The following is a 144,179-nucleotide window of genomic DNA, read 5'->3' as shown; positions in this document are numbered from 1 at the left end:
GAGATTTGTCACTTTAAAAAAAAAATCCTCTACTATAAATATACATTCATACTTCACATTTTCAAACTACAAACCAAACATCTAGCACTTATTTATAATTGTAAAAATATCGTCATCGTCATCCACTTCGTCGGATATGTTGACGTTGCGGGAAGCGACATTTATCGGTGATGTTATGCGAACAACACTCTCTTATTTGCAAGAAAACGAAGACGAAAGTCCGCATACAAAATTGAAATCCTCCATCTGGGAGAAATCATAAAGCGGGGTACAACCAACTTGTGCATGACTACTTTGACGATGATGTAGTATACACTGTGAAATTCAGACGTCGGTTCCGCATGAGTAAATAATTATTTCAATGCATCGTTGAGGATGTGAAAAATCGATTTCAATATTTTCAACAAAAGATTGATGTAAGTGTCCGAAAAGGTTTCTCAACAATTCAAAAATGTATAACTGCAGTTCGTCAACTAGCATTCAACATGAGATCTGACTTATGAGATGAGTTCTTGAGGATGTCAGAGCGAACGACATGAGAATGTTTATACAAGTTTGCTAAAGTTGTGATTATTCTCTATCGTGGCCGGTATTTATGTAAGCTGATAGTTGTCGACATCCACCAATTATATGCGGCACATAAAAATAGACATGAGATTCTTAGAATGTTTGATAGCATTAATTGTATGTATAGGAGGTTTTCAATGTGCACTGATTCAATTGTGTTTTATTATTTATATTTTTAATTTATTTAATTCGTTTTTAGATATGCCATCGGTTTTAATTAAATTAATGAAATATTTCTCAAAAGTGGGAACTTTACTCAAAAGTAATACGAGTACTAAACCAAATAATCGTGATAGGACAAATGCCCGAACCTCCTGTCCATGAAATAGAGGAGAATGAAGTTGAGGGGCCTCCACGTTACTAAAGCAAATCAAGAGGAAACAAACCAATAAAAGGGAAAAGCTTTGAAGCAAGAAACCCCACACCGAAGCCCAAATCTTGTTTCGATTTGCGATCAATGGAAGGGTTTCAGAAAGCAATAAGAAGTGGTATCACGAACACGACGCAGCCTTCGGCTACCAATCTTCCATCTTCTTCCTATAACACCGGCACAGGCTCGTATTCTGCTTCCCCTTCCGACCCATCTGCTGTCTTGTTCATCAGACCCCCCAGGTAGTTACCCGATTCTCATTTGCACTGCTTATCGCCTATTGCTATTTGCTATCCTCATGAAGTTCATGTAATTTGTTGCAGGCGAGCAGTATCAGTGTTGACTTGCTCCAAGCTTTGTGCCGTTTGCTTTGCTGCCGGGATTATTGTCGGCTTCACCCTGAAGCGACGCGTCCGTCGATGGGCTGCTAGACTCCTCAGGAGAATCAAGGATGACTGATGATTGATTTCTTACTTTTTTATGTGAGTTTCAACTTTCAATCCACATTATAATTTAGAAATTTTCAATCTTTCTTTGGTTCAGCTGCTAGAAACTAACATATATCTACTAGGTTTCTCTTAATACCATTTATCAGATGCTAGTGTTTAGTGTTGTTATTCATAATCATCAAAAAGATTTATTCTTTAATTTGAAAGTTTTGGATTTCTGTGGTTCAGTAACATAGATCACTGCTGCAGCACCATATGTTTATTTCTCTGTAAATGGCTCTTTAAGTATCCATTTTGGTGCTGAATGCAGAATGCCAATATATCTTTCTTCTGTTAGTATTGGAACCTTTGTATGTGTTTTTGTTTGAGAGTTGAGACATGTAAGGTTTATAAATCAAGACTCAAATTTGGTTGTTGTTTTTTGTTCTTTATCTATTTATAGTATGTTACACATTTAAGTTTATACTAAGGGGTGTTTGATATGTCTTTTACTGGGTCTGGTAAAAGGCTAAATCAGATTGAAATTGTTTGATACCTAGAAGCCTATAACTCGGTGACTCGGTCCTGGCTTCTATGATATGTCTTTTACTCGGTGAGAGTTGTGTATTCAGTTAGATCTGACTCAAGCATCAACTATCAAACAAGTCTAACTCATGTGCATATAAAGTATCTTCTTTGGGTTAAAGGCTTAAAGCCAAATTTAATCTATACATGACATATATTTTCAATCATAAATTTATGAGATGAAACTCATATGCATCATTGTATTCATTCTAAAAACTCAACCCCAATAAAATGAAAGTCAACTAATTGATCTCCTTGTGACTTGTGAATGAACTTTCAGGACAGCTTTCACCCTTGATAGACATTCCTGATACAACATTTTTAACTATTCTTTGTAATAATAAAACCATTATATATTTGTAGTTTTTTTACCAATGACCTTTATTTTATATTCCTATATCTTTCTTTATATGTAATGGTAAAAATAGAATGTGATTATATGTATAATGCCTTAATTTTGATAAAGTTATAAGCGGAAAATAAGAGCATATTCAATGTATGCACCACATGTTACACAAAATATGGTGTAAAAATATTTTTTAGAATATGTTTATGCAAAATTCAAGCTTACGCAAATGTGTGCATCAAATCCGGGTTTAGTCTAAGGTAAGAATTGTATGTATATTTTTACCATTAAAACTCGTAAGTTTTAATAAATCTTTAACCTAACATTAATTGTGGCCCGATTGAAAAAACAAAACATGAAGAAAAAAAATATATCAGTTTATCTTGAAAAGTGTATTAAATATTATAGACTCATAAAAGCAAGGAAAAATTTCTAACAATGTCCAATTAAAAATATTAAAGTGATGTAAAAATAAAATATTATCACCCGAGAGTAATTTCAAATTTGATATAAACAAGATTTTCATATAGTTCCGATTAATCTATAAAACCACAAATCCAAAACTCCATGTATTTACAAAATCAATGAAGAAACAAAAACCCTAAAATCAGAAATAATCTATAAAATCGCAACCCAAATCCCCCAAAACACCAAGGATTTACAGAAACAACGAAGAGAAGGAGATTTTTATTTGTACCTATAGAAAGTGGACACAATTGTAAAGCAAAACCGTATGTGGTGATAGTAAGCAACGGCAACTTTTGTTTCAATTGAGATAGCAGATGGTTAAATGGAGGGAAGGCTGAAGGTAAAGAGAACACGTGGGCATCATATGGTGGAAGGGGAGTAGAATGAACCCTATTCATGAAGACGTTGATAAACGTTAATATTGGAGTAAACTGTAGTTCAGCGTAAAAATATTTCAAAATATTTTTTAACTCAAGATTTGATACATATATTGGAAATGCTTTTACTTACATCTTTATTGGTATTTGTACAAAATACAACCTACTTTTATCTATAATCACTTCAGAAGGTAATAATTTTTTGATTTTATATACATTGTACCAATAATCTTATTAATTTGTACAAAAATACAATTTTAACCGGTATTTGTGGGTGTACCCGGTTAACATTTGATGTGGCATGACATGTCGCTGATGACTAAGATTTTTGGTTGACATGGTTTGTACACATTTAGGTGGTGTTTGTTTGTTTTTTCTCAAGAATAGCTTTTTGACCATTTTTGCCTGCAAACAACATGCAAACGTATTATCTCACAAATTGTTTGTTTTTTAGAAGACCGAAAATATATGCACGGCCTCTTTTTTGAACATACATGAAACAACCTCTTCAAACATCTGCAGATCATCTCTAACCTAAAAAAAGACACCTTTAGTGTGGTTGATTTGAGACAATGGTTTGAAACAACCTCTTCCAACATCTGCAGATCATCTCTAACCTAAAAAAAATAAGAGCATGCCTTTAGTTTGGTTGATTTGTGACAATGGTTTGCGCGAAAACATGATACTCATGTTCCAAGTAACTAATCTCAAATCAAACATAAATATACAATCTTCGTTCTTAGAAGCATATTCAAGTTCATATATTATCCAAATATATCTTTTATTGAAAATTTTGGATATAATTTTTAAAATATAAAGTTACAACAAGAACTAAACATTGAAAGTTACAAGTAGATAATTTTTTTAATGCATAATGTTTTAATAAAAAAATAACAATACAATATTTTATCATAAAAAAATAAAAAAATATAATATTGTATCCGAAACGAATAAATAAAAACGTTGCTATTTCTTGATTTATGAAATTATGATATTACTACGTATTTTCTGGTTGGCATTTTAAAATTTGATTAGGTGATATAAAATGGATTTTGAACATGAATTTTATAAACTAGATAAATAAAAATGTTAGGCAACCTAAAATCAAACATTCAGTTTATTTTAACAGTCTGCATATATTTGTATGTTTGTTCTATGATTTATCTTTTCTGAATTTTTTTTGTACACAATGTATAAATAGTCTTCCAAATTAATTCAAGAAAAAACATTATAAATTGTCCATGTGGTTATCCAAAATCTGAAGTTTAGTCCCCGTGGTTTAAAAACCTCATAGATGGTCCCTGTGTTTTCAAAACTTTTGACGATTGGTCCTTATTGCTAACTCCGTTAACTTTTCTCCGTTAATTGAGGGGCATTTTCGTCATTTCACACCGCAGGGACCATTTATGATATTTTCAGTTATTTTTTAAAAAAAAAAAGAAAAAACTAAATATAATTATTTAATATATAAAATCTCTCTCTCTCTCTCTCAAGTGGCGACTTGGTCTCTTCTCCGATCATCACATTTCTTCCCCTCCCGTCAATATCTAAATGTTACAACCATCAATAATAGCCCTTGATTCCTCTAAATCAAAGCTAAAATCTCATCTTCAGACGCCATCTACACCCAATTTCGATTTTCAACCTTTGTTGCTTCACAGATACTTCAAAGAAAATTTAGGTTCAAACACACATAAGACGAAAAAGGTATTCATGTTTCGTTATTTCAGTTGATGGGTTTTAGTTATAGAGGCTCTGAGTGTATTTGCATCATGTGGGTGTCTTGAACTCAACTTTCCATTTCCAATAAGAAATCACCTATGCTTTCAGATTTTCTTCATACCCTTTTACTTAATCTTATTTGTGTGTTTCTGGTATATGTCAAAACGACTTGCAATCGATTTTGATCCAGTTGAAGAATAATTTAGACTTCAGTTCTTCATTATCTTCAAAACTTGTGTCTTGGGAACCAAATGTAGCAGATTGCTGCCCCTGGATAGGTGTTAATTGCAGCATCGGGGCCATGTTATCGACACTTAACTAGAGTTATCCATAGATGAGCTTATTTGTTATTGAACTGCAACAGGCCAATGAACCAACAATATTTATTGTATTGATTAAGACCACGACTCTATCATTATATGCACTTGACCTAGGCATAAAAATCAATAAAGTTTAAGCAGTTGCCCAGTAAAAAAAAATCAGCTTAAATTGAGAAAAATTAGCTTAGAGTTAGCTTCTGAAAAATGCAGGTGTGTTATGGAGACTTGCACAATTATGTGATAATGCAGATTTGGCTTTGCTAACCGAACAAAATATAGAAAAGTTGATGTTGATTTCAGATACGTTTAAATATCATAAGGAAATGGTATCTGACTGAAAGTCTCACGAAGATCTTGTAACTTCTCTGAAGAGCTATTAAGCTCAATTATATTACTCTAGAACATAAAACTACTAGCTCTTAGTGTTTATTTCTAAACAAAATATATGCTTCTCCACATAACCAAAGCGATTCAAGTTTTCCTGAAAATTTAGAGAGAGAGAGAGAGAGAGAGATAGAGAGAGAGATTTTATATATTAATATATGCTTCTCCACATAACCAAAGCGATTCAAGTTTTCCTGAAAATTTAGAGAGAGAGAGAGAGAGAGAGATATTTTATATATTAAATAATTATATTTAGTTTTTTCTTTTTTTTATAAAATAACTGAAAAGATCATAAATGGTCCCTATGGTGTGAAATGACGAAAATGCCCCTCAATTAACGGACAAAAGTTAACGGAGTTAGCAATAAGGACCAATTGTGAAAAGTTTTGAAAACACAGGGACCATCTATGAGGTTTTTCTTAATTCAAAGAAAGCAATTTTAATAGGCATCCTTGGTTTTGAACTAGTGGCCTCAAGGAAGGGAAGTGATGGGTCTACCACCGACCCAAGGGATAATGACTTAAAAGGGTAATTAAGTTTAAATTATGTACAAAAAACACCATTGAAGTATACCATGTTCGAAAAAGACCAACCAACTTAACAAATCGTTCACAGAATACCATATGAATTGACTTTTCTTTCTTATATCCCATTGTGGTAACCGGTTCTACCGGTTATGAGGTAAAGATTACTGGTACTGTTCATCGTTTGCTACTGTTCATCGTCCTCTCCATCTAAAAACACGCAACAAAAATCATCTCCATCTAAAAACCTGCAACAAAAAAAAATGTTGCTGCTCATTGAGAAGTCGGAACCACCTCCTGACGATTCTTCATCCGTCGTGAGCCGAAGACCTGCTGTTCTGTTTTATCCCAACCTCACCACGTCCTTTTTCCCTTTTGATTCGCTGCTGCCATCTAGAAATCAGACCACCCTCACAAACATAATCACCGAACCACCACAGCCAGTGGCGGATCTTAGTGGGCCATTTGGGGTCCCGGGCCACTGCTCAATTTCCGGCACGCAGTGTAAAATTTTTTTTTTTTTGATTTTTTCTATTAGGTGCACCCGCTTGAAGTACGAGAGACACCCCTACTAAAACAGTCTGCGTCCGCCACTGACCACGGCCCCTCCAACAATCTTTGATCTGAAGTTGTGTTCATTTAAGATCAGAAATGAGCCAACGTAATTGTTGATTTTTTTTCTTCCCGAGAACCCTTACCTGAGAAGCAAAAAACCCACCGAGACCAACACCACCATCTCGATACTTTTCCCTTCACATCTGTCTTCCGAGACCAACCCCTCTTTGCCACTGTTCATCCATCTTCAACCTCTCGCAGAAAGCTGCTGCTCCTCCCTCTCGATTCCGCTTCATTTTTTTACGGAACACCACCACAACTGTGAAACACAACCAAAAAACCATAAACCACCATCATCATTTTCTTCGTTGAGCTTAACCATGAACCACCGCCACACCTGATATAGATCGAACCAGCAAACCTCCAGCCAACCCTCTCATCCTTGCACTTACTTGCATCACCAGTTAACTGTCGCACCATCCTATTGCACCCTCATCACAGCAACATCGAGAACCACCCTTATACCCACCGTACAGCCACCAACAACCCGTACACCACCTTCAACACTGCTGCTACTATCTCCTTCTCCACCCACATCATCCAAAATCACCACCCTTAGAAAAAAGAAAACACAAATCAGCCCTTAACTGGAAACCGGTTAGCAGGTTACCACATAGAAAAAATAAGAACAAATGGTAAGTTTGATGATATTTTTTGAACCGTTTCTTTAATTTATTGGTATTTTTTGAACATGGTAGACTTCAATGGTATTTTTTGAACAAATGGTAAGTTTGATGGTGTTTTCAACATTTGTTGGTATAATATACTATGTATAAGGTCAGATAATATTTAAAATAATAACAAAAAAATGGAGACAAAAATTGAACCAAAGTTTCTCCCTAGTTTAGTGAGGGCTTTATCAGTACTATGGTAACCGGTAAGCCTTGTGGTTGCATTAATATCACCATTAATTAATGTTATATAATGTAGACTCCTGATTCGGTGTGAAAAAAATGGATTTACATGAAAAAAATATTGTTTTAAATATAAAAATATGGGTTTAATGAAAAAAATGCGCCTCAGCTCAATGGTAAAGTAGTTGTCTCCATTATTTGAAGTCATTAGTTCAAAACCAAACAGTGCAAATTAAAATGATATTTTTTTTAAGGAATTTGTAAGATTATTAATACAATGTGTATAAAAAAAAGTTCAGTGACTTCATATATACAAAACAAATATAGTGAGTAAATGTATACAAGTCACGTCAGTCAAAAATTCAGGTCAACTATGGTATGACATGCCACGTCAAGTAGTAACCGGATAAACCCACAAATGTAAGTTAATTTTTTTTGTTTAAAACAAATTTGAATAATTAATGGTACATGTGAAAAAAGAAGTTCAATAACCATTCGATACGAGGATAAAAAAATAATTTATACAAAAATATATAATTAAATAAATCATGTTAAGATATTTAAAGAGGATCTAATCCATTATACAACTTTTAATTTATTTTATATTTGTATGTAATAATCTTTTTATTTTATTTTTATAAATGTAATCTTTATATAGTTACATATAATATGTGACAATAAGAAAAAAGTTATTCACTAAAATGATGATACTTCGAAAACTTATATCGGATTTTATAGGATTTAACAAAATGATCATGAGTTTCGCCAAAAAAACACATCCCAAATCATGAAAGTAAGACAAAAGATCTATGCTTTCCAAAAGTTCATTCATGTAGTCGTCTAATGTCCCGTTTACCATAAAAAAGAGCAAATATCATCATATTTATTTGCATATGTGAATCGTCATTTATTCATTTAAGATTAAGAAACATAAATGTGTTGCAAGTAATCAATAAAAATTTGTTATTGAGTACATTTAACAATTGTAATGTTACACGAACATTATGGGAAAAGACTTTAGGTTTTTAGGTTATTTTGTTTTCTTACTATAGTTTGATAAGCATAGAATATCAATTCACTAATTGAATTGTAGCAGTGTTAAGTAAAATGGTATGGGAGTGTTCGAAATTATTCACATCGGTATAATTGTATATGTGCAAATGTGTAACTGTATTTATTCATGTGTTTTAGTAACCATCCATATTGTCTAAAATATCATTGGAACCATGATTATTACCTGACCCTATTGACTATCAAGGCCAAGGTGCACTTTATGGACATAGTAAAGGATATGTTGTCTCATTCTTCAACTCGTATGACCCTATTTAAGAATTCATGTTTTGGGTTGTGGTTGGATCTCCATAATAAAAATGAGAATCTGCATAATAAAAATGAGGATCTGCTACCCATAAATGCAATGCTCATTATAATGATTTATCATAAACATGACCATGGTGTGTTGCAGTTTCAAGTTGGAGGATACGCGCTGCATTTTGGATGTGAGCAGCTTTGCTTCATCTCTAGTTTATGGTTTGTTAGTGTTACATAGGTAGACGAGGATGTTATTTTCCAGTTAAACACATGGTGTTTCCTCGAGTTGGCTCCCACTAATCCTTCATATATTAGACATTTACTTTAATTGTTTAACAACTCAAGGTTTTATGAAAATTCAGACAAAGTGCTATCCATGTATGCTTTTATTTGCATGTTGGAGTGTGGTTGAATGGGACATCAAAGTAATTTGTCGGTCAAACCATAAATCGCTTTAGTTGTAGATGATATAGATGTATGCAAAGTTGTAAAAGTTGTTAGGTAATACTAAGTCGGGTGACTAGCGAATAGGGATTAGTCGGGCTAGTAGGAGACCCTAAATTTTAAATTCGTTAAATTCCAAAAAATTAAGTATTACTAATATTATAACAAAGTTGGTAAATACCACTATGATCATAACAAAACAGACTAATATAATTAATACAACACTAATCATTTTTCAAATAGTTCTATTGAGATAGATCTTCTCCGAAGTGTTAAATATTTATTGGCTTCTATGTTAGGAACCGGACCGGGTACACGCAGCGGAAACACACTATCACACACACACAAACTCACAAAAATAAAGCAAGAAGAACACAAGGATTTTACGTGGTTCGGATTCGGTGCAAATCCTACATCCACGGGCTGCAACTAGAGAATTTTATTAAAACTCACAAGATTACAATTGGCTTGACACTCTACACTTGATGTTCTCTCAAGTTTTTGCACACAAAATATGCAAAACATACATGCATATATATAGGTGAGAGAGCCGCAATTTGCACATGAAATTGAGTCGTCGTAACAATAGTACTCAAATGTGAAAGCCGCAAATGTTGAGTCGTCGTAACAATAGTACTCAAATGTGAAAGCCGCAAATGTTGACGTGGAATTTCCTTCCCTCACATTAGCCATCCAACAATTGAATTTGATTCTTTTATTTCACATGCATAGCCACATGTTTTCAACCTTTCATATTTTACCTAACAATCTCCCACTTGAAAGTTTGAACAACATGGTCCGTCTCTGTCATCCAACTCCAGTAATCTTAAAACAACCAAGTCTTCCAAGCCTCCAGTTCCTAAGAACAAGCTAAACTTAGTCCCATTTCTCTAATTGCAGCCGCCCCTCATCTTCAAGTACTAGAAGGGACAGTTGAAGCTCCCACTAGCTCCAACTCAGTCGTGGCTAATCCCACCACCGACTCATCCTCTGTCTCAACCGGTTTGGACACTCCACCAGATCCATAGATACACCGAGGACCACTAACACTCTCCCAACTTTGCAAACTTTCAACAGGAGAGACTTTTTCAGTCTTAGTCTTCAAAACCCAACGGCTCTTTGTAACTGTACCCGAAACACACCCCGTGCTCCCACTGTCACAGAATCCCCTGAATGGTTTAGAATTTCTGACTCGTTCAGCTAACATCCCCTTGGCTCCAGAATTCATGTTTGCAAAATGAACTCTCTTAGCCGTAGATTTAGCGAACCAGATTTTGTCTTGCTTAACAGGGACGGTCATACTTCCCTCAGCAGATACCTCAACCATATACAATGACCCACACTTCATACCATGAGCAATCACTAGATTATCATTGATCACCCTCCATTTACCACCACCAAACCTTACTTCCAGTCCTTGTTTATCCAGCTGACCAAAAGAAATCAATTTCTTCTTCAGCTCCGGAATCACCCTGACATCCTTCAGGCTCCATGTAGTTCCCAATGAAGTAACCAAATCAATATCTCCCATGCCCGTTACCTGAAGCATCTCGTCATTTGCCAAACGTACCTTTCCAAAATCTCCTTCTTTTAGATTCACCATCGTTTCCCCGTTGTCCATGGCGTGAAACGAAGCCCCTGAATCCATGACCCAAGAGTCCACATAACTTTCCATACTGAGTATCAATGCATCATCCTCAGACACACTCTCAGCACCGGCAATGTTCAATTCTTTCTTTGGACATTGACTCTTAACATGTCCCACCTCTTGGCAGTTCCAGCATTTCACATTCTTCAAAGTTCTAGAAGAACTTTTTCCCCGGCTCCCACTGCTCCTGCTATTCCCTCTACCTCTTCCGACATTTAATAAATCAGAAGAAGAAGATCCACCTTGATTCTTGCGTCTGATATCTTCGCCAAGAACCAAATCTCTAACCCCTTCAAAAGTCATACCACTGGTCCCCACGGAACTCGTAACAGCAGTAACTGTTCCGGACCAGCTATCAGGTAGAGAAGCTAGTAGCAGTGATGCTTGAGTCTCGTTATCAAATTTAATTCCCACAGATGATAATCTGGACAGAATTGAATTTAGATTGTTAATGTGAACCGTAACTGAGCCTTCCTCATTCATCCTTGTAGTAAACAACTCCTTCATCAAGAACACCTTGTTAGCCGCCGATGGTTTCTCATACATATTTGACAGAGCCTCCATCATACCACGCGCCGTGGTTTCATTCATGATGTTGAAAGCAACGCTCTTCGTCAATGACAATGTAATAACCGCCTTGGCTTTCTTGTCCTTTGAGTTCCACGCATCTTCAAAAGCTTTTTCCATTTTCTCCGGTTTGTCTCCGAGTACCATGTCCAAGTCTTTCTGACATAGCAATGCTTCTAATTACATTTTCCACCAGCTAAAATCAGAACCATTGAACTTTTCGATTACAACCTTGTCTTCAGCCATTACGACAAACAAGATACAAATCAGGTACACTCGTGCGTGATAAAAAAAAATGATTGTACCCTCCGAACCTCGCTAATCTGGCTCTGATACCAGTTGTTAGGAACCGGACCGGGTACACGCAGCGGAAACACACTATCACACACACACAAACTCACAAAAATAAAGCAAGAAGAACACAAGGATTTTACGTGGTTCGGATTCGGTGCAAATCCTACATCCACGGGCTGCAACTAGAGAATTTTATTAAAACTCACAAGATCACAATTGGCTTGACACTCTACACTTGATGTTCTCTCAAGTTTTTGCACACAAAATATGCAAAACATACATGCATATATATATGTGAGAGAGCCGCAATTTGCACATGAAATTGAGTCGTCGTAACAATAGTACTCAAATGTGAAAGCCGCAAATGTTGAGTCGTCGTAACAATAGTACTCAAATGTGAAAGCCGCAAATGTTGACGTTGAATTTCCTTCCATTCACATTAGCCGTCCAACAATTGAATTTGATTCTTTTATTTCACATGCATAGCCACATGTTTTCAACCTTTCATATTTTACCTAACATTCTATAGCTTCACACATTATCTAGGCATGAATTATTCATTAAACACCTTCTAGTCGATCGGTTACCGCCTAGGGACAAATCGAGGACTAGTCAAGATTTTTAAACACTGGATGTTTGAAAGAAGTATTAATTTCATAAAACATTTTTTTTGTTTTACAATGTTTGGGTTTTATTGTAATGAACTCTTTGTTGTGTAGGTACGTGCACATAGGTATTATATATATATATATATATATATATATATATATATATATATATATATATAGTTGGTAGGCAAGAGAGTGGAAGAGAAAGATATAATATATATATATATATATATATATATATATATATATATAGAGAGAGAGAGAGAGAGAGAGAGAAGATCAAAGGTAAAAAACCAAATGAAGCAACCCAAATCGAAAGAGAATGATATGATAACATACATTGTCCATGGACTACTTAATGTTTTCAAGGTAATCTAACTTCAAGTTATTGTTAAAGTTCATTTAGCGATATTCAGTTGGTTAATGTTTGACATTGTATACTTTACAAACTTAGATCTCGGAGACATTTTACAAAATAACTCTTGAGTTTGCAAAACGACTAACCATTTCATCCCAAGGGTCTTACGGTGCCAATGCCATTGTGGAAAAGTTGCCTCCAAAATTAGCAAGTGGCAAATAGTTCAGGGGTTATTTCTGTAACTTATCATTTACTATTCATATGAATAGTAATCTAATATGAAATTGAAAATGAAATTGGACGGAATGGAGACGCAGACATTATTATATGTGTATAGTAATATGCAATATGAATTTGAAGATTGTAGGCGCAGCAATTTTGTCTTGGACGGCATTTTTGTTTTCTTCTTTCATTTGTATTCTCCTCTTTGGCTATAAATAGCCAGAGAGATTTAACCCACGAATAACCCAACAATCAAAAATATATATATATAGTAAAACATTACATATATATATATATATATATATATATATATATATATATATATATATATATACTGATACACCACCATATATTTTAGCCCTCTCATTCTATTTGTAATCTCTTTCATAATCCCTGTAAACACTGCAAATTATAGTGAATTGTTTCTCGGCTTCCTCCGCCCGTGTTTTTTTTTTCGATTTGGGTTTCCACGTAAATTCATGTGTCTCTATTCTATTTATTTTATTCGTATTACGTTGTGATTATTACGCTTTGATAATTTTTGATCCCATTCCGCATTGAGCTAATATTATTTTAGTCAATTTGGATCCTTCGTATTTCACAACAATTGGTATCAAAGCATCCGGGTTGTAATATTAGCTCATTGGGATCATTTTATCAAGTAATTAATCATGTCTTCGGTAAAATACGATATTCCACTACTGGATCGTAACACACGATTTCCGTTGTGGCAAGTAAAGATGAGAGACATTCTCATTCAGATGGATTTACACAAGGCGCTTTTGAGTTTCAATATGATGCCCGATACATGGACCGAAGAAGAAAAGGAGATGAAAGATCTGAAGGCTTTATCCCAGATTCGTTTGCACTTGTCAAACGATGTTTTGCAAGATGTTCTAAAAGAAACGTCAGCGACTTCTTTATGGCTAAAGTTGGAGCAACTGTTGATGACCAAGAGCTTACCAAACAAGTTGCATTTGAAGCAACGGTTGTTCAATCTCAAGATGATTGAAGGAGGCTCTTTAGCTGAACATATATCCACATTTAAAGAGTTAGTAAATAACTTAGAGAATATGGATGTTCAGTATGAAGATGAAGACTTGGCTCTATTCTTACTATCGTCGTTGCCAGAATCCTATAGCCATTTTCGTGATACTATTATCTATAGCCGTGACACTTTAGTTTTAGATGAAGTCTATACAGCTTTGGATTCCAAAGAGAAGATGAATCATATTACTGGTGGTGGTTCAAGTGATGCTAAAGCCGAAGGTTTGAATGCCAGAGGAAGAACAACAGAGAGAAGTAGAACTTCTCAATCTTCCAACAGAACCAGATCCAAATCAAAAGGCAAACGAAAGTTTTGCAGCTATTGTCACAAGAAGGGACATGTGCTTGAAGAATGCTTCAAGTTGAAGAATAAAGAAAAAGAGAAGACGGCAGCAAATGGTAAACAAGCTAGCACTTCGGGTGAAGCCGATGTAGCTGAGGTGGAAGGTATTGGAGAACTTTTGACAGTTTATTCAGATAAACTGGATTCCACTGGTGATTGGATACTCGACTCTGGTTGTACTTTTCATATGTGTCACAACAAAAGTTGGTTTTACACATTTGAAAAGGTTAACCAGGGCTATGTGTTGATGGGTAACAATACTACATGTCCAGTTCTTGGACATGGTTCAGTCAGGATCCGTATGTTTGACGGAGTTATTCGAACCATGGGGGATGTTAGATATGTTCCTGACCTCATAAGAAACTTTTTATCTCTCAGTTCCTTTGACAAAAGGGGATACGAGTTTGCTGGTAAAGGTGGAGTTCTCAGGGTATTCAAAGACGGCTCCGACAAACTGAGAGCCAAACGAAAAACCTCAGATCTTTACTTTCTTGACGGGCAAACAATTTCGAGTGATGCTGCTGTTGTTTCAAAGTCTCTTTCTGATCCAGATCAGTCCCGTCTTTGGCACCTTCGACTCGGCCATATGAGTTTTCAAGGCATGTCAGAATTGAGTCGAAGAGGTTTACTTGGTCAACAAAAGATTGTTGATTTGGATTTCTGTGAAGACTGTGTATATGGCAAGGCAAAAAGAGTGAGGTTTGCAAGTGGCATCCATACAACGAAAGGACCACTTGATTATGTTCACTCGGATTTGTGGGGACCGGCTCGAGTTGCTTCAAAAGGTGGAGCTATTTATATGCTCACTATTATTGATGATTTCTCCAGGAAGGTGTGGTCTTTCTTCTTAAAACATAAAGGAGACGTTTTCTATACCTTCAGAAATTGGAAAGTTCAGGTTGAAAAGCAATCAGGTCTGGTGGTAAAGTATCTTCGTACGGATAATGGACTTGAGTTTTGCTCAGAAGAGTTTAATGTCTATTGTCAAAAGGAAGGCATTACTCGACATCGCACAGTAGTCCATTCACCTCAACAAAATGATGTAGCTGAAAGGATGAATCGCACCATTATGGAGAAGGTCCGGTGTATGCTTTCTAATTCCAAATTGCCAAAGTCTTTTTGGGCGGAGGCTGCTTCGACTGCTTGCTATGTTATCAACCGATCACCGTCACGAGCAATCGAGAAGAAAACTCAGTTTGAGTTATGGTCCGGTAAACCTGCCAATTATTCAGATTTAAAACCATTCGGATGTCCAGCGTATGCACGAGTTGACAATGGGAAGCTACAACCAAGAGCAATCAAATGCGTTTTTCTTGGGTACAATCAAGGTGTAAAGGGTTACAAGTTATGGAGCTTTGATTTGAAGAAAATTATCATCTCAAGAGATGTTACTTTTGATGAGTCTGCTATAATTCAACCAGTTGCTGACTCTTCTAAAAGAACAGATGCATCAGATGTATCATCCGAAGCAAATAAAGAGAATGCTCAAATGGAGGTGGAGCTTCCTACTTCACCTACCACTAATCAGAGTACAAATCAGCATCAAGATTCTTCTTCGTCGGATGAGCATGTTGTTGGTGAAGATTCAACACCTTCACAACCACAAGCTACTACTCCAAGCATTGCAAGAGATAGACCGAGAAGACAGATTATTCCTCCGAAGAGGTATGTTGAATCTGATTTGGTTGCCTATGCTTTTATTGTTGCTGATAATATTGAGTACGCAACGGAGCCTGCGAATTATGACGAGGCTATCAAATCTGAAGACTCAAATGATTGGATGCTCGCTATGCAAAATGAGATGGAATCCTTGCAGCGAAACAGTACTTGGAATTTAGTTCCTATTCCGAAAAGGAAGAGACCAGTTAAATGCAAGTGGGTCTATAAGCTCAAGGAACCTGTCAACCCAAATGATAAACCAAGATACAAAGCTCGGTTAGTAGCTAAAGGCTACAGTCAGATTCCTGGTATTGATTACACTGACATTTATTCGCCAGTTGTCAAACATACTTCCATTCGTGTATTGTTGGGGTTGGTTGCTTCTAACGATTTTGAGTTAGAACAACTTGATGTCACTACAGCTTTCCTAAATGGTGAGCTTGAGGAAGAGTTTTTTATGCAACAACCTGAAGGTTTTGTAGTTCCTGGAAAGGAGAACTACGTATGCAAGTTGAACAAATCTCTTTATGGCCTCAAGCAGTCTCCTAGACAATGGTACAAGAGGTTCGATTCTTTCATGACCAGTCACAAATTCAGCAGGTGCACCTATGATAGCTGCGTTTATTTCAAGAAAGGTAACAATGGTTCAAAGATCTACTTACTCTTGTACGTGGATGACATGTTGATTGCAGCAAAAGATATGAAGGAGATTCAGAAGTTAAAAGACCAGTTGAAAGCTGAATTTGAAATGAAGGACTTAGGAGCTGCCAAAAAGATTTTAGGTATGGAAATTATTCGTGACAGGAAGTCTAGGATCTTGCATCTTTCTCAGAAAAGTTATATTGAGAAAGTCCTAAGACGCTTCAATATGCACGAAGCAAAGTCTGTCAACACACCTTTTGCAGCTCATTTAAGCTATCATCCGCTTTGAGTCCTACTAATGAGACTGATATGGCTTACATGGCACGTGTTCCATACTCTAGTGCTGTTGGATCTTTAATGTATGCTATGATCTGCACACGCCCTGATTTGGCTTATGCTGTTAGCATGGTTAGTAGATACATGGCGAACCCGGGGAAAGAACACTGGAAAGCAGTACAGTGGATTTTTCGTTATTTACGAGGTACGTCTTCCATGTGTTTACGTTTTGGCAAATCTAACACTGGGGTGTTCGGATATGTTGATTCAGATTATGGAAAAGATTTGGATAAACGAAGATCAATTACAGGGTATGTGTTTACACTAAATGGTTGTGCTGTTAGTTGGAAAGCCCAGTTACAGTCTACAGTTGCCCTGTCTTCTACCGAGGCAGAGTACATGGCGATTACAGAAGCAGTTAAGGACGATATCTGGTTGAAGGGGTTATTCGGAGAACTCGAAGATAGAATAAAGGTGACCACAGTTTTCTGTGACAACCAGAGTGCTATCTTCTTGAGTAAAGATCAAATGTTTCATGACCGAACAAAGCATATTGATATTCGTTATCATTTTGTGCGGGATATCATTGAAAAAGGTGATTGTGTTGTGGACAAGATTCATACAGATTATAATCCCACTGATATGTTCACTAAAAGTCTTCCTATAGCCAAGTTCAAATTATGTTTGGACATGGTGGGTGTTTCTGATCGCAGTTGAGCCTGAAGGCTCGTGGTGGAGGAAATATTATTTATTTTTTCGGAAACAATTTTTCTCTATACAAAATTGCAGTTTTTTATGGAAGTTTTAGAGTTTGATGAGCTAAAGGTTTTGACTAATCGTAAAGCATGACTTGCTTAATTTTGATGTCAAGGTGGAGATTGTGGAAAAGTTGCCTCCAAAATTAGCAAGTGGCAAATAGTTCAGGGGTTATTTCCGTAACTTATCATTTACTATTCATAGTTTGACTATGAATAGTAATCTAATATGAAATTGAAAATGAAATTGGACGGAATGGAGGCGCAGACATTATTATATGTGTATAGTAATATGCAATATGAATTTGAAGATTGTAGGCGCAACAATTTTTTCTTGGACGACATTTTTGTTTTCTTCATTCATTTGTATTCTCCTCTTTGGCTATAAATAGCCAGAGAGATTTAACCCACGAATAACCCAACAATCAAAAATATATATATATAGTAAAACATTACATATATATATATATATATATATATATATATATATATATATACTGATACACCACCATATATTTTAGCCCTCTCACTCTATTTGTAATCTCTTTCATAATCCCTGTAAACACTGCAAATTATAGTGAATTGTTTCTCGGCTTCCTCCGCCCGTGTTTTTTTTTCCCGATTTGGGTTTCCACATAAATTCCTGTGTCTCTATTCTATTTATTTTATTCGTATTACGTTGTGATTATTACGCTTTGATAATTTTTGATCCCATTCCGCATTGAGCTAATATTATTTAAGTCAATTTGGATCCTTCGTATTTCACAATAGCCATTTTGATTTTCGATGAGAGACATGTATTTTATTTATACTTCCACATGAGGTGCTTTTTATATTAACTTTAATTATTAATTAATATACTAGTTTTTAAAATAATCAACAATTATTGTCTTCATTTATTAGGATGTTACGAAACAACCATGACTGTAACTTACCCCAAACAAAGTTAAGTTCCCTATGAATGGTGGATAGAAACCTCCAATTTTATTAATGATTTGGAGGAAGAAAGGATGTTAAATAACAAATCTCAAACAGTCATACCTTCAAGCTCATATGTACATGAGAATGTCATTGCACCTCTAGCATTGAGGAGCGCATGAAAGCGGTCGAGGTCGTAGTATGAGGATTACAGACCACTCAGACCATGATTTTAGATGAAATTATATAACTTAGCAAAGAAATATATGAGGATTTTGCACAAATTAGGCAAGAATTGAGTGTTATGATATCTATGAGAAAAAAATGAGAATAACACTACTAATGTACCATGAGATGGATATTTGTGTCCATATGTTTGATGATGGCGACAAATTTGTTGATCCAATTTTAGGGATGATGATAAACATGTAGTGGAGCATATAGAGTGTGCATAAATGATGTGGTTAGTGAATAAGTCTTAATTGTACTTGTAATGGTGTTTTAATACATTAGAATGTTGGCATGCAGGTTTGGATAAGGAAGTTGACAAGAAAGGACTGGAAGCAAATGAGAATGCTAATAAGGTTGGGGATAAAGAGGTTGACGATGCAAATAAGATAGTATCACATTCAATAAGTTTTCATTTATAATACTATTTAATACATTGGTATGTTATCATGAAGGTTGGGCTGAATAAGGAAGATGGCAATAAAGAATCATAAACAAATGATGAACAACTTGAGGATGCAAATAAGTACCTATTCTACAAGACACCGAAAAGCATCTCAAAGCCAGTTTAATCTCCCCATACAAGACTATCCCTTTTACACCGCAAGAACCACTTCATCCTCAAACTTTCAAGTTAGATGCATTACAGTCTGAAGATATAATTCCTACCTTTAAGAAAAAGGATGCATTAATCCTTTGTTTTGAATATAAGCAAAGCCTATTTCTAAGGGAAAAAGTGGGCCTTAGATTTTGGCTAAATCTTTTATGTGGAAATAAGCCTGAGAAAAATTATAGTTAGATAGAAACAAAGGTAAGTAATATTATACTTTTTAAATTGCAAAGTATAATAACTTGGAATGTTGACATTAAACTTTACCCCTTGATCGCCAACATATAGAAATTTGGAGTCTTTTACTATTAGCTACGAGACTCCCAAAGAAAAGGTGGACAATTATGCCCATTTTGGTTTATGACTTTCTTCCACAGTGAGATATTCACCCCAATTGGTAATGGGTCCAAGTTTTCGTATGTGGATCAGGCTAATGTTTATGTGGTAAGTATATTTTCTTTTTGATAGACGTTTATTGTAATTTAGATTTTTTAATAAAAAAATTAATATTCACCTCATTGTACATGTATTGCTCCACATTCACTATGAAAATGGTCATTGGGCGATTGGTGCATTAAACGTGAAGACCTGGACTTTAAATAATTTATGATAACATGATTTCGGAAGGTCGTAAAAAGAAAATCTTGGAAAAGTTACAACCTTTCGTAGCTTATTTCAATGACTACTTAAACCCATAGATTATAAGGTAAATAGTGGACGAGAGCCCACTTACGTGTAAATACAAGTTTATTTTCTTTACTCTCTACCAGTGCAAGGTAACAACTGTGACTGCAATGTTATGTGGTTAGATGTGTTAGAGGGCTTTAGGGTTTAGGCCCGAAGTCAAAAAGTGCCCACCATTCTCAGGTCCACCATCACCATCATTCTCAGGTCCAACACCACCATCATTCTCATTCTCAGCACCATCATTCTCAGCCAACTCGTTCCAGCCAAACTCATTCCAAATCAACTCATCATCCAACTCAATTATTTTCTTCTTATTTTTCATCTTTTTTTAGAAAGAATTGATAACAAACTAGGTGAGACATTAAACAACATGGATTCTATGTTTAAAACTTTCTTCAAAATAACATCTCATTTTTTGCAAGACCCAATGTTTAAGATGATCTATATCTGCATTTGCTAGTGCTATCTTATGTCTCGCCTTAGCTTCATCTCTATGAATCCTGACGCAGGTATCATATGTCTCAACATTGCCAACAGCTTCTGGATGTGTTAATTGGTAAATACCAAGGGCTCTAAGGTTGAAATCAGCAGTTGACATTTGGTTGAATGCACTTCCAGGTTTCAGAATGTCTGCTAATTTCTTGACATTAAAATTTGCCCTTGCTTTGTTTCCATCTTCCCAAAACTTATTTTTCCTTCTGATAAACTCGTTCATCTACATACTATAGGCCAATAGTATTTCTACTTCTTCTCTTGTCAAGTTGCCAACAATTTCCTTCTCCACCTTCCTCTTTCGATCTGAGAGATCCAGAAAGGCTTTTCCTTCAGAAGTTTCATTAAGTCAACTCAACATTTCTACAAATACACGTTCAGTACAACTTCCTCGATTTGGTATCCTTAACTACAATACATCATCTCTAGTGTTTCTGCGAAGATCAATTTTTTTTGACTGCTTGCGAGAATTCTTTAAATTTCATTCCAGCTCCTTCGATCGTAGTTTTTGTCCATCCAGACGTATTAATATCCAAAGTCTTTATAGGGGCTAATTCATTTCCAATTGCAGCTTTAATTTCTAAAGCCATTACCTTTTCTCAAAGTCTTCGAGATTAAATAGCGACACACATTATGAAATGGATATACAAGATGAAAACCCTAAGTGCGTAGCTTATTGGAGTTGAACACGACTCTTTGTGTGGGAAACAACAATACTTTAATTAAGACACTTAAGAAGATTTTATACTTTGAGAGACTACTACACACTTTGCTTACTTTGAGGCTTTTATTGGATGGTTTTGATGTTGGATGGTTTGGAGTAAATGTGTTCCACACCTATTTATAGGTGTTTCCACCTCCTTATAGGAAGTTTCTAGATCTTCTTACAAGTTACATACATTCATGACTATTCTAGAATCTTCTATTGTAATCTATATCTATTACATGCTTATATGTTTCTAGAATGTTCTATAATGTCCTAGATTAGTCTATGATGTTCTTGTGTCTTCCACGGTCTTCTAGAATGTTCCATAACATTCTAGGGTCTTCCATCTCATTCTATAATATTCTTGAGTCTTCTTATATGTTCTAGAATATTCTATAGGCTTCCACTATGTTCTAGAATCTTCTTGATCATTCTAGACATTATAATATTTTTATAAAGGGGTAAACTCTATTAAGCTCCATTGGGCTAGTGATGACCTTCAACACTCTCCCTCAACACTAGCCCATATTCGTCATACCATGTTGAGCTGACAATCAAAGCCCTCATATTTTTCAGTGCTTAACCCTTTGTGAACTTCATATGCTACTTGGTCATTAGTCTTGATATGTCTCATACTGACTTCTTCCTTGAGAACTTTTTCTCTTCCACATGCTTTGTTTTTCCTCATTTTTTGCAGCCGCTGTGTAACACTCTGTTTGTTAAAAAATAAAAAAATAAATAATAAATAAATAAATAAATAATAACCCCTAGAACCCCGAGCCGTATTTTTATGTACTAATTAACAGGGTGTATACAATTGGGGTGTTAAAAGCTATATTTTTATTATTGAGGGTTAAATGGTAACTGTCGAACTTATATTGTAATGAATTATTAAAGATGGGGGCTGTTTGGTAAGTATTGGACTTAATATGAAAAAAAGATTTATGGGGAGGGGCCAAACTTGGAAAATGGAACATAAGTTTGGATGAAGGCACGAGATTGAACCTGGCGCTTATTCCTTCTCTTTTGTTGGAACAACCCTAAACCTAGAGGCACTTTTCAACAACCTCCACCACCATGTGAGCCCTCTCAGCCGCCGCCACAGTGACGTGTCCGTCCGCCGCCTGCTGCTCGCCGTTGAGCACCACCACAACAGCCTTGCTGCCGGAGACGTAAGAGAAGCCGGAAGAGCCACCGAGACCAACGAAGGAAGCTGTGAACACCGCTGATTGAGTCATGAACGACCGAAAGGCTCTCGGTAAAAATACTCGCCACCCACCTTCCCTCTTCTTCATTTGTTTCCATTGGTAGAACGTTGTGCGCATTGCTGCCACCGGAGACCTTTGGCCACTATTTTCATATTTTTCGGCGATGTCAGTTGCATGGGAGGTGGCTGAGTGTGTATGTGTTTGCGTGTATGAATAGCTTCCAAAATTTGCGGTGTAGTGTGTGTGTTATTTGGCCAGAAACCCAACGCCACCACCATGAGGTGGTGGTTGCCACCGTTTGCTGCCGTCTGCCACCGCGTGGGTGGCTATGTGTGTGTCAATAGGTGCATGTGAGTGTGTTTCCTCCTTGTTGAAATGTTGATTGGGTGTTTTGGGCAGGAGAAAAGCCAAGGAAAACCCCCACCACCACCATGAGCCGCTGTCGACCACCACTGCCCGAGGTGGCAGTGGGTGGTGCTCGACATAGTGAAACCCTAATCGGCCCAATAGCTTAATCCTGGACTTAGTTGGCTTGTGATTGGGTTGGAAACCCTAATTAGGGTTTACAAAACCCTAATCTTGGAAACCATTAATTGGGATTTGTCGGGACCCACGTTTGGACCGTTGGATTTGGAATTTTGAATTAGGCCTGACCACATTGTATGATTGGTCTAGTGGAGTGATGGACTTAATAGATTAAGTCCTTAATGGGTTAAGTAAGAACAGTTAACCCTAATTGTCATTTCATGTGAAAACCCTAATTATGTTTGGGCTTCAAGTTGGGCCTTTCTTTTGGGTTTAGGTGTTTGGATTCATGTTGGGCCATCTGAGAACAAGTGTAAGGACTATGATATTTGGATGGGCTTTAAGGTAAGGCCCATGTAAGGGGTTTGGGCCCAATTTGGAAAATTGGGCCATAATTGGGCCTTGGTTGATTATTTGACCTTTGAGCCTTCAGAGTATGAGTTTGGGCCTTGGTCTTGGACCAAGCTATGTTAGGGATTAAATGGTCATTTTTCCCCAAGTGTGTATTTATGGTTATGCATTAAAACCCAAATGGTTAATTGGGTTTTGTTTTGACGATTGGCAGTTCGAGGATTTGTCAGCCAGCAGCCAGAGAATTATCCGTGGGACTTCAGCAGTGCGAGGTGAGTTTCCTCTTGGATTGAACGGGTCGAAGGCGCCAATGTCGGCTCATGTATCTTATATGTGCTGATTAGTGGCTAAGTGTGGGCAGGGCCCATATCTTAGCATTACTTGAGTATGGATATGGAATGGATTGGTAGATGTTGGTTATACTTGTTGTCTATGTGATACTTGTATGTGTTTCTTAGCTAGCTGAGTGTGGGCGAGGCCCGTATCTCATAGATAGCTGAGTGTGGGTGATGCTCGTATCTCAGAGTTAGCTGAGTGTGGGCGAGGCCCGTATCTCATAGTTAGTGGAGTGTGGGCGGGGCCTGTATCTCCAAGTAGACGAGTGTGGGCGGGGCCCGTATCTCCTTGAGTGTGGGCGAGATCTGTGTTGGATTAGGTGTCTAAGCCCATAACTATTATTGGTATGTATTCGACCCGAGAGTAGCATGGTCCATTTGGGTTGCATATCATCAGGACAATTTGTTAGGATGGACTTTTGAGAGAAGGTTATTTATGGTTTATTAATATATTATAAGTAATAATATATTAATATGAAATCATATGTTTTAATTAGTAGTGATCAAGAATTAATTTGGAATTAATTTAGTGGTCGAAAGAGACTAATTAAATCTATGAGGAATAATTATGATAATTAGTTATATTTATATGTGTTGGGCTTATGATCCATGTTGGACCAAGTTTATGTATAGATACATAAAGAGTTGGGCCACATGAACCATGGATCATAAAACCCATGGGTATGGATTTGGGTTATATCCATGACCCTAGAAATCCCACATATAAATAGATACTTCATTGCCCAAAATCGCCACTTGTATCTTTTTAGAGTTCATGGTGTCTTTTGTGTGCATGGAATTCTCTCTCAAGTTCATCCTTTGTCCATGGTGTGTTGTGATTCCATTTGAGGCTTCCACACTATTGGGGCTAAGCTCTTCAAGGCCAAATACACCAAGAATTCAAGCTCCATCAAAAGGTATGTCATGCCAACTAATATATTATAATTTTATGTTAAATGCATGCTAGTTGTAAGATTAATACCTTGGAAACCATTTGCATGTATAATTAGTGAAAACATAGATCCAAGGTATTTAGGGTTGTATGTGCACCATAGGATGTTGTAGTATACCAAAACCCAACAGTGGTATCAAAGCCAGGTTGTTTTCAATTATACTTGATGCAAGTTGCTGAAAAAAAAACTGAAAAAAATCGAATTTTTTGCTGTCGGGACAGCAGACTCGACGAGTCCAGTGATGGACTCGACGAGTCCATGAACAAATTCATCCAACTCGTCGAGTTGGTTCATACACTCGACGAGTTGGACCCCCTAACAGCTTATCTTCGAGTTTTTTGGCCTGTTTTGGATTAGAATCATTACCGCAAAGTGTTTTTGTTCATAAATTTTGTTTTTTGATACTATGGTAATGTTTATTCTCATCCAAATAAAGGATAATAATCAAAGTTTCAAGTTTTATACATGTTTATATGATGCTTGAAAAATGTTGATTATGAATGTTCATGTTTATGAGTTTGTTTAGATTAATAGGAAAAATTATGAGATAGTTGTTTTTAATCCAAATTAATCTTGAAGTTGTTCATAATATGTGTTTTTGTAACTTGTCCTCAAGTTACATGAAAAGTCACATTTATGAATTTTAAAACCCATAAAAATTCCATAAGTTATGAAAAAATGAAGAGTCACATTTTTAATGCTTTTAAAGTCTTCCATAACTTGTCTACAAGTTATGGAACTTGAAGGGTTTTTTCCATTAAACCACTTTAAAATTCATAAGTTATGGAAACCATAAGTTTTTTGAATTGTTCAAAACTTGTCCTCAAATTTTGGAATTTGTAAAGCCAAACCCCATATACACTTTAATTCCAAACCCAAGAATTTTAAAAGTTAAAGTTCAAACTTTATGGACTTCATTAAATTAATTAAAGTGTCTAATTAAAAGAGTTAATAATTCCATAAAGACATGGTTTAAGTTTAATTAAATTAAGAGTATAGTTTAATTAATAGATTAAACCACCAAGTATTTTAAATGTTTAAAATACACCCTTATACTATTATAATACTAATAGTTAATACTTATATATATATATATATATATATATATATATATATGTATGTATAAGAACAAAGTCAGTCTTACCGTTAGTAGGCCTCATTCACGAAGCCGGTCTATAAGGGGGTATAAGGTTACTGCCTATAAAATGGCAGTTTAATGGGTGTCCACTCTCACCCACCGCTTCCTTGACCGGTGGAGGGTCGTTAGCCGAACGGGTAGGACAAGGACTATAATTATCCCTTCATTAAAAGTATTAATGATAAATACTAAGTAACTAAACCTTTTATAAATACCCAATCTTAGTTACTTAGGAAAAAGTGAATAAGGTGCTAATCCATGAAATTACACTTTGCACTTTGTTTAAGTCGGTTAGTGGAGCGTGTGTGGTTAACCGACACACTAACTCGTATTTAACAAGGTAGGCAAAGGGTAACCTAATGTTTATCATAGTATCGATGGAGCGTGTGTGGTTAACCGGCACATCGATTGAGGGGTAAACACTTAAGGGTACCAAGTAATTTGCATGGTTACTTCACACCTTGTTTTGTGATCCTCGGCATCCCAGTCACAAAACCTGAAGGGCACACTCGAGATTGAAACATGCCATTGAACAGTTCAATGAATCTCAAAGATCTTGGAGTTTCAAAAACCAATTAAAACCTAATAATATATATTTCGTTTTCATGGTGGAAATTGGTGAATCGTCATTCGCCTACCTTCAAATATTTTATAGCTTGGATTACGGCATCCCTCTTCCAAGTTATAAAAGTATTGTGTTGGGTCCTAGCCTTAATATTTCATATTGGGTGTTATATTAAGCACTTTAAATCAACTATCTTGAGTATCTCCCAAAAGATGTCTGGTTTAGACATTTATGATCTTCCCAAATCTCTTGAAACAAGCTTTCCTAAATGAAGATGATGTCCCATGGAAATCATACTTCTTTCACCTCCTCCAATTATTCTCCCTAACCCACAAGTTCCTGAAAAGTTTAAGGTCACTCAAGCCCTATTGGCAAGCAAAGGTCTATGTGTGATCACATCTTGGAGATGTAGTCACATATTGACAAGCCGGGAGAGTTGGGTGTCAAAGTCTTGAGAAAGTTGGTGGCTCAACTACTTTCTAAGTCACATAGTGAGTTCTTTTGGAACACCTATGAAACAGACTATGACAAGACCCTTAATGATCTTATCTATTTGCTAAGATCAACTTCCTAAAAACTTTGTGGACATTGACAATGATGACACTGCGAATCCAAAAAAACATTCTCTTCCCAATGGAAATGGATCGGCCATAGTCAACTCGGTTGACCAAATGGTAAAGAGAAAAGCTAAGTCTGAGATAGTCCCATTACCAAAGGGTCCATATATTTATATTGCCAAAGAAATGGGCATTGGTTGCGAAGCTGCCAAATTTACCTAAGGATGTTAAAGTCAATAAGTTTGACTCTACTTCAGATAAAGTCCACTATCTAACTCTGCTAAGTTTCTATTCTGAGATTCTTGATACATGATGTGACTGGGTCACATGTTGATGTTTTAAGAATCAAAGAAAAATGAAAAAACTTAAAGAAAGAATATGCTGAATCTGATCGCGTAGATGGATTTCTATCGCATAGTTTGAAGATCGGATTCTTGAGCTACTTCTTAGGAGTTATGATATTTTGCTTAGGAATAGATAACAACAAGTTTTCATATGGATTGTAAGGATAAGTTTTTCCGCAAAGTTTTAAAATAAAAGGTAAATCTTTTGATTTTATTTATTTTAAAATATCCTTACAATGGCATTTGTGAAAATCTGTGTTGCTTATAAGATTCCATAAAGAGCAAGAGTGGAAATATGAATTTGATTCTTTCATTTGTGGTAGTGTCTAAATTTACCAAATAAGGAAAGATTCTCATCACCCAAGTTTCAGTTGGATAGAAACTTGGAATCATGCAAGTTGTATAGCATGATGAATGAGAACTTTCGAGCATTAGAAAAATTAAGACTAACTACTTGTTCACATGGGTGTGTGAGTGAAGTGAAGGACTAAGGGATCGGGTACACATTCTTGTGCACTGGTCAGAGTCCACCACAAAAGATCGATAAGACTATTCGTCATAATTTACTATAGCTCAGTAAATATGGTTATACTTACAAGCTTAAGTGTAATTCTGAGACATTGGAAAAGGTTCCAATGTATGGCAGAGCGAATAAGAAGAATCAATTTAGGCAGAAAGATAAAAGTTTCTCAAATCTGAAAAGATGGGAGAGTACTTTAGTATCATGTTTTAAGACCATCTTAATTATTTTGAGACCTTATCACAATTCATCCTCTAAGTGCATTCTGATAGTTAAGAAGAGGAGTTATGAATTATTGAAGTGGTTAAATCAAGAAGATGATTCATACTTCGTTCTAAAAACAATTCTTAGATTTATACTCTAAGATTGTAACTTGAGTGACATGTCTTAAAGAAGGTTTAAAACACTTATCAAATGTAAGAGTAAAAGTTTTCTACTCTTGTTCATTTGAAATTGGTAAGTTGTGATGTTTTGGATAAAACAAAGACCAACTAAGGCCAATTGTGTGAAGTGTTTGTCTTGATTAGAATCCACACTATCTCTTGAATATCTGACAAGAAAGTCTTATATGTCAAGAGGACAGTGGGAGTCTTAAAGGTCTTGAAAGTCTCAAGAACTAATCAAGAATAAAACCTGAAGTTCTTCACTAGCACACGACTTGAGGTTTATAACCTATCGTGTTGACATATTCTGTGCCCATTCCAGTTAAAGTTGGCTTTGCATATGAGTTCTTAGAGTTCTCAATTGGTTGCACAACAACTTGGAAGCAATGGCAGGCCCTTGAGCTGCCAGGTGGCAAGAAATTAAGATTGAGTTCAGTCCATATGAGTTTGGATTTGTCATTATCCTTGTCTTGTGACTATGGTTTTGACAATTCACATGGATAAGAACACATATACCATTAAATCTAAGGGTCATAAGGTTTCTCTCCGATTCATGAAAATGATGGTGAGGAAACACTTCCACCAAGTAGATTTGAAGTAGATAGCAATTGTGATATTTGCATTCTCAAAGTCGTTAGTGGAGCTGTGTGGTTAACCGTCACACTAACATGGACTTGTGAGAAGTGGCAAAGGTCTAAACAATTGAGACTATGATTACGGCATCCCTTTTCATAGTTCTGAAATTGTTTAGACACACCTGTGAGCTATCTAAGATAAGGTGTATGATATTGATAAAGTTTTATCAAAGCAATCTAGTATCAGAAATCTGAACTTTGGTAAGAAAGTCAATAAAGTATTGTTTTTTCTAGAAGTTCAACTAATTTCTGAGTACATGTCAAAGCTAGTGGGAGCATAAGTGTTATGCTAATAATCATCATGTTAGTGGGAGCATGATAATTATGATAAAGGTTGCAAGTTAGCAATGTTAATTATAGAAAACAAAAGGTTTCAATTGGGAAAAAGTTGTTTTGCTATAATTAAGGGAGAGGAAATCATACTTCATCTCAAATCTAAAAGCTTAGATTGAGGTTTTAATCGTATTTAGTCAAGTATATATATGAATGTTATGTTGGAATGGCTCAACATAAGAAAATTCTAATATACGGTCCATTATTTGCGTTCTAAAATTCGATTATGATTACGACATCCCTTTTCATAATCTGAATTATGAGAACTTGGCAAATTGAAATGGAAATATTATAGCAAAAGACTGGTTTAGTCTTTATGTGATACATCATGAATCGTGTCCCATATGCTTCGGATATAGGATCGATTGCATGTGCTATATTCATCCTTTCTAAAATTTTCCAAATGCCTGGGGCATTAAGAAGGTAAAAGGTCTAGAATTGGATATGACTAAAAGGATTAAACAATTGTCGAGTACAATCTAAGGTTTACCAAAGATTGGTTGCTCAAGGACAGTTGGAAGTATAATGATAATTCTGGAAGGACCATATTGACATAATCTGTAAGGAGGAAACTCTTGTTCAGAAGAGATAGTCAAAATGGAATATGGAAGTGTTTCAAAGTTAGAAATTATTCAATATGTGTAAGATGGAAACTTAATGCAAGAAGGATGTTTCCAAGGAGTTGATCTCCTTTGGAATGCTCTGTAATGTTTGTTGTCAAGTCTATCTGACTTTGTGCATAATCATTACAAGAGGATCAATGCATATAAGTTTAGAATCTAACATATTTCAGTAAATGGCATGAATTTGGAATTCTTGCATTTGCAGTAAGGATTTGGGACTATGAAAAGAGGATCATTGGAGTTATGTTCAATTGATCTATTTCACAAAGTAAAGATCATAGACAAACATAGTATGCATACTTGGTGTATGGCATGACTAGTGTTTAGAAAACATAGTGTACATGCTTGGAGCATGGGACAACTATTGTTTTAAATTCAAGAATAAAGTTGATAGCTGAAACAGTATACAATGAATAATGTGTAATCATATGGTGATAAATAAAAGGTGATTTATTAATGTTCATAGGTTTTGATACCATATTCGATTCAATTATTCTTGTGTTTCATTTTGCATGTTTTGACTTCCAGAATAAAGTAGGTCATTGTTCTGGATGACTAAGTTATTCAAACCATCCACAGTCGGTCATATGTTGGAAGTAGATATGAATTAAGACTGTCATGGGTTGGCTTGTAGAGGTCTAAGATGTTGGACAAAGGGCTACAACACTCATGAGTGCTCATAAGTTCTGAGTATTGGATTCAACCCGCGCTCATTGGAATCACTTCATGGATTTTATCACGAGTGATCATGAGACGATAATATCTTATATTCTTCAAACCTAGAGATATGAGTTGTTACTATGAGTTGGTTATACATTGATTGCACGAAAACGCATTGGTAACTCGATGTTATAAAACATGCCTTTGTGTATGATTCAACAAGTAGTAGAACAAGCCATATGAGTCGAAGTTTATCCATTCCTTTTACCTTCGGGATAAAAGCGATATCTGTGGGCCCCTCGATGATTTGGTGATGACAAACGTAAGTGCTCGGCCGGGCCTGGACTGATTTGATTTGTTCAATTAGTCAGTCGTCATAAATCGAAAATCGGGAAACAACAAATGGATAGAGAGAATGATTATAATCCATGTCTCAGTCCATATGATATCTAGAATGGAGGAATATATGATCCCTTATCTAATGGACATGTCATTTGATTTGTTCAGAGTTTGACAACGGCTTTAAGAGCTACGATTGCTAGTCGGGATCTTGGAGTCATACTTGAATAATAGTTTTAGACTTATCCAAGTGGGAGACTGTTGGATTAGGTATCTAAGCCCATAACTATTATTGGTATGTATTCGACCCGAGAGTAGCATGGTCCATTTGGGTTGCATATCATCAGGACAATTTGTTAGGATGGACTTTTGAGAGAAGGTTATTTATGGTTTATTAATATATTATAAGTAATAATATATTAATATGAAATCATATGTTTTAATTAGTAGTGATCAAGAATTAATTTGGAATTAATTTAGTGGTCGAAAGAGACTAATTAAATCTATGGGGACTAATTATGATAATTAGTTATATTTATATGTGTTGGGCTTATGATCCATGTTGGACCAAGTTTATGTATGGATACATAAAGAGTTGGGCCACATGAACCATGGATCATAAAACCCATGGGTATGGATTTGGGTTATATCCATGACCCTAGAAATCCCACATATAAATAGATACTTCATTGCCCAAAATCGCCACTTGTATCTTTTTAGAGTTCATGGTGTCTTTTGTGTGCATGGAATTCTCTCTCAAGTTCATCCTTTGTCCATGGTGTGTTGTGATTCCATTTGAGGCTTCCACACTATTGGGGCTAAGCTCTTCAAGGCCAAATACACCAAGAATTCAAGCTCCATCAAAAGGTATGTCATGCCAACTAGTATATTATAATTTTATGTTAAATGCATGCTAGTTGTAAGATTAATACCTTGGAAACCATTTGCATGTATAATTAGTGAAAACATAGATCCAAGGTATTTAGGGTTGTATGTGCACCATAGGATGTTGTAGTATACCAAAACCCAATAATCTGTATCTCAGAGTTAGCTGAGTGTGGGCAAGGCATGTATCTCATAGTTAGTGGAGTGTGGGCGGGGACCGTATCTCCGAGTAGACGAGTGTGGGCAGGGCCCGTATCTCCTTGAGTGTGGGCGAGGCTCGTATCTCAGAGTTATTTGAGTGTGGGCGAGGCCCGTATCTCATAGTTAGTGGAGTGTGGGCAGGGCCCGTATCTCCTAGTAGACGAGTGTGGGCGGGGCCCGTATCTCCTTGAGTGTGGGTGGGGCCTGTATTTCCTAGTTTCATGTTATGTGTATGGTATGTGGTAATTTAGGGGAAATTTCCTAAGCTTCGTGCTTACGGTTTTCAGTTTTGGTTTCAGGTAATTCAGTTTTCAAAAAGAAGAGCTCGGGATGATTGAAGAGCACACACCATATGCTTCCGACTTGGATGTTTTACTCTGATTTTACAGAAATTGATACAGTGGTTTTATGTATATGTTTGGATGTCATTGATAAATACTGTTTTATCTATTATTAAAAATGAAATTTTTGGGACCATATTTTGGATGTTACACGTTGCTTCATATATTGTTTTCGTAGTTGACAATGACATTCTTGGTTGCCATTTGTTACACCGTAATATTGTTCCTGATACTATCTTGTATAGTTTCTTATTCCTCGCTTTGGCAAACTTGTGAGCATGTGGGTTGTCCCTTTTACAAGCCTTGGAAAATTCTCGCAATATTAACATGTTATGCCGTGATCCCTTCTTGATCTGATCATCTTGTTTAGATGTTTCTCGGTTGAGAGATTCTACTTTGCTCTTATGAATCAATGTGCTTTTCTTCTTATTCACCTTATCTAGTTTCTCCATCACATGTTCTACTTTTTGTTTAAGATGCGACTTTTTATGCAACTCTGGTGATGTCATGTTCTTATTATTCTCCTTCGGAACATCCATCTTCTAGGGAACAACCTCCTCCTTCAAGGTTGTCATAAACTTTGTCTCACTCTTCTTTAGACATTTTTCGAGTTGCATAGTTGATAGGATTCGAGAACCAATCCTTTTTTTATTTAAGGGTACAATGTGAATTATTGAACCCTTAGTGATACGCATGGTATTATCTCTCTCAAATGACCAGGTTCGTACGTTGTCTAGGAAATCCATTCCCAATACCATGTGATAGTCATCCATATGCACCAATGTCAAGTCTATGGTGCCTTCCCATTCTACTATCTTAAGAGGTACTTCATATGCAACACCAAGGATAGGCGTGGATAAAGAGTTGACGACTTTCAACCGACTTGGATTTTTGGTGTATTTGATGCCCAACTTCCTAGCTTCATCTTCAGCAAGGAAATTATGAGATGCACCGGTATCTACCAATGCCTTGATGTATCCTCCATCTACACTGGCCTCCACGAACATTAGTCTTCCTCTTTTAGTCTTATTCTCTTCTATGGCATATAGTGCCTCATCATCCCACTCATCTTCTACTTCCTTTTTGGAAATCATCAAATTGCTTTCGACAAAATTTTTCTTTGACCAACAATCCATGGACATATCGCCCCACTTACCACAATTGTTGCAATTGCCTTCGAACCTCCTTCCCCAAGAACTCTTATTGTTAGTCTTTTGAGATCTCCATGGTTGTGAGGTTCCTTTCTTACTCTTCCCTTTGTCAGCATTTTTATATCCTTTTTTAGAAGTTGGCTTGGAATTCCTCCAACTTTTACTTGTGTAGAGTGCCTCCTCTTCACTCTTCAGTGTGATGCCTCCCATTTGCTTAGCCATAGCTTCTTGGCTGGCTAGCAAATTCTCAAACTATACAAGTGATGGTTGAACGGACCATCCTTGTACAGCAGTAACGAAACTTCTATATTTTGGCCTCAGTCCATGGATGATGATCCTCTTCATTCGAGCTTCTGCAATGACGGATTGCGGATCTAGTTGAAACATCCCAAAAATCATGACCAAAATTTTCGTTTTTAAACTATTAATTAAACCATAATCATAAAATCATTCATCCAAATCAAAAGTCATTATCTTAAATCAGAGTATCAATTCAACATACTAGTTCATTTTATCAGAGTAAACATCCCAGGATAAAACTTCTTGGTGTGTGCAATGCGATTATCCCGAGCTCTTCCCTCCGCTACCGGAAGTACCTGAAACCAAAGCTGAAAACCGTAAGCACGAAGCTTAGTGAGTTCCCCAACCTATCACATACCACATACATACCCACATACTGGGCCCCCGCCCGCTGCATCGGGACTTGCCCGGCATCGGACTAACTTCGGCATCGGGCCTCGCCCGGCATCAGGCCCCGCCTGACATCGAGCCCCGCTCGGTATACAGATCTGTTCTCTTAGGCCCCGCCTGTCTCTGGGCCTTGCCCGCTACTAACAAATACAAGCATATAACATAACACATATCATAAAGCTAAGCATACTCTACTGTACTGACGATCTAAGGCCTCGTCTAACTTGGGCCCCGCCCCTGTCCTGCTACTGGTGAGTCATGGAACCCCGTCCACGCTCCTGCTGATAGTGAGATACGAGCCCCCGCCCACACTCACCTCCCTACTAACTCGGGCCTCGCCCCTGCTCTGCTACTAATGAGATACGGAACCCCGTCCATACTCGGCTAGTGATGAGATACGGGTCCTCGCCTGAATCACCTCCCTACCAGGCACATACAAGTATCACAAAGACAACAAGTATAACTTCACATACACTACTGCCTCGGGTACCACCCGACATCGGACCGAAATCCGGAACATACAAGCTGCATCGGGCTAACCCCGATAATGGATCTAAATCCGAACAAATCACAATAAGTGCCTAGGGCTAACCCCCAGGTCTTCCTACTACACATAACCATAAGCATAAACATAATGGGCCGGCATTGTGGTCGTAGACCCATGCACACAGTGAGGAGACTCACCTCGCACTGTTGAAGGCTAGCTGAACGCTTCTGACTGCTAACCGACACTTCTGAACCGTTGACCCTTCGGCTTCCCAAACTATCAATACCCAAAACAACATTTAGACCGCGATAATCCAAAAGTCAACCCTGGTTAAACTTGGTCAAAGTCAACGGTCAAAGTCAACTTCCAGTTGACTTGACTCGCCGAGTTGTTGTACCAACTCGTCGAGTCCATACTCCTCTGATCCATTACAACCCCCGACCTAACTCGTCGAATCTAGCAAGAACTCGACGGGTTCTCCTTCAACCATTCTATCGGGACCATTCTTAACCGACTCGCCGAGTTGTATGAACAACTCGTCGAGTTCATCATCCACATATGAATGGTCTATACTGTGACTCGCCGAGTTGTATGAACAACTCGTCGAGTCCATCTTCATAACTAAGGAGAGTCCCTTGGACTCGCCGAGTTCCACATTGAACTTGTCGAGTACGATGAACTCCAAGACCACTATGGACTCAGACTGGCTGAATCCCTTTCCAAACTCAACTCATACCCTTAACTGGAGGGTTTTGGGGCAAGAACTGGCCTGACTCGCCGAGTCCCACAACTAACTCGTCGAGTCGCTCTATGTCCAACACTATTCAGACGATTTCAGATAAGCTCAAGGCATCCAAGACCCAGATCTAGCCTCCTAGGGTCGGGATATCACACAAAGCTGCTACCTTTGCACCCATGCATGGCCCTTTTTGCTCAAAAGGCCATGATAACCACTTAATCTTTGCATGAGGAGGTATAATGGCATAAAGCTTCCACCTTTATGCCTTTACTTCTCTAAACACCTCTGGATCTGAAGGGATCTAGCTTGGGGACGTCCAAATCCCACAAGGCATCATTCTTGGTCCATAACTTCATAAAAAGGGACATAACTAGATCTAATCAAACTAGAAGTCAAGGAAGGAACTTGATTACCAAAATGAGCAGCAAATGGAGTGAATCTTTTGGATCTACTCCTTCCTCCTTGAACCTCCAACCTTCTTCTTGTTCTTCCAAGCTTCAAAATGCTTCACAACTTACAAAATGGCTCACAAACTCAAGGGAGGCTCTACGGTTTTCGTTCTGGACTTGAGAGAGTATCAAGGGGGCTGATGGAGGCTATAATGTTCCTTAAATAGGGTGCAAGTCCCGCATTTAGGGTTTTCCCAAAACCTGGCCAACTCGTCGAGTCAGTCTTTTGACTCGTCGAGTAGGTTACTAACCCCGCGACCAAATCACGCTCCTACTCGTCGAGTCACCCATCTACTCGACGAGTTACTTCCTCATTTGAGGTTTTCTTCTCTTTCAAGGTCTCCTGAATTCGGGGTGTTACACTAGTTCAGTAATCTCCCGCCATATCGAATTGACCTTATGGAAATATTAAGCAATCGTCATGTCACGTTGTTAGATTGATAAAAGCTCGTTCTTCAGAAGTTGTAGTCTCGTATCATTCTTCTTTGAGAAAAGTGTCACAAACGTGTCCCATGCTTTTCGATGTGTTCTCATCCTGAATATGCTCCAACATATCTTCTTCGATTGTAGTCTTCAAGGAAATCATTGATTTGCCTGCTTTGATTTTCCATTTGCACAAAGCACCATTAACATCTTCCTCTGGTGGCGTAGTTTTACTTCCACCAACGACCTCCCATAGATATTGTCTTTGTAAGTAGGACTTCATACATGTTTCCCACGTTTTGTAGTTGTTGTTGTTAAGTTTCTTGATTCCTCCTACAACTTGGAGATCACCCATCGTGTTGGCAGTATCGCGGTAATACAAAACAAGCTAGTTTCGACACTAAACTTGCAGAATCACAAACTACTCACGATACAAAGAGAATCACTCGTTCTCACTATCAAGAAACCTCGCCCTGATACCAGATTGTTGAACACGACTCTTTGTATGGGAAACAACAATACTTTTATTAAGACACTTAAGAAGATTTTACACTTTGAGAGACTACTACACACTTTGCTTACTTTGATGCTTTTCTTTGATGGTTTTGATGTTGGATGGTTTGGAGCAAATGAGCTTCAGACCTATTTATAGGTGTTTCCACCACCTTATAGGAAGTTTCTAGATCTTCTTACAAGTTACATACATTCATGACTATTCTAGAATCTTCTATTGTAATCTATATATATTACATGCTTATATGTTTCTAGAATGTTCTATAATGTCCTAGATTAGTTTATGATGCTCTTGTGTCTTCCACGGTCTTCTAGAATGTTCCATAACATTCTATGGTCTTCCATCTCATTCTATAATATTCTTGAGTCTTCATGTATGTTCTAGAATATTCCATAAGCTTCCACTATGTTCTAGAATCTTCTTGATCATTCTAGACATTATAACATTTTTTATAAAGGGGTAAACTCTATTAAGATCCATTAGGCTAGTGATGACATTCAACAATTGGAGCTTTAATGTGGGAAAAGCCTTTCTGGATCTCTCAGATCGAAAGAGGAAGGTGGAGAAGGAAATTGTTGGTAACATGACAAGAGAAGAAGCAGCAGTACTGTTTGATGGGTTTTGATCAATACATCAATCATATGGTGCACATGCAAACCTCAATGCTTGGATCTAGTTCTTCTAGTTATACATGCAATAATATTCCAAGACTTGAAAACTCTAAATCTAGCATACCAATTTCGAATATAACATATGAAATTAGGGTTTAGATCTTACCTTGATTGTTATGTAGCAATAACAATCACAATCCTTCTTGATCTTGACTCTTGAAAGCTTAGTGTCTCAAATGTTGCACCTCTAATGGAGTCACAAACACCATAAGCAACAAGATGAACAAGGAGAGAGGGAAGAAGCACCAAAAACGTTCTAGGGTTTCTCTTAGAAGGTTGGACACGTTTTTGGGGCCTTAGGGGTTCCTTATATAGGTAGGCTATTAGGGTTATCAAACAAGGAAACCCTAATCTGACTGCTTAGGCCCTAAGCAGCCCATGGACTCCCTCCTTAGAGGCCTTGGACGAATTCTTATGGGTTTCCCCACAGATTTCATCCACTCCAACCTCTATGGAGTCCATTAGCCCAATATTCAACTATCACACAATTGACAGTTCTAGTCCCCTTTATTTAATTAATGTCTTTTAGCCACAAAATTAATTCTTATTAATTCTTGACTAATATTAATTAAACAATATGATTTCTCTTTTAATATATTATTCATATAATATATTAATAAATCATAATTAATCCTCTTTCTCATTAATTCATCCTATCAGTTGCTATGGTGAAGGCAACCCAATTGGAGCATGCTCACAATCGGGTCAAGTACATACCAAAATAGTTATGGACTTAGACACTAATCCAACAGTCTCCCACTTGGATAAGTCTAATAACTATTCTGTGTATGACTTCTGAACCTGATCAGTAATCGTAGCTTTCAAAAGCCGCTATCAACTCTGATCTTATCAGATACACGTCCTTTAGATAAGGGATCATATATTCCTCCATTCTAGATATCGTATAGACATGAGACATGGATTATAATCATTCTCTCAGTCTATGTGTTGTTTATCGATTTCCGATTTATGACGACTAACAACAGACTACAATTGAACACATCAACATAGTCCCGGCTTGGCCAAGCGCTTAGGGTGTCATCACTAAATCATCGAGGGGCCCACAAATATCGCTTTTATCCCACTTTGGGTAAAAGGAACAGATAAACTTCGACTCAAATGTTCGGTTGTACCTACTCATCAAATCACACACAACAATATCTTTTATAACACCAAGTTACTGGTGCTTTTACATATTATCAATGTGCAACCGACTTGCAGAATACAACTCACACATCTCGGTTTCAAGAATATAAGATATAAGATATTATCGTCTCACCAATCACTCGTGATAAAATCCATGAAGCGATCCAAGTAAGCGTGGGTTTAATCCAATACTCTAATCTTATAGCTGTTGGATTAGTGTCTAAGCCCGTAACCATATTTGGTAAATACTTGACCCGGTTGTGCATGGTCCTTTTGGGTTGCCTTCACCAAAGCAACTTGACTGGAGAAATTAAATAGAGAGAGAGGTTATTATGATTTATTAATATGTTATAAGAATAATATATTAAAGGAGAAATCATATTTGTTTAATTAATATTGGTCAATAATTAATTAAGAATTAATTTTGTGATCAAGTGTAATTAATTAAACTAGAGGGGCTGAATTGTAATTATGTAATAGTTGCAAAATAGGGCAATGGTTATCCTTGTTAAAGGATGGACGAATTCAAGGATAAGGATATCCTTAAAATCGTCCAAGGACCAAGAGATAAGGGTTTTCAAGGCTTATCTTGTGGTTGCTTGGTGGGCAAGTAACTGGATAAGGATAAGGACTGAAACTCTAATCCCAACCCTATATAAAGACCCCTAAGGCCTTAGGAATTCGTGTAATGCTTCTAAGAAGTCCCAAGGACGATTTCTACCTCTCCCCTTCTCTCTCTAAAGCCTCTCCAATTGCTTGTGGTGTTTGTGAGCCATTAGAGGCACTACACTTGTGGTGCTTGCTTTCAAGACTTAGGGTTTGAAGATTTAAGTTGTTATTACAATATAACAACAAGAGGTATGTGATCTAACCTTATATATGAATTTCGAAAATAGCAAGCTACATTAGGGTTTTATTCATGTGTTCATAATGTTGTATATCTAATAGTGAAAACATAGATCCAATTCTAGGGTTGCATGCACACATAGGATTGTATGTCTAAAACCCATCAGTGGTATCAGAGACTTTGGTTAACTTGTTTTCAATTAGTATTATTCAATTGTATGAACTTGACAAATTAGGGTTTATAACCAATAAACCCTAGGAGGCCATAGATTTCGAGATTAGGGTTTCCTAACCCTAATTTGCGAAAATCTTGAAAGGGTTTTGAGTCCTTTCCTTTTAATCCAAGATTTCGAAATCTAGGGTTTGCAAACCCTTAGATTTCGAGATTTGCCTCCTTCCCCAAGATAAGATCCTAAATTTTAGGGATTTGGATAATCCCATATCTTGTAATTATCTTTTAATGGTTAAATATGTTAAATCAAAGATTTGGAATTATCCCATCCCCTTATTTTCGAAATTTAGAGGGATTAAAGGGATTAGGATAAATTAATTGTTTAAATGGTAATTATCCTTATGATTTAGATAATCCCTTATGATTTGATAATTAAATTAATAGTTTAATTTAAGATAATTATTAAATCAATTGTTTTAATATTTAAAATTTTAATTTAAATGGTATTAAATTCGAAAATTTTAAATTGAAGATTAAAACCCTAGTATTTTGAAATGTCTAAAATACACCCTATACTATTATATTATTACAAGCTTAATAAATATATATGTATAATTAAAAGGCTAGTCTTACCGTTAGTAGGCCTCATTCACGAAGCCGGTCTATAAGGTGGGTATAAGGTTGCTGCCTATAAAATGACGCTTAATGGGTGTACACTCACACCCACCGCTTGCTTGACTGGTGGAGGGTCGTTAGCCGAACGGGTAGGATAGGGCAATCCACTCTTCATTAATAAGTATAATAAAGTAACTAAACGTTTTTTTTACAAATTCCCAATCCTAGTTACTTTAGGCAAAAGTGAAATTGATGCAATCCCATGAAATTACACTTTGCACCCTTGCTAAAGAAGTTAGTGGAGCGTGTGTGGTTTACCGGCACACTAATTGGTTCTAAGCAAAGGTGGCAAAGGGTGATTCATTGTTTATCATAGTTCGATGGAGCGTGTGTGGTTTACCGGCACATCGAATAGGTGATTGTAACAATGAAGGCACCATGTAGATTTGCATGGTTATTCACACCCACTTTGTGATCCTCGGCATCCCAGTCACAAACGAGAGGGGCATATCGAGATTCAAACATGCCATTGAAAAGTTCAATGTATCTCCAAGAAAATCTAGGAATTCTCAATACATTTAAAACTTAAGCTTATGTTTTTCATGGTGAAGAATTAGTGAATCGTCATTCACTTACCTCCAAATTATTTGTGTGTTGGATTACGGCATCCCTTTTCTAATATGTAAATAATGTTGTTGGGTCCTAGCCCTAATTTTTCATTTTGGGTGTTTAATTAGGGATTCAATTCTAATCAAACTTTGTCCTTTTCTATTTGTAGATGTCTAACGCAAACAACGCTGCTGCTAACTCATTCACGCTAATGAGTCTTTGTCCAAAAGTGACTTTCGATGGATCGAACTCTAGCGAATGGATAAGATACATTCGCACCATCGCGCGTTACGAGGACAAAGAGTATGTCCTCGACGAGAAGCTCGAGAAGATCAATCCAGAAATCGCTACTCCCGAAGAAATGGCTGTCTTTGAGACCCACGAACGTGATGCAACGAAAGTCCATTGCATCATGATAGCCACAATGAACTCCGAATTCCAAAAGTCCTATGAGGACATGTATCCTTATGAGATGCATATAGACTTGATGGAGAAATATCACCAAAGCGCGAGGCAAGAGCGCTATGAGATCATAACGAATATGATCACTGCTAAAATGGGAAGTGGAGAGTCTCTTACCGTGCACTTACAAAAGATGCAAAGATATGTTGATCGTCTTCGCAAGTTAAATGTTAACTTTGGGGAGGATTTGGCTATCGACATTATTCTTCACTCCTTGCCCTCGTGTTACAACCAATTTAGGATGACCTACCACATGAACAAGGAAGAGGTCACCCTAAGTAAGCTCCAAGGTCTCCTTAGGGTTGCTGAGAGCAACCTCAAGGACAAGTCTGTTGCATCCACTCCCAATCCACCCGCTGCTCCTGTTTTGGCCATTGGACAAGGAAGAGGAAAGAAGAGAAAGGCTTCGTCTAAGAACCATCGCAAGGTTAAGTCCCGAGATGGTGCCTCTTCTAATGGGACCAAAGTTGATCCTGCTAAACCCTGTCCTAACCCAAAGGAGGCAGAGTGCCACCATTGCCACAAAATAGGGCATTAGAAGAGAAGCTGCCCAGAATACCTGCAAGCTATCAAGGAAGGAAAGATCAAGCCATCTTTTGCAGGTATATACACAATTAAATCTAATGATTCATCTCATGCTATTTCTTGGGTTCTTGATACAGGGTGTGGTTATCACATTTGTTCTGATTTGCAGGGACTAAGAAGAAATAGGGATGTGGAGCATGGAAGAATAAATCTAATCATGGGGAACAGAAGATCATCGCCTGTGACCAAGATTGGAGTGTATTCTCTAGTGCTTAGGAATGGTTTATGTTTTGATTTGAATAATTGTTGCTATTCGCCAGAAATGGCAAGAAACATCATTTCATTTCATGGTTTGTTTAGACAAGGATTTAGATTTTCTTTTAATAATGAGAATGGTTCTATTTGTGCTTATCTAAATGGTGTCTTATATTTTGAAGCAATACCATGTAATGGAATTTATGAAACTGTTATGATTGTAGATAACATAGGAAATGATGTTTTATGCATGGATTCTTCCAATAGTATGGATAAAGCATCCTTGTGGCATTGTCGTCTTGGACATGTCAACAAGAAGCGCATAGCCCAACTCCAGAAGGATGGAGTGTTGGAGTCATTCGACCTTAGGGAAGATGACACATGCGAGTCTTGTTTACTTGGAAAGATGACCAAGTCACCCTTCACTAGTACATGTGAAAGGGGTGAGGGTTTATTGGACCTCATACATACTGATGTATGTGGACCTTTTAGATCAACCACGAAGGATGGAAACCGCTTCTATGTGACTTTTACCGATGACTATAGTAGATATGGGTATATCTATTTAATCAAGCAAAAGTCAGAAACGTTTGAAAAGTTCAAAGAGTTCAAGAATGAAGTGGAGAATCAATTGGGCAGGAGAATCAAGATGCTTCGATCCGATCGAGGAGGAGAGTACCTAAGTCTTGAATTCCACGACTATCTCAAGGAGTGTGGAATAGTTTCACAATTGACGCCACCTAGGACACCGCAGTTGAATGGTGTGGCAGAAAGGCGTAATCGAACCTTGTTATACATGGTCCGCTCTATGATGAGTCGTGCTTCACTACCTATCTCGTTTTGGGGGTATGCCTTAGAGACTGCCGCCCATATCCTTAACCTAGTCCCTACGAAGAAGGTTGTCAAAACACCTCACGAGATGTGGACAGGGAAAGCTCCCTTGTTGGCACATATCAAGGTTTGGGGTTGCGAGGCTTTCGTAAGACGAGATACTCACGACAAGCTCGAACCTTGTAGTGAGCGATGTATTTTCATCGGCTACCCGCAGAAATCCTTTGGATATCTCTTCTATAGACCAAGTGACAATGTTGTCTTCGTTGCAAGGAGAGGGGTTTTCCGAGAGCGAGAACTCATAAGCCAAGGAGACAGTGGGAGGCAAATCGAGCTTGAAGAGATTCAAGAGTCGAGTGATGAAGGAACCTCTACCGCTGGCACTCAACCCGAGGAGGAAACTCCGGTTGAACCAATTGACAAGTCCTTACCTCTAAGACGTTCCGAAAGAGTTAGAGTTCAACCCCAGTTATATGGGTTTCATATTACTACCGAAGGGGATACGTATATTAGTGATGGTACACTAATAAATCTAGATGAACCTAAAAGCTATAAGGAAGCCATGGCAGGCCCGGAGTCTGCGAAATGGAAGGAGGCAATGGACAGCGAGATTCAATCCATGTATGACAACCAAGTTTGGAATTTGGTTGATAATGTGCCCGGACGTAAGACCGTTGGGTGCAAATGGATCTTCAAGAAGAAGACCGACGTGGATGGAATTGTACACACATATAAGGCGCGATTGGTTGCGAAGGGCTTTACTCAAACTCCCGGAGTTGACTGTGATGAGACCTTCTCACCAGTTGCGAAAATAAAGTCTATTAGGGTGATGCTAGCCATTGCTGCATTTCATGATTATGAAATATGGCAGATGGATGTCAAGACCGCTTTTCTTAATGGAAAGTTGGCTGAGGATGTTTACATGGCTCAGCCAGAGGGTTTTGTCGATACGAAGCATCCGAATAGAGTGTGCAAGCTTGAGAAGTCCATTTATGGGCTTAAGCAAGCGTCTCGCAGATGGAATCTTTGTTTCGATGAGAAAGTCAAAGAGTTTGGATTTGTACGAAGCGAAGATGAATCATGTGTATATGTCAAAGCCAGTGGGAGTATAGTTAGCTTCCTCGTTCTATATGTCGATGACATACTACTCATAGGAAACGACGTCCCGACACTGCAGGATGTTAAGTCCTGGCTCGGGAAATGCTTCGCTATGAAGGACCTCGGAGAGGCTTCCTATATTTTGGGAATAAGGATAGTGAGAGATCGAAGTAAGAGACTAATAGGACTTAGTCAGAATACTTACTTGGATAAGGTACTAAAACGTTTTAGTATGGAAAACTCGAAGAAGGGAGAATTACCGATACAAAGTAATGCCAAGTTGAGTAAGACTCAAAGTCCGAGCACAGAAGCTGAGATAGCAGAAATGAGCCGAGTTCCATACGCTTCCGCAGTTGGCTCAATCATGTATGCTATGACTTGTACTCGCCCTGATGTGGCCTTTGCTTTGAGCATGGTCAGTAGATATCAAGGGAACCCTGGCAGAGCCCATTGGATTGCGGTCAAGAATATACTTAAGTACCTTCGGAGGACGAAGGAATGGTTTTTAGTCCTCGGAGGGAGTGATGACTTGAAGGTGCGAGGGTATAGTGACGCCAGTTTTCAGACCGACAGGGACAACTACCGTTCGCAGTCGGGCTGGGTCTTTACCCTGAATGGAGGAGCAGTTACTTGGAAAAGTTCCAAGCAGGAAACAGTAGCTGATTCAACGTGCGAATCAGAGTACATTGCAGCAAGCGAAGCGTCAAAGGAGGCAATATGGTTGAAGAACTTCATCGGTGATCTTGGAGTTGTACCTGCCATACAGGAGCCTATGGAAATTTTATGTGATAATGAAGGAGCGGTTGCCTTAACCAAGGAACCGAGGGATCATGTTAGATCTCGACATATCGACAGAAAGTATCACTTTATTAGACATCGAGTAGAAGAAGGACATCTCGTGGTTAAGAGGATATCATCAAAAGATAACCCAACAGATCCGCTTACGAAGGGACTGAGTAGGGTTAAGCACTTGCAGCACGCTAGGAGCATTGGGCTGAAGGATGATACTAGTTTAGATTAGATAGTTTTAGAAACATGTAATAGATAAATGTAATTGACGTTTGATGATTAAATAAAGGAGTATTATTTATGAGTAAAGTTACTGTCTTATGTTAATTGTTTAACTATTGTTTCACTTTGCATGTTTTGACTTCCAGAATAATTGAGTTTATTAGGAATAATCGAATTATTCAAATAGTCCACAATCGTTCATATGTTGGAAGTAGGTATGAATGAAGATTGTCATGAATTGGTGTGTAGATTGTCTAAATGGTATTAGACATAGCAAAGGTTTGCTACAACGTTCATGAGTGCTTATGAACAAGTTTTGAGCATTGGAATAAACCCGCGCTTGCTGGAATCACTTTACGGAACGTGACAAAAGTGATCGCAAGACGATAATATCATATGGTCTTAAAACCTAGATATATGGTTTATTATTTACTAATTGGTTGTGCATTGATAATGCGAAACCGCATCAGTAAATTGATGTCATAAAACACATTGTTGTGTATAGTTGATTAGTGGATAAGTAAATGCATATAAGTCGAAGTTTATCTGTTACTTTTATCCTAAGAGGGTAAAAGCGATATCACGGCCACTCGATGATTTGATTTGACTTATGTGACGGGCCTGGTCAGGACTGAATTGATGTGTTCAATTAAGTTTTATGTCAAATGAATCTGAGATCGAGAAACCAACTGTTGGACAATTAGTTCCGTAAAAATTGTCCGCACAATATCAAAACAGAGGACTGTACGATCCCTTATCTAAAGGACAGGTTACTGATGAGATCAGAGTTCAGCAGCGTCTTTGAGAGCTACGATTGCTAATCGAGTTGTACGTTACATTTGTGGTTACTAGACTTATCCAAGTGGGAGACTGTTGGATTAGTGTCTAAGCCCGTAACCATATTTGGTAAATACTTGACCCGGTTGTGCATGGTCCTTTTGGGTTGCCTTCACCAAAGCAACTTGACTGGAGAAATTAAATAGAGAGAGAGGTTATTATGATTTATTAATATGTTATAAGAATAATTTATTAAAGGAGAAATCATATTTGTTTAATTAATATTGGTCAATAATTAATTAAGAATTAATTTTGTGATCAAGTGTAATTAATTAAACTAGAGGGGCTGAATTGTAATTATGTAATAGTTGCAAAATAGGGCAATGGTTATCCTTGTTAAAGGATGGACGAATTCAAGGATAAGGATATCCTTAAAATCGTCCAAGGACCAAGAGATAAGGGTTTTCAAGGCTTATCTTGTGGTTGCTTAGTGGGCAAGTAACTGGATAAGGATAAGGACTGAAACTCTAATCCCAACCCTATATAAAGACCCCTAAGGCCTTAGGAATTCGTGTACATGCTTCTAAGAAGTCCCAAGGACGATTTCTACCTCTCCCCTTCTCTCTCTAAAGCCTCTCCAATTGCTTGTGGTGTTTGTGAGCCATTAGAGGCACTACACTTGTGGTGCTTGCTTTCAAGACTTAGGGTTTGAAGATTTAAGTTGTTATTACAATATAACAACAAGAGGTATGTGATCTAACCTTATATATGAATTTCGAAAATAGCAAGCTACATTAGGGTTTTATTCATGTGTTCATAATGTTGTATATCTAATAGTGAAAACATAGATCCAATTCTAGGGTTGCATGCACACATAGGATTGTATGTCTAAAACCCATCAATAGCTGCACTCATGAACTCTGTAGCAAAATTTTGCAATGTCTAAACACTTTAGACAATCTACAGACGGATTCATGACAGTCTTCTTTCATACCTACTTCCAAAGTATGATCGAATGTGGATGGTTTGAATAACCTAGTTATTCTGGAAGTCAAAACATGCAAAGTGAAACACAAGAATAATCGAACCCAATATGGCCCCAAACTTTTGAGTATAAATAAAACTCCTTTTATTTAGTCACCATATTGACTACACATTATTCATTGTATAATGTTTCGGGTAATCAACTTATTACTTGAATTATAACAACAATTGTCCCATGCTCCAAGCATGCGCACTATGTTTACCTATGGTCCTTACTTTGTGAAATAGATCAATTGAACACATTTCCAATGATGCTTATTTCACAATTTCTAATCCTTATCATTAGTGTAAGATCACAAAGTTCTCGCCACTAATAGTATATGTTAGATTCTAACATTTTATGCAATGATCCTTTTGTAATGTCATAGAGCCAAAGTCACCAAGACTTTGCCAATGAAATTACAAATCTCTCTATTGGAGATTGTTACAAGACAATTTCATAGATATGAAGTCTCACATTCAAAGTACATTCCTTTGAACATCCTTCTTGCATAAAATTTTCTAATCTAGACATAAATTCTTAACGTCCAACTCCTAATATGGAAACATTTCCATATTTGCCATATGACAACTCATCTAATAGAATCTTATCTATTCATAATAATGTCAATATGGTCCATCCAATACTATACTTCCAACTACTCACAAGCGACCAATCCTTAACGAACCTCAGATCGTCCTTTGACAGTTCTTTAACTATTTTAGTCAATCCCGGTTCTAGTCCTTTTTCCCTCTTAATGCCCTAGGCATTTGGAAAATTTTAGAACGGTCAATTATCACAACAAATGCAATCGATCCTATACCCGAAGCGTATGGGACACGATTCATCTTGAAAAACGTGATACTTTACCAGTTTCTTACTATGATATTGCCATATATAGTGTAAGTCCCTAATTTGCTTGTGTATCAATCAGATCCGTTTGATGGTGCGGAATCCCAATCAAACGGATGATGTCAGATCAAATAGAAGAGAAGGAGAAGAAGAATAATATGAATCTTGATTGTATTGATGAATATGATTGAAGTTCCTTACACAAGATTCACTTTCTCTCTCTAGAACACACCTTAGAATACACACACTTAAGCTCCTCTAGTGTTCATCAATCTATTCCTCACACCCCTCACCCCTATATATACTCAATTGGGCCGGCCTTGGGTTTACGGCCGTAAACGGAGTTTACGGTCGTAAACACCCATTGGGCCGTAAATAGAGTTTACGGTCATAGAGTTTACGGTCGTAAACCTGTTTACGGCCGTAAACACTACCTGGCCGTAAACCTGACCATAAACACATATAATATTACAGAAAATTACAATCAACTAGAAAAGCAATATATAAACCATATTTTTGACCCAACAATCTCCCCCTTGGTTTATAGCTTTCTTTTCTTTTCTCAAATGACCCAACAAGCTCCCCCTAAAAAGTAGCTGGCTTTCTTGATAATCTTCATTAGGAGCTTTGGCTTCAGCTTTAATCTTCGAATTCTTCACAGCATCAAGATGAACATATGAATCTTCCATGAATGACTTCATCTTGAGCAGTTTGGCTTTTCTTCAGAATTTGGCTTTGAATGCACGTTGGGTGAGGAGGCTTCTTGATAAGATTCTTGAAAGATAGCGCTTTCAGCTTGAGAATCTTCAGAGAGAACATCAGAGAGAACTAATCTTCTGGATCACTTCAGCAGGTACAAGATAGCAGCAGACTGATTGAGGAGGCTTCAATGCAATCCGACACATTATCTTCAAGTGCAGCTTCACCTTGCTTCTGGAGTTGAAAGATTGAATGTCGAAAGAATAATCTTCATTTCTTGCTCCTTCGAATGAGAATTCTTCGATACTAACGGACGAGGCTTTGGCTCAGAAATTTTCAACACAAACTCCATGAGTCTTATCTATACCTGAAATCACTTTTCAATACAAAACAAAACTAAAAGAAAAATTTAGCACACAATATTTTTGGATTTTTCATATTTTCTGAAAAAGAAATAAAACAGAAATAACACTATTTTTGGCTTTTTAATTTTTTGATTTTTGTTTGGTTTTCAAAATTCTTAATTCTCCCCTAATATTTAAATTAGAAGAAACTTTGAACAAATTTAACAAAAATAAAATGATATCTAACTTTAAGAATGATTTGGGATCAAAGTTTTTAGACAGCCTTTATCCACTTTTCGGTACCTTTTATCTTCACGTCTTTGTCTGGTCGATCGCCGGTATTGTGGTCCACTTAAACACGAAAAATTGTGACAGATTTAGGACATACTATTTGTTATAAGACAAGGTGAACCTAAGTTCCTAGATACTATATCTGATCCTAAGTTCCTAGATATTACATCTTAAGGACCATTCATCTGACAACGACCAGGGATATTGTTGTCCACCTAAATTGAGCAGCGAGATCTATAGACAATCTTTGAGTGTTCAATTTTAATTGTACTGGAACATGTTTCCCGCTTCCTGATATGCCCCAGTAATCAAGAACTTCCAGAGTACTCCTTACATCGGGTGAGCAGACAATCATTAAGAGAGAGAATGGATTCAGATTATTATTAATTATAGTTCTTAGAGGGATTGAGAAGTAGAATGGTGCATATACTGTGTACCAGGTCGGATTATGAGTCACGCAAAGGAGACAGTATATGGCTAACAGATAGGAAGAATTTCATAGATATAATATGCAGAGAAATAGATTTGCATATGTTGCAGTCCAGGTCGGATCTCTTCCAATCACGCAAAGGATGCAACATATGACTGACAGATAGGAAGAGAAAGAAAACAATTTTCTACAGACCTAACTCATCGGAATTTACCAGTCGCCCCATCAATACCGAAATTAAGGACAAAATCCGCACATCGAGGAAAAGTTAATCCACAGTTCCAAGTACGGGTTCATTTAATGTGACGAGTAGATTCCCATATATATCTCCCTGCTCAACCTATTCGAGCGTCGTACTGTCAGGCTGAATGGATCTAACTAGGTTAAGATTTGTCAAGTCTAAGAATTTCTTAAGTTCAACTCTGCCTAGACATGTCCATTTTAAAATCTTTCGTGCCTACCAGCGCATCAAACCCATAGCATAGACCCTTCAACTTTGGGTACGTTACGCAGACTCAGATTGCATGTTATCACTTGATAATATCACTTCCCAAAACATCTCACTCAAACTCATTTCATTAACCAACATATTTTTGGATTTTTGGATTTTCTAATGTTTTTGGATTTTGTTTAAAACTTTCTAATTAATTTTTTTTTGTTTTTATTTCTCCCCCTAAATTTGTGCATAGGAGAGAAACGAAAGTAAATGCGCAAATTTAAACTATCCTAAAACAAAAATTAGTCTTTAAAGCGAATCAGCTTAAGAAAAACTCAGGAGTATAGAGAATAAAATTCAAACCGTAAGTCACTGATTGAATTTGCATCCAGAAGGTCTGAGAACAGCACGCGTAATCTCAGAACAGATCCGAAAATTCTTCAAGTCATTAAGCACTAACCCCATGAGTGATCCCTTCCTTTCTTCCCTTCCCACAAAAGACACATACTCTCAAACAATGTTCTGAGTGTTGTATAGTTGAGAAATGTCTCCTATCATGTGCCTGGAACAGCCACTACCAACAAACCGAAGTCTGATGATATGCCTCCATAGCTGCTCCGACACAGAGCGGGATCAGTTGGTCTTTGGAACCCAGTCCATTTTGAAACTGGGTCGACCTTTGTCATCCTTGCAAGGTACTCTCTCCCATGACATATCCTGTTTATCACAAACAGAAGATGAAGAAATATTAGAGTCATTAGTTGATTTGGGAGAGTGAGCCTTTGGAACCCATTTGTAGTTGGGTTTAACCCATTTCTTTTTCAATCTGATGGGTGGCTCAGTACTTGCTTTTGAACTTGATGTCGGCCGTTGAGATGACTTTGATTTTGACTTCACAGGAGCATCTCTTGGATTTGGCTTCTTGGCCGGCATTCCCTTATTTCCCTTGGGATTCAGATTCTTGGCCTTGTAGGTTTGATTCTTGGCCTTCTGCGCGTTCCAGTCACCATGGTCTGAACGTGACCTTGAGGGGTTTCTTTTGAAGTATCTCCCTCTTGGCGCGTTCTGCCAGCCTTGTGCGTAGTAAGGAACGTATGCGCGATTTGGACAGTCTCTGGCAATGTGTCCAGGTGTTCCACAGTGAAAACATGTCTTTTTCTTCACTGTGAAGTTGTTTCTTCCTGCCCCTGGTGGCGTATCCATGCCTTGTCTCTTGCTTTTCCCACACGCACAACTACAGCAGGCACTCTGTTTCACTGGAATTGGTGGCCTGCATTTCTGAACAACAGGTTGATCAGAAGCAACTGAGTTCGAAGCAACAGATTCAGAGCTCAAGGAGATGTTGGTTTGTTCAATGGTGTTCTCCTTGTTCTCATCCTCTACTACTTTACCTGCACATGTAACAGAAACATCAGGAGCATCAGGTTTATCAACATTAATAATGCCTCCTGATACAAAACCAGCTGGTTTGCCATATTGAAGATGTGCCTCCCTGTCAATTTCTTCCTGTGTCGAAGGGATGGATGTGTAGTTATGATTGAAAGGTGGAGGAACACTATCATACCCTAGACCCTTGTTTTGATTATCTTTGAATTTTAATTGGGTTTCAAATAAGGAGTCGACTGTCTTACTTGACGCAGTATAATTTTTGAAACTAACATCAGTTTTTCCACACTTAATTTTCAAGGCGTCAAGTTCTTCGGTTACAGCATCAAGTTGTCTCTTAATATAGTCATAATTTTCACACTTGTTGCTGAATTCTTCCTGAAGCTTCCTAAAGTCCTTTATTTTTGTTTCTAACTGGGCCTTTAGGGGTTTCTGTCCTTTCCTGAGTTGATAACCTTCATATCTCAGGTCCTCAACTTCTCTTTTTAATAAATCATTATGTTCACGAAGAAGTTTAATCGTGGCTTCACATGATTGAGAACATGAAACTTCACATGATTGAGAGCAAGAAACTTCATTGACCGGAAGGTTTGTGGAACTCATTGTTTTTCGACAATTCAAAGCGTCAAGTTCTTCAATTACAGCAGCAAGACTAAGACGATTGAGATCTTTTGTCTTCTTGATGTCAGCCACGTTCATATCCCATGATTTCGGAAGTGCATTTAATAGCTTTTTGTTTATCTCAGATTGGGTCAAGAAGATCCTAGCTATATTCATCTCAGTAGTGAGTGTGGTAAAACGTTGCAACTGAGCTTCCAGGGTTTCTCCAGGGATATAATCGAACATGTTGAAATTTTGTCTTAACATCTCCTGACAACTCTCTTTCATGTCTTCAATTCCCTCGTAAACTTCAAAAACTATTAAAAGCACAACTAGAACTTAAAAGTCAAACTTAAATTTAAAAAAAACCCTTTGACTATAAACCTCAAAAGTCAACCTTAAAAGTCAAAATTAAAAAGTCAAACTTGAAAAGTCAAACTTAAAAGTCAAACCGAAAAGCTAAATTTGAAAATTTTAAAAGTCAAACAAGAAGGTCAAAGTTTAAAGTCAAAGTCAAAACTTTAAGTAAAAAGTCAAAAATAAAAGTCAAAATTTAAAAACTAAAATTTTTGGTTGAAAATGGAATTTAAAATGAAAAGAAATTGAATTTTGGGATGAATTTGTCAAATTGCGAAACTTGGATGCGAGAATGAGATGTTAAGTTTAAAATTTCGAGGGATTGAAACAAATGATCTGTTGGTCGAGTTGGCTAAACGCGCTGTGGCAATGACCTAGAGGTCCCGGGTTCGATCCCCGGCACCCCAAACTTCGCGTCCCTTTTTATTGAAGCGCGCCTGAATCCCACTGATGCTGCCGAGCCGAGCCGATCCGTCCTCCAAGCCGCGATCCACCAAGTCGTATTCCGAGCCGAGCCGCAGACGATTCGAGCCGTAAACCGCCGAGCCGAGTACTCCGAGCCGCAAGCCGGCGACCGTAAACTCCGTTTACGGCCGTAAACTCCGGACCGTAAACTCCGGCGACCGTAAACACGTTTACAGCCGTAAACTCCGGACCGTAAACTCCGGAAAACCCTAGCCGCAGCCGCCGCAGCCGCCGCCGACCGTAAACACTTCGGAAATCGCTGTTCTTGACGAAAAACAACGTTTTTGCCCCTTTTTGCTCCAAAACTCGATCAAAAACTCGTTTTTAGGAAAAACGCGAAGAAGAAACCCCCCCTATTTTGCCAAGATCTATCCAAAAACGCAAAAATCTCTTCAAAATAAGATCAAATAAGCTCCAGATCTGAAAAAATTGACTGATACAATCCAAGCTCTGATACCAATTGTAAGTCCCTAATTTGCTTGTGTATCAATCAGATCCGTTTGATGGTGCGGAATCCCAATCAAACGGATGATGTCAGATCAAATAGAAGAGAATGAGAAGAAGAATAATATGAATCTTGATTGTATTGATGAATATGATTGAAGTTCCTTACACAAGATTCACTTTCTCTCTCTAGAACACACCTTAGAATACACACACTTAAGCTCCTCTAGTGTTCATCAATCTATTCCTCACACCCCTCACCCCTATATATACTCAATTGGGCTGGCCTTGGGTTTACGGCCGTAAACGGAGTTTACGGTCGTAAACACCCATTGGGCCGTAAATAGAGTTTACGGTCATAGAGTTTACGGTCGTAAACCTGTTTACGGCCGTAAACACTACCTGGCCGTAAACCTGACCGTAAACACATATAATATTACAGAAAATTACAATCAACTAGAAAAGCAAAGTATAAACCATATTTTTGACCCAACATATAGAATTTCTTTATGTTGAATCTTTTCAACATAACATCCATATATGTCCTTTGACTAAATTTAATTAAAATTTCTCGATCTAAGCTCTTAGATTTCGAAACGAAGTATAATATTCTCTCCCTTAATTATAGCAAAACAACTATTAAACCTCTGCAACTTTGCAAAGTGTTACTTTTGTTTTCTATAATTAATATTGCTAACTTGCAACACTTAAAATAATAATCATGCTCCCACTAACATGATGATTATCTCCTTACCAACATAACACTTATGCTCCCACTAGCTTTGACATGTATTCAGAAATCAGCTGAGCTTCTAGAAAACAATGCTTATTGAATTTCTTAAGTTCATATTTCTAATACTAGATGCTTCGATAAGCCTTTATCTAAGCTTCTCAAACTCATACACCTTTGCTTAGATAACTTATATGTGTGTCTAAACAATTTCAGCACTTATAGCAATAAGTCTTAAATGTTTAAACTGATTGCCAAATCTCACAATTCGAACTATGAAGAGGGATTCCGTAATCATAATCGAATTTGAGAATGCAATTTACACAATCGCTATCTCCTTAAAATCTCTCTTAGTGAAAGAGTTTCCTCACAATCATTTTCATGAAGGAGATAAACCTTATGACACTTAGATTTTATGGCGTATGTGCTCTTATCCATGTGAATTTGTCATAACCATAATCATACGATAATGTTAGTGACAAATCCAAATTCTTATGGACATAACTTGTTCATTCTTAATTTCTTGCCATCAAGGGTCCCACCATTGCTTCCAAGTTATTGAGCAGCTCACCCCTACCTTTCAATGTACTTTCCATTGATCAAGGTGCTTTGCCTTACCCAATCTATTAAGAACTCATAGAACTCACATGTATAGCTGACTTAAAACTGGAATGACACAGAAACAAACTTATGTCAACACGATAGTTTACAAACCTCAAGTCGTGTGCTAGTGATTAACAATAGGTTTACTCTTGATTAGTTCTTGAAACCTTTCAAGATCTTTTAAGACTCCCACTATCTTCTTGACATATAATATTCTCTTGTCAAGAACCATTTCTCGACAAACAGATATTCAAGAGTTAGTGCGGGTTCTTATCAAGATAAACACTTCACACAATTGGTCTTAATTGGTCTTTGTCTTATCCAAGACATCACAATTTACCAATTTTCAAATGTACAAAAGTAAGAAACTTTTCTACTCCACATTTGATGAGTGTTATAGACCTATTGAAGATGTGTTACTTACTTAAGACATGTCACTCAATACACAATCTTTGAGTACAACTCTAAGACTTGATTTTTTTTTTGAACGAAATATGCATCACCTTATTGACTTAACCACTACAACAATTCCCGATTCCTCTTCTTAGCCAAACTAGTGCACTAAGGTGTCCTTAGAGGATGAATTGTAATATGGTTCTAACAATTACTAAGACGATCATAAAACACGATACAAAAGTACTCTCCCTTCTTCTTAGATTGGAGAAGCCTTTTATCTTTCTGCCTTATTGATTCTTCTTATTCGTCCTGTCATTCATTGAAACTTTTCAATGATTCAGAATTACACTTAATATTGTAAGCATAATCAAATTTACTAATCTTTTTAGTAAATATGACGAATAATCTTATTGTTATTTATGGTGGACTTGACCAGTGCACAATATTGTGAACTCGATATCCTAGTCCTTCACTTGACTCTTTGTCAAGGAATTAGTCTTAAATTTTCTAAGTACCAAGATTTCCATACATCACATGACTCAAATCATATGATTCCAAGCTTCTGTCCAATTAAAACTAGGGCGATGGGAATCTTTCCTTACTTAGAAAATTATGAGATTACCATAAATGACATAACTAAGAATCACATCCACTTAATATTGCTTATAATAGAAACACACAAGCATCAATTTTTTACAAATGAAATTGCAAGCAGATATAAATAAGACAAAACTCAAAATTTATTTTATTTATAAAAAGGGTGTGGAAAACTTGTCCTTACAATTCAAATGGAAAAACTATGCTATTACATATTCCTAGGCAATCTATCATAACTCTAAAAGTTGCAGCTCAAAATTTCGATCTTCGAATCCATGCGATCGTAATCCGTTTCTTCGCGATCAGACTTAGCTCACTTCTTTCTTTAAGCTTCCTTTCTTTTCTTCGATCCTACAAAACATCAAAATGTAATCTTATCACATCATGTATTAAGAATCTAAAATAGAAAACTTAATAAAGTTAGGTAGTGGATTTTACCTGAAGCAGAGTCATACATCTTGACTCTCCCATCTCTTAGATCTCTCAGGTATTTAGGGTAGCTTCGTAACCAATTCCCCCTCTTTTGGCAGTAGAAACATATGGATTCTTCTGGGATGGTACACAGGACTATCTCAGACTCAGCCTTTCTCTTGCGTAGAGAAAACTTTTCTGGACTTCCAATGTTGTCATTGCCCATAGAAGGTTGGGATATTGATTTACCAGACAAATTTGCTCGACCAGTGCGCCAAATCATTTTTGATTCAGTAGCAATAAGCAAATAAGTCAAATCAATGAGGGTTACGTTGTGGTCCATCATATAGTACTCTCTAACGAACTTACCATATGATTCGGGAAGTGACTAAAGAACCAAGTCAACAGCCAACTTCCTTGAGACATCGACACCCAACATTCCCAATTTATCAATATGCAACTTCATATCCAAGACATGAGCACATACAGACTTTCCATCTTTGTGTCTTTTTGCCAATAGGGCTTGAGTGACCTTAAAGTTTTCAAGTCTTCGAACACGTGGGTCAGGGAGAATTATTGGAGGAGGTGGAGGAAGTGAAGCATGATTTCCATTTCCAAAATCAAATCGTGGAACATCATCTTCATGTGGAAAACCTTTTCCAAAGGATTCAGGAAGACCATAGTTGTTAGATTTTGACATCCACAAAACGGGAGAAATTCAAGTTAGTTGATTGAGTCCTTAATAAAACAACCAAATGAGATATTAAGGCTAGGACCCAACACAATATTCTACAACTTGGAAGAGGGATGTCGTAATCCAAATTGCAGAACATTTGAAGGTAGGTAAATGACGATTAACCAATTTCCACCATGAAAAACAAAAATTGAAGGTTTAAGTTTTAAATGAATTGAAACTCCTAGATCTTTTGAGATTCATTGAACTTTTCAATGGCATGTTTAATCTCGATTATGCCCTTCATTTGTGATTGGGATGCCAAGGATCACAAATAAGGTGTGAATAACCATGCGAATGTACGTGGTGCCCTCAATGTTACAGTCACCTAATCGACGTGCCGGTTAACCACACACGCTCCATCGATCTATGACAAACATCGAGTCACCCTTTGCCACCAATGCCAATCCCAACTTAGTGTGCCGGTTAACCACACACGCTCCACTAATTGTCTCGGCAAGGGTACAAAGTGTAATTCCATGGAATTGCATCAAATTCACTTTTTCCTAAAGTAACTAAGATTTGGGAATTTATAAAAGCGTTTAGTTACTTCGTATTTCATTATACTTATAATGGAAGGTTGCGTCCTATCCTACCCCTTCGACTAACGACCCTCCACTAGTCAAGAGTGCGGTGGGTAAGAGTGGATACCCAATGGCGGTCATTTTACAGGCCGCTTCCTTAAACACCCCTTATAGACCAGCTTCGTGAAGGAGGCCTATTAAGGGTAAGACTGACTCTTTACTTATACACATATAATATATTAGACTTTTAATTTTATATAGCATAAGGGTGTATTTTACACTTTTAAAATACTAGGTGGTCTAATTTAATAAATTATGCTTTTAATTTAATTAAATATAAACCATATCAATATGGATTTATTAACTCTCTTTTAATTATACACTTAATTAATTTAATAAAACCATAAGGGTGCAATTTGAACTATTCAAATACTAGGGTTTTAGAATTTAACATTTCAAAATTAAAACTTTTAATCAAAATTTTAAATTCCAAAACTTGAGTGCAAGTTTTGAAACTTTTCAAAACCTTATAGATCAAATTACAAATAATACAATTAATCAAATAATTGGTGATTATCTAAATTTGACCTAATTCAATTTCCTTTCAAGATAATTTAAATAAAAAAAATACAAATAATTAAATTTATCTTATAAAACAAGTAATTATCTTATTTATGACAATTATCCATTAATTTGATTAGGATATCAATTATCATAATAGAAAATTCTGATTTTAATTTGAAAAAACAATTTATGGTAATTATCCAAAGCAAATTAAGGCAAAATTTTCGAAATCATGTTGTCAGACTGAATTCACGAGGTGAAACACACTGTGTTAACGACGTGAGTCTGGTTTAATTCGAAAATCTACTGTCAGACTGAATTCACGAGGTGACACACCGTGTTCACGACGTGAATCATGTCAGATTTGAAATTCGCAAATTTTCAGCTTTGAAAACTTAATTTTACATCAAATACAATAGAAGAACACCCTAGTCTCTGATACCACTGATGGGTTTTGATCAATACAGCAATCCTATGGTGTACATGCAAACCCTAATGCTTGGATCTTGTTCTTCTAGTTATACATGAAATAATCTTCCAAGACTTGAAAACCCTAAATCTAGCATAACAATTTCGAATATAACATATGAAATTAGGGTTTAGATCTTAGCTTGATTGTTATGTAGCAATAACAATCATAATCTTTCTTGATCTTGACTCTTGAAAGCTTAGTGCCTCAAATGTTGCACCTCTAATGGAGTCACAAACACCATAAGCAACAAGATGAACAAGGAGAGAGGGAAGAAGCACCAAAAATGTTCTAGGGTTTCTCTTAGAAGGTTGGACACGTTTTTGGGGCCTTAGGGGTTCCTTGTATAGGTAGGCTATTAGGGTTATCAAACAAGGAAACCCTAATCTGACTGCTTAGGCCCTAAGCAGCCCATGAACTCCCTCTTTAGAGGCCTTGGACGAATTCTTATGGGTTTCCCCATAGATTTCGTCCACTCCAACCTCTATGGATTCCATTAGCCCAATATTCAACTATCACACAATTGACAGTTCTAGTCCCCTTTATTTAATTAATGTCTTTTAGCCACAAAATTAATTCTTATTAATTCTTGACTAATATTAATTAAACAATATGATTTCTCTTTTAATATATTATTCATATAATATATTAATAAATCATAATTAATCCTCTTTCTCCTTAATTCATCCTATCAGTTGCTATGGTGAAGGCAACCCAAAAGGACCATGCTCACAATCGGGTCAAGTACATACCCAAATATTTATGGACTTAGACACTAATCCAACACTGTTGGCCTATAGTATGCAGATAAACGAGTTTATCAGAAGGAAGAATAAGTTTTGGGAAGATGGAAACAAAGCAAGGGCAAATTTTAATGTCAAGAAATTAGCAGAAATTCTGAAACCTGGAAGTTCGTTCAACCAAATGTCAACGGCTGATTTCAACCTTAGATCCCTTAGTATCTACCAATTAACACATCTAGAAGCTGTTGGCAATACTGAGACGTATGATACCTGCATCAGGAGCTTTAGGTTAAAACTCTAATACTGATCACAACCCGTAGATGTCGCCGTTCACCTCCGACGGCATTCTCTCGTAGTCGTCGGAGGTGCCTTCATTATGCTCAATGTTTTTCTTTTTTTTTTCCTCCTAAATAATAATACAGCCGCCATCACCAAAATAAATCTCATTCCTTGGCTTCTTCTAATGCCTCCCTCTGATGGTATCTTCTCTGACAACCTCTGATCTAGAGTTGTCTCTCTTTATTAACACCGCAGTCGTCGATCTTACCGGAATTGGCTTTGTCCTCTACAACTCGGGCCCTCTTTCTCTCTCGCTGACTTTGTCCAGACTCCTCTATCGCCGACTCCTTGATCGTCGTCGTCGTTGTCAACTCTCTTCTACTTCTACAACGAAACCGCCTCTGCTCGCCACTTCTTCTCTCTTATTCTCCGTCAAGCTGTCACTGTTAGTTGTCATCATCAAAGTTATGCCACCGTCGTTGCTGTCTACATCTTTGTTTATTTTTATTTTTATTTTCTTTGTTTTTCAGTTTCATCGTCCTCTTGATCTAACTGCGGGGGATGTTAGAGGGCTTTAGTGTTTAGGCCCAAAGTCTTTTAGGGTTTAGATTTTATCTATATATTTGTATGTAATCTCCATTTGAGCATCAATTAATAATATCAATCTATTCTATTATCTTACAAGATGTGTTAAATAGAGGTAGAACTATGATAATGGAATCATATGAACGTGATTATGTAAATGTTAGATGTTAGAATTATCATATGCAAAAGGCTAGGATTATCTAGACATGTCGTGAACAGTGATGTATATACATTTTCATAGTGTCGTAGATCTAATATTACTTAACAACTAACTATATTTTCGTCCATACGTCCGAAAATTGTAATGGATATATTGTTTTCAGCAATCAATAAAACCTTGTCTAATTCTAATAACTTCAAGATGGTAATGTTCTGCCATACATTCATTAACCTCCTTTTCGCACAATCAATCCATTTTTTCACAATTTTTAGTTGCCTCTATTCTAATAAAAGACACTTTGTGTTGCCACGTGGCATCTCCTTAGGCATTCTCATTTTCAAATTGAAATACCCAATTTTCCCTCAAGCCTTTAAAATTCGTATCATCAATTAAATACCAATAAATCGAGAAATAATATCATCTCCAAATTTGAATTGTTCATATGTATCTTTGGAACACATCTTATAGTCGCCTCCTCTCAGTTTCAAGTTTTTGTCTTTGAGTTTAGGGTTTTCCAAAGACGAAGATGAACTGCTTAGTCTGCCCAAGTAGTGCTCAACATAATGCAAGATTGCTCTTTGTCCGCCCTCTCTTCTATCCAGTGAGGCTTCTCTTTTATCTCTCCTGGATTTTCTTTAATGATAGGAAGCTTTAGGGGGTATTGGAGAGCTAAAATAGTGGAACCTATTTTCCGACCCCCATCATTTCAAGTTTAGGTAAAGTCTTTTTGTACAGTTTTGGTATGACATTTTACTGAATCGAGTTTGGATTTGTTTTTTTAATGATTTTTCAAATCGCCTTTTTATTGAAAATTCATGTGATCTTATGCAAATTCTAAGGTGAAAGAAAGGCTACACCTTTTCTTGAATGGTGAAAGTATAAAAATCGATTAAAGAAGCCAACAACACTTCTCTGCAAGTTGAAGTGCGTATGTTATGGCAATATGTTCAAATGGGTGTTTTATTTTTCTTGTATAGATATAATGTTGAATATACTTTGCATTTTTGTTCTTTTTAAAGGTTCCGCTATTAGTTACCATATTCAACAAGTAAGTCAAAGCTTAGCTTTTTTATTTAAGGAGAGACAATGATTAGTATACATTCAGAATCTTAACCTTTTTTATGAAATTTATTGCATATCTTAACAATTGATATTTGTAGAAGTGTTAAATATGCCATCACTTCATTGGAAAATGTGCACAAACCTCAATTATACGTTGAGCCAACTCTTGTGATACCTCTCGACCTACTTGATCTCGGTATATACAAGTACTATAGCACATTATATTCCTTTCTTTAATGTTTTCTAAATAAATAGCTATTTTTTCCAATCCATTAACTCTTAAAAATCTTCATTTTCTCTGTGGATTAGTGATCTAAAGAATGAAATCCTATATGTTTCCCCCGAGGATGAAAAATTGTTGCAAAGTATGTGTCTATTATAATTTTGTCATCAAGAAGAATTATTATTTGCAATTATTTTAGGATGGATAGATAATTATGTCATTTTGCTAATGGATACAGCTAAAGGATACATTGTCATCGCTATCTGGGGTTCTAACAATAACTTCATCTTCGTGGGCAGGTTAATGGTCTCCTTCGTCTCCGTCTCTTTTCAAAATAATGCATCTTACCTTCATTATCCACATATCCTTCGGTCCTTACCCTATGCCTATGTTGAATACCTATCTTTTGTTTTGGTTATGGGGTTGTTTCATTTTCATTTTGCCTCCATAATTGAAAGATAAGTTTGATTAGTTATTGAAGAATAGCAGTTTTAAGAAAAGAAAGTCCCTCATTATACTTTTTAGAACTCAACTGATATGTTTAATCAGGTTGGACAAGTGGTTTCAATTATAATTTGTAAATCTATCATTTTTTTATTTTGTAGTTGGGTTTATATGTTAAAGTATATAAACAACTATTTGGACTAGTTATGTCAACCAGGATGGCGGAAACGTCTGGGGGTGCATGGCTTTCATATAATGTATCATAACAAATGAAGAATAGTGATCAAAGCCATATAAGCATCATAATTTATAATTAAGAGATTACATTGTATCCAAACTTGGTTTGTTTCAAATACCAAATACATATGACAAAAGTACTTAACATGATGTTGAAACGCCCCATCCTCAAAACCATTTGATTACTTGTTTACTGATTTCCTGAGAATACAAGTAGTTTTAAAAAGTGTCAACAATTAAGTTGGTGAGTTCATAAGAGTTATGTATGAGAAAAATCTGTAACTTGTCCTTGTAAAATGATAGAGTATGCCTTCAGAAAATCCAATATTTTCTTTTAAGTTGGTGAGTTCATAAGAGTCTCGTCTAATAAGTGAGCGCCAATTCCCATGAGTTGTTTTGGATATTCCATGTTTATTTGGTGTTGTTCGGTGGAACATTCCACATTCGAATTCTTTGGTGCTCGCACCAGCTCGGGAGCGGCTATGATCTGGTGGCAATGTTGTGCCCTGGTGTTTGTGGCGAGGGTCGTCGCTGATCCCTGGCGTGTGCTAAATTTAACTATGACATGGATCGTCGATGGTACGAGGTGTAGTAAGGAGATTGCCAACCGTCCGAGCAGAATATTGTGTTCTGCTGGATACCGGATCACAGAGAATTTGATTGTTCGTGTGATTCGGTCCCTCTCGTCGTCACTAACCAATGTTAAGGGCAGCCGAATAGTGCCCAATGGCCATAAACTATGTCCGGTGAATCCTACCAATGGCCCACCGGTTGGGGGCTGTAGCCCCTCCTTCCACGCATCTGGTAGTTGCCTGAAACAATGCTCATAGAGTATATCGGAGCAACTACCATTGTCAATGTATATCCGATGGATTTTCGTGTTACGAATGAATCCAGATATGAGGAGTGGGTCTCGCGGATCCCAGTTCAATGGTCTGGGATCGCTGCTCGAGAAACTAATATTGAGTAGATTTCTCGAGAGTACCTCTATCTCGTCTTCCGCTTGGTGAGGTGTGTTTCTCTTACGAGACTTAGAGATAGTGAGTACCTTCATGTCGTCATACGGAGGCTCCTGCAATAGATCGGGATGCGATATCACTGTCTGAGGCAGTGAACCATCCAACGACAGTTGCCAGAAACTGCTCTGGAGTACTGGCTCCGTAGTCGGCGGGATCTGTGCCATTAGCACATGAGTTGGGACCTGTGTTCTATACTCGTAGTGATGGTTGTTGGTTACCGTCACCGGTGTTCGAAACAGGCTGTCTACTGCAGTCGTAGATGCTGTTGGGTTTAAATTGCCCTTTTGCAGAGAACCAACGTCGTTTATTGGCTATATCACTCTAAGGATACGTCTGGATGGCGCCAAATTTTGCGACAGGATCTTCAGGGGGTGAGATGTTGGATGATGGATCAGACCTTGAAGTTTTCCTGAGAACACAACACAAGAGAATCGTTAAAGGACGTCTGAGTGTTCTCCCAGGGCGTCACTCTGACGATCAAGTTAGTTTTCTGAGAGAGAGTGTTTAGGGTAAAATCAGTGAGGAAGAAGATGGATCCCCTCCTTGAGATGGAAGAGATCCTTTTATACCTGTCACTAACGGATCGTGGGGACCCTGCCCAATGAGTGTGAGACGTGGCCTCCTCTAACTGGGAGAATTATGCCCACGCTAACTATATGCCTGGTGACGTCAGTTCTGGACGTCACCTAGGCTTTTTGTCACATCCTGATTGGTCGTGAGTGAGTAAGAAGATCACGAGGAATATTTTATCCTCATGAAGGGGAATGAAATGTCTCCCTAATGCAGGAGAACTTAGGCCAAGACCGGGTCTTGGCCAAGGTTCTAGCGTGATAACATCTCGTTTATGCTTCTCGTTAGATTTAACGTGGCCGTACATGATAACGTTAACACTAACTCTTTCATATTTCTGACTAGTTTTAAGACACATGTCCCAAACAACATATTTTGGATTATATTCCACAAAAATGGTGTTATAACTAGGTTATAACCATTTTTGCTAGAAAATCATATTTTGTTCATAAACACTCTAGCTTTTAAAGTTTTGTGGTTATAACTTTTTCTCAAGAGCATATTGTAATGTTTAAACTTGTTTTTCTTAGTTTTACATTTCGAACTAACATACCACACATAAATTTTCAAGTAACTAGTAATAATCATATTTCATACAAACAATACTTTATACACAACATAGAGATGATGCATGCATAATAATTTGTGTTATTACACAAATTTTACTTGTATCCCCCCCCCCCCCCCTAAAAAATGAAAATCTCGAAAATATGGGGTATGAACTCACGTTATGTGTGTTTTCTTTATGAATGAAAGGTTGTAGATGGAAAGTTTCAACTCAAGAACACTTGAAGAACACTTTGAAGATTTGAAGATCCTATGAATAGTAACACATGATAATGTGTGTAAATGGATTGAAACTAGTTTATAAGTGGGAAGAATCACTAAAAGATGAAGGAAATACTTACCAAAAACTCAAGAAACAACTTGGAAGAGATTTTCTAGGGATAATGAGATCTTTTCTTGGAGAAGAAGAACAAAACGGAGAAAAATGATGAAGGGAAAAGGCCTTTAGGCCGAGATCATAAAGGGAGGGGGAAAAGAGGGTAGGTGGGGTGGATAGGGTGAGTTATGAGGGTGTGCATGGGTAAGGGTGAAGTGTAAGGTTTTGTGGGAAAAATGAGAGACAATTTTGTCTCTCTTTGCTTTTTATAAAAGCAAAAGTCAACTAGCTTTATTTTTATAATAAAGTTGGCATTTTTTAAGTTACATGTTTAGATGTCTTTAAAAGATTATAACATATAGCTTACATCTAGAGAAAAATATATGCACATTTAGCATGACTTAGCCTTTGTTCTAGTTTTTGCCCATTTTTAACGATATTTACCGGCAACTAGTGAAATAAAACTTTGTAAAACTTATTTTTACCTTTTTGGGATATTTAACTCTGGTTAAATTTATATGTTTAAAATAACATATTTTAGTCAAAACCCTCAAAAATGATGCCATAAACTTGTTATGACTATTTTTGTTAGAAAACCCACTTTTACATAAAATAATAGAATTTTGAGTTTTATTTTTGTGAAACTAACTATTGCGACAGGATCTTCAGGGGGTGAGATACTGGATGATGGATCGGACCTCGAAGTTTTCCTAAGAACACAACACAAGATAATCGTTAAAGGACGTCCGAGTGTTCTCCCGGGGCGTCACTCCGACGATCAAGTTAGTTTTCTGAGAGAGAGTGTTTAGGGTAAAATTAGTGAGGAAGAATATGGATCCCCTCCTTAAGATGGAAGAGATCATTTTATACCTTTCACTAACGGATCGTGAGGACCCTGCCCAATGAGTGTGAGACGTGGCCTCCTCTAACTGGGAGAATTATGCCCACGCTAACTAACTGTCTGGTGACGTCAATTCTGGACGTCACCTAGTACGTCCTGATTGGTCATGAGTGAGTAAGAAGATCACGAGGAATATTTTCTCCTCATGAAAGGGAACGAACTGCTTCCCTGGTGCTGGAGAACTTAGGCCAAGACCGGGTCTTGGCCAAGGTTCTGGCATGATAACGTCTCGTTGATGCTTCATGTTAGATTTAACGTAGCTGTACATGGTAACGTTAACGAGTCCCTTAGACCAGTAGGCTTCTACGTTAATGACGTAGCAGAGTTGTTCTGGTCTACTCACAGACACGTGGCGGGCTGCTACTGATAGCTTATGCAGTTGGCAGAGCGAAATCGCCGTCTTTTCGGAGGTTTCATCATGAAAACGGTTCGCTGCCCCTTTAGTGGCATTTAAGCCTCTGTTCCTCCTGGCGTTTCCTCCTTACTTTCTACTTTTTCTCTCTTTGCTTTCTTGTTCCTAAGAAAATTTTTCGACCTTTTCTTCATTGTAACATCCAGTTTTCATTATTTATTTCTATGAAGGATATAAATTTTAGAATAATTGTATTTATATATATAATTAGAGAATCATTAGGGTTTTTAATTCATAAATGTATTAGCGAGATTGTAGCCATGTTTTAGTCAAATAATTAAATAATTAAGTAAATGATTAAATAATAATAATAATAATAATAATAATAATAATAATATATTTACAATGACCTTGATGAAGGAAGAATGGATTAGAAGGGGCCTAAAGGTTCATTTTAGAAACTTAGTTTGAGTTAAACCTAACGTTGTGGGGCGATAATTGTCAAGTGATCAAACTGTAGGGGCTATAATTGCCAGTTTGTGAAAATCGTCATCTGGTCCCCCCCTGTTGGGGACGCTGCGTGAGAATGGGAATCTTCCTATTTTGAGTTGTTGCTTCACCTGCATCTGATAATCTATAAATGAACCAACCCTAGCTTGAAGAATAATGGGATTGTGTGTGTTGTATTGTGTGCGTCTAGAGAGAAAGAGATAGAAGGAGAGAAACGGAGAGAAATGGAGAGCAAAAAGGGAGAAACACCATGGATGCTTGAGTGTAAGACTGTATTAAGCCAGATAGTAGGATGGTTAAAGAGAGTCGAGATTTCAATCTGGTAAGGACTCCGACGGACTCAAGTTTCTAATTTAATGCATCCTCCGGTGAGTGGCGAATCGATTTGTAGTTCTACAGCCTTGCTGGTTGCCTTTTGTCACGTCTTGTAAAGCTCTGTTCTCGATGAACCTCCATGGAACCGATGAACTATCTTAATGGACTCGGGTTTGGATTGGGGCACATGAGATGTGGTCGGGTTAATATTTCCCGATGACCAAGGAAACAGAGTCACAGAAGAAGATGAGAAATCTCGAAGTTCCATTAGAGGGAAGATGTCACAACCATTTGATGGCGGAGCAAGTTAAGGAATGGGGGGAGGCTGATGCTACCATGGGTAGATATGGACTACAGGGAAGGAGCGATGCCACGCCGGTGAGGGATCAGTCGCCGGAGGAAGCCGTGTCGCTGGAAAACAGACGTCAACCTTGAGTACAACGTTGAAGACGAAAGCTGCTGGTAAGTGCCATCCCAACTTGTCGTTCGCCAATTAGGTTAGATAAAGCTTTGGGCCAACTTATGGACAATTTAACTTAATTTGTGGCTTTATGTCTGTTGGGCTAACCATCAATATAATATATTTGGGCTAAGTGTCCTTGGGTTTAAATGCATGATAACCGAAAATAAGATAACATCTTATTTATTAGTAATTGGATTAAATCAGTTAAATAAAAGATATTTATTCTATTTAGTAGATAGCAAATAATTATGTGAATATGGTATGGTTAAACTAATTACAAGGTAATTAACTTAATAAGAATTAACTAGATTAATAAATGTATGGAATTTCAGGGCCAAGATTATAATATTGTATGGTTAAAATAATATCGACCGTTAAGTGTAACACTTTAATGAGAATGACTCTATGGGTTAAACATTTTCCACTTAATAATAAAATCAAATAACAAAAGGTATATTATGAGATAATAATAAATAATATTTTAAGTGTGAGCTAAGTAAGGATTATTAACATGGACTGTTGACCTTGACCGTTGACTTTGACTTTGACTTTGACCAAGGGTTGACCAATTTGACTTCTGAGGGTATTTTGGTAATTTGGGAATTTATGGAATGGATCATTGGTGGTTATAGGTGTTGGTGTTTGGATTCGTGTTTCGGGAGTTGATCTTTTTCAGTTCAGTTCGACAGTGAGAGGTGAGTTCTCCTCACTATACTGACAGGGTCTACGGCACAAATGTCGGCCCTTATCGGTTTTGTATACGGGTTATTGCACGTTATGCTTTATGATATGTATTGTGACATCCTCATTTTCACGGCTAGAAAAGACCGATTTTGTTTATGCTTTATAAAAATCAGAGTACTTCTTTTAATAAAAATCTTGCGGAATTTGTTCCCAGAAAAACATGATAAATACGTTATCAAAGCATTTCCGAAGAAATGTATTTTTATTCATTTTAAAACATTTGGGATGTCGTCGTTAATACATAAACATAAGCATAAACAGAACTTACATTCATTTACACTAGTGATCTACATCTCTTTTAAATCTCTCAGTGTAATATAACTTCATATCAACACCTGTGATACAAATAAACTGAGTGGGTCAGGTTGGGAAACCTGGTGAGTACATAGGGTTTTCAACCCACAATAATATAATTATTATGTTTAAACATCAAACAATCAACCCAATTACCCATCCCCATTATCTTCTTTACTCTTAAAGATCTACCCTAAAAATCAATTATTCCTCGTTCATTCATTCCTAAGGATCATCCTAAGGAATCGGCACGAAGTCCATCGTTGTCAATGACACAGCTGTCAAGCACAACTGCTAGTTCTATCACTTAGGTGCAGCTGCCAGAATTGTGACATTCTATGTGAGGCGCAGCTACCAGTATTGTCCTTTGAGCACAGCTGCTAGGGTTATCTCGTTTATTGACAGTATCGTTTTCGAGAGTCCACTCGCAATACATGTCAATGGGTTTTCAGAGTACATCGGTGAACACATCGTTCACAACACCTACAGGTTGCGAGCCTGCCAGTGTTCCACTGGACTGTCTAGAATAGTCTGTGGTTGTCATCCATACTCTGCTAGATGACGGGGCCATCATTTGGGAAAGGCTTCTCACATCGTCCACCTCTCACACTCACCTCGTGGTCTATAACACCTCTCAACTCATCATCCAACTCATATTCCATCTATTACATCTACTCATGTTTTACCCAACTTATTCTCGTAGATATATATATATATATATATATATATATATATATATATATATATATATATACAGTTTAAATCATTTAAAACATGTATAAAATCGTTCATCCAGCATAGATAGCAAGTATACAGATAATATGCACACATAGCACGTAATTTATTTAAAATACTTCATATCTATGTGTAAGATGAAAGTAACTATGCACTCACTTGAAAAGGTGGTGATTCTGAACTCAGACAGCGCTTCGCTTCTTAAAAACATAATTTCCTTCGACGAAACCTAGTATTATTACCACTAGAGTTTAGTCTATTATTTGCCGAGACTAATTAATAGTCTAGCTATTATTACTATTATATAAGCGTTAAACAATACTTATATAACCCATAATAATAGCCCAAATACTTATTATAAGTTCCTAATAACGTTACTATAATTAAATAAAAGCTATATTAAAAATAGCGTAAGCGTAGCTCACTTACAGCGGGTTTTATAGAAAATCGGGCTTTGCTTGGAGCAGCGTTCCAGAGCCGAAAAGCTCTTCTTCTCGGAGCCGTCGAGCACTCCGGGGCTTCCGCCTCGTGCTAGGGAGGTTCCCTAGGCTTTTCGGGGGGTTTCGGGGCTAGAGAGAGAGGTTCTAGAGAGAGAGTAAAGAGAAGAAAGAATGAGAAATGTGTGAAGAAAATGAGGGTGAGAGAGGTTCTATTTATAGGGTGAAAAATGGCTGAACTTGGTGCCACATGTCACCATCTAGTGGCAAGACTTGGGGAGAAAGCAATGGCCAAGATTGTGTCACATCACCCATTTTCGCACATCACACTTCCGACTTCTAAAATCCGTAACTTTCACATACGACCTCCGTTTTTGACGTTCTTTATATCCACGCGTAGGTAAAAATAAGATCTACAACTTTCATTTTGACTCCGTCGGCTAATTCTCGACCGATCTTAAATTTAACAGTACGAGGAGATTATACTGTTAAATGTCCGCGTAAAATTCATAACTTCTACATACGGACTCTGTTTTCGTCTGTCTTTTTACCGTTGAGTTCCTATTAATGAGATCTTAATTTCTCATTTAGGTCGCGTAGGCCAAAAACCGCTCGATGTAAAATTCGAGTTTCGGGCTGTGCACTGCTAAGCCAAATCTTAGAAAATTCATAACTTTCTCATACGAAATCAGATTTGGGCGTTCTTTTTTTTGTATGTTCTCGGTTTAAAGTATACTACAACTTTTGTTTAGATTTCTAAGGCTAAAAAGTCCTCCATCGTAAATTCACTATTTACGTCTCCCGGTGTCGTGCCGGTTTTGCCATAAAACTTCGACGTACCATAACTTCTTCGTTATAACTCGGATTTCAACGTTCTTTATATGTACGAAACCCTTGAGACGTATTCTACAACTTGGTTAAGATTATTTATTCTAAATAATATTTTGTCAAAAAGTCGTTTTCGACCACTATTATCTCTAAATTGACTAGCCCGGATCTACGGGCGTTACATGTATTCTGGTTATAGGATGGTTGTTATGCTAGTGATTGGTTAGATCAGTATCATGGTTATAGGATGGTTGCTATGTTAGTGATCTGTAGATCTATATGTTATCTGTGCTTGCTGGTGATCATCCATGGAGTGCCCTTAGGGACTGTCCGTGGTCACGTAGGATAGCCTGAGAACTCTTGGTCTAGGCTATCTTGCATGTTCCTTGTTTGGTTGTGGCTCTAGAGTAGGACTATTTGTTCGGGTGGCTATCTCACCTCTGGTTACTTATGGTTACGCATTCTATGGGGGTTAACTGGGAGCGAGACTGTATGTGGTTTGAGGATTAGTAGGTAGTAGTGAGTTGTATGATTGTTGTTGTCTGTATTATGTGCCTACTTGATCATGATTGTTTATATGTCGACATATGGTGTTTGGTTGGGTTGAGGCGGTCCTGCTTTGTGCTGAAGGCCAACAGACCCAGGGCGGACCGGATAGACTGCAGGCCCTAGGGGGATATCAGTCAGGCCGAAGGCCCAGAGAACGGTCCAGACAGGCTGAAGGCCCGGGTGGACGGACCAGATATGCTAAAGGTTCTGAGAGTGGGCCAGTGAGACTGTAGGCCCGGTAGGGGCAATTCAGTCTTACTGTAGACTCTATATGCATGTTGTTTGGTATTTGTTATATGATATGGCTATATTGGTATGGAGTTGGTATTTTGGGGGTAACTCACTAAGCATTCGAGCTTACATTTATCGATTATTGCTTCAGGTATTTCTGATGGTCGCGGGAAGGCGAAGGTGTGATCGTGCACCTCCTTATATTTTCATGACTAGATTCTGTGGATATTCTGATGTTTAAACTATTTTGAAAAAAAACTGTAATAACTTAATGGTTTTAAATGTTTTTAAAAGTTTTAAATTGGCTCGAATTTTATGGATGTTACATTCATACTCTTCCAAGGCTACCGTTCGTTCTTTGGGAAGGGATCTTACTACCGAAGAATGGGAATCCTTTCAGTTTCGATTCGGGTTTGTTCCCGAACACGGAGTTCAACTTCCTCTTCCAGATGTGTCGCTTTACAGTCCTCCCGAAGGCAAGGTCGGCATTCTAATCGCCTTATTCGAAGCGGGTCTGCGTTTTCCTACTACAGACTTCTTCAATCTGATTATCCGTGAGTATGGGTTTTCCGTGAGGGAGCTGACCCCGATTGCAATAAACAAGATAGTGAGTTTTGAACTCCTCTATCGTGCCCTAGGCCGCCTACCAATTGTTCCAGCATTCAAGTACTTCTTCAATGCTTACACCCAGTCGGGGACTCGGACCCTTTCTCGTCGGCGGGGAGTCCCTACCCTTATCCACGATAAAATGTCCAAGAAGAACTAGCAGGAGAAGTTTCTATGGGTGAATAGCGACCTTGTGGTGCTCAGCTACCCAAGGGCTAAGGCGTACGTCGACCGCGCTCCAACACTCTTTGGTGCTGACAAAGAACTTGCTGAAGTCCTAGAGAAGATCAACATCAACGATGAGGATTGGCTTGACTACTTCTTGGCCGCTGGCGGAATGAGCATCGCTTGGAGGGCTCGCGGAAAGACGTCGAGATTTTTCGTCGATAAAGAGGGTATTGTGCTTCTCCTTCTGTTTTCTCTTTCCCCCCTTTTTATTCGGCAAAGCATGTTTAAATCGACATTTTGGTTAACCGTCGTTGTCTTTGTTTTGCTGCCAGGTGTGGAGGAGGTTATTTCCTTGGAGAAAGCTCTTCAAGGTTTATTTGACGACGATCTTGAGTGTCGCAATGTTGACCTTGTAGAGACTCCCCCCCCCCTCCCCCCCCCGTTTCTGGTCGAGGAATCGAGGCTACCGTTGGTTTGGAAAGTGCTACTGGCGCCGGCGAGGATTCAAATCTGCAGGACATTGTTGTCATTGGCGCTTCTCAGAAGGATCCTGCCCCTTCCGGGTCCCCAAGGAGTCTCCGTCGTGTCAAGAGGCATTTTGCTTTCTTGGAGGCCTCTTCCGGTGTTCGAACTGAGACAGCTAGCACGGAGCCCCTCTTTGAAAGAAACGTAATCTGAGTTTCTTTCTATGGGGTACTAAGAGTTCCACTCGTGCCCCCGATGAAAGTCCTCCGAAACTGTTGGAGGGGGCACATAACAGGGCGACCAAACCGCCCAGTCATATAGAGGAAGAAAACACAGACAAGATCAGCCCTGATCCCACTGTTGGAGGAGCCAAGGCGAAGATTGGGTCTTCGCCTTGCCAAGGTTTCACGCCAACTGCTTCTGGTAAAACGGGAAGTGTCCCCCTTTCTATAGGGTCTCATCCGGGTGCCTACAAGCCATATTGGAGGCTAACTCCCCAAGACCTTGTCTCTGATCATGACACTGCTCTTGAGTGGTGTCGTCACGCTTTTCCACCTGCTACTACCGAGGCTTTAGCTGTCCTGGCGGATGAGCACATGGTCGATGGTCTTCGCTATGCTGCCGCCTAAGTGTCATCTTACTTGGTTGCAGCTGCTGAATGCATCTCCGATACGAAGACCATCCAGTCTCACTCGGATAGGATGGGCATCGAATGTGAAGAGCTGAAAGCCCAGGTGGCAAATATAGAAACCGTCAAGTGCAGCTGGGAGGCCAAGAAGGAGGTGGCGTTGCTCGAGAAGGAAAGCGTGAAAGAACAAGTGGCAAAACTAGAGGAAGAGGTGAGGCGCTTGAATGATCACGTGGGAGCCTTGAGTTTGGAGAATGCTGGCCTAAGCGAGCGAACGGTATAGTTGGAGGTCGATCTGGTAGGGGAGAACGCTGCAAAGGGAGTGCTGGAGAAGGATATTTCGTGGATCCTTAGCGACGGGCTCAACCGGGTGGTGGACAGGGTGATCGAGAGCCCTTAATTTCTTCAAGGTTTGGTTCATGTGCAGGCAGCTTGTGTGGCGGCAGGGGTGGAGCAGGGAAAAAGAGTTGCAAAAGAGCTGGTGATTGTTGGGGAGTTTGATCTAGAGGTTGAGGTGGACGTGGCCACTAAGACCCAAGAGATGGAAGATGCCATGGCGACTTTCACTGAAACGAAATTTGTTGGCTATCTCCGCCTGGGCAGTCTGGACATGGCCGTACTCCGCAATCTTTGTCAAGACGTTCAGAGCGATGTGTCTGGCCCTGGCCCAAGCTCTTCACCCGGTGATGGTAACACCCATGTCCATAAGTAGCGTTGTTTACCTGGTCTATTTTGACGTAACTCCCGTGAACAATGTTTTCTATTTCTTTCTTTGTTTTTTGTCTTTGCTGCCTTTAGTGGCAGCCTTAAAGTCCGGAAGTCCTGCGATTTGACAATGTCCACTTTTAATTTGTGGGTATGAATGTTTCTTGTTACCGCATATATTCTTTTGTTTGGTTGCTTCGTGTACGGTTTATGTTGGCCATCACATGGTATTTATGCAGGGTTTGCTTATACCCCTGGTCTGAGTTCTTTTATTGGTGAACTCTATATGCGTTACTAATGCTGGTCTTTGAGAAATTTGTTCTAATTTGTTGTTTAAATACCCAATGTGTAGCCAAGATCATCATATTGAGGCTCACCTGGTTGTGCTTTTCTCATTAGTGGAAGGTTATGACGCTTCTACACTTATGTCACATGTTCTTTTGTATGTTTGTTATTTGCTATAACGTGATTGATGAACATGTTTCGGGAGAAAGGTTATGAACCTTTTTTATACAAACCCCCTGGCTGCCTCCTTTTATCAATTTCGCTCGTGTGACGTTGGATGATCAGTCCTTGTTGTCACACGGTAAACGTACACAACCTCTTTGTTTTACTTTTCAAGCTTGGAAATAAGGAGCGTCTGAATTGCTTCCACTCTTTTTGTTTTCTAGTTTTATTGTCGGAGTGTTATAAGACTGAAGATGGTAAAGTAATTTTTGCTGGTTACATTTATATGTCAAAACTAATACAAAATGCATTTGCTAGCATTGAATCTATCATTAACACTCGTTTTAAGAATAAAAATGGTGCAGGCTCTGCGCATTCCATGTTCTTGGAATGGCACGCCCGTCTTGAGCTTCTAGGACATAAGCACCATTCTTATGGGCTTCCACAATTTTGTTCGGTCCTTCCCAAGTGACACAGAGTTTCCCCAATAGTTCAGTGTGGCTGGACTCGTTCTTTCTTAGCACCCATTCTCCAACCTTGAAGCTCTTAACCCGGACCTAGCGGTTGTAATAGTTCTCAATTCGTGATTTGTATAGTGATTGTAGCATCTGTGCCGCCTCGCGCTTTTCATCGAGCATGTCCAGGTCCTGGCGTCACCCTTCTTTGTTGGCGGCTTCCTTGAAACTCTCTGTTCGCATAGAGTCGGCCACTATTTCTAATGGGAGGACTGCTTCCGCCCCGTAAGTTAGACTAAATGGCGTTTCTCCCGTGTTTGACCTTGTTGTGGTACGATATGACCACAGTACTGTCGGGAGCTCATCCACCCAGGAGGACTTTGATCTGAGTATCCTTTTCTTCAAACCATTGACTATGGTTTTGTTTGATATCTCAGTTTGTCCATTGGCCCGAGGGTGCGCCACTGACGTGAACCGACGATGGATTCTCTTGTCTTCGCACCACTCCTTGAAGGGACTCCCTTCAAATTGTGTGTCGTTATCACTTATGAGGATTCTGGGGGTGCCAAAACGGGCCAAGATATTCTTGGTCATGAACTTTATCATTTGCTTGCCAGTGACGGTAGCCAGCAGTGGGAATGGTCCCACTATATCATTTGCTTGCCAAAACGACCACTAACAAGAATTTCACACCCCCTGGCGCTGGTGGGAATGGTCCCACTATATCAATCCCCCATTGATGGGAGGGCCAGGGGCTGGTAATGCTAGTCAATGACATGGCCGGTTGATTTTGGAAGGGAGCGAATGTCTGACATTCTTTACATTTCTTGGTTAGGGTTGCGGCGTCGTTATACACGTCTCGCCAATATACTCCTAGGTGGAGTATTTTGTCTGTGAGCGCTCAAGCGCCTTCATGTGCCGCCGCGTCCCCGGAATGACTTCCTTCCAGGTGTCTGTCCCTTTGTTTTAGAGGTGCACTTTAGCCATGGGCTTAAATACCCTATTCGGTATAGTTGGTTGTCTCTGATTGCAAAATGTGACGCCCTGATCTTCACTTTTCTCGCCTCCTCTGGGTCATCCGGTAGAACGCCATGGCGCAAGTAATCGACATAGGGTTTCGTCTATTCTGGAGTAGTCGATACTATATTAACCCTTTGGTTATCAATACTTCTCTCTGGGAGTACTTCAACTAGCACTTTCTTTGTTAAGTGATCATAAGAGGTAGAGGCTAGCTTGTTGAGAGCATCCGCCCTTGCATTCATTCCCCGGGAGATTTGTTTTATTGAAAAACTTTTGAATGTGCTGGTTAGGCTACGGACTGCATCTAGGTATTTCTGCATCCTTGAGTCTTTAGCCTCGAATGTTCCATTTATCTGGTATGTGATAAGTAATGAATCAGTGAGAGTTGCTAATTGCTTTGCACCAACTTCCTTGGCCAGCCTCAGACCCACCAAGGGTGCTTCGTACTCTGCCTCATTGTTAGATACTTGGAAGTCGAATTGCAGCGCGAAAGTGATCTCTTCGCCGTTGGGGCTTTGGAGGATCAGGCCTGCGCCTAAGCCTTCCTTACTTGCCGCGTCATCGGCGTATAGCTTCCAAAGTTCTTTGTCGGCGTATAGATTGTCGTCGGCACTCCCTTAATTGTATCTGGAATTTCAACCAGGAAGTCTGCGAGGGCTTGGGCCTTGATGCTAGTCCAGGGGTGGTAATGGATATCATGTTCGCCTAATTCTATGGCCCACTTGGCCAGGCGCCCGGACTTTTCCGGCCTTAGTAGCACTTGCTTTATCGGGTAACTAGTCAGAACATCCACCTTGTGGGCTTGAAAATACCTCTGTAGTCGTCTAACAACGTATACCAGAGCGAGGACCAGCTTCTCTAAGGTCGGGTAAATGACCTCTGGTCCATGTAGGGCCCTACTAACAAAATGGATGCGGACCTGCTTGCCCTCCCTCTCCACTGCTAACACAGAGGAGATAGCTTCTTCGGAAGCTGCTAAGTACATCTGTAGTGTCTCCCCTGGTAGCGGGCAGGCGAGAGCCGGTAATTGGTGTAAAGCATCTTTCAGTTATTGCAATGCCGCATATGCTTTTTCTGTCCATTTGAACTGCTTTTTGTCTAGGCACCCTTTGAGTGTTTGGTACAGAGGAAGCGCCTTTTCTGCAGATTTGGCAATGAATCTTCCCAATGCGGTCAACCTACCATTGATCTCATGTACACCCTTGAGGTTGTGGGGAGTTTTCGACTCGAGGAACTCCTGGATTTTAGTGGGATTGAGCAGAATCCCTTCCTTGGATATCTGATACCCAAGGAATTGCCCTTCCTCTACCCCAAAAGTACACTTAGATGGGTTTAACTTCATTTGCGCTTTAGCTAGCGTTTTGAAAGTTTCTTCCACATCATGGAGCAATGTTTCTTCATTGCGACTCTTGACTACCATGTCATTGACATAGACTTCAATATTCCTACCAATTTGATCGACAAATATCTTATCCATGAGCCTTTGATATGTAGCACCCGCATTTTTAAGCCCAAACGACAAATATCTTATCCTTTCTCTTTTCAATTCTTTTCGAGTTTCTTTTGAAAATTTTCATATTAAGTCCTCAGTTTGAGTCCAGACACACCCAAGAGTGTGCCTGAATCCCTCAAACCAAGGCTCTGATAGCAACTTGTAACATCCCAAAATTTAAGGCCAAAAATTTCGTTTGAATTAATTAAAAACCACTTAGTAAATCTCGCTCAAACATTTGAAAACATTCCTAATAAAACAGTTATTAGAGTTTTAATCCCAAAGATCATCTATTGCGGAAAACGTAGTGTGATGCGCTGCGATCGCCCCGAGCTCCTTCCTTCGAACAACATTAGTACCTGAAACAAATAGCTGAAAGCCGTAAGCACGAAGCTTAGTGAGTTCCCCAAACACCACATACCATAGATATCAACTGAGCCATACATGTCATACATACTACGAGCCATACATATCAATCATAACCATAACAAGTAAGGTACTATGTGCCGAACATAGTCTTGCCATTATGCCACGGGCCGCCACGTGGTCTTTCTTGCCAAGCCTGGGCCACTCCCTGGGTCTTACAGACAAGTGCCAAGGGTCACCCCCTGGTCTTCCATGCAAGCATCACAAAGACAACATACATACTACTCTACGTAGCTAATCAGCATATAGCGTGCCAGGAGCCACCTCTGGGTCTTTCATACATAATAGCATATAGTGTGCTAGGAGCCACCTCCTGGTTTTTCATACATAATGCCTAGGGCTAACCCCCGGGTTTTCCTTACCATACATAATAACATACTGAGTGCCAGGAGCCTCCTCCTGGTCTTTCATGCATAATTCCTAGGGCTAACCCCCAGGTCTTCCTACCATACATAAACTAAATGGGCCGGCATTGTGGCCGTAGACCCATACACACAGTGAGGAGACTCACCTCGTACTGTTGAACTGCTGATAACCCTCTGGCTGCTAACCAACAACTCTCCGAACTGCTGCTCCTCTGGCTCCCCGAGCTACCAATACCAAATAATAGTAACACCTAGCCTAACTGTCCTCAAGAAGTCAACTCTGGTCAAAGTCCTGGTCAAAGTCAACCTTCCAGTTGACTCGACTCGTCGAGTTGTTCTGCCAACTCGCCGAGTCCATGCTCCTCAAATCCCAAACAACCCCGACTCCACTCGTCGAGTCTAGCGAGAACTCGACGAGTTCTCCTTCATCTAACACTTCGGGACAATCTTCAACCGACTCGCCGAGTTCATTCTTGAACTCGTCGAGTTCATCATCATCGTATGAATATCTAGGCCATGACTCGCCGAGTTGTATGAACAACTCGTCGAGTTCATCTTCATAACTAAGAAGATTGTCTTGGACTCGCTGGGTCTGTTCATACACTCGCCGAGTCCTATGATTTCCAGGTCCAAGACAAACCCCTAGCAGGCTGAGTGTTCCTTCCACTCAATCTAAACCATTTCTAGAAGACGTTTTGGGGGGAAAGCGTCCTGACTCGCCGAGTCACCCAAGTGACTCGCCGAGTCCCTCTTTGTCCAAAACCATACAGTCGATTAAAATGGGTCTCAATGCATCAAAACCATAGATCTGACCTCCTAGGGTCCATTTCTTACGTAAAGTTCCAATCTTGACGTCCATGCATGGGGTTTTTGGCTCAAAAGCCATAAAATAGGTATATATATGAAGCATGGGTCTCCCATGGCCATAAAGTTGGCACCTTTATGCCATGGGAACCCTCAATGGTTCCAGATCTGAAGTACAAACCCACTTATGCACACAATTCCGACTATAGCTTCACTAAGGCTTAGGAAAAAGGTAGAAAATAGCCCCAAATCAAGATCTAAGCAAAGAATAGTCAAGGTTTCAGCTTTATACATCAAGTGAGCTGGAATTGGGGCACAACCTCGGGATCTACTAACTTCCACTTGAACTTCCAAGTTTCCTTCTTCTTCTTCAACTTCAAATACACACAAAAGGCACCAAAAGTCTCAAGAACACTCAATAATGGCTTAGGGTTTTGAGTTAGGGTTTCTCTGGGTTGGGAGGAACGATGGAGGCTGGGTTGAGGCAAGAAAAGTTGTTTAAATAGGGTGCAAACTCTGAACATTAGGGTTTTGTCCAGACAGCTCCTACTCGTCGAGTCGGTCCCCCGACTCGTCGAGTAGGTTACTAAAACTCCCGCATAATGTCGAGTCTACTCGACGAGTTGGGCCTCCAACTCGCCGAGTCCTAGAGTAATACCAAATTTCTTGAATTTGAATACGTACCAAGAACCGGGTGCTACAAATCTCCCCCACTTATTTTAGACTTCGTCCTCGAAGTCTGCTGCTGAATCCGGAAAAAGCTCCGGGTAGTGCTCTCTCATCCCGTCCCCCGACTCCCAAGTCCATTACGAGCCCTTGCAGTGCCGCCGTTGCACCTTCACCGACTCCACCCTTTTGTTCCTTAGATCATTCGACTTCCTGTCGAGGATAGCTACTGGCTGCTCGTTGTTACTCAAGCTGTCACCCTCCTGAATATCCCCTAAAGGCACCACTGCTGAATCGTGCAATTTACACGGACCACCTCCTAAAACCAACAGAACTTCGAGCTTCCGCAAGCCACTTCTGTCTCCTAAAGTCTGAATCCCATGCTGGTCTGTCTCCCTGACGGACCGCCTACATTCCAAAACTACCATGTCAAAACTTCATCAAGTAACTGACCAATGCACACTCCATAGTGCCAATTTTCCAGACGCTATCATCAGAACAACTCCATGTTCATAACTAGCTGTAGCATACTGATACTTGACAGAGGACTCAGATAATCCTTCGAGTAGCAAATTCATCCCTGTAACGGTTAGACTCATATGAGAGCTGTGCTACATGGTCAAACCATTACTCTGAGATTATTCAGTTCGTCTGTAAGTGACTTAGTGCCTTCGTTTGGTGAGCTAATTCGCGCACCAGGTTCCTCACAGTACTCCCTTCTATCCGATCATCCTGCTGTCTCTTAACCACTATTCGGAGAAGAAGAACAAAATGGAGAAAAATGATGAAGGGGAAAGGCCTTTAGGCCGATAACATAAAGGAAGGGGAAAAGAGGGTAGGTGGGGTGGGTAGGGTGAGTTATGAGGGTGTGCATGGGTAAGGGTGAAGTGTAAGGTTTTGTGGGAAAAAGGAGAGACACCTTTGTCTCTCTTTGCTTTTTATAAAAGCAAAAGTCAACTAGCATTATTTTTATAATAAAGTTGGCATTTTTTTATAAAAGAGTGATATTTTTATAAAAATGATGGTGTTTTATAAAATAAATATGGTATAAAGGATGTATAAAATATTTAATTTGAATTATAAAAATTCAAATTATTATAACAAGCATTATTATCAAAATAATGATACGTTACATGAAAGTTCGGTTTAATTTCCAAGTTCGTTTCGTTAAAAATTGGGTGTTTTAGCCGGGTATAGACTTTGTCGCATTTAGTGACGAATTCACAAAAAATTTGTGTTTGTAGCCTTTGCTATGAATTTGCCCCGTAGTGTAAGGTTTATGAACTCCACTACATTGAGTTATGAATATTATTTATACTAAAATAATATAAAATTGAATTACCGAGTTGTTACGATACTAACCTTATTTCGGGTTTATATTCGATAATTTGCAACTAAAGAGGTACTTTGTATTATAACTTGTCAATGATACATTAGAAACATTAGAGAATATCGCATTTCTCTTAAAATTCTAATACGATTTGAGTTGACCTGGTTGAATTTTATTGACTTTATTTGACCAAAAATTGACGGTTGTCACATCATCCCCCCATTATAAGGAATTTCGTCCCGAAATTAGCATTCCGAGTGGGTCCTCAAGGGTTGGGGAAAAGATGTGGGTATTTATGTTTCATTTGGTCCTCACGTCCCCAAGTAAATTCAGGTCCTCGCTTGGCGTTCCAACGGACCTTTACTATTGTTATATGGCTTTGCTTTGTTCTCCTGACTTCCATGTCCATGATTTCCACAGGTTCCTCGACGAAGTGGAGACTCTTGTTTATTTCGATTTCGTCAAGTGGAATGACGAGCGTCTCGTCGGACATGCACTTCTTCAAGTTCGACACATGGAAAGTGGGGTGAACGTTACTGAGTTCTTGCGGTAATTGAAGTCTGTAAGATTCCGAGCCAATCCTGGCAAGGATCTCGAATGACCCGATATACCTTGGATTCAGTTTCTCATGTTTTCCAAAATGTATCATTCCCTTCCAGGGTGAGACCTTCAATATTACGCGGTCGCCAACCTGGAATTCCAAGGGCTTTCGTCGTTTATCCGCATAACTCTTTTGTCGATCCCGGGATGCCTTAAGTCGTTCACGGATCTGAACGATCTTCTCCGTAGTTTCTCGTATGATCTCAGGGCCGGTGAGTGTGCTATTAGGCACTTGTCCTTTTGCTAGTTCGGTGTCACCCACTTTAGCCCAGCACAGGGGTGATCTGCATTTGCATAGAGGGATTCAAATGGAGCAACTTTGATGCTAGTGTGATAATTGTTGTTGTACGAGAACTCGATGAGTGGTAAGTGGGTATCCCAAGCTTTACCGAAGTCTATCACACATGCTCTCAACATATCTTCCAACGTTTGAATAGTTATTTCACTCCGCCAGTCGGTCTGTGGGTGGTAGGTTGTACTCATGTCAAGCCTGGTTCCCAAGGACTTTTGTAGCGATTGCCAAAACCGTGAGGTAAACCTGCTATATCTGTCCGAGATAATGGATATTGGCACACCATGCAGTCGTACAATCTCCTTGATGTACGTCCTCGTTAGTTTTTCCATCTTTTATGTCTCTTTTATTGGCAGGAAGTCTGCGGATTTGGTTAACCTATCGACAATCACCCATATGGTGTCGAGTCTACCAGTTGTGTTGGGCAATTTAGTTATGAAGTCCATGGTTATCCGCTCTCACTTTCACTCGGGTATCTCCGGTTGCTGTAGCAAACCCGAGGGCTTTTGGATTCTACTTTAACATTGGCGCAATCCACGCACTTGCCCACAAAGGTAGTGATTTCTGCCTTCATGTTTGGCCACCAATATAGTTTCTTGAGGTCTAGATACATCTTATCAGACCCGAGGTGAACAGCGTATTTGGTCTTGTGAGCCTCGTTCATGATAACGTCTCTGTACCCACCAAATTTCGGTGTCCAGATACGATTCATGAGATAATGAGCTCCGTCACCCTTGACCTCAAGGTTTTTATCCATTCCTCACAAGGCTTCACTTGCGACATTCTCAGGTTTCAAAGCCTCAAGTTGCGCCTCCTTGATCTGTGTGAATAGGTGTGAATGGATAGTTATGGTCAATGATTTTACTCGGCGGCCCGAGTATTCTTTTCGACTTAGGGCATCTGCTACTACGTTGGCCTTGCCCGAATGATAGCGAATTTCACATTCGTAGTCATTTAGTAGCTCTACCCATCGTCGTTGTCTCATGTTGAGATCCTTTTGATTGAGAATGTGCTGGAGACTCTTATGGTCAGTGAATATTATACACTTTATGACATAAAGGTAGTGTCTCCAGATCTTTAGAGCAAACACTACTGCTCCCGGTTCGAGGTCATGCATGGTGTAGTTGACCTCGTGAGTCTTGAGTTGTCTCGAGGCATAGGCAATAACCTTCCCTCGTTGCATGAGCACACAACCTAGACCCTGCTTGGACGCATCGCAGTAGACCATAAAGTCTTCCGTCCCTTCTGGGAGAGACAAGATCGGAGCACTGCATAAGGCTTGCTTTAGCGTTTGGAAAGTAGTTTCTTGTCTATATTCCCAGTTGAAGGTCAATCCCTTATGAGTGAAGGTAGTGAGTGGCTTTGCAATCTTGGAAAAAATTTGTATGAACCTCCTGTAGTAGCCAGCAAGGCCTAAGAACTGGAGAATTTCCGTCGGTGTCCTTGGCGCTTCCCAATTTTCGATTACTTTGATTTTGGAGGGATCCACATGTATCCCTTCATTGCTGACCACGTGTCTCAAGAAGTCCACTTTCCGAATCCATAATTTGCATTTCGAGAACTTCGCATACAGCTTCTCCGTCCTTAACGTCTCTAAGACTTGTCGTAAGTGTTGACTATGCTCTTCCTTACTTCGTGAATAGATTAATATGTCGTCGATGAATACTAACACGAATTTATCTAAGTAAGGTCGGCATACACGGTTCATTAGGTCCATGAACACTGCGGGCGCATTAGTCAGTCCGAAGGGCATCACTACGAACTCGTAGTGACCGTAGCGAGTTCTAAATGTTGTTTTAGAGATATCTTCCTCCTAGACTCACAGCTGATGGTACCCCAACCTTAGATCAATCTTTGAGAAGTAGCTTGATCCTTGCAGTTGGTCGAAAACGTCGTCAATTCGGGGTAGGGGATATCGGTTTTTGATGGTGAGTTTGTTCAACTCCCAATAGTCAATGTACATACAGAATGATTCGTCCTTCTTTTTTACGAACAAAACTGGTGCTCCCCAAGGTGAGAAGCTTGGTCTGATGAATCATTTACTTATCAGTTCGTTCAGCTGACTGGATAATTCATGCATTTCGGTCGGAGCCAATCGGTACGGTGATTGGGCTATGGGGGTGGCTCCAGGAATCAAGTTGATTTTGAATTCGACTTGTCGCACGGGTGGTACTCCCGGAAGGTCTTCTAGGAATACGTCGGGAAAGTTACAGACCTCTGGAATATTCTTGATATCTTTTACTTCTCTCTTCTCGTCAATGACGTGAGCTAGGAATGCATGACACTTCTTGCATAGATAGTTCTGAGCCTTGATGCAAGAGACGATTCAGAGATTTGTGCCAAGTTTGTCACCGTAGATGACGAGGTTTTCGTTGCTCGGTAGGTTAAGGCGAACGACCTTTTCGTAACACAATATATCGGCATGGTGAGGACTTAACCAATCCATGCCAATGATAACGTCAAAACTCCTTATCGTAACCGGCATTAGGTCAATTTGAAAGGAATGGTTGTTTAGAGTCAGGGTGCATCCTATGTATATGTCGCTTGTGGTTTCAGTTTTCCCGTTAGCCATTTCTATGGTAAACATTTCGTTAAGTGTTTGAGGTTTTTGTTTGAGGAAATGTTCGAATTTATGACTCACGAAACTCCTCTCCGCACCGCTATGAAAAAGTATGCATGCATACGTGTTATTGAGAAGAAACGTACCGGTAACCACCACAGGGTCTTTTATCGCCTCTTCGTGCCCCATCGTTAGGACTCTTCCCATGCCTTCGGCATTTCTGTTATTGGCTTTTAGGCACTCTCTCTTGAAATGCCCCATTTCCCCGCATCCGTACCATGCTTGGCTCACCCCGACATTTGTGGTTTGGGCGGTCGGTTGGGCTGGCGCCTTACAGAAACGGGCGGTATGCCCCTTTTTGTTGCAGTTGTTGCAATGTATTTCCCGGCAAACTCCATTGTGGCGGAAGTTGCACTTGCAGCATTTGGGTAGGCTCCCATCATATTGTTTTGTTGGTGTTGGGGCGGTAGGGACAGTGGCAGCGTGGACTGCCACAACTCGTTGTCTCTTTGCGGGCTCTTGCGTCGGTTGGTCCTTCTTCTTGTTCCAGAACTTCCTTTTGTTGTCTCCCCCTTTTGTTTGTTCGGGGATGGCTGTCCTAGTGCCCTGACAGACTCCATGATCCACCAGCCTTTGTGCCAAGCGTTTGGCACTGTCAATGGTGGCTAGGTTTACAGATACCACATTTCCTTGAATATGGGGGGGGATAGTCCCTAGATATAACGTTCCACCTTTTTGCTTTCCGGGGTGACCATCCCGGGACATAGCACCTCCAAGTCGTTGAACCTAGTAGTATAGGCTGCTACATCGGAGCCTGTCATCGTGAGGTTCCAGAGTTCTTGTTCCAACTTCTGAACTTCGCCCCTCGGGCAATATTATTCCAACATCATGATTTTCAAGTCCTCCCAGCTCATAGAGTTGGCCACCGGGAGAGTTAGTGAATTGACGTGGCCATTCCACCAGGAGAGGGCCCCGTCAGCGAATGTGCAAGCCGCGAACTTGACCTTGCTTTCTTTCGGGCACGCACAGATCTCGAATACTGATTTTGTCTTCTCGAACCATCTAGTCAAGGCAATGACACCTCCGCTGCCATAGAGAGACTTGGGCTTGCAATTTGATAAGTCCTTGTAGGAGCATCCTCTTTAGTGTCCATGGCTTTTGCCCTGATTAGTACTATTGGTACCGTTTCCATTCCCATTTGTACCATTGGTACTGATTTGTGCCATGACGGCTACCACAGCGGCCGTCACAGCGGCTTGGAAGGCAGCAGAGTCCGCCTGAGGAGGTGGTGGCGGTGGTGGTGGAGTTGTTGATGTGTTGACGACACGTCTGATAATCCGGCGTGGTGGCATCCTTCTGCCATAAAGTTTAAAGATGAAAGGATGGTAAGTCCTCTATAATGGTTATAAGTCGGGTATTATCGAAATGGAATGTCTCAACTATATGTTTGATTATGTCGATTGTGCAAGAATAAAGGTATAAAAGACACATAAAGAGTCTAGATATATGATTCTATAGTATTATAAAATACTCCTATAGTATTTTTAAACTTTATGTTTGGTTCTAGAGTTTATTTGTATAGGATGTTGGTAAGTTTTAGACTCGTTGATCACCACGACTATTCCCAAACACATGTTAGTCATATCTCGCATAAATATAGTTGATCAGGCTATATTTATCTCATATATGATTACATAACTATCTAGGCTTAATCGTAGTGTTCAACTTATCTTTTTACTTTTGTACTGTTCTTGTTATGCCACCATTCTAGTGTGTATGCATGTACTTATACTTTATATGAAAAATATATTTATATTTTAAAAGTATACTTGTACGAAATGTTTTAGTCGGAGAGTTTTAGTCTCATTGCATTTATAGTTGTATATCTTACATGGTTTGATATACTTAGTTCACTATAAACAATAATCTGATACCAATCTGTCACACCCCCAAACCAGGATGGCAGAAACGTCTGGGGGTGCATGACTTTCATGTAATGTATCATAACAAATGAATAATAGTGATCAAAGCCATACAACCATCATAACTTATAATTAAGAGATTACATTGTATCCAAACTTGGTTTGTTTCAAATACCAAATACATATGACAAAAGTAATTAACATGATGTTGTGACGCCCCATCCTCAAAACCATTTGATTACATGTTTACTGATTTCCTGAGAATACAAGTAGTTTTGAAAAATTTCAACAATTAAGTTGGTGAGTTCATAAGAGTTTTGTATGAGAAAAATCTGTAACTTGTCCTTGTAAAATGATAGAGTATGCCTTCAGAAAATCCAATATTTTCTTTTATAAAAATGAACTGTAAGTCTTAAACCCTAAGAACCAAAATGTAAGTATTGTTGTACTGGAAAATAGTATCATGTAGTTTTATCATTATATAAAACCATTGGAATGTATGTTAGCCTCGTAAACCATATGTATTGTTAATACCTCATGTGAGTTATTATAGCCCTGCTAAAAGACATAGATGACCCGTTACGACGTTCTTCATGTGTCGGAGTGTCATGGTATTTGTCATCCCAGACCTGCCGGTCTAGCTGTTGCAAGCAGCTTAGGTGCGGGTTTGTCAGTCCCGTATTGATCTATACACAAGTATCACGCTCTCTTACGGGAGATTCTGGTTATAAGACAAGACTTTTGTAGGTACTCTGGTAGGTACGTGAAGACTATGGCTCACAAAATTGTATTAACGGTTTACGAATAGTGTAATGAAAATCCTTTTGTAAGTGGAAGTATTACCCTTCCATAGTAGTTAGATAGTATAAAATAATTATACCTTTAAATAATTATTTGATTCGTCCAAAATGAAAATATAGTGTTAAAGACTCATAAAACTATCCAATTATAGTTTATAATAAATGTTTTGTTGTTTCCATATATTTTCATATATATATATATATATAAAAGTTACATGTTTAGATGTCTTTAAAAGATTATAACATATAGCTTACATCTAGCGCAAAATATATGCACATTTAGCATGACTTAGCCATTGTTCTAGTTGTTGCCTCTTTTTAACGATATTTAACTCTAGTTAACTTTGTAAAACTTATTTTTACCTTTTTGGGATATTTAACTAGTTAACTTTATATGATTAAGACACATATTTTTAGTCAAAACCCTAAAAAAATGATGTCGTAAACTTGTTATGACTATTTTTGTTAGAAAACCCACTTTTACATAAAATAATAGAATTTTGAGTTTTATTTTTGTGAAACTAACTCTTTGATATTTCTGACTAGTTTTAAGACACATGTCCCATAAGATTTTATATTATATTCCACAAAAATGGTGTTATAACTAGGTTATAACCATTTTTGCTATAAAACCATCTTTTGTTCATAAACACTCTAGCTTTTAAAGTTTTGTGGTTATAACTTTTTCTCAAGAGCATATTGTAATGTTTAAACTTGTTTTTCGTAGTTTTACATTTCAAACTAACATACCACACATAAATTTTCAAGTAACTAGTAATAATCATATTTCATAGAAACAATACTTTATACACAACATAGAGATGATGCATGCATAATAACTTGTGTTATTACACAAATTTTACTTGTATTCCCCTCCTAAAACATGAAAAACTCGAAAATATGGGGTATGAACTCACCTTATGTGTGTTTTCTTGATGAATGAAAGGCTGTAGATGGAAAGTTTCAAGTCAAGAACACTTTGAAGATTTAAAGATCCTATGAATAGTAACACATGATAATGTGTGTAAATGGATTGAAACTAGTTTATAAGTGTGAAGAATCACTAGAAGATGAAGGAAATACTTACCAAAAACTCAAGAAACAACTTGGGAGAAATTTGTTAGGGAGAATGAGAGCTTTTCTTGGAGAAGAAGAACAAAATGGAGCAAAATGATGAAGGGAAAAGGCCTTTAGGCCGAGATCCTAAAGGGAGGTGGAAAAGAGGGTGGGTAGGTGGGTGGGTAGGGTGAGTTATGAGGGTGTGCATGGGTAAGGGTGAAGTGTAAGGTTTTATGGGAAAAAGGAGAGACAACTTTGTCTTTCTTTGCTTTTTATAAAAGCAAAAGTCAACTAGCATTATTTTTATAATAAAGTTGGCATTTTTTATAAAGGAGTGATATTTTTATAAAAATGATGGTGTTTTATAAAATAAATATGGTATAAAGGATGTATAAAATATTTAATTTGAATTATAAAAATTCAAATTATTATAACAAGCATTATTATCAAAATAATGATACGTTACATGAAAGTTCGGTTTAATTTCCAAGTTCGTTTCGTTAAAAATTGAGTGTTTTAGCCGGGTATAGACTTTGTCGCATTTAGTGACGAATTCACCAAAAATTTGTGTTTATAGCATTTGCTATGAATTTTCCCCGTAGTGTAAGGTTTATGAACTCCACTACATTGAGTTATGAATATTATTTATACTAAAATAATATAAAATTGAATTACCGAGTTGTTACGATACTAACCTTATTTCGGGTTTATATTCGATAATTTGCAACTAAAGAGGTACTTTGTATTATAACTTGTCAATGGTACATTAGAAACATTAGAGAATATCACATTTCTCCTAAAATTCTAATACGATTTGAGTTGACCTGGTTGAATTTTATTGACTTTATTTGACCAAAATTTGACGGTTGTCACATGTTATGCATTAATTTGTATTTCTTGGAATCTATATTTTAAAGATATGTATATATATATCCCATGATGCTTTGAAATGTGGGTATTTGGCAAATGTTCTTTTAAAATTGTAATAATATTGGTTCGTATTTTTATCGGTCAGGTGCAGGTAGCTTGTGAAGTTTTCAGAGGTAGATCGACAATCACAATGATCGCTTGATTGTTGACAGAATCCAATAGAAAGAGATGTTGGTGACAACATTTTTGGTGCTGCAAGAAATGTAGATGTTATGTTGATAGATAAGATATTTGTTTCTTAAATAACCTAACTACAAATTTATATTGTTTGCATAATTGGTGTTTCAAGATGGGAATTTCATGTTTATACACAAACACTATTTGGATTTTTGTTGCCTATCGACCACCGTTCTAGAAAAAATGTCAAAAAAGACTCATGTTTGCAATAATTAGTACACTTATGTTAGGTGGGATTAAATGTATGAGTTTATAATGTTACAGGTATATATGGTATGGACGATTGATCCAGTGCCGGAACAGAGGGAATAGGTTAATAAAAGAAGCTTACCACTTGATAGCATATCAATTGCTGATAATATGACTTGTAAATGTTCATTGTAGTTGTACATATTCTTTTTATTTGTATTATGGTGCAATAATTGTATTCGATTGGTATCCTAATCGAGATCAACCTTTGAACATATAAAATAACTGATGCCATAACTTTTTGTTGATCATTAAACTATGATATTTTAGATATAATAAACTTGATCTATAAATAATAAGGTGTATTTGTATTTTCATTTTTGAATTAGTGGATATGATGAACATGTATTATATGATTTTTAGAACCCTTGAGACTTATAAGACCTTGTCAAATTGTTTCTTTAATTTAATAAATTTTTATAAATCTTTGATTTTTTATTACTATATTTAATTATCAATATTATTTTTTATTACCCGTGGTTTCCACGGATTGTAACCTAGTTTTATTAGTATTAGTAACTTGTTTCATATTTTCGTTTATCTTTATTAAGAGAGCATGTTCATGTGCATTAACTATCCAACTTTTTTATGAGTCCCTTTCTTGGTCTTTTCAAGACCCCTTCATAGCTTAAAAAAAATATAATTGAACATCTTTTGGTGGATATGGTCCATAATGTGTTAAGACAAGAACAATAACATTCTTTGTCTTCCCAATGATATAAGTTTGTATCGATGGAAATTGCAAATCATTTACCTTTTGAGACCATTTTGAATCAAACAACAGTACTAGAAATTAAACTTCTTATATAGAAAGAGATTTGAACTTGATAAGCAAATTGTTAGATAGACGTAACATCTTATGGTGCAAAATTCGTAGGGATATATTAATTTTGCGAGCATCATTCATGGGTATGCAGTTGTGGTTGTTGGTAAAATAGTAGTGCTGATATTTGTGATGACATATACACATCCACGTTGTGTGGAAGAAATTATTGCAAGTACGTAAAACAGTAAAACAGAAGTATATCTCAAATCGATTTACACATGTGGGATAATTTTAACAGATAAAATACTAGTCTCGCTAATTTATGGCGAATATCCATCCATCACTTGAGTAAGTAGCCCTAGACCTAGCCCCAAATCAATATATTTTTTGATTGTTTTTATCAAGTGCATTTATATATTTCTATTTTGTAGAACTATATTTTTGTTTTATTTATTATGTGTTTAATAATAAGATAAGTTTGACTGCTAAAAGTTTAATAAATGAAACTTCCAACTAAATGAAAATTTTAAGTAAATGAGAGTTTTATAATTTCTATTAAAAATGACAATTAGTTATAAAATATCAATAAAAGAGTATTATGGTGATAATACATAATTACTTTTTTTTATAAATCTACTAATCAAACAAAAAATATATTTCATTACATATCAGTCAAACTCATTACAAATTTTATTTTAATTATTTTGAAAATTTTCATTCTTTAAGAAAACAGTCTAATCATATGTCTAATAGATTCTAATTCCTTTGACAAAATTCATTTTAAAATAAAAATAGTCTACTAACCACACGATCTATTGAATTTTAGTAAGTCATCAAATGTAATACTTTAATCACTATAAAAAATTAAACAGTAAATTGATCAATAATAAACTATGTCTATTTTTTCTATATTATTTTAAAAATAAATAAATAAAAAATAAAAATAAAAATAAATTGATACTCATTTATCCCGCATCTGGTAATTAAGAGCGCTAAATCACGATGGTGCCACCATGGCAGGCGCCTCCATTCAAATTGTAGTATTCAAGAGGGGGAATGGCATAGCCGTTGCAATTCCTATTTTTATTTTTTTATTTTTTTTTAATGATTCAACGCAAAACCGAAATCACAAACCCAAATTCAACTCACTCCAACTCCAATTCTCAACTTGGCAGCCAATAATTCCCAAATTACATCCAACGGAAAACAAATTCACAAATTGCTTCTTGATTTTGTTTCCTTCCCTCCCTTCCTCCAACAGCAATCTGGATTCAACAACTGTAAGTGCATACTTCCCTCCAATGGATTATCTCGATTCTTGCTTCTTCTCCTTCTTCTTCTTTTCACGATTACATTTACTGGTGTTCGATTCGATTCCCGTTAACACTTCCCTAGTTTACTGATACATGAAGGTATGGTTCATAAGATGAGCGTCAGTGCGCCTGTTACACCAGCAACCAAGATCCGAAGAACACCTTCTTCAACCCCAAGTGGCCCAAGAATCGCCGAGGAGAAGATACTGGTCACCGTGAGAATCAGGCCCTTAACTCCTCGAGAGCTTTCCGCATATGATCTTATTGCTTGGGATTGCACCGATGAGAATACTGTTGTTTCCAGAAACCTCAATCACGAGCGCCATAACGGAACTTACACTTTTGGTACTGTAAACTGTTACATCATCTTCCTTCATCAACGTACGTAATCTGTTTCTTTCTTACGCGATTCGGTATATTACTTTCAGATAAAGTCTTCGATCCGTCTTGTCCAACTAGGAAGATCTATGAACAAGGTGCTCGAGATGTTGCCCTCTCTGCTATCAAAGGGATTAATGGTAATCTTCTCCTCTTCTTTGGAACCATTTCTAGGTTTATGACTTCAACTTCAATATCGATAACATCACATCTCTCTCTCTCTCTCCTCTGTTACATTACAGCTACCATTTTTGCATATGGTCAAACTAGCAGTGGCAAGACTTACACCATGAGGGGAATAGCAGAGAATGTTATCGATGACATTTATGCCCATATTAAGAATGTAAACCCTCATTTCTTTTATTTGATGAGTGCTCATAATCATAACACTTAGCTGTATAACAATGTAAGGTTCAATGATTCTGTCTTTTACAGGCCATGGAAAGTAAATTTGTGTTGAAGCTTTCTGCTCTTGAAATCTATAATGAGACAGTGGTAGACCTGTTAAATCGTGATTCTGGTGCCCTTCGTCTCTTGGATGATCCTGAGGTAAACACATCACATCAAATGCTTTTCATTACAGATAAAACATCCATCTTTTTCTTCAAGTTTACATCGTCTTGTTTTGTTTGAATCCAGAAAGGCACAATAGTTGAGAAGCTAACTGAGGAAGTCATCAAAGATGCTCAGCATCTAAGGTGCTTAATAGCAACTTGTGAAGGTAAATACTATAAATAGTAAACCATTTATAATAATAGCCCATTACTGTTTATCTCAAAATAGCCCATTACAATTCTTGATTCTGTTTGCAGCTCAAAGACAAGTTGGTGAAACTTCTTTGAATGATCGAAGCTCAAGATCACATCAGATTATCAGATTGGTAAGCTTAACATTTGGGCTTAATTTTCAGACATGTTATTTGTTTAATGGGTTTCCTTTTTTGTAGACTATTGAGAGTAGCCATCGTGAAGAATCAGGATGTGTAAAATCCCTGTTAGCAAGTTTGGTATGTTTCCCACTTTAATGTTTTGTTTTATCTTATCATCATTCCTTGTTTGTTGACTGTTGTTTCCTACCTCTTTAATTTTCTTTCAGAGTCTTGTGGATCTTGCTGGAAGTGAGCGTACTGTTCAAACAAATGCAGATGGAATTAGGCTAAAAGAAGGAAGTCACATCAACAGAAGCCTACTCACTCTAACAACTGTGATCAGAAAGCTAAGGTAAAAAGAATATGGTAAAAAAAATGTTATTTGGTGAAATTAAAGTAACCACAATAACATACATTTTACATTTTAATGTTGTTTTCTTGAATGTAGTGTTGGGAAGAAAAGTGGTCACATACCATATAGAGATTCTAAACTAACAAGAATATTGCAATCCTCACTTGGGGGGAATGCAAGAACTGCAATAATTTGTACTATGAGTCCTGCATTAAGCCATGTTGATCAATCAAGAAACACATTGGCTTTTGCAAATAGTGCAAAGGAGGTTACAAACAGTGCTCAAGTCAATATGGTATGATGAACTTGTAATCTTGTTTGACTTAATGTTTTTCTGTTTGGCAAATTACAGAAAAACCAATTCTTTTATACTTTTAGGTTGTTGGAGAGAAGCAAATGGTGAAGCATTTGCAAGAAGAAGTGACTAGACTTAAAGCAGAATTGTTGACTCCAGAGGCTTCATCCTCAAAGTGTTTAAGAACTTTGCTGTTGGAAAAAGAGCAGAAAATCCAGCAGGTATTAACATTAGATTACCATGGTTGCTTATTAAGTAAGTAGAATATGATTTTATAATCTTGAATCTTTTTACAGATGGAGATAGAATTGAATGAGATAAAGCGTGAAAGAGACCTTGCACAATCACAGCTAGAAATAGCAAGAAAACTACAAAAAGACACAAAGGAGCCTGTGATTCAGAATCAAGTAGCCAAACGTCTCTCATTCAGTGATCATATATCAATATCAAACAGGCGAACATCTGTAAGAAAGTCAACTCAGTCAACTCAAAGAAAACCATTAAGACAATCAGCTACATGTATGGATCCATGCATGTTGGTGCATGAAATAAGAAAAGTGGAGATGAGACAAAGACAATTAGGTGAAGAAGCAAATCGTGCACTTGAATTACTTCATAAAGAAGTTTCCTCTCACAGACTTGGGAATCAAGATGCTGCTGAAACCATTGCAAAGCTGTTATCTGATATCAAAGACATGCACGGAATCAGCAATTCCATTCCGGAGGAGATTGAAGTTAAAGATAAAGCGAGTCTAAAAGAGGAAATAGGTCGTTTGAAATGTGAAGAAAACACGATTGCATCTTTGGAAGAAAAGCTTGAAAATGTGCAGAAATCTTTAGACACATTGGTTATGTACAACAATGAGGAGGCTTCAAGGAGTCCTTTAAAAACCAAGATTTTGAAAACAAATGGAAAAATGTCAAGTTTTATAAAATCTCCATGTTCACCTTCTTCATCAGTTATTCATAACATTGAGAACATGGCTCCAGATAATCAAAAGATCGAAGGGGACAAAAAGATTAGTACTACTACTACTCCTGCTGCTGCATCAAAGCAACCAAATGTGAAAAAGATTCAAATGATGTTTAAAACAGCAGCTGAAGATAATATTCAAAGCATTAAGTCTTATGTTACTGAACTGAAAGAACGTGTGGCAAAGTTACAATACCAAAAGCAGCTACTAGTCTGCCAGGTTAGTTAGAATTTAGAAAGAAAGTAATGAAATTCCGAAAATGCCCTTTGTGAAATGACTGTTTTGATTTGAGCAGGTGTTGGAGCTAGAGGAAGCAAACGATGGTGGTGGTGGTGGGGCGACGGATGAGACGGATTTTGTGGAGGAAATGGAATATCCTGTCATGCCACGTCACCTTGTGTTCGAGGAACAGAGAAACCAAATAATAATGTTGTGGCATTTATGTCATGTCTCAATCATACATAGGACACAATTCTATATGTTGTTCAGAGGAGACACTGCTGATGAAATATACGTACAAGTGGAACTCAGAAGGCTGACGTGGCTTGAACAGCATTTGTCAGAACTCGGGAACGCAAGTCCAGCTCTTCTAGGAGATGAGCCAGCTGGCTCTGTCACATCAAGGTCAGTATTAGTAGTTGTTTCATTTTGTAATTTTAGGGTTAAAAAAAGAAAAAACTATACTTACTAAGTGTGAATATAGTATAAAGGCGTTGAAACAAGAGAGGGAGTATTTGGCGAAAAGGGTGAGCACGAAATTGAGTGGTGAAGAGAGGGAAATGTTGTATAAGAAATGGGAGATTCCAATGGAGGGAAAGCAGAGGAGAAGGTTGCAACTTGTGAATAGGTTGTGGACAGATCCTTTGAATATGAGACATGTGAAAGAAAGTGCTGAAATTGTTGCGAAGCTTGTGGGGTTTTGTGAAATGGGGGAGCATGCTTCCAAGGAGATGTTTGCTTTGAATTTTGTGAATCCTAGTGATAAAAAAGCGTGGATGGGTTGGAATTTGATATCCAATTTGTTGCATTTGTAAAAGGAATATGTTCGTGTTGTAAATTCATGTGACAAAAATATCATCTTCAAATAATGACAAATTCTAATGGCTTGATTGTATCACTTTGTTGTTTTCTTTTTTGGATTGCATAAAATGGTTAGTGTTATATAAGATTGGTGATGAATAAGTTGTAATTCTATACAAATAGCTAAACTCATTTCACCATATAAAAAATCACCAACATACAAAAGTATCCCCAACAAATTGGATTATGACATAGAGACATTTGTTTGACTATCCAAAATGAATGGTTTTAAGTGCAAACTAACAGAAACAACTCAAACCATATTATTAGAATTTGACACAAGAAAAGCAAAAAAATGGCCAAATGGGATTTTGTATTGTTAAGAATCGGCATCCCAAACAAACAAACAATGTGGCTCCTATACCTCAATACATTTATATTTACAAAACCAACCACAGACAAACCTTGACTGGTCAAACATAGCAAAAAATAAGCACTAGTTTTCACTATTAACTACTACATAAAGAAGGATGTAGTTTAAAAAAGATAAGTGCTTGAGAAAGAAGAGTTGAATAGTAGAAAAGAAACACAACACACCTTGAGTATTTCAAGCCACTTTCACGTGCTAATACATCTGGTGTAGACTCAGACATCATTTTACTTCTTCCATGCAATCGATCTGACATGGCATAACCACACCAAGCTAAACTTGCTCTCATGAATAATGTTCCCATCTGACAATGATTTCTTAAGTAATGACCTACACCAATATGCCTTCAAAGTAAACACATTTGGAAACAGCAAATACAAATATCCAAAACCCACATATCAGCTTTTCATCATACTTATCATAATCATCCAAAAGATGAGTGGAATACAAGGATGATTACAATGAAATGTTTTGTGTACTATGTCTTTTGAGGTACTTAATTCATAGTATTTGTATTTCACCCTCTTTCAGTTAAGGATTGGTACCATTCATATATAATATGTAAGCATCTGGCTATTTGTAATTAGGCACATGTCTTCCATTCATGAATCTATCCATGGAATACACCAAGCTTCTAATTGTAAATGGACGCTCTTGTCATGTGTAAAGAATTAAAAAGAAGATTGTTATTATTTGTACTAGAAAACTCATTGTTCTCCTCTATATGTATCTCCGCACCCTTGAATATGTTCCTTTGTATGTGGAGTTTTTTTTGCAAAAGTAGGGGTATTTGAGAAAAGCTCGATAAAAATAGGGGTGTTTTCTAATTGTTGGCAGAAATAGGGGGTGCTAGGAGGAAGACCCCACCATTTCCGTCTTTGATTTCCTATATTTACATTATTTCCCCTTATCTATAGTTATAATTATAACCCTTTAAGTTTATTATTATTATTATTATATGTTTTAGTTTTGGAATTTTTATTTTTAACCCTTATTATATATCTTATTATATATTATGTATAAATTAACTTATTGGAAATATATCACTAAACTTTAAGAATTATTTTAAGGGATATATGCAGAAAAACACATCCAATTATACATACACATGCAAAAAAACATTTATATTATCTTTATGTTTAAAAAACCTTTATATTAATACTTACCATTCAAATAAAACCATAGTATTGGTTCATAAGAGAAATTACCGGCTAAAAATGTGATGTTGAGCATATTTTTGTTTTTTAATATGACACTGATGTTAATTGGGATAACAACGATTAGTTAAGGAGGTAAAAATCAACCGTATAGTCCCTACAAAGAACACAATTAAGTAAAAGTAATCGAAACAAATGTAGGATTCGACATATTTTCACATACAATCAAGAAAATATAATAGATATGTATGTTATATCATATTTTTAGCCGATAATTTCTCCTAAAAATTTTCAATTTGGTTTTGGGTTTTATTTGAAACGTAAATAATTATATAAGAGTTTTTTTTAATATTTAAATAATATAAGGGTTTTTCTGCATATATATATATATATATATATATATATATATATATATATATATATATATATAATATAAGGGAATATACATTACAGCCCCACCTAAGCTTAGGTACTAAACCTCTTGAAAATACATGTTTTACTATATAAAGATTACGGTTAATGGATTCACGGTTAATACTTCAAGATGTAAATTCAAGATCGACACAATAGGGTTTAGGGTTTAGGGTTTAGGTTTAGGGTTTAGGGTTTAGGTTTAGGGTTTAGATTTAGGGTTTAGGGTTTAGGTTTAGGGTTTAGGGTTTAAATTTAGGGTTTAGGGTTTAAGTTTAGGGTTTAGTAATGTTCACTTGGGTGAAGTAATAAACGATAATTAAGGAAAGAAAACAGAGATGGTAAAACGATAATGAAAGAAAGAAATGTTATGGGGGATGATATATTTACCAAGTGAAGCGAAACCGGACATATTTAGCATGTTAAAACGACATATTTTAGAGGTTTAGTACCTAAGCTTAGGTGGTGTTGTAATGTATATTCCCTATCCCCTATATATATATAACACAATTAGTTATATATATATATATATATATATATATATATATATATATATATATATATAACTAATTGTGTTTTTCTACATATATCCCTTATTTTAAGCATAATATATCATTAACTAGATCTCACAAATACTTTCAAATTGATACCAATATTGTAATTTAACTTGAAATTACAATATGAATTAAATGGTAAATTAGAATACTAATCAAACACTAAATTACAATACGACATAAGGAAACTACATATAAAATTACAATAAAAATTAAACGCTAAATTAGAATACGAACTCAAATTGATACGAATATTAGTATATTGAAAATTCTATATCATTTTTATAACGAATTATACAATTATATTACAAATTTATACAAGTTTATTATGACTTGTCTTTTCAAGAGGAAAATGTTAAAGAGTCTGCAAAAAGTTAATGAAACTTGTCATTATTATGAACAATCCAAAATATTAATTGAAGAAAATTGTCTACAAAAAACAAAAGCAAAAGCCACTGAAATTCAGTTGTCACAATTCACGAAACATGTCACTATTTATGAACAGTACAAAGTATTTCGTTACTTTTTGTGTTATAAATTTGGTTTGTTAAATTCAGTTTAATTAATCATTATTTCAACTATATAGACTTATATCATCATATTTGACTCTCAAGTTCTCTAATTCTTGCTTGCTTGCTTTCTTCATCCAAGGTACGGATCAATATCTAAACAGCTTGCATATATTAATATGAAACATCATATGTAGCAACATAATTTATGTCTTTTGTCTTATGCTTAATTGTGCAGTTAAATTTTGATATATTTATCATTATGAATCTAGATGGCCTACCTACAAGTACTAGTTTTGTAAATCTTCTTTGTAATTTTGAGACCAACCCCTCGGATGCATCATTTCCTTTGCCCAATGATAATACATTTGAGGTAGATAATGACTTAGGATTTGATGATCCTAACTCACAGTATAGTGAAGATATTGATAGTGAGTCCGTGTGTAATATTGAGGATGACTTTTATTAGAGGGGACACACCTCTTTCCACTGTGAGTAATGTGTATACTACCTTGACGTATAGAGAACAATATCGTTATGCTTTTATGCCACTTTCTCATGCTAATTATTGGTTGGATTTGGATTAGACAATTGAAGTAGATTACTCAAAACTTTCTATGCATCATATCAGAGGCGTTCAGATCGCTTTCGTAATAAGATGGACATTCGTTATCCTGAAGAACCTCATAGATGTGAACATTGTCACCAACCTGGTCATAATAGGATAAATGTCCAAATTCTCAACCAAGGTTCAATGAGATGTGAACTATGTTTATTTTATAATTGATACTGTAACTTAGCGTTTAATTCATATCGTAATTTAGCGTTTAATTTTATTGTAATTTTGTATGTGGTTTCGTTATGCCATATTGTAATTTTGTATGTGATCCGTATTCTAATTTACTGTTTAATCCGTACTTGTAATTACGTAACATTGTGATATACTAAATATCGGTATACATTTGAAGGTATTTGTGAAATTTACTTAATGATAATATGCTTAAAATATTAAAGTTTAATTATATATTTCCTATAAATTATTTATACATAATAAACAATAAAGGTTAAGAATAAAAATTTCAAAACTAAAAGATATAAATAAAAAGATAGATGACAGTTAAAAGGGCTATAAGTGTAACCATATAAGAGGTATAATGTAATTACAAAAAATTAGACAATAGAAATGATAGGTTCTCCTCTTAGCACCCCTGTTTCTATTTCTACCTATTTCTAGTTCTACTAAGCTTTTTTCAAACACCCTTATATTTGCACAAAACTCTTGAGTATGCGGAAGAAGTGTTAACCAATAAAGAAGTCTATTATAGAGTTTCACAAAGTTCCACCGTGTGGCTTAGATTCATTATTCATAGATAGGGTTGTAAATGAATAGAACAAACAGGAATAAGGGCATGTTCGTTCATTTGATTTAACCTAACAATCGAACGAACATAAACGTATAAACGTACAACTTTTATTGTTTATAATCATTCGTTTAACAAATTAATTTGTTCTTACTTCTTATATGTTGATTGTATTTTGCAGTGTCACTTTAATTTATCAAATCTAGAAGTTTTTATAACTTAAACAGCTTTTAGAAGCTCCACTTTCACTCTCACTAGTTTTATAATATTATATACATAAATATAATATAATAACCAAACATAAATGAAAAAACATCAATAAAAAAAAAAAAACCAATATCGTTGTCTGTATTCGTTTGTTTAACTAAACAAACAAAAACCTTTGTTCATTTTCATTCATTTACTAAATAAATGAACATAAATGAACTTTATGCCAAACGGGTTGTTGAACATTTGGTTCATTTACAACCATAATCATAGATATTTTGATACATACATAAACAAAATTGGCTATGCTATGACCTTTTAGGTACTTAATTCACCTTTTTATTGCAACCTTACCATGCAAGATTCATGGCTCATAGCTTAATCATGGGTTTGCATAAAACATCCTCCAAACGAATGGTTTTAAACAATGCAAAATAACAAACAGTTGAAATAAATTTCTCACAAGTTAACACAATTAAAGCAAAAAAAATGGCTCAAAGAAACTTGATGTGAATGTAACATAACTTATATTATATTATATATGGTTGTTAAGAATCAGCTTCCGAAACAAACATCGTATCTCCTATACCTCATCATAGTAGTGATACATTTATATTTACAAAACCAACCCACCAACAACAGAAACTTTCACTATTAACCCTGGCCTCTTTTTCTCTCTCAACTATTGCATAAAGAAGGATGTAGTTTTCAAAACCAGTCCTCCATATTTGATAATTGATATTTCCTCCCATTGAATTGAAAAAAGAATATAACTTTAGACCCAATAAGCATCAGTCTCAATGACAAAGAGTCTCTCCATTGTTGACCCAACTCAGAAAACTATCTGAAAATTCCTCACCAACTTCAAAATCATTGGTATCATTATCATCAGCATGCTTGCTCCCCTAAATTATATATAACATAATAACAATTTAAATTAGAATTTGATTTTTTTTTTATTTATAAAGAAAACTAAATCTATGTATGCTTGTGATTTCTGACTGACCTTCATGCTGGATTCACTGGTGGAAGGAGTTGTTTGTGCTACAATTTCATTTTCAGCTGCCACTGAAGAAGAGTTTTTGAAAATCGATCTGCAAAAAAGAATTATTTTATTTGTAAATTGTAATGATAAAAATATGGAATATGATTTGATAAAAAGCTCACCTGTCCATAAACTGTTGTTCACATGAAAGCCAATCTAGGTCAACAAAGTTTGAGCAGTCAAAGGAGTCACATTTCTCATGATCAAATGATCCATCTTTAAAGTCAGCAAAAGCCTCCCTGCGAAATGACAAATTAGCCCTTGCTTTTTATACACTAAAAAAGATGAATTGAACACACACACACACATACCTTGAGTATTTCAAGCCACTTCCACATGCTAATACATCAGGTGTAGATTCAGACATCATTTTGTTTTGATCAGAAGAAGCTAAACTCTTTCCAAGACTAGAGCTTGAAGTAGGCAACTTGCTCTCACGTATCATATTTCCATCTGATAATGATTTCTTATGCAATGACCTAATAATACACCAATAATAATAATATAACATCAATAAAAATATAATCTTTTTATCGCATATTCAGGTTTACCTTCTATCTTCATCCACCATTGATTGTCCATTCCCATATACAGTAGAATACTGCTCTGGATCCACTTCCCACACTTGAGGTTTCCCATCTTGTGGCTGAAAGTGCCCTAAAAATCTGATACAATGAAAAGGAATAATTAGACAAATGGAGGAAAACCCTAATCTTTAAATAAAGAAAGCGACTTAGTTTAATTACTTTTACTTACACATTTATAGCATTTTGTTTCTCTGCATCCATGTATGCATTGTTGTAGTACCTTTGAAGAGTTCTAAAAAACTCCTGTGATTGTGTTGCAGCTTTCCATTGTCCCCTTCTCTCAGAAAACACCTATTATTCAAACATTTTGTTACAATTTTCTAACATAAAATAAAATCATTAAAGTTGTTAAAACTTTCAAATTTGTAAACATACCTTGTTATGTGCAGCTGAACCACCATATTGATGAGCAAGAGTGTCACCCATTCTCTCATAGAATCCCATTAATTCTTCTGCTAAAGGATCATCAAGTTCAAGTTTTGAAGAAGTTATTGCTTCTAAAGCATGGAGTTGATGTCCTAAAGCAGCTAAACCATATGCATATTGTGCAACATTTGTTCGATCCAAACAATCTATGCAATTTGTCCTTAAAATCCCTTTTTGGAAAATTGGTGCTCTAACAAAGTTGTTATCTTTTTCCACACAAAGTTTTTCTTTTTCCTTCTTCACATCATTGCCAATTTCATTTCTGTTTCACCCATTATCAAAAAAAAGAAAAACTTGAGTATCTAAAAGTTGCTAAAAAATTGTTATATGGATAGGAATTTGAAAGTAATAACTTACTCAAAATATGGCCATCTTAAGCACCCATCGGGTTTATATTCTGGTACAACTTGACAGTAGAAGAAACCGGTCAAAGTCAACGCGTAAGAAGTCAATCTTCCTAAAATTAGCAATGCATTTGTCCCTTTGCTGGAAAAAAGAATAAATGAATAACTTAATATTACCATAATACAAATATACAAGAAATGAAAAGGGCAATTAATTAACCTTCTAGAATGTTTGTGAAGATCCCAATGAAGAAATTTGAGACGTTTTTCTTCTGATAGATCTTTATTAATAGAATTAATTGCATTAGCAAATTCAGTACGAAGGATTGACTCTCGAGGCCTTCTTTCATTCGTCTGTTGAAAAAAAAAAGAATATAATATCATACAGAAATAGAAAAAAAGATTATAATCATATGATATTGAAAATGTTACCTTTATTAGGTTTAATATAATGATGGGGTTTCCATATCTCCTTACAAGATTCTGAAAATGAAGTCTTGTAGCTTCATAGTTTTGATCCCTCCTTGACACTAAAAGATTAATGTCAGTCAATAGAATATCTATAAATATATTAACTAATAATTTAATAGAAATTGATTAAAATATTTAATCATACACATAATATCAGGCTTAATATTGAGGCGTGAAGTTTCTTGAGACCAAAAAAGTGGAATAGATCCACGATTTTGTACAACAGAACTGATTTTCATAGGAGATCCTTCTGGAACATCTTCAATCAAAATTTGCTCTGTTTCTACATCATTAGCAACTCTTCCTTCCTCATTTACCCCTCGTTTTAAGTACCTATATAAAGCAATTTACTAAAATGCCCTCAAGAATATAAAAATGACAAAAAAAAACTAACCGGGTCCCAGCATAATGGCGTGAACGTCTTGAAATGAGAGTCAATCTGAAGTCACGTCCAGATATTGAAAGTTTATCTTGTTTAAAAAAACCATAAACCAAAGCCACTGTCCACATAGTATTTTGGAGGGAATTTCGGGCCCCACGGGTTAAAAACTCATTCCAAACAAACATGGTCTCATAAAGAACATTTCCTGTTTCATCATTACAACTGTTCTTCTGAAGACTACGCATGATATTATACGAATAGCTGAAAAAGAAGTCCTTTGTAAGATCCACCATACACAGAAGCTTCTTGTATCTACAACAAGAAAAGAAAAAAACATTAAAACAAAGTACAATAAGTCAATAATGAATGCAATGTTACCAATGTATGAAGGAATTAAAAAAAAAAAAAAAATTACCTATTTTCATGTCTCCAAGTAGTTAAATTTATCTGAGTTACAGAATCAGATAGAGCTATCATTTCAGTCTTGGAGATTGCATATACTATATGGCCACCAATTGAGCCAATTGGTCTTCTTTGTGTAATTAGCAACATGTAATATGGTCCAAGAAATTTAATGAAACCTAAAAAAAGATAAAGATCAATAAATGCACGATGTGAAATGTGTATATGTTTGAAAATATATATGTGTATATGTATATACATACCAACAATCCCATAGCAAGTGGTGATGAATTTGAGTCCACCTGTGGATTTATTACCCTCATGGATCCTTCTTAAGAGTTCAGAACATTCACATTCTGTATAAGTTGTTGAATCCTCACGGATGCTAAGCTCAGAAGTCTCTAACCTGTCAATTTTTAATACCCTCCAGTATCTGCGACTCTTGTCTCTTCCTACCATGTAATATTTCTACCCCAATGAGGGTAAAAGAGGAAAATTGGTGAGTTGAAGAACATACATGGGCGATTTAGGAATATAGAAATACATAAATCTGTTCTGTTTCCATATCTATCATGTAAACAAAGATATTTGTAATCCAGGAAAGAGGCACTATGTATGCAAACATGGGTGTGAAAATGAAGATACATATAGTATATCAGTATATCACAAATAAACTGAAAATGAAGAATATATTAGGAATTACCAAAGATATGTGACATGCCATCAACGAAGACTAAGGCATACATATTTGCTAATGGGCAACTAAAGGACTATTAAAGTGCCATGAGTATTGCAGGAAGTTCATAAAAGAATACAAGGTTGATTTCTTATTAGAACAGGAATGGACATCATTCATGTCAAACATGATCATGAGGAGGAGAACATAGGAATAAGTAAGCAAAAGGAATGGTTTGACTTCTGAAACAGTTCAAAGGGGAAACATTAGCAGATCATAGCAAAAAATGAAACACAAGTGGTAGAGAGATACCGATCGAGTCTCGTAAAGTCTGAATTTTTGCAGAAAGGCAAGTGGAGCAGCCACCGGGGAGGTGGATGGTTCATCAAGAGGAACATTAGACTCGCTTTCTGACGCGGGCATTAAAGAGACGCATGGTATTGGTTCCTCAAAAGGAGGGGAGATATGCTCATTATCTGTCGCCATTGTTATTACTATCAGATGCTTGTCCAATCCAGATCCGAGCCTCCTCCTCAGGGCTCGGTTCGAAAAATCAAATCAGAAGAACATTCAACCCTGCGGCTGTTTAATTGTATATAGACTCTGCCCAGTAACAAAACCCCGAACACATGGAGTTTGGTTGCTTCAGATATAGCATTCCTTTCCAACTTTATGATTTTTTTTTACTTCTCCAATTCTCTCTCTTCCATTCACGATTACGATCTAGCCTGCGAATATGTCGGGTACTCTTCCCGGTAGTCCTGTATAGCTTGTGATTTCGTTTTGTTATGTGTTTGTGGTGGTAAACAGATACCAATAAAGGGTTTTTAATCTAGGAACAAACAAAAAGATTGGCGGTGGATAAGAAGGTGGTTCGAATTCGAAATCAAGATAAAATTAATCACCATAGAGGGATAGAAAATAGTCTGAAAGATTGGTATATGATCAGGGTTGAAGAAATTGCGAAGATATGACCTTTCTTGAGTGTATTTCCGAGGATTAGGTTGAAGAAAGGGAGGAGAGACAGGGAGGAGGGGGGATGTCGGAGTGTTGAGAATCAGATCCACGGGGAGGGGAGGGAGGGACAGGGGAGGCTAAAGATCTATAATGGAAACCACAACCTGGGGTTGTGTGGCCGCACCGTCCTCTCACGATTCAACCCCAATTTTAAAATTATTGTACATATAAAAATGTCTTGATTTTTTATAAGACTATTATTTAATGAACATTATTATCTTTTACTAAATCAAAACAATTATTGTTATAGTTAGGACTTTGGAATTTGGAGTGAATATAAAGTAAACTTGACAAAATTATTTGGTTCGTTATTATGTTGAGATTATATGTTGGGTTCTTTTGGTTTTATTTGTTGTTTGGTTGGTTTTTTTTTCTGGTATAATGATATTTATGTCTTTTTTTTATTTATTTTAGATTTATCATTTACTTAATTTTAATATATTTAAATATAAATTTGTTTTGTTCATCAACAAACAACTCACGAACATAGATTCCAATACGTTCTCATCTGTGAAATTTATAAAAAAATACCAAAAAAAAATCTCAATTTTTACATATGAAGTGGCAAAAACCTTTAATTTTTTTTTTTTTTTTTTTGGTAAAAACCATAAGTTTTTGGATAGCTCTTCGTTTTTAAAATGAAAGGGTTTTTTTTTTTTTGAAAACTTATGGTTTTTACCAAAACAAAATGTTATGGCTTTTGCCAACAAAGCGTATAAAACTTTGGATTTTTTTTTTTTGTATTTTATACAAAAAAGTCTCAAGTTTTACACATTTTGTTGGCAAAAACACTAACATTTTGTTTTGGTAAAAACTATAAGTTTTCAAAAAACTTTTAACTTTTTTTGAAAAAGTAGGGATTACTGATTGATGACCAAATAAAATGTTAAAAATGAAAGATTTTCAAAAAAAAAAAATTATGGTTTTTACAAACAAACAAAAAAAAGGTAGGGTTTTTGCCAACTTTATGTGTAAAACTTGATTTTTTTTTGGTATTTGTCCGATTATTAGATAAATGTTTCTTCTACCTTATATAATGTTACATAAAATGGGTTCGAAAATAGGTTTGATAATTAAGAATCTGGATTTTCCTAAGTATCATAATAATAAAAAAAATAGTAAACCACATTAGTTGAGCGATATAAGTTAGTCTGTCTCACAACTCATGTGGGAGGTTAGTCACACGACGCTAGCAATATGTTGGACGTTTCAAGGTTTGAACCATGAACGTATTGTGTGGAATTATGCACCTCAACCACTAGGCTCTCGTTATACAGGCTCAAGTATCATGTATGTTTATTTTCATGTCGTCATCATCATCTTACAACTTTGTACGACTCCTAACACATGGCACAAATATCCATACAATATATTTTTATACGATAAGATGTCACACCCCCGAACCGGAACGGCGGAAACGTCTGGGGGCGAATGATTTCATCTTGTAATATCATAACAAGTGTATATAAATGAAACATAGGCATCGTCATCACCATACATAAAATATAACAACATACATAGTTTACATCATTGTGTTTGTTCATAAAAGTACATCCCAAAAATATCAAGTGTATGGTGAAAAACAAAATACAACAACATCCAAATTCCTTAGCTGCCAACCTGTTTAACGAGTTTCTGGGAATACAAGTCGTTTGAAAAGCGTCAACATATAATATGTTGGTGAGTTCATAAGCACTTTTTATATGAAAACCTTGTAATAGTTAAAACCCCAGAAAATCCAATATTTTCTGTAAAAATAGTTTATGAGTCTTGTTTTCAAATCATGTATAGTTGCGTGTGTGTTCTTGTTTATCCGTGTTGAGATCTTGTAAGAAAAATGTTTCCCCAGAAAAATCCTATATTTTCTGTTATACAAAAGTTGTGGTCTTAAAACCCTAAGACCTGTGATAGTTTCGTTTTTATCACTTCTTTTCATAGTTTATTTTTAGTTAAAACCATCTCATTTTAGTTAATCCTCATGCATATTTTCTCTTTTTGTTATTTTTCTCCTTTATCGGGTGCTTTCCAGTCTTTTGAGCTTAATTGCAGGATTTACCGAAGACTATTTGTCATTGGATATATGGAAGGAGTGTGGGAATTTTGGAGGCTTGTGGTTTGCTTGTGGACTTGAAGTGGTGCGATTGAACTTGGTGTCAGCATAAACAAGAAATCGAGTTAGACTTAATTTTTGGGTGAGAATGATGACGAGGCGACGAGTACTCGACCTATGGAAGATTAAAGGAGCATTGGAGCATATTTGAAGGCTTTGGAAGGCATAATTGGGCTCTCAAGAGTTTGTGCATATGGGCTGAAACATTAATGAGAAGATTGGGTTGGTGTGCCAATCAAATGGACCAAATGGACCACTCATCAGAATTCACGCGGTCCGCGTGTGCTCCAGAACTTGTCTGTGTGTCCTATAAATGGTCCGCGTGTACTCGCCAGTCGTCCGCGTGCAGCATGCAGTGAAGAAACCGGGTTTTGTGCTTTTGCCTCTATTGTTGGATGGTTGGTGGTTCACTTTTGGGAGAACTTTGGATCCGATTTTTTTTACTTTTCTCTGGAGTTTGGAGCTAGAAGAAAACCAAGAACATTGTGAATAACATCATCTTTTCACTCTTAAATCTTGCTACATGTTTGGTACTATCTATTTTTATTTTAGTTTCTTGAGTTTAGCCATGCTAGGCTAAACTTCTTTTGGTTGACTTGGATGTAATTTATTGAATGATTTGGTTATTTTGAAGAACTCCATGAACTTGTGTTGAATATCTATGATTATATTTTTTATGAAAAATTCATTCATGTTTATATATCTCTAGTCATGAATATTGATATGTGAATGTTATTTTTGTTGGTTAAATTCTTGGCTAAGTAATGGGTCTTCAATTTAACAAACAACAATTAGTTTAAATGTTTGTTTTCATTTCATTTAGACTAAGAAAATATTTTCTCCATAGTGGTAATGAAAGCAATAGATTACTCTTTGGATTTGGTGACTCTTAAAACCTAATGCTAATTGATTTTCACAAAATTGTATGCTTCATTAGTTTTGTGACTTTGATTTAGGAAATGTGCTATGAGCTTCTCTAGTCATTTTAATACAAAAGAAGAGTTGAGGCAAGTTATGCTTATAAATTGCTATAGCCAAGTTAGATTATAAACACAAGTATTGCACCTTGGTATTCTCATGATTATTTAACCAAATGTTCAAGCGATGAAAGTTCAAAGTCAACCATCTTTCTCTTACTGATTTTACATCAAACTTTTCTTTTGTTGAATTGTGTTTTTAAATCTTAGTGTAATTCTAGTTTTCTTTTAAACATCTCAAAAGATCAAAATCCCCCAATTTTATTTTATTTTAGTGTTACAAGTATTTGTGCAACAAGATTATCATAGAGTTATAAAATTGAATCAATCTCCGTGGATACGATCCCTTTACCACTATACACTATTTTAGTGTAAAAGATTTAGGGTTATTAATTTTGTTGGCCTCGACAACCACCAAATTTTTGGCGCCGTTGCCGAGGATTGGTTTATTTTTAATCAATTTGTTTCTCTATGCCTAGATCTCAGCGTATAGGTGACTTGATTTACAACCCAGAAATTGAAAGAGAAGCAAGGCGTTTGGCGAAGGAAAAGCGAGTTGAACGTGGTCAAACTTCCAACCCTCACGGGGACCCGGAAGTTGAAACCGCTTCATCAAGTGAAACGTAACCCGATTCTAGTCCCGACCCTCACCAAGAAATTCCCGAAACACCACCCCTACAACAAAATCCACCCATTATTCAACCAATTGCAATGGCGGAAGGAGGAGAAGTCCCCGAAAGAACTTTGAGGCAAATGATGGAAACTGATGTTACCTAAACTCCAACCGGTATCAATTACCCCGTATTGGAAGGAGGTTCGAAATTGAAGTCAAGTTTAGTCCATCACCTCCCAACTTTTCATGGATTGGAGAATGAAGACGTTCATAAGCATTTGAAGATGTTCCACATTATTTGCACTAGTATGAAGCCACAAGGGTCAACCGATGACGAAATCAAGCTAAGGGCATTCCCCTTTTCATTGGTCGATAGAGCAAAGGATTGGTTATTCTATCTTCCACCGGGGTTGATCAACTCATGGACCGATATGGCAAGAGCTTTTCTTGACAAGTTTTATCCCGCTTCAAGAGTCTCAATTCTCAGAAATGAGATTTGTGGAATCCGCCAAGGTCAAAATGAGACTTTTCATGATTATTGGGAGAGGTTCAACAACTTATGCTATAGTTGCCCACAATACCAAATTCCGGAACAACTCCTCATTCAACACTTCTATGAGGGATTGTTACTGATGGAGAGAAGACTAGTTGATACCTCAAGTGGTGGTGATGTCTTTAGTAAAACTCCACAACAAACAAGACAACTTTTCAACACCATAGCCGCGAATTCTCAACATTTTGGCCCGCGCCAAGATATGAAAAGAGACACACAACACAAAGTCAATGAAGTGGGATCATCAAATCTCGAGTCTCAAATCAAAGATTTAACCTCCGTTGTCCAAAAGTTAGCCATAGGACAAACTCCACAAGTGATGGTTTGTGGGATATGTGCAACAATGGGACATCCTACGGATATGTGTCCCATTCTTCAAGAAGATGCGGAACATGTAAATGCCACGGGAGAATTCCAAAATTACCACAACAAGCCGTCCGGTTACCAAAATGCATATAATTCAAGTTGGAAGCCAAATCCCAACATGAGCTACAACCCAAGGCCATTGCCTCAAAATGCATTAGTTAGACCTTCCTATCCACCACCACAACCTCACTACCAACACCCGCAACCACACTATCAATCCAAACCACACCCTCCACACCACCAACAACCTCCTCAATCCCAACCAAGTAGCTCCGGAATGTCTCTTGAAGACATTGTCAAATCCTTAGCCACTAGTACCCAACAATTCCAAAAAGAGACAAGAACTAGTATCTCCAACATTGAAGCACAAATGGGAGATATAGTTACATCCATAAGCAAGTTGGAGTCCCGTGGTAAACTCCCTTCTCAAACCGAAAAGAACCCAAATGTCAATGTGGTGACCTTGAGAAGTGACAAACAAGCCGGAGAAAGTTGTTCAAAGAAGAAGCCAAGGGATGAGGAGGAAGAAATAGAGGTCATTCCCATTGAAGATCCCATTGTCAAGAATGCCACACAAGCCGTAATTCCAAAGAAGACTATCCCTCTAGTGACTCTGATAGCTACTCAACCGCCGTTCCCCTCTCGACTTGCAACTTCAAAGAAGAAAATGGAGGAGAAAGAGATTTTGGACACCTTTCGAAAGGTGGAAGTAAATATCCCTCTACTTGATGCAATCAAGCAAATCCCTAGGTATGCAAAGTTTTTGAAAGAACTTTGTACCAACAAGAGGAAGTTGAAGGGAAATGAGAAAATTTCTATGAATGAAAACGCATCCGCGGTTTTACAAAGGAAGCTTCCACCCAAGTGTAAAGATCCGGGAATGTTTACGGTTCCTTGCAAAATAGGAGATGTCACTTTTAGTAGTGCCATGCTTGATCTTGGTGCTTCTATTAATGTCATGCCCTATTCGGTGTATGAATCATTGAATGTTGGTCCTTTAAGTGAAATCGGTGTCATAATCTCTCTTGCGGATAAGTCAAGTGTATTTCCTAGAGGTGTTCTGGAAGATGTCCTAGTACAAGTAAACCAATTAGTCTTCCCGGCGGATTTCTACGTGATTCATCTGGATGAACAAGTGTCCTCAAAGTCGGGTATAATTCTACTTGGGAGACCATTCTTGAAGACGGCTAGAACAAAGATTGATGTATATGCGGGAAGCTTAATGATGGAGTTTGATGGGGAGACAATAAGTTTTAACATCTACGATGCTATGAGATATCCTAGCGATGTTTCATCTTTGTGTTTTGTTGATGTTATTGAACCATTAACCCAAGAGTTGTTCGAGTTGTCTAATGGTGACGTGTTGGAGATGGTTTTGAGCAAAGGGTTTGATTGTGGGAAATTAGCCAAGAAGTTGAAGCTCTACTCACTAGACCCCGAAGTTCAAAGATTGGTTAACAATTTGGAGATCAAGAAAACCACTCAATTTAGTGTGAAGCAAATTGAATTACCTCAAACTCACACGAGATTGCCACCCTCCCTTGTTCAACCACCGGAATTAGAATTGAAGTTCCTTCCTCAACATTTGAAGTATGCGTACTTGGGAAACAACGAGACTCTTCCGGTCATCATTTCAACTCACTTAATCGAATGTGAAGAAGAGCAACTCCTCAAGGTGTTGAAGGAGCATAAAGAAGCCATGGGTTGGACGATTGTTGATATCAAAGGGTTGAGGCCCTCCACTTGTATGCACAAGATCTTAATGGAGAATGAATGCAAGCCAAGTAGAGACGTGCAAAGAAGGTTGAATCCGCCAATGATGGAAGTGGTCAAGAAAGAGATTTTGAAGCTCTTAGATGCGGGAATGATCTATCCAATCTCGGATAGCAAGTGGGTGAGCCAGGTGCAAGTCGTTCCAAAGAAGACGGGAATCACGGTAGTTGAAAACAACAAAGGTATGATGGTCCCCACCCGCGTGCAAAACGGGTGGAGAGTATGTATTGACTACCGCAAACTCAATGCTAGCACACGAAAAGATCATTTCCCATTGCCTTTCATTGATCAAATGTTAGAAAGGTTGGCCGGAAAATCCCATTATTGTTGTCTAGACGGGTACTCCGGTTTTCACCAAATCCCGGTGGCACCGGAAGACCAAGAAAAGACAACATTTACATGTCCATTTGGCACTTTTGCATACCGGAGAATGCCATTCGGATTGTGTAACGCACCGGCCACTTTCCAACGATGTATGGTTAGTATCTTTTCGGAATATGTTGAGAATATAATTGAAGTTTTCATGGATGATTTTACGGTATATGGAAACTCATTTCAAGAGTGTTTGACTAATCTCACCAAAATTTTGAAAAGATGAATTGAAACGAATTTGGTTTTAAACTTTGAAAAATGTCATTTTATGGTGAGTCAAGGTCTTATTTTGGGTCACATTGTGTCAAAGAAAGGAATTGAGGTAGATAAGGCCAAGATTGATGTTATTCAAAGCTTACCTTACTCGACTTGTGTTCGGGAAGTTTGTTCTTTTTTGGGCCATGCAGGTTTCTACCGGAGATTCATCAAGGACTTTTCAAAGATAACAAGACCAATGTGCCAACTCTTGCAAAAGGATGTTGATTTTGAGTTCAATGAGGCGTGCAAAGAAGCTTTCGACAAGCTCAAAGAGTTGCTTACATCCGCCCCCATCATGCAAGCACCAAATTGGGATCTCCCCTTTGAGATCATGTGTGATGCAAGAAACTATGCAATAGGCGCCGTTTTGGGTTAAAAGAATGGACGAGCCTCCCATGTGATCTACTATGCATCGAGAACACTAGACAACGCTCAAAGCAACTACTCTATTACGGAGAAGGAGCTATTGGCCATAGTGTTCGCCTTGGAGAAATTTAGACAATACCTACTTGGTACCAAGGTCATTGTGTATTCGGATCACGCAGCTCTTAAGTACTTGATGACGAAGAAAGATGCAAAGCCTAGACTCATCCGTTGGATTTTATTGTTACAAGAATTTGATTTGGAAATCCGGGACAAGAGTGGATGTGAGAATCTTGTTGCCGATCACCTAAGCCGGATCACTTCAAATGAAACTCCTCTCCCTTTGCGGGACGAGTTTCCGGATGAGCATCTCTTTTCCCTCACTCAATCTACTCCTTGGTATGCCGATATCGTTAACTTTTTGGTCACGAAAAGGTATCCCGACACATTCACACGTGCTCAAAAAGATAAATTGAAAAGTGATGCAAAATAGTATGTGTGGGATGAACCTTATTTGTGGAAACATTGTCCCGATCAAATTATTAGGCGATGTGTGCCCCAACAAGAGCATCAATCCATTTTACAATTTTGTCATGAACTTGCTTGTGGGGGACACTTCGGACCTAGCCGGACCTTGAGAAAGGTCCTTGAATGTGGACTATTTTGGCCAACCATGTCATGCGATTGTTATATGTTTTGTAAAAGTTGTGAACGGTGCCAAAGGACGGGAAACATTTCGCAAAAGAACCAAATGCCATAAAATCCCATCCTTGTTTGTGAAGTTTTTGACGTATGGGGGATTGATTTCATGGGCCCATTTCCCGTTTTGTTTGGCAAAGTTTACATCTTGCTCGCGGTTGACTATGTTTCTAAGTGGGTTGAAGCCAAAGCTACACGATCGGATGATGCCAAAACGGTTATCGAGTTTTTGAAGTCTAATGTTTTTGTGAGATTTGGTGTGCCTAGGGCCTTGATCAGTGATAGGGGGACGCACTTTTGCAACAAGATGATGGAGGCTTTATTGAAGAAGTACAACGTGACCCATCGTGTCTCAACCGCCTACCACCCCCAAACGAATGGTCAAGCGGAAGTTTCAAATCGCGAGGTGAAGAGTATTCTTGAGAAAACCGTGAATCCTTCAAGAAAAGATTAGAGTTCTAGGCTTGATGATGCCTTGTGGGCCTATCGGACCGCATACAAAACCCCGATAGGAATGTCTCCCTTTAGGTTGGTTTTTGGAAAACCATGCCACCTCCCCGTGGAATTGGAACACCGTGCATTCTGGGCGGTCAAGCAATGCAACTTCAACATTGATAAGGCGGGAAGGCAAAGAAAGCTTCAACTTCAAGAGTTGGAGGAGTTGAGAAATGACTCCTATGAAAACTCAAGAATTTACAAGGAGAGAACAAAGCTTTTCCATGACAAGTCCATTACCCGCAAGCATTTCGAGCCGGGACATAGGGTTTTGCTTTACCATTCGCGATTGAAATTATTTCCTGGAAAGTTGAGGTCAAGATGGATAGGTCCGTTTGTTGTGTTAAAAGTCTTTGAGCACGGAGCGGTTGAGATCCAAAGTGAAGAAACGGGGCAAATCTTTAAAGTCAATGGGCATCGTTTGAAACCTTTCTATGAAGGTTTTAACGCAAATTTCCTAGATGTCATCCAATTGGATGCCCCGGTGTACTGAAATCGAAAGGGAAGCACGTCTCGCCAAAGACGTTAAAGAAGGGCATTTTTGGAAAACTTAAAGTTTTCATCTTTTCTAGTTCCAAATAAATGTCGTAGATAGATCCTTTTTGCATTTAACATTTCTTCTTCTTCCTTCTTGCAGTAAAAGAGTGTTGGATTTTAAGGCCCGGTGTTCGTTTTGGTCAAAGGGTGAAAATTGAGAAAATTGTTGCAGCATTCACGCTGACCGCGTGTACTCGAGGGGCTGCCCGCGTTAATAAACAAATGGTCTGCGTGTGGTTTCCCAAAAGTGTCCGCGTCCAATTTCAGAAAACAGAAGGACTTCAGGCTTATTCACGCGGACCGCGTGTACTCGCCCAAGTCGTCTGCGACATTCTTTGATTTTAGCATCATTACAGAACTTTTCACGAGGACCGCGTGTACTCAAGGGACCGTCCGCGTGAATAAAAAAATGGTTCGCGTGTACTCCAGAACTGTCCGCGTGGATTCGTTGACCAACTTTGACCAGATTTGACTTCCATTGACTTGTTGACCAAATAACTTAAGTGACATGCAACCTTTCTTCTTCATTAGCGCACTGGTTGTTTCCCTCTCTCTATACATTCTTTCTCCCTCAAGAAACCATTAACCCAAACCCTCCACCCACTCACCCTTATCCACATCCACCTTACCCCTACCCTTACCCCCCAATACCCATATCCTCCTCCCGATCCCCCGGTTTAGGTACTTTCGCCTCGCCCCAAGCATTGAGGACAATGCTTATTTCTAAGCTTGGGGTGGGGTATTCCCTTTTTCTTTTTTATTTCTCATGCATTTTAATTAGGTTGCATAGCATTTTAGCCTTAATTTGCATTCATTTATTATTATTATTATTATTATTATTATTATTTTATAAAAATTCCAAAAAGATTTTATTTTCTTCTTTTTCACTTTTATTTTTGCATGGAATTTAGTCTAAGGCATAAACATTCATGCATTTTTGTTATCTCTTTGTTCTCATCTCCGAACATCTTTACTTGAAAGACACGACACACCTTAAATACAATTCTTTTGGAAACTCACATAACAAATAATAATCGTTCTTAGGGACTTTCAGTTGTTGCTTCTTCTCTTATATATATGTGGGAAGAGAGTGCAAGTAGTTGTGCATATGAATCAACCCATGTCAAGTGTGGCATAAGTAGGGGGACAACTTAGCCCCGTGCCGACCAGTCCCTCACCTGAATTTTCCTTACAAGCCACAATCAAACCCCAAATAAAGGAATAAAAACTAGATTGTGCTATTTTGAGATCTCTAGTGTCTAACAGCTACAATTCATATCATATCTCATTACTTTATGATTTAGACACATTTTTCCCACTTGATCTCGAATTAGCCTTAGTGTAGTTGTGCTCGTTTGGCCTCTTGTTTGGGTTGGACTTAGTTTCTACTTATAGTTGTATATAATTTTGTATTTTTACTTTCAGGCTATTCTTGTAAAACTCCTGTGGTAAACAAAAAAAGTGAGCCTAAAAAATGGAGAGACAACTACCCCTTTTTCCAGTTTTGTTTTGTTTTATGTGTGATGTATGTGAAACTAACTAGTTTTAATCCTACTTATAAAATCTAAATTAATCACACAAAATAGTTCTAGTAAGCAGGGTATCGAACTCAGGGAACGACAATTTAAACTAATTACTAAAATTATCTAATAGCAACTAACAAATGATAAAAGAGAGGTTTTTCTCTAGTTTTACAAGACTAGAAACTTACTAACACTTAAACTAAATTAGTAACTAGCAACTAAGCAAGCAAAGACCAACTAAATTCAATATCTAAAGGTACTTCTGTTCAGGTTCGACTCAATTGATCCTATGGTTGATTTTATGGTAATAGTGCAATGGATTAACTTTTTATTGGCTACCGATTCAGGTGATTAGGTTCACATTCGCTACACTAATCCTTAGAAAACAAACTAACTCAAACAGTGGCCAGTTGTCTAAATTAATTTAATTCCCTAGGTTATTTATTCGGGTTAATTAAGACTTGTTGTGGTTAACTAATTTGCCCCTTTAGTTGTCCTCTTGTTGATGGTCATCACACAAGCTCACACGTAAATTTACCTATTTTCTTATTAATTCTAGTTTCACATTCGCTAATCCTAGTCATATAATAAAGTGTTCACATAAATTATACGAGGTAAACAATTAAGAGATGTTCATGCAACTTAATTATCTTCCTATTAACAGAAAAATAGTTTTCATTCACACATAAGGTTTTTTAACAAGTTTAAATTAACAAAATCACCAATATAAAACTAATCCTACCATAAATCAAACCATAGTATCAATATTGTCTCCCCAAACAGAAGCAACAAAGGTTTTAGCTCATGATTAAGGTAAAAACGAACTCAAACACAGATGCTAAAAGCTTAAACATAATTAAAACTAAAGATCTAAGTAAAGAGTTATGATTTGTGCCTTAATTCTCCTTTGAAATTGGATCTAGGGTTGGAACTTCACTCTCCAGGTCTCCTCTGGCTCTTAATCGCAGCTTCTATCCCCAAGGGTTCTCTCCCCCAAGAACGTGAATCGATATGAGGGTCTCTTTTTATAGATTCGACCCGACTCGTCGAGTCCAAGACTGACTCGTCAAGTCCATCATTAAATTCCCGTGTACGGCAAGTCAAGGACTTCTTCTGCTTCGCGAAACTTCGTGGCGACTCGTCGAGTCGGTGACCAACTCGCCGAGTCCCTTGTGGTTTTTTTGGGTGTTTTCTTGTTTTGTTCATTCCACAGCTTCCCGATAGTTGCTCCTGCTTCCTTTTGCTTCCAAGTACTTCTTTTGGACTGAAAATACAATTCAAAGATAATTAAGTACCTTTTTGTCCATAATATGCAAATATTTAGCTAATAAATGATAAAAATCTATATTAAATAAAAGGCTGAATATGTACATATCAAAATACCCCACACTTGACTTTTGCTTGCCCCCAAGCAAAACTGAATTTTAAACATACTAGCATCACATAAGACAATCCCAATCTATCCCAGCCATTATGTCAAGACCGCAACGCATGCATTTGTGTCTAAATTTTTTCCTAAGGACCCCCCTAATTCTAAATACTAACAATCCTCATAAACACTCGCCCACTTCTTTTGAACAACGCTCATTTTATGCATCCCTCCGAATCCATCCCCAGAAAACTTTTTTAACCTCAATGTATTTTTGGCTGAGCAACCCAAGCATACATAATTTAGAAAATTACAACTTTTTGATACCACTATGGAGCTCTTTGGAATTCTTCACTTCTTTGATAATTTATCTTGATTTCTTTGAATTCACCACCTTTATGATTCTTGGTATCTTCAAAATTTTTGATTTTTCGGAATTTTGATCTTTTGATCTTCACTTTGAAAGCTCCAAAATTCTTACAACTTTTCTTGTAATTCTCTCTCTCTCTCTCTCTCTCTCTCTCTCTCTCTTTTAACATGTATCTCACTTTTTTTTCACTCAATACCTACATGCTTAAGCAAGGGCACTGAACTTCAATCTTTATTGGTTAAAGTATTAGTCTTCCTGGATACATTTCAAGTACACGATGCTAAACATATTGCGATCCTCAAACTAAGCGAGGTTGTGTTTTTGTTCCATGATTTCACTAGAATAAAGGGGGCCACAAATGCACTAGAACGTGTTTAGGCTCAACTAAACATTTGGGTCTTCATAAAATCATCAAACATAACACTAGCATGGAATCCTAATTGTTTTTACCAAGATTTCCTAAATTAACCCTAGCAATTTTAATTCAAAAATTTCAAAATTTTCAAAATTTAACTAAAATTTTAACTAATGTAACCAACCCCCTACCCCACACTTAATTCATGCAATGTCCCCATTGCATATCATGATAATTAAAGAACATAAAAGTAAAGCGAGAATTGGAACAAACTCCCCTGGGATAGTAGTGGCGAGGTTGATATTTCTTCTTTTGAGCTCCATCTTCAGCTGACTTTAGACATGGGAACAGCTCATCCATGCCTTGGGTGTCATTCGTCTCGTGTGGTTATGCTCTAAAATATAGAGGAAAAAGGTCTTGGAAATTCTCGGAAATTGATCTTTAATAGTATAGCCAAATGCCCTTGTCAAATGTAATCTAATCACCAACTTGAAGGTAAGAGAAAGAGTAACTCGTCGAGTCCATAGTGAACTCGCCGAGTTAAGTCGATAACAGTCGGGTTTTACCAAATGGACTCGTCGAGTATCTGAATGGAACTCGACGAGTTTTCTTCACTGAGTGAAAAAAATTAGCTCCTGCTTCAGGTTCGTTTCTAGGGTTTTTTGGAGATTATTATAGCAATATTCCCCCTCATTTTTCTTCAATAAAAACACATCCCTTCAGCTGTTTAATTATCGGACTCGTAATTAGACTCAATTCTCCCATTCTTCTCGTTTTAGACTCGATCCCACGTTTTATTCCTCACACTTTATTCGTTCATTCTATCCCTCACCCTATATTCTGAAAAGATCAAAAACAAATACCAAGTAATAAAAAAAAATAAAAATAAAAATCCTAAATTATCCCTAAATACTAAAAGTTTAGAAAGAAAAAGAAAAGCAAACTCTCGTAACGGGTTGCCTCCCGCCAAACGCTTCTTTTTGAGGAGTCTTTAGCTGGACTCCCTCCCGCTCTACGTTTCTTCGGTGCTCTTCATCGGGATGTCATGCTTGATCTTTTGTTGCTTATACTTCGTCTTGTAAGCGTATATCTTCCTTTTGTAAGCTCTTCTTAATTCTTCTTTCCTCCTCTTTTGAGCATTATCTTCAGATTCATACCTTATCCTTTTTCCACACTTCACTTTCTTCAACCCGTTTCTTGCACCTATCTTTCGGACTTCTTCTTTATCAACCTTGATTTTTCGTTCAACTTCCACTTCATCGTCACTTGATATTAGGAATTCGTAATCACTCTCATCACCTTCCAAAGAATCCGGTGGTTCAAATGTGAACACTGCATAATTAGTCGACACATGGGCTCGAGGTTTTGTTCTTTTAAGTGTAGGTGACTTGTTCTTCTGATTAGCAATTTGTGACTCAATGGACGAATTCGGCAAGTCATTATTATCAGCCCTTGCATTCTCCTTTTCTACCAAACTTGCCCCCTCGTTAAGTCGAATTGCTTCATCTTTTTGTATTAACGTGTCCAGGTAAGCTACTTGTGCGTTTTGGAAGTCACAATAATTTTTAACAAATTCTCCTTCTGCTATTGGACCTTCCAAAGACTCAGAAAAAATATGCAAGTCTGTGCCATAGAGAGAACTTGAAAGTGGCAGGTCAAGGTTTTCAGTAAAATTGAAAGTGGCAGGTCAATGCGTGTTCCACAATTTTATTTGTTTCTTCTGAATCAGCCTCCTCTAGTAACTTTTCTATCTCCTTTAAATCTTTTTCAGCATCAAAATTTCCTCCAGAAGTTAGTAGAAATTTACTTGGATCCTCTTCTTGTAAAAGTGCAAGCTCTTTCTCTAACATTTCATCATTCAAATCAATTGAGGAAACTTCTTCTTTCTTTGACTCTGCATGCTTAATGTCTTGTGTAGTCTTAAACACCACTGAATCGTTCCCCACCCTTAGTGTTAGGGTGGATTCGCATACATCGACCAATGCACAAGTGGTGTTCAAAAATGGTCTCCCCAAAATAATTGGAACTTTGGGGTCTTCTTCCATGTCAAGCACTACAAAATCCACAGGAAACACAAACTTATCTACCTTGATAAGAAGATCTTCACAAACACCTTTTGGATGAATGATTGTCTTATCGGCTAGATGGATCTTCATGTCAATAGGCTTTGGCTCCGGCAAGTTCAACTTCTTGAAGAAAGAGTATGGCATGAGATTAATGCTTGCACCCGAATCCGTCAACGCTCGAGTGGTAATTAGATTCCCAAATTGGCAAGGTAAGGTAATACTACCCGGATCGCCCTTCTTCTTTGGCAGCTCATTTAACACCAACTCAGCGACTTCTGCCATATTTTTTCTAGCGGTAAAGAGACCCTTAAGCAAGCTTACATATTTAGGCGTTTGAAGTATTGTTTCAACAAATGGAATATTGACTTGAAGGGCCTTTACATGCTCCATGAAAGCTCTGTATTCTTTAACCTTCTCATCAGGTATGGCTCGAATCGGGAATGGCAAAGGTGGCCTGTAAGGCTTTAAAGAAACAGCAGATTTGTCATCAGGCCTTGGACTCGTCGAGTCGATGAGATGGACTCGGCGAGTCGAGTCGGGTTTTGCTGAACTTGAGTATTTTGTCTTTTCTGCTTGCACCTTTGTTGAGGCCTTCTGTGCAGGGGTCAGAGGAGTGAAAATTTTCCCAGAACTAGTTGTTATTGCATTAATATGCGCCATTTTCGGATTGTTTTCGGTGTTGCTTGGAAGTTCACCCGCTTGTCTTTGATTAACTTGTTGAGCCAGCTGTCCTATCTGCTTCTCGATGTTGTGAATGGATGCTTGCTGGTTCCTTAGTATAGTTCTTGTTTCTTGTATTGCAGCATCGTGATCATTGTGTCTTTTCTCAGAAGCAGCTACAAATTTTGTTAGCATCTCTTCCAAGTTGGGTTTCGTGTCTTACATTGGTTCCTCTTTTTGGTATATACCCCTTGCTTGTTGTCTAAACTTCTCCTCCTTTGCCTTCTTGTATTCATCATAGGGTAGCCATTCTTTCTTCGGTTTCCGCCAATCATAATCAAACCTATCACCGCTTGAATAGCATACTTGCGCCTTTTTGTTTCCATTCTCGTCCAAGTCGCAATCTCTCGTAAGGTGAGGTCCATTGCAATTTTCACAACCCACCCGAATAGCATGGATTGTTTGATCCATCTTTGTCATCCTCCTATCTAAACTATCTAGTTTAGCCATCATTGCCGCCATGCCATCGTTAACCGTGTTCACTACCCCCTACTTACTTCATTTCGTGGGTTGTGATATTCTCTAGAATGTTTATAGAACTCCTCAATCAATTCCTTTATCACCGGGGGTGCCTTCTTTGTGAAGGGTCCTTGCGAGTCAAGGAGCTGTCGAGTTGTAACATTGACTCCATCATAGAAGATGGAGACTTCTTGTTGGCTATTAAGGTCATGGTGTGGGCAATTCCTTAGTAGACTTTTGTACCTCTCCCACGCCTCATAAAGGGACTCTCCGGGTTGTTGTTCAAAGTTGGCTATAGCTTTCTTCAACTTGGCTATTTTAGAAGGTGGGCAAAACTGGTCAAGCTTGGGGTGGTTTGATAGTTTCGTTTTTATCACTTCTTTTCATAGTTTCTTTTTAGTTAAAATCATCTCATTTTAGTTAATCCTCATGCATATTTTCTATTTTTGTTATTTTTCTCCTTTATCGGGTGCTTTCCAGTCTTTTGAGCTTAATTGCAGGATTTACCGAAGACTATTTGTCATTGGATATATGGAAGGAGTGTGGGACTTTTGGAGGCTTGCGGTTTGCTTGTGGACTTGAAGTGGTGCGATTGAACTTGGTGTCAGCATAAACAAGAAATCGAGTTAGACTTAATTTTTGGGTGAGAATGATGACGAGGCGACGTGTACTCGACCTATGGAAGATTAAAGGAGCATTGGAGCATATTTGAAGGCTTTGGAAGGCATAATTGGGCTCTCAAGAGTTTGTGCATATGGGCTGAAACATTAATGAGAAGATTGGGTTGGTGTGCCAATCAAATGGGCCAAATGGACCACTCAACAGAATTCACGCGGTCCGCGTGTGCTCCAGAACTTGTCCGCGTGTCCTATAAATGGTCTGCGTGTACTCGCCAGTCGTCCGCGTGCAGCATGTAGTGAAAAAACCGGGTTTTGTTCTTTTGCCTCTATTTTGGGATGGTTGGTGGTTCACTTTTGGGAGACCTTTAGATCCGATTTTTTTGACTTTTCTCTGGAGTTTAGAGCTAGAAGAACACCAAGAACATTGTGAAGAACATCATCTTTTCACTCTTAAATCTTGCTACATGTTTGGTACTATCTATTTTTATTTTAGTTTCTTGAGTTTAGCCATGCTAGGCTAAACTTATTTTGGTTGACTTGGATGTAATTTATTGAATGATTTGGTTATTTTGAAGAACTCCATGAACTTGTGTTGAATATCTATGATTATATTTTTTATGAAAAATTCCTTCATGTTTATATATCTCTAGTCATGAATATTGATATGTGAATGTTATTTTTGTTGGTTAAATTCTTGGCTAAGTAATGGGTCTTCAATTTAACAAACAATAATTAGTTTAAATGTTTGTTTTCATTTCATTTAGACTAAGAAAATATTTTCTCCATAGTGGTAATGAAAGCAATAGATTACTCTTTGGATTTGGTGACTCTTAAAACCTAATGCTAATTGATTTTCACAAAATTGCATGCTTCATTAGTTTTGTGACTTTGATTTAGGAAATGTGCTATGAGCTTCTCTAGTCATTTTAATATACAAAAGAAGAGTTGAGGCAAGTTATGCTTATAAATTGCTATAGTCAAGTTAGATTATAAACACAAGTATTGCACCTTGGTATTCTCATGATTATTTAACCAAATGTTCAAGTGATGAATGTCCAAAGTCAACCATCTTTCTCTTATTGATTTTACGTCAAACTTTTCTTTTGTTGAATTGTGTTTTTAAATCTTAATGTAATTCTAGTTTTCTTTTAAACATCTCAAAAGATCAAAATCCCCCAATTTTATTTTATTTTGGTTTTACAAGTATTTGTGCAACAAGATTATCATAGAGTTATAAAATTGAATCAATCTCCGTGGATACGATCCCTTTACCACTATACACTATTTTAGTGTAAAAGATTTAGGGTTATTAATTTTGTTGGCCTCGACAACCACCAACCTGCGTGGTGAAATTGTGTTTAAGGTATTCAACCCGTAGTTGGTTACAATTTAAATGTGTGTCTCGCGTAAATTTTAAATAATATAATTATATTCTAAGTGAGTCGTTATAACCATACTAATATGACGGAGTGCCTGTCTTGATGTTCTTCAGGCGTCGGTTTCGGAGACGACATTTGTCACCCTAGACTGGCTTGTCTAACTGTAGCGAACAGCTCAGGTGTGGGGTGTCAACCCCGTATAGATCTATACACAAATTTCCGCTCTCCCTCCAGGAGACTCTGGTTATAACTACTACAGGACTTTCGGTGTACGCTAAAATAGGTACGGTGAAGGTGCGTCTCACTAGAATCCTAACAGAAATTTACGCTAATAGTTGATCCCGTTGTTTAATATTATAAATAACATTAATTGTGTATGTTGCCAAGATATTTCGTTTTTATCACGTATGCCGAGGATAACCTATTTTTAATCATATCGTCAAAGATGGTTCATTATTACTGAAAATGACAAAAATGAGCCAACTTTATATAAAATATCAATTAAGGCTCATAGTTATCCAAAATGCCATAAGTGGCCCAAAAGGTCAATAATGGCCCATAATTACCATAAGTGGTCGAAAATTGCCCAATATTGTCATAATTGTTGAAAACGGCTCATTTCTACTACAATACTCATTTAAGGCCCATTTTTATAAAAGTGTTCAAAAATGGCCCATGTTTGCTAAATAGTTCGTTTTCAGCCCATTTTAAGTAAAAATGTCATATTTGGCCCAAACTTGTTATATGTTTCATTTTTGGCCCATTTTATTTTAGAAGTATCATAAATGGTTCATACCGAAAATGACATAAAAAGGCCCATTTATATCAAAAATGACCGTTTTGGCCCATTGATGTCGAAAATGTGATTAAAGGCACATTTTCACTCTATTGTCAAATATGGTCCCTTTTTATATTTTCTTTAGTTTCATAGTGAGTTCTTAAACATACTTAACCTTGTTAACCAAACATGAGAAGTTACATAAGGCAACTTATTCCAACAACTTCAAGACTTGTATGAATCTCGAATTTTATGGAGCTTGTAGTATAATATCACAACATTTTAACACACACATAACATGTAAAACATACCATACAAGCAATTATACAAAGATTTAACAAGACCTTGACTTGTATCCTCCCCCAAAAGAAAGAAAAACTCGAAAATAGGGGATATGAAGCTCACCTTGGGGTTTGATCGGTTTTGAAGAGGAAAATGGAGTAGGTTTCCGGCCTAGCTTGCTATCTTGTAAGGATTTTCGAACCCAAGATGGTCTCTAGGAGCATGAACACGAAATGAAGTTGTATGAGGAAGAATTCCTAGTGTAACAAGGAATAAGTCTAGGGAGTTTGTCAAGAACTTACCAAGTATGCAATTCGTGAAGACAATCTTCTTGTAAGCACACTAAAACCCACGGTTTTCGGAGAAATGAGTGAAGGATGAGAAGTTTTTCTTGAGGATTGAGAGGGAAATGAGAGAGTTGTAAGTGAGTTGGAAGTGAGAAATGAGAGAGGAGGTGGTGGTGGTCTCGACCGCAAATATATATATATATATATATATATATATATAGAGAGAGAGAGAGAGAGAGAAAGATCAAGGAAGTTAATATATGATGGTTATTCTTACTTTTCATAGAAGTATGGTAAACAAATTGCATGGGTATCTTCCATGCAATGGTGAGGTGTCACCCAAAGTCAACACCCACCTTTGTTCTTTTTTTTTTTTTAATAAATAGGCCGATCGGATTTAGGGTGGGGGAAAAGAAAGGAATATTGGGCTCGGGTTTAAAGTGTAACCGAGAACCATAAGCCCAAAGGGTATTTTTGGTTTAAAGGCCCAAAAATAAATGGCTCTCGGCCCCCCATAAATGATCCATGAAGGGTATTGGCCCAATCAAGAGGTTTCCGGCCCAAACGTGGCCCAATGAGATTAATTGAACAAGTTTCGGCCCAATAATGCTTATCGGCCTTGGAAGGTCCATTAAAGGTCTTATGGCCCAAAATACTATTGCATAATTAATTTCGGCCCAACTAGGGCCCAAATGTGGATTTTTGGCCCAAAGGAAACAAGTGGGGAGATTACCGGCCCATTAGGCCCAATAAGAGGGTTTTGGATGTATAAACAGATATATAATTGAAGTTTGGTTCGCATTTAAACATGGTGTTACATAGTTACACAAAGAACTATCTTGTTCATGAATAGGAAAACCTAGCCCTAAAATGCTAGTTGTGACATAAGACTACTACACATTGGAATAATTAATAATGAAATGAGTATAACACGTGGTACCATTAAATGTATTCAACTTAAGGCATGTTGGTGCTTTCGTCTTAGTGGAGTTCACAATAGATTTTGTTAAGATTGCAAAACAACAAAGTCATTATTTTAAGAGTAAATTACTGAAATCGTCCCTGTGGTTTGGTAAAAATTATGTGTTTGGTCCCTAACGTTTTTTTCGCACTCGGATCGTCCTTGTGGTATCACTTTGTTACTTTTTTCGTCCCCACATACATGAAAAGACTATATTGCCCTCTTTAGAGTAACTTACTTAAATTTTTTTTTTCTAATTTATAATAGATTATTTATTAATTTCAACATATGGGTCCCACCCTCCCTATTCCCCACTACCCTATCCTAGCCCAACGCCATCTTCTACGTTCATCTCCTCTAGCATTTTTTTCTTCACTCACCATTTCTCAGCTCCGGTAACGAAGTCCGATGAACACCAGAACAACACACTTCAGTGAGCACCATAAATCTAATGACGCCATTGAAATCATTCCTTTTCCCTTTCTTTTTTGTTTTCCATTCTTTCCTTTCTCTTTCCCTTTGTCTTCCTCCCCTGTAACCAAAAACAAAACTCAAAACTGAACTTAGTTTGAAATGAAAATAACTGAAGTCAACCAAAAAAAACTATAGCTAAAAGTTGAACTCAAGTTGTGATCACCGTTGTCATCCTCCACTGCTTCCACCATGTCTGCCATTGAATACCTAACCATAAATCGATACCTGAAATCAAAACTGAGTCTAAAAAACTTGCCCTGAAATAAAAACCAAACCACTGTAATCGGAAATCAACATCTCTCTTCTCTGTCTCTTCATGTTCTCCTAGTGCTGCTTATCCACCACGTCTTTCTCGAAATCCCAAGTGCCACCATCTCCTTTATCAGCTTCGATGAACACAGAACTCCAACTTACTTTCTTTCACTCGTTCCTCCAGTAGATCGTCGACGAGAACCGCCACCTTCCCTACAAAAAGAACCGATAATCATCACCATCCACCCGAAACCTAGAAACCTGAACTCTAATCCATCAAATCAATAAAAATTAAACCTTATGCAATCCAGAAAAATCAACCCAAGGCAAACCTGATGCAAACTTCCAGACTAATCAAACCCATAAAAATCCTCTATCTTACTTGAAATCAAATCCACCAAACCTGACTGCCACCATCAATTCTAAAATCGAACCATCGACTCTGTCATCAAACCAGTGATTGAACACTGTGATGGTGGCGTTGATTTCAATGAGGCGATCCGGTGATTGAACAGAGTGCAGATCCGGCAGTGAATCAATGATGACATTCATCCTCTTTCTTGTAGTACACAAGCATCAAAATACTACTCCAGTGATATCTCATACTTCCAGCCACAATCTAGTAGTTCTTGTGGCAGTTCGGTAAACGTCGGCTCTCGTCTCTGTGAGTGAATCAAGCGAGACGGGATATAGTGAAAGAGAGGTTTAGAAGAGCTGAAAAGGTGGATGAGGAACAAAAAACGTAATAAAATGATACCACAAGTACGATCCGAGTGCAAAAAAACGTTAGGGACCAAACACTTAATTTTTACCAAACCACATGACGATTTCAGTAATTTATCCTTATTTTAAAGTAACATATAAGGAAATATCTACCAGAGAATATAAAATAACACTATAGTCTATATTATAGTTTATTACTTTCAAACGGAGAGTGATCCCTAATGCCTCTTCAATTCCTCTTCTTCTCCGTGATCATTATGACCACTCCTTACTTATTGAAATAGTATGTTAGGCATGAAAAGCCAAGTGAATCACACATGAATTTCACATATAAGTGATATATAAAATCCATCACATTTATATAGTTTATAGGAAACAAACGCATTCATCTTTTTCTCTTTAAACGACCATTCATCCTTCAAAACACATGGCTAGGAATATATTACACGTAAAGTTTCACACTTAAATAAGTTTAACTTAAAAAGTACATTATGCACAAATAAATGAAATGTATGATATTAACTTAGAAAACACAATCCAAATCATCTCATCATATTCATCACTTCATTTTTAGGTAGCAACTAAGTAAAACATGTTACCATAAAGCATGCAAATCAAATGAAGGCTCTAAGTCATTTTCAAACTGGGTAACACATGAAACACGACCATATGTGTCGTACATAGGTTAGCAAGACCCAAGCAGCATGAGACGATGTAGAATGTCATCACAGTCACCATTTTCGTACTCTAGATATCTAACGATATCTAAGTGTTCAGGACACACCAGTCAAGCCATCCATACCCAAATGTAAATGAATATAACATGATAATGATTTATTCATCTTAAAATGTCCTTCAAAGTAATAAAAACATTTAAAATGTGTCCTTTTCCTTGAAAACTCTTTTCACAAACCAATGTTTGTATGATACACATATAAGGGCACAAGATAACTATATGTACATAGTATATGATGTATATCTATAAATTAGAAGTACGATGTTATATGGGAAATATGCAATAAAATACTATGTAAGGTTGTACAACTTATTTGTCTTCCTTGAACTTAACATGTGGCTATGTACGAACTGGGAAAAGCCTCATACGGCTGTACCAATACACCCATGGGAAAAAAATTGAACAAACATGGTGGTTTTGGAACTAATTTGATACCAACCCGATAAATCATCTACGAACTTAATTTTAGTGGCTCAAAGTGACCATAATTGATGTTAACAATTAGAATAAAATGCCATAATACTTTCCTAAATCCAATAAATGATTTTGATGGAGATTTCATTATTATTAGTCTTAAACTCCAATTTAACAATAAGATGGAATAAAGATTTACCATTGATGATATTCTATAACTTTGATGGAAGGTTTTTAATGCCCTTTCTTAATCAAATCACCTAATGGTTATCTAAAGTTCACTCACTTCCTCTCTAGTCCAACGATGATGGCCAAATGATAAAACCTATGAGGGTTTTAGCCTAATATTCTCATTACTTCACAACTAAGCCACTAAATTATTATTTTTTTAAGTTTTATCCAAAAGATTAATTTCCCTTCCATTTTTCATGAGTAAGTTTTATTTTATTAACAAATCATTGCAAAATGCAAAGTAACTTCACCAAAAGGCCCAACAAGAAAAACAATAATGTACTTTGACCATTACACATCTTAAATTTCATTATTTGGGAAGTCTAATTCACATCTTTATTCTTCAAACACATATACCTAAATTTATAATTAATTTTCATGAATTAAATGGAGATGATAATAGATAAGGATTAAATATTTATCCCTCAAATATTGGTGTTACATAAGGTATTACCTATACATTTCAACAAATGTCTCTGTTAATGCACGTATCATACAAGCCACACTTTCAATCCTTGATAATTTGTTTATTATCTTAAAGGGATTATCGATTGAGGCCTACATATCACACCATTCTTTCCATACACCCTTACTATATACTTACACCCTTACGATCTACTTTGCCACAAATTAGGTGTGTCGCTTGGACTCTCGACTTTCTACCTCTAATTTTAACATATTTCTTAGTGACAACTTGATGTACTAGTCCTTTAAGAAAATAACAGTATGTCTCTTCGCTCAAGTGCTTAAGCCGAGTTGGGTGGCTAATGCGATTACTAGAACTAGTTGGATAGATAACCTTTTTTAGAGCTTCCACATGTATATACACACAACTACTATTATGATATGTACAACATTAATTTTACAAGACACCCCTATCAAACACCAACAAACTAAAATATGGAAATCAAGATGTAGTTTGTTCATGAAAAAAAATGTGTGTCACTGATTTCCGAGCTTTTCATGTGCTAAACAAATTTTAGTATGTCGATATCTTTATGATACTTCCTCTTACAATATTTCTCATGGTTTAGGTCTTGTTTGAATGTGTGGACATATACAAACATAGGGGGACGCTTTCCAAAATATACTTATGTATTTTGTATATGATTGTAAATATATGTGTTACTATAAATAAACTCATAATTTATATAAAATAAGTAGAAAACAACTAAGGTTTTATTATTAAGAGCAAAGTAAGATACAATGAAATGAAACAAGACTATAAATAGGAAATAAAACTAGAGTTAACGTAGTTAAAAGGATAAAAAAAAGCCTAATATAAAACATAATTATGCTAACATCCCCCTATATCTCGTAATGCAATAGCAATAAGAATTTGGAGTTTGTTAAACAATAGCAAAATTAAGAGGAAGGTTGAGCCTCACGGAAAATATCAGCAATCTGCAGGGCTAATGGGACATATTGTAGTGAGACAGTTCCAAACGAGAGATGATGGTGAGTGAAATGACGATCATTTTTAATATGATTAGCTTACTCATGGAAAATAGAATTCTTTGTAATCTGCATCACACTTTTGTTGTCACAACATACGGGGTTGGTTGATTGTAACGGTCGGGATCCAGGTATTTACATTTCTTACCCTTAGTATGAAAGTTATTGCAAAATTTGGTCCCTTCGTACGCTGGGCGTACTTAAGGAGTACGCTTAGCATACTAAGGATGGTTGATCGCGGAGGTTCGTCACGTACGTTGGTCGTACCAAGGGGGTATGTGGGGCGTACGTGACTGAAGACCAAAACCCTAATATCCGGGATTGAGACCTATATAAACATCCTTAAGTCTTTTTGACCAAACCCTAATCAGCCTCCATAGCCTCATTTCGTCTCTTAACCTCATATTTCCTTATGAGTGTGATTATTGAGCTTAGAAAGTGTGTTGGTGTCCATTTTAGAGAGCATTCAATAAGGAGAAGGTGGTGATCAAGCCTTGGGTGTCATTGAGCTTCTAGATCTCGCATCTAGTTCATCTTGAGGAACTTCTGGAGGTGTAAAGTCGTAACCTTGTCATCTCTTTTGATTGTTTGAGCTAGGGTTTTGTTATGGAGTCCCTTTTTGGCTTTTAGATCTTCTCTTGTGAGTTGAGCAACTCCAGAGATTAGGATTGCTAGATCTAAGCTCCTTGAGCATGTTTGATGCATAAAGGTGCCATCTTGAAGGTTGTTTTGACTCCATGCATAAGTTAGAGGTCTTAAATGAGGGCTTAATGGGAAGAATGAAGTATTGGGGTTACTCATGGCATGAAAGGGCATAAAGTTGGCAACTTTATGCCCCAGTACATCTTAATGGACTTAGATCTAAAGTTTGACGTTGAAATCCCAAGTATTAAGCACTTAATGGTCGATTGATGCATGTCCTGCTTGTACGTCGTGCGTAATATTATGTACGCAGCGCGTACAGCTTAAGGGTCTGCTACACTGAGCATACTGGAGTGGTACGCAGGGCGTACGCACTCCAGTTAGGTTTGGGCTTTGTGTGGGCTTGTAAGCTTATTGGGCCTTATTCAGTTTTGGGCGTGGTCCCATTTACAATTTTGGGTTGATATTTTAATTTGGGCCATATTTGTTTTGGTTGGGCCTTATTGGGTCATGTGGTCCATTAATGACTTTTATCTTGGATCTTAGGCCCATTAGCAAATGGAAGGATTTTGTGCCATTATGGAAGGACTTAGGCTTAGGTGTTTAGACTCTTTGATTAGGTTGTGTTATAATCCTAATTTAGGGTTAATTATATCATTGTTCAGTGTGTGGTTTTGAACTGTTAGGCGAGCAACTTTTATGTTCAGCAGACTGAGGTGAGTCTTCTCACTACACTCACTAAGCCCTGCAATCATCTCGGGCTCCTCCTTTTGGAGCTGGAAGTACCTAAAACATAAACTGAAAACTGTAAGCACAAAGCTTAGTGAGTTCCCCAAGATACCACATACCATACATAATAAACACATAATGGGCACCGCCCATCATCGGGCCCCGCTCGATATACAGATTGGTCCCCGCCCGACATACATATAAACATATACACATGCAATAATCACAAAGATACATAGCATACAAAATGGTCATCGGGCCCCACCCAGTAAGCATACGAGTACATAACACATGCAATAGGAACACAAATATTAAACATCCTAACATAATAATATCATGGGCCGGCATTAGTGCCTTCGACCCGTTAAGCACAGTGAGGAAACTCACCTCGAACTGCTGAATCGCACTGATAAATCTCTGGCTACTGGTCCGACAAATCCTCGAGCTATTAATACCAAATAACACCCAATTAATAATTAGATTCTAATCCATAACCATCAGTCCAAAATTAGGTAAAAATACCATTTTACCCCTTACCTAGTTTGGTCCAAGACTAAGGCCCAAATCTACAATCCAAAAGGCTCAATCACCAAAATTAATCATCCAAGCCCCAATCAAGGCCCAATTTTCCAAATTAGGCCCAAATCCCTTTCATGGGCCTTTTCCAAGAGAACTCAAAACATGCATCAGCCCAAAAACTTGATGGCTTAACAAGGCCCTAATCATCTAAGCCCAAATATGGCCCAAATCGAAGACCCAAGATTATGAGGCCCAACACCGCGTACTCAGCTCGTATGCGCAACATACTCGCCTTAGGGCTTGTACGCTAAGCGTACCTGCTTGTATGCCCAACGTACTCCCTTATTCAACCAACTTTCATTTCTAGCTCTTAATCCATTAAGACTTCACTCCAAAACTTAGATCTGACTTCCTTGAGATGGTTTATCACGTAAAGTTGCTAACTTTACATGCATGCATGGCTCAATGAAGCTCTTAAAGCTCAAAAGCACTTAATAGATGACTTAATGCATGCATGAGACCATAAACACCATAAAGTTTGCACCTTTAAGCTTAAGAAACTCATAATATGCCCAAATCTAAAAGGATAAGCCCCACAAACGACTTAACTCATCAAACTAAACCAAAAGGGACCAAAAGCATAAAAACCTTGACATGAAGAGATCTAATCAATACAAGGATCAAGGTTGGGACTTTATACCTCAAAAGTCACCAAGAGATGGAGCTAAATTTGGATCACTAAGCCTCCTTCCAAAGAATGAGTCCACCAACTTCTTCTTCTTTCACTTCAAGGAGCATAAACCACCAAAATCAAGACCAAGGCTCAAGAACACTCAAAGAGGCTATTAGTGTTCGAGATTAGGGTTTTAGGGCAATGGAGGCTGATAAAGAGGCCAACCCTAGGGACTTAAGGACTTTATATAGGGTGCAACACCCTAAAATTAGGGTTTTCTTATCCTCCTCGTACGCCATGCGTAACTTGTACGCCCAACGTACGAGGATTCGGACCCGCGACCAACTCCTCCTTAGTACTCTAAGCGTACCATATGGTACGCCCCGCGTACTAGCTTCTCAGCTAGTACACTAAGCGTACCATGTGGTACGGCCCACGTACTAACTCCAAGTACCAATAATGCAAAAATATAAACATGAAGGGCAAAGAGGAACATACTCAATTAAGCGTTATAAAAAGGATAAGAAACAAAATCTCTATATGAATCAATGTATGATAGATGATGTATATTTTCAATGGAAGGAGAAAATGAAGTTGTAATAAAAGAGTAAGTTAAATCAGAGAGTTTGGTAGGTTTACAAGGATGAGTAGACTTACAAAACTGAGGGATATCCATAGTCACAATAGGCGAGGGAGTGGTTGTATGAGAGGTATATGATAATGTGGATGTATCATGAAATGCTACATCAGATGCAATGACATCAATGTTAACACCTGAATGTATCAATATCCAGAAGATCTTACTGTGTCATGTCATGAGATTGAAAAAATGGAAAAGAACGAAACATGCTTCAGGAAAGTGACATGAAGCGAGACACAAAGTTTATGACTTATCGTATCAAAGCATCAATATCCTTTTTGACCGATAAAATACCCTAAAAAGAGACATAACGCAGACCAATGAGATAACTTATTCCACCCACCATGAATATAGTGGACAAAGTACGTACAACCAAAAACTCGTAATGAGGAATAATCATGTAAGTGACCATATAGATTTTTGAAAGAAGACAAACAAAAAATGTGAGAAGTAGGAGTTTAGTTGATCACATGGACAATGGTTAGGAGTGCTTCTCCTAAAAATACACTACAATCCTCAAAAGATAGTAACAAAGAACGGACAATTTCAACAAAATTTTAATGTTTTCTTTCTGTAACATTGTTTTGTTGAGGAGTATTTGTTGGATTAGTGTCTAAGCCCATAACTATTTTGGTATGTACTTGACCCGGTTGCGAGCATGGTCCTTTTGGGTTGCCTTCACCAAAGCAACTTGATAGGATGATTTATGGAGAAAGAGATTAATTATGATTTATTAATATATTATATGAATAATATATTAAGAGAGAAATCATATTATTTAATTAATAATAGTCAAGAATTAATCAGAATTAATTTTGTGGCTAAAAGACATTAATTAAATAAAGGGGACTAGAGCTGTCAATTGTGTGATAGTTGGATATTGGGCTAATGGACTCCATAGAGGATGGAGTGAATGAAATCTATGGGGAAACCAATTACAATTCGTCCAAGGCCTCTAAAGGAGGAGTCCATGGGTTGCTTAGGGCCTAAGCAGTCAAATTAGGGTTTCCTTGTTAGATAACCCTAATAGCCTCATTATTTAAGGACCCCTAGGGCACCAAAAACGTTGCTAAGAGTTTCCTTAGGGTTTCTAGACGTTTTTTAGTGCCTCTCCTCTTCTCCTTCTTCATCCTATTGCTCTTGGTGTTTGTGAGCCATTAGAGGAGTGACACTTGTGACTCTAAGCTTTTAGAAGCCAACTACAAGAAGGAATTGAGATTGTTATTGCTACATAACAATCAAGGTAAGATCTAAACCCTAATTCATATGTTATTTGATTATCACATGTTAGATCTAGGGTTTATGGCTTTGGATGATTATTGCATGTTCATTAGACAAACTAGATCCAAAGCTTTAGGGTTTGCATGTACACCATAGGAATGTTGTAGTGCTCAAAACCCATCAGTGGTATCAGAGCCTAGGGCTGTTTGTTGATGAATTGATGCATGTTTTTATTGCTTGAAAATCGAAATTTTTTGGGTTCTGACTGGCAGACTCGCCGAGTCCATGAATTGACTCGACGAGTAGGTCCTACTCGAAGAGTTCCATTGTGGACTCGACGAGTCCAGGGCTCTAGTGCCGGAATTTTCGAATTTTCTGCCAGATTTTGTTGAGGATAATTGTCAAAACTCGTTTTTCTTGCCAAAATCCGAATTTTTAAGTTTGGAATGATTATCCTCATCAAAATTGATGGATTTGGTTAAATATGGATAATATAGGATTATTATTAGCCAAATATTTGACCTAGTAAGTTTGAAAAGTTTCAATTTACACCCCTTAGGTTTTATAGTTTAAATTTAAACTTTAAAAGTTTTAGTTTTGAAATTTATATAGTTAAACCCTAATATTTTGAAAGGTTTCAAAATTTGTCCTCAAGTTTTGGAATTTAAGTTTTTTGATTAAAATGTTAATTTGGAAATATTTAAATTCTAAACCCTAATGTTTTGAAAAGTTTCAAAACTTGCCCTCAAGTTTTGCAATTTAAATTTTGATTAAAAGTTTGATTTTAAAATGTTAAATTCTGAAACCCTAGTTTTGAAAAGTTCAAATTATACCCTTATGGTTTTATGAAGTTAATTAAAAGTATAATTAAAAGAGAGTTAATAAATCCATAATCATATGGTTTATATTTAATTAAAATTAAATGTGTAATTTATAAAATTAAACCACATAGTATTTTAAAAGTATAAAATACACCCTTATACTATATATAACATTAAAAGTCTAATATTATATATATGTATAACTTAAACTGCTAGTCTTACCGTTAGTAGGCCTCATTCACGAAGCCGATCTATAAGGGGGGTATAAGGTTATGGCCTATAAAATGGCCGTTTAATGGGTGTCCACTCTCACCCACCGCTTCCTTGATTGGTGGAGGGTCGTTAGCCGAACGGGTAGGATAGGGCAAAACCCTCTCCTCATTAAATGTATAATGAATGTTAAAGTAACTAAATGTTTTACAAAATTCCCAAATCTTAGTTACTTTAGGAAAAAGTGAAATCGATGCAATTCCATGGAATTACACGTTGTACCCTTGTCGAGACAATTAGTGGAGCGTGTGTGGTTAACCAGCACACTAAGTTGGGTTTGGCATTGGTAGCGAAGGGTGACTCAATGTTTGTCATAGATCGATGGAGCGTGTGTGGTTAACCGGCACGTCGATTAGGTGACTATAACATTGAGGGCACCACGTACATTCGCAAGGTTATTCACACCTTATTTGTGATCCTCGGCATCCCAGTCACAAATGAAGGGCATAATCGAGATTAAACATGACATTGAAAGGTTCAATGAATCTCAAAAGATCTAGGAGTTTCAATTCATTTAAAACTTAACCTTCTTTTCGTTTTTCATGGTGGAAATTGGTAAATCGTCATTTACCTACCTTCAGATGTTCTGCGAGTTGGATTACGGCATCCCTCTTCCAATTTGTAGGATATTGTGTTGGTTCCTAGCCTTAATATCTCATTTGGGTGTTTTATTAAGGACTCAATCAACTAAACTTGAATTTTCTCCCGTTTCATAGATGTCAAAGTCTGACAACTATGGTCTTCCTAAATCCGTTGGGAAAAGTTTTCCACGTGAAGATGATGTTCCACGGTTGTATTGTGGAAATGGAAATCATGCTTCATTTCCTCCACCTCCTCCAATAATTCTCCCTGACCCACGTGTTCGAAGACTTGAAAAGTTCAAGGCCACTCAAGCCCTATTGGCAAAAGACATGAAAATGGAAAGTCTATATGTGCTCATGTCTTGGATAAAAGGTTACATATTGATAGATTAGATTGTTAGGTGTCGATGTTTAAAGGGAGTTGGCTGTTGACTTGGTTCTTAAGTCACTTCCCGAATCATATGGTGAGTTCGTTAGAGAGTACTATATGATGGACCACGACATGACCCTTATTGATTTGACTTATTTGCTTATTGCTGCTAAATCAGAAATGATTTGGCGCACTGGTCAGTAAATTTGTCTGGTAAATCAATATCCAAACCCTCTATGGGCAATGGTAACATTGGAAGTCCAGAAAAGTTTTCTCTATGCAAGAGAAATGCTGAGTCTGAGATAGTCCCGTGTGCCATTCCAGAGAGTCCATATGTTTCTACTGCCAAAAGAAGGGGCATTGGTTACGAAGTTGCCCTGACTACCTGACAGATCTAAGAGATGGGAGAGTCAAGATGTATGACTCTGCTTCAGGAAATATCTACTATCTAACTCTATTAAGTTCCTATTTGGAGATTCTTAATACATGATGTGATAAGATTACATTTCGATGTTTTGAAGGATCAAAGAAAGGAAAGGAAGCTTAAAGGAAGGAGCAAGTTGAGTCTGATGGCGAAGAAATGGATTTTGATCGCATGATTCAAGGATCAGATATTTAAGCTACTACTTTAGAGTTAGGATAGATTGCTAAGAAATATTTACATAGTTTTCATTTGTAATCGCATTGTAAGGACAATATTTTTCCGCAATAAAATAAATTTTGATTTATCTTATTTATGTTTCCTTGCGATGGATTTTATGAAAATTGGTGTTTGAATAGTTCTATTGTTAGCAATATGTTGAATGGATTTGATTCTTAGTTATGTTATTTGTGGTAATGTCAGAAATTTACCAAATGAGGAAAGATTCTCGTCGCCCAAGTTTCAATTGGATAGAAACTTGGAATCATGCAACTGGTATTGTGTGACGAATGAGAACCTTCATATTTGGAAAATTGAGACTAATTCCTTGTTCACATAAGTATGTGATTCAAGTGAAGGATAATGAGATCTGGTACACAATGTTGTGCACTAGTCAAGTCCACCACAAAGAACGATAAAATGTTCGTCATGATTTGCTAAAAGATTAGTAAATATGATTATACTTAAAAGATTAAGTATGATTCTGAATCATTGAAAAGTTTCAATGAATGGCAGAACGAATAAGAAGAATCAATTAGGCAAGAAAGATAAAAGTTTCTCCAATCTAAGAAGAAGGAAGAGTACTTTTGTATCGTGTTTTATGATCGTCTTAAAGATTATAAGAACCATATTACAATTCATCCTCTAAGGACACCTTAGTGCACTAGTATGGCTAAGAAGAGGAGCCGGAAATTGTCAAAATGGGTTAAGTAAATAAGATGAATCGCACTTCGTTCCAAAAACAAGTCTTAGAGTCAAACTCCAAGATTGTGACTTGAGTGACATAATCTTAAGTAGGAATGTTCTTACATTTACACATTTTGGTAAGTTGTGATGTCTTGAATAAGACAAAGACCAGCTAATACCAAATTGTGTGTAGGTTTGTCTTGATAAAGACACACACTAACTCTTGAGTATTTGTTTGTCAAGAAATATTTCTTAACAAGAGAATCTTATATGTCAAGAGGTCAGTGGGAGTCTAAAGATCTTGAAAAGTTTCAAGAACAAATCAAGAAGTAAACCTATTAAACACTAGCACACGACTTGAGGATTGTAACCTATCGTGTTGACAAAATTTTATTTCTGTGCCAATCCAGTTGAGTGATTATGCATATGAGTTCTACGGGTTCTCAATTGAATGCGTAAGGGCAAACACCTTGATCAATGAAAGTACATTGACTGGCATAGGTGAGATGCTAAATAACTTGGAAGAAATGGTGGGACCCTTGATGGCAAGAAATTAAGAATGAACAAATTCTGTCCATAAGAGTTTGAATTTGTCACAAACATTATCTTACGATTATGCTTATGACAAATTTGCATGGATAGAAACACATGCACCATAAAATCTAAGTGTCATAAGGTTTCTCTCCTTCATGAAAATGATTGTGAGGAAACGCTTTCACTAAGAGAGATTTTAAGGAGATAGCGATTATGTAAATTGCATTCTCAAATTCGATTATGATTACAGCATCCCTCTTCATAGTTCGAATTGTGAGATTTGGCAGTTAGTCTGAAAATTTAGGACTTAGTAATATAAGTTCTGAATTAGTTTAGACACACATGTGAACTATCTAAGGAAAGGTGTGTGAATTTGAAAAGCTTAGATAAAGGCTTATCGAAGCATATCGTATTAGAAATATGAACTTTGGAAGTCAACAAGTATTGATTTCTAGAAAGTCCAACTGTTTTCTAAATACGTGTCAAAGCTAGTGGGAGCATAAATGTTATGCTGGTATGGATATAATCATCATGTTAGTGGGAGCATGATTACTATTGCAAGTTAGCGATATTAATTATAGAAAACAAAAGTTTCACTTTGCAGAGTTGCATAGGTTGAAAAGTTGTTTTGCTATAATTAAGGGAGAGAATATTATACTTCGTTTCAAATCTAAAGGTTTACATTGAGAAATTTTAATTAAATTTAGTCAAAAAGATATATGAATGTTATGTTGAAAGGATTCAACGTAAGAGAATTCTATATATGGAAGTATTTGTTGCGTTCTCACACTCGAATATGATTACGACATCCCTCTTCATAGTTCGAATTGTGAGAACATGGCAAATAGAAATAGAAATATTATAGCAGAAGACTGGTAAAGTATCATGTCGTTGTAATATTCAGACTTTCTAAATTTTCCAAATGCCTAGGGCATTAAGAGGGAAAGAGGACTAGAATTAGATTTGACTGAATTAGTTAAACAACTGTCAAGGATAATCTAATGTTCGCCAAGGATTAGTCACTTGTGGAAAGTTAGAAGTATAGTCATGGATGGACCATATTGAAATTATTATGAATAGATAAGATTCTATTTAAAATGAGTTGTCATATGGAAAATATGGAAATGTTTCCATATTGGGAGTTAGACGTTAAGAGTTTATGTCTATATTAGAAAAACTTTTATGCAAGAAGGATGTTCAAAGGACTGTACTTTGAATGTGAGACTTCATGTCTATGGAATTGTCTTGTAACAATCTCCAATAGATCATTTTGTAATTTCATTGACCGAGTCTTAGTGACTTTTGTGCCGTGACATTACGAAAGGACCGTTGCATAAAGTGTTAGAATCTAACATATTCTATAAGTGGCAAGAATTTGGTATTCTTACACTTGTGGTAAGGATTGAGAATTGTGAAATGAGTGTGATTGAAAAATGTTATTCAATTATACTATTTCACAGAGTAAGGACCATAAGTAAACAAAGTGTGCATGCTAAGAGCATGAGACAATTGTTGTTATAATTCAAGTAAAAGTTGATTTCCCGAAACATTATACAATGAATAATGTGTAATCAATATGGTGATTGAATAAAAGGAGTTTTATTTATACTCAAAAGGTTGGGACCATATTGGATTTGATTATTATTGTGTTTCACTTTGCATGTTTTGACTTCCTAAATAATTGAGTTATTTGAGAATAATCGAATTAATTGAACATTCCACAGTCGCTCATACTTTGGGAGTAGGTATGAAAGAAGATTGTCATGAATTGGTGTGTAGATTGTCTAAAGTGTATTAGACATAGCAAAAGTTTGCTACAACATTCATGAGTGCTTATGAATATGATTTGAGCATTGGATTAAACCCACGCTCACTTGGATCGCTTCATGGATTTTATCACGAGTGATTGGTGAGACGATAATATCTTATATTCTTGAAACCGAGATGTGTGAGTTGTATCTTGCAAATCGGTTGCACATTGATAATATGTAAACGCACCAGTAACTTGGTGTTATAAAACGTATTGTTGTGTGTAATTCGGTGAGTGAGTATAAGCGAGCATTGAGTCGAAGTTTATCCATTCCTTTTACCCAATGTAGGATAAAAGCGATATCTGTGGGTCCCTCGATGGTTTAATGATGACAAACATAAAGTGCTCGGCCGGGCCAGGACTGATTTGATTTGTTCAATTAGTCAGTCGTCATAAATCGGAAATCGGGAAACAACACATAAACTGAGAGAATGATTTCAATCCATGTCTCACGTCTATACGATATCTAGAATGGAGGAATATATGATCCCTTATCTAAAGGACGCGTATCTGATAAGATCAGAGTTGACAACGGCTTTTGAAAGCTACGATTGCTGATCAGGATCTGAAGTCATACGTAGAATAGTTATTAGACTTATCCAAGTGGGAGACTGTTGGATTAGTGTCTAAGCCCATAACTATTTTGGTATGTACTTGACCCGATTGCGATCATGGTCCTTTTGGGTTGCCTTCACCAAAGCAACTTGATAGGATGATTTATGGAGAAAGAGATTAATTATGATTTATTAATATATTATATAAATAATATATTAATAGAGAAATCATATTATTTAATTAATAATAGTCAAGAATTAATCATAATTAATTTTGTGGCTAAAAGACATTAATTAAATAAAGGGTGATATGGGCTTATTTAGTCATAAAAATCATGCATGATCTTAATACTTTATGTTAATTTTATCTCAAATAATGAACCAAAGGTGCTTAATTAGCTTAAATATTTCATTTTCAGCAACAAAGACATGCTCGAAAGGAAAAGGAAGCGGATTTAGCAATTGGAAGCTTGGATCTTGGATTTTGAAGAAAGAAGGATGTTGCTGGACAGCTTGACCCCTCGTCAGTGTTTTGGCCATATCTCATGAACCGTAACTCCGATTGAAGAAAGAAGGATGTTGCTGGACAGCTTTACTCTTTACTTAATCTTTTGTTTGAACTATGTGTAAACTATTAGATTTCGTTTTTGATAAACTTTCTGCTGTAATCATAAGCTAAAACTCATATCTTCTGTTTAGGGTAGATGAATTTATGACTATGTGTTGATTTTTGTGTTTGGATTAATTGAAATTGGTGGGTTTGTTTTGTTAAGCTTGTTAAAGATCCTCATGTGTTAACAACAACTATTTTCTGTTAATTAGCTAAATAATTAAGCTGCATGAACATCTCTTAATTGCTTATCTCATATGATTTATGTGAACACATTGCTATATGCCTAGGAATAGTGAATATGAAACTAGGATTAACTAGAGAATGGGTAAATTAATGTGTGAGCTTGTGTGATACACCATCAACAAGAGGTTAATTGAATCACCAATTTAATTAGCCAATTACAAGTCTTATTTAACCCGAATAATTAAACTAGGGAATTTATTAGTTTAATCACTTGATAACTGCTTGAATTAATTTGTTTTCTAAGGATTAGTAATAGCGAACGTGAACCTAATCACACTAATCGGTAGCCAATGCCAATTAATCCATTGCACTTGTCATAAAATCAACCGTAGGAATAAATGATTCAAACCTAAACAGAAGTCTCCTTAATTATTGAATTTAGTTGATTTTTATTTGCTTAGCTCTTAGTTTCTTAGTTTAAGTTTTAGTTAATTGTTTAAGTTTCTAGTCTTGCAAAACTAGAGAAAACCCCCTTTCTATTACTTGTTTTATTTAGATAATATTAGCATTTATTTTAATTGTTTACCGTTCCCTGTGTTCGATACCCTACTTACCTGAACTAAACTGCTAATCGATAGGTACACTGCCTTTCGTGTGTTTGTCTTTGTGTTTAAGTTAGTAGGATTAAAACTAGTGTATTCAAAAACTTGATGTGTGTTGAATACACTAGTTTTAAGACCCTACTTGGGTGTCAAAATCTCGTGTGGTACAGTCTTTATAAAAGCTCCAAATATAAGGGAAAAACTCTTGGAAATGCTCGGAAAATGATCTTCAAAGAATAGAACCAATGCCCATATCAAATGTCATCAAATCTTCAGCTCAAAAGTAAGAAGAATGAGCGACTCGTCGAGTAAGTATGTAGACTCGCCGAGTTGAAGCGTAAATGGCAGAAGAATCATGGATTTTCACATGGACTCAACGAGTCCATAATATGCACTCGGCGAGTAGACCGTTGTGTGACAAAAATTTTATTCTGCCCAAGTCCGTTTCTGATGTATGGGGGTTATATAAACTAATACTTTCCCTCGTTTTTCTTCAGTGAATAAACACTCTATAACCCTTCTATCAATTGGACTCATAGCTTGACTCAAAACTTCGTTTCCTCTTTCGCCTATACTCGATTTCTCGCTTCATTCCTCACGCTTTATTCGTTCATTCTATCCCTCACCCTATATTCTGAAAAGATAAAAAACAAATACCAAGTAATAAAAAAAACAACAAAATAAAAATCCTAAATTATCCCTAAATACTAGAAGTTTAGAAAGAAAAAGAAAAGCAAACTCTAATGACGGGTTGCCTCCCGCAAGCGCTTCTTTTTGTGCGAGTCTTTAGCTGGACTCTCAACTTAATAAACTTCCAATAAAATCAATTCCAATCCATCCGTTGCATTGAATATCTTCTTTGGTGGACCAATTTGTAAAATTTGGCTCTTTGCTTCTAAAATTGGCCAAACGAGCTTGAATATATAAAACCCAAGAATCTTGATAAGGGTTGGGACCGGTTGGATACTAATCAGAAATGGATCGCGCTTCAGAACTTTCTCCAAAGTTGGAATCGTCACCCCATGCTTCGAAACACAAACCGGAAAAAGAGGGGGGATGTGGTAATGGTCAAACCACAGCTTGGTTCCTGCAACTCAGCTTGTTCTTGTTCTTCGTCTAACCCCTCTGCCAGCAACCTTTCCAGCTCCTCCAAGTCTCTTTCTGGATTAAATTCTTCATCTTGTAACTTTAGCTCTTGTAACTCAGATGTCCCTTGTTTATTAGGCAAGATGTTATCTAACCATCTTCCAAATTCCTTCAAATCATCATCTGAGTCATATTCCTCATCTTCTAGCTCTTGTGACTCAGATGTCCCTTGTGTGTTGGGCAAGATGTTATCTAACCATCTTCCAAATTTCTTCAAATCTTCATCTGAGTCACACTCCTCATCTTCTTGCTCAATTTCCTGTACTACTTCCTCAAGAAAAGCATCAAGAGCATCGAGATTTGGAAAATACATAATAAATAAAAATAAAAATAAAAATTAAACTAAATAAAAAAAATTAATCAACAAATAAAATAAAAAAAATGATAAAAAATAAGCAAATAAAATTAACTATTTGAACCGTTCCTCGGCAACGGCGCCAAAAACTTGATGTGTGTGAAACGAACTAGTTTTAATCCTACTAACTTAGACACAAAATAAACACACGAAAGGCAGTGTACCTATCGATTAGTAATATAGTTCAAGCAAGTAGGGTATCAAACACAGGGAACGGTAAACAATTAAAATAAATGCTAATATTATCTAAATAAAACAAGTAATAGAAAGGGGGGTTTTCTCTAGTTTTGCAAAACTAGAGAAACCCCCCTTTCTATTACTTGTTTTATTTAGATAATATTATCATTTATTTTAATTGTTTACCGTTCCCTATGTTCGATACCCTACTTGCTTGAACTATATTACTAATTGATAGGTACACTGCCTTTCGTGTGTTTATTTTGTGTCTAAGTTAGTAGGATTAAAACTAGTTCGTTTCACACACATCAAAGGGGACTAGAATTGTCAATTGTGTGATAGTTGGATATTGGGCTAATGGACTCCATAGATGATAGAGTGGACGAAATCTATGGGGAAACCCATTAGAATTCGTCCAAGGCCTCTAAAGGAGGAGTCCATGGGTTACTTAGGGCCTAAGCAGTCAAATTAGGGTTTCCTTGTTAGATAACCCTAATAGCCTCACTATTTAAGGACCCCTAGGGCACCAAAAACGTGGCTAAGAGTTTCCTTAGGGTTTCTAGACGTTTTTGAGTGCCTCTCCTCTTCTCCTTCTTCATCCTCTTGCTCTTGGTGTTTGTGAGCCATTAGAGGAGTGACACTTGTGACTCTAAGCTTTTAGAAGCCAATTACAAGAAGGAATTGAGATTGTTATTGCTACATAACAATCAAGGTAAGATCTAAACCCTAATTCATATGTTATTTGATTATCACATGCTAGATCTAGGGTTTATGGCTTTGGATGATTATTGCATGTTCATTAGACAAACTAGATCCAAAGCTTTAGGGTTTGCATGTACACCATAGGAATGTTGTAGTGCTCAAAACCCATCAATATTGATATAAGACGATTGATGTATGGTACCATTGATGCAAGTAACTTAATTAAATAATTATAAATACATTATACTACATAAGTCACACTGAAAACACTTCATGACAGTAGATGTTGTGTTTTGATAACAACTCTAAATCTGATGTAGATTGTGAAAAATATAGTCTTGAGTTTCATGAGAAAATAACGAGTATAA

At 37.2% G+C, this 144,179-nt stretch overlaps 4 protein-coding genes, 1 long non-coding RNA gene and 1 other non-coding gene across 7 annotated transcripts; 5 read left to right on the top strand and 1 right to left on the bottom strand.

The window, feature by feature from the left end:
• Nucleotides 1-66,152: 66,152 nt before the first annotated feature.
• On the top strand, nucleotides 66,153-89,052 carry LOC145123824 (uncharacterized). The gene is made up of 3 exons (XR_013715341.1): nucleotides 66,153-66,842; nucleotides 67,476-67,538; nucleotides 88,487-89,052. It is a non-coding gene; the product is annotated as an uncharacterized LOC145123824 (long non-coding RNA).
• A 1,644-nt stretch (nucleotides 89,053-90,696) lies between these two features.
• Nucleotides 90,697-94,874, top strand: TES (ATP binding microtubule motor family protein). 2 transcript variants are annotated; one of them, XM_079060451.1, is made up of 14 exons: nucleotides 90,697-90,873; nucleotides 91,006-91,251; nucleotides 91,335-91,424; nucleotides 91,527-91,627; nucleotides 91,720-91,833; nucleotides 91,924-92,005; nucleotides 92,097-92,164; nucleotides 92,231-92,290; nucleotides 92,380-92,504; nucleotides 92,601-92,799; nucleotides 92,883-93,020; nucleotides 93,096-93,992; nucleotides 94,069-94,397; nucleotides 94,477-94,874. In XM_079060451.1, exons 2-14 carry the CDS (start codon nucleotides 91,008-91,010, stop codon nucleotides 94,805-94,807), a joined length of 2,778 nt encoding a protein of 925 aa, XP_078916577.1. In that variant the 5' UTR covers nucleotides 90,697-90,873; nucleotides 91,006-91,007; the 3' UTR covers nucleotides 94,808-94,874. The 2 variants fall into 2 exon arrangements, with proteins under 2 accessions (XP_078916577.1, XP_078916576.1); XM_079060450.1 differs by having other exon boundaries at nucleotides 90,989-91,251.
• A 5,058-nt stretch (nucleotides 94,875-99,932) lies between these two features.
• Nucleotides 99,933-104,894, bottom strand: LOC145123977 (phosphoinositide phosphatase SAC4-like). The gene is made up of 15 exons (XM_079059180.1): nucleotides 104,068-104,894; nucleotides 103,343-103,547; nucleotides 103,093-103,258; nucleotides 102,690-102,989; nucleotides 102,441-102,628; nucleotides 102,257-102,354; nucleotides 102,045-102,178; nucleotides 101,838-101,966; nucleotides 101,430-101,742; nucleotides 101,224-101,345; nucleotides 101,019-101,132; nucleotides 100,779-100,946; nucleotides 100,590-100,706; nucleotides 100,429-100,516; nucleotides 99,933-100,327 (listed from the first exon to the last, which is right to left on the bottom strand). The coding sequence occupies exons 1-15, from the start codon at nucleotides 104,239-104,241 to the stop codon at nucleotides 100,220-100,222; spliced, it is 2,424 nt and encodes an 807-aa protein (XP_078915306.1). The 5' UTR covers nucleotides 104,242-104,894; the 3' UTR covers nucleotides 99,933-100,219.
• Nucleotides 104,895-109,104: 4,210 nt separating this feature from the next.
• On the top strand, nucleotides 109,105-113,310 carry LOC145126759 (uncharacterized). The gene is made up of 4 exons (XM_079062063.1): nucleotides 109,105-109,657; nucleotides 109,757-111,346; nucleotides 111,464-111,637; nucleotides 112,940-113,310. Exons 1-4 carry the CDS (start codon nucleotides 109,105-109,107, stop codon nucleotides 113,308-113,310), a joined length of 2,688 nt encoding a protein of 895 aa, XP_078918189.1.
• Nucleotides 113,311-113,370: 60 nt separating this feature from the next.
• Nucleotides 113,371-113,844, top strand: LOC145126758 (uncharacterized). Its single transcript, XM_079062062.1, has one exon. It carries the CDS (start codon nucleotides 113,371-113,373, stop codon nucleotides 113,842-113,844), a length of 474 nt encoding a protein of 157 aa, XP_078918188.1.
• Nucleotides 113,845-120,954: 7,110 nt separating this feature from the next.
• Nucleotides 120,955-121,061, top strand: LOC145128113 (small nucleolar RNA R71). The gene has a single exon (XR_013716714.1). It is a non-coding gene; the product is annotated as a small nucleolar RNA R71 (small nucleolar RNA).
• Nucleotides 121,062-144,179: the final 23,118 nt, after the last annotated feature.

Source organism: Lactuca virosa, chromosome 7, assembly GCF_052849685.1.
Source record: "Lactuca virosa cultivar CGN04683 chromosome 7, Lactuca_virosa_CGN04683_v6, whole genome shotgun sequence".
In the NCBI taxonomy this organism is placed as follows: domain Eukaryota; kingdom Viridiplantae; phylum Streptophyta; class Magnoliopsida; order Asterales; family Asteraceae; genus Lactuca; species Lactuca virosa.
This window is presented reverse-complemented; position numbering and strand designations above follow the sequence as displayed.

Excerpts from the sequence above, each read along its gene's own strand:
- LOC145126759 (XM_079062063.1), top strand. The coding sequence starts at position 109,105 with ATGGAGAGAAGACTAGTTGATACCTCAAGTGGTGGTGATGTCTTTAGT. Across the intron at positions 111,347-111,463 it reads GGTAGTTGAAAACAACAAAG|AAAGGTTGGCCGGAAAATCC; the intron begins GTATGATGGTCC and ends ATCAAATGTTAG. Across the intron at positions 111,638-112,939 it reads ACCGGCCACTTTCCAACGAT|TTTTTGACGTATGGGGGATT; the intron begins GTATGGTTAGTA and ends TTGTTTGTGAAG.
- LOC145126758 (XM_079062062.1), top strand. The coding sequence starts at position 113,371 with ATGTCTCCCTTTAGGTTGGTTTTTGGAAAACCATGCCACCTCCCCGTG.
- LOC145123977 (XM_079059180.1), bottom strand. The coding sequence starts at position 104,241 with ATGGCGACAGATAATGAGCATATCTCCCCTCCTTTTGAGGAACCAATA. Across the intron at positions 101,967-102,044 it reads CTTCACAAACATTCTAGAAG|CAAAGGGACAAATGCATTGC; the intron begins GTTAATTAATTG and ends TCTTTTTTCCAG. Across the intron at positions 100,707-100,778 it reads AGTGGCTTGAAATACTCAAG|GGAGGCTTTTGCTGACTTTA; the intron begins GTATGTGTGTGT and ends GTCATTTCGCAG.
- TES (XM_079060451.1), top strand. The coding sequence starts at position 91,008 with ATGGTTCATAAGATGAGCGTCAGTGCGCCTGTTACACCAGCAACCAAG. Across the intron at positions 91,628-91,719 it reads TTTATGCCCATATTAAGAAT|GCCATGGAAAGTAAATTTGT; the intron begins GTAAACCCTCAT and ends TGTCTTTTACAG. Across the intron at positions 93,993-94,068 it reads AGCAGCTACTAGTCTGCCAG|GTGTTGGAGCTAGAGGAAGC; the intron begins GTTAGTTAGAAT and ends TGATTTGAGCAG.